Raw genomic sequence first — 144,179 nt, forward strand, 5'->3', positions numbered from 1 at the left:
ATTACCCTTTTTAGGAGAAATGTATAACGTAATTCTGTAGAGTTTAGCAAGAGGGTACTATTTGCCCGGGATATTATTACCCTCTTTCGTGAGAAGTCATTTTTTCCTGGTCAATTATTACCCTCTCTAGGAGAAATTTACTGTGTAGTTCAAGCGAGTTTAGCTGTAGTGTACAATTTGCCGGGGAAATTATTACCCTCTTTCGTGAGAAGACATTTTTTCCTGGTCAATTATTACCCTTCTTAAAAAAAATGTATAGTGTATTTCTATAAAGTTTAGCAAGAGGGTACTATTTGCCCGGGAAATTATTACCCTCTTTCGTGAGAAGTCCTTTTTTACTGGTCAATTATTACCCTTTTTAGGAGAAATGTATACTGTAATTCTGTAGATTTTACCAAGAGGGTATTATTTGCCCGGGATATTATTACCCTCTTTCGTGAGAAGTCATTTTTTCCTGGTCAATTATTACCCCCTTTAGGAGAAATTTACTTTGTAGTTCAAGCGAGTTTTGCTATAGGGTACAATTTGCCCGGGAAATTATTACCCTCTTTCGTGAGAAGTCATTTTTTCCTGGTCAATTATTACCCTCTTTAGGAGAAATTTTTGTGTAGTTCAAGCGAGTTTAGCTATAGGGTGCAATTTGCCCGGGAAATTATTACCCTCTTTCGTGAGAAGTCATTTTTTCCTGGTCAATTATTACCCTTCTTAGGAGATATGTATACTGTAATTCTATAGAGTTTAGCAAGAGGGTACTATTTGCCCGGGATATTATTACCCTCTTTCGTGAGAAGTCATTTTTTCCTGGTCAACTATTACCCTCTTTAGGAGAAATTTACTGTGTAGTTCAAGAGAGTTTAGCTATAGGATACTATTTGCCCGGGAAATTATTACCCTCTTTCGTGAGAAGTCATTTTTTCCTGGTCAATTATTACCCTTTTTAGGAGAAATGTATACTGTAATTCTGTAGAGTTTAGGAAGAGGGTACTATTTGCCCGGGATATTATTACCCTCTTTCGTGAGAAGTATTTTTTTCCTGGTCAATTATTACCCTCTTTAGGAGAAATTTACTGTGTAGTTCAAGCGAGTTTAGCTATAGGGTACAATTTGCCCGGGAAATTATTACCCTCTTTCGTGAGAAGTCATTTTTTCCTGGTCAATTATTACCCTTCTTAAGAGAAATGTATAGTGTAATTCTATAAAGTTTTGCAATAGGGTACTATTTGCCCGGGAAATTATTACCCTCTTTCGTGAGAAGTCATTTTTTCCTGGTCAATTATTACCCTCTTTAGGAGAAATGTATACTGTAATTGTGTAGAGTTTAGCAAGAGGGTACTATTTGCCCGGGATATTATTACCCTCTTTCGTGAGAAGTCATTTTTTCCTGGTCAATTATTACCCTTTTTAGGAGAAATGTATACTGTAATTCTGTAGAGTTTAGCAAGAGGGTACTATTTGCCCGGGATATTATTACCCTCTTTCGTGAAAAGTCATTTTTTCCTGGTTAATTATTACCCTCTTTAGGAGAAATTTACTGTGTATTTCAAGCGAGTTTAGCTATAGGGTACAATTTGCCCGGGAAATTATTACCCTCTTTCGTGAGAAGTCATTTTTCTTTGTCAATTATTACCCTTCTTAGGAGAAATGTATACTGTAATTCGGCAGAGTTTAGCAAGAGGGTACTATTTGCCCGGGATATTATTACCCTCTTTCGTGAGAAGTCATTTTTTCCTGGTCAATTATTACCCTCTTTAGGAAATAATTTACTGTGTAGTTCAAGCGAGTTTAGCTATAGGGTACAATTTGCCCGGGACATTATTACCCTCTTTCGTGAGAAGTCATTTTTTCCTATTCAATTATTACCCTCTCTAGGAGAAATTTACTGTGTAGTTAAAGCGAGTTTAGCTACAGTGTACAATTTGCCCGGGAAATTATTACCCTCTTTCGTGAGAAGTCATTTTTTCCTGGTTAATTATTACCCTTCTCAAGAAAAATGTATAGTGTCTTTCTATAAAGTTTAGCAAGAGGGTACTATTTGCCCGGGAAATTATTACCCTCTTTCGTGAGAAGTCATTTTTTCCTGGTCAATTATTACCCTCTTTAGGAGAAATGTATACTGTAATTCTGTAGAGTTTAGCAGGAGGGTATTATTTGCCCGGGATATTATTACCCTCTTTCGTGAGAAGTCATTTTTTCCTGGTCAATTATTACCCCCTTTAGGAGAAATTTACTGTGTAGTTCAAGCGAGTTTTGCTATAGGGTACAATTTGCCCGGGAAATTATTACCCTCTTTCGTGAGAAGTCATTTTTTCCTGGTCAATTATTACCCTTTTTAGGAGAAATTTACTGTGTATTTCAAGCGAGTTTAGCTATAGGGTACAATTAGCCCGGGATATTATTACCCTCTTTCGTGAGAAGTCATTTTTTCCTGGTCAATTATTACCCTTTTTAGGAGAAAAGTATACTATAATTCTGTAGAGTTTAGCAAGAGGGTACTATTTGCCCGGGAAATTGTTACCCTCTTTCGTGAGAAGTCTTTTTTTCCTGGTCAATTATTACCCTCTTTAGGAGAAATTTACTGTGTAGTTCAAGCGAGTTTAGCTATAGGGTACAATTTGCCCGGGAAATTATTACCCTCTTTCGTGAGAAGTCATTTTTTCCTGGTCAATTATTACCCTTTTCAGGAGAAATGTATACTGTAATTCTGCTGAGTTTAGCAAGAGGGTACTATTTGCCCGGGATATTATTACCCTCTTTCGTGAGAAGTCATTTTTTCCTGGTCAATTATTACCCTTTTTAGGAGAAATGTATACTGTAATTCTGTAGAGTTTAGCAAGAGGGTACTATTTGCCCGGGATATTATTACCCTCTTTCGTGAGAAGTCATTTTTTCCTGGTCAATTATTACCCTCTTTAGGAGAAATTTACTGTGTAGTTCAAGCGAGTTTAGCTATAGGGTACAATTTGCCCGGGAAATTATTACCCTCTTTCGTGAGAAGTCATTTTTTCCTGGTCAATTATTACCCTTCTTAAGAGAAATGTATACTGTAATTCTGTAGAGTTTAGCAAGAGGGTACTATTTGCCCGGGATATTATTACCCTCTTTCGTGAGAAGTCATTTTTTCCTGGTCAATTATTACCCTTTTTAGGAGAAATGTATACTGTAATTGTGTAGAGTTTAGCAAGAGGGTACTATTTGCCCGGGATATTATTACCCTCTTTCGTGAGAAGTCATTTTTTCCTGGTCAATTATTACCCTTTTTAGGAGAAATGTATACTGTAATTCTGTAGAGTTTAGCAAGAGGGTACTATTTGCCCGGGATATTATTACCCTCTTTCGTGAGAAGTCATTTTTTCCTGGTCAATTATTACCCTTTTTAGGAGAAATGTATAGTGTAATTCTGTAGAGTTTAGCAAGAGGGTACTATTTGCCCGGGATATTATTACCCTCTTTCGTGAGAAGTCATTTTTTCCTGGTCAATTATTACCCTCTTTAGGAAAAAATTTACTGTGTAGTTCAAGCGAGTTTAGCTATAGGGTACAATTTGCCCGGGAAATTATTACCCTCTTTCGTGAGAAGTCATTTTTTCCTGGTCAATTATTACCCTTCTTAAGAGAAATGTATAGTGTAATTCTATAAAGTTTAGCAAGAGGGTACTATTTGCCCGGGAAATTATTATCCTCTTTCGTGAGAAGTCATTTTTTCCTGGTCAATTATTACCCTTTTTAGGAGAAATGTATAACGTAATTCTGTAGAGTTTAGCAAGAGGGTACTATTTGCCCGGGATATTATTACCCTCTTTCGTGAGAAGTCATTTTTTCCTGGTCAATTATTACCCTCTCTAGGAGAAATTTACTGTGTAGTTCAAGCGAGTTTAGCTGTAGTGTACAATTTGCCGGGGAAATTATTACCCTCTTTCGTGAGAAGACATTTTTTCCTGGTCAATTATTACCCTTCTTAAAAAAAATGTATAGTGTATTTCTATAAAGTTTAGCAAGAGGGTACTATTTGCCCGGGAAATTATTACCCTCTTTCGTGAGAAGTCCTTTTTTACTGGTCAATTATTACCCTTTTTAGGAGAAATGTATACTGTAATTCTGTAGATTTTACCAAGAGGGTATTATTTGCCCGGGATATTATTACCCTCTTTCGTGAGAAGTCATTTTTTCCTGGTCAATTATTACCCCCTTTAGGAGAAATTTACTTTGTAGTTCAAGCGAGTTTTGCTATAGGGTACAATTTGCCCGGGAAATTATTACCCTCTTTCGTGAGAAGTCATTTTTTCCTGGTCAATTATTACCCTCTTTAGGAGAAATTTTTGTGTAGTTCAAGCGAGTTTAGCTATAGGGTGCAATTTGCCCGGGAAATTATTACCCTCTTTCGTGAGAAGTCATTTTTTCCTGGTCAATTATTACCCTTCTTAGGAGATATGTATACTGTAATTCTATAGAGTTTAGCAAGAGGGTACTATTTGCCCGGGATATTATTACCCTCTTTCGTGAGAAGTCATTTTTTCCTGGTCAACTATTACCCTCTTTAGGAGAAATTTACTGTGTAGTTCAAGAGAGTTTAGCTATAGGATACAATTTGCCCGGGATATTATTACCCTCTTTCGTGAGAAGTCATTTTTTTCTGGTCAATTATTACCCTTCTTAAGAGAAATGTATAGTGTAATTGTATAAAGTTTAGCAAGAGGGTACTATTTGCCCGGGAAATTATTACCCTCTTTCGTGAGAAGTCATTTTTTCCTGGTCAATTATTACCCTTCTTAAGAAAAATGTATAGTGTATTTCTACAAAGTTTAGCAAGAGTGTACTATTTGCCCGGGAAATTATTACCCTCTTTCGTGAGAAGTCATTTTTTCCTGGTCAATTATTACCCTTTTTAGGAGAAATGTATACTGTAATTCTGTAGAATTTAGCAAGAGTGTACTATTTGCCCGGGATATTATTATCCTCTTTCGTGAGAAGTCATTTTTTCCTGGTCAACTATTACCCTCTTTAGGAGAAATTTACTGTGTATTTCAAGCGAGTTTAGCTATAGGGTACAATTTGCCCGGGAAATTATTACCCTCTTTCGTGAGAAGTCATATTTTCCTGGTCAATTATTACCCTTCTTAGGAGAAATGTATACTGTAATTGTGTAGAGTTTAGCAAGAGGGTACTATTTGCCCGGGATATTATTACCCTGTTTCGTGAGAAGTCATTTTTTCCTGGTCAATTATTACCCTTTTTAGGAGAAATGTATACTGTAATTCTGTAGATTTTAGCAAGAGGGTACTATTTGCCCGGGATATTATTACTCTCTTTCGTGAAAAGTCATTTTTTCCTGGTCAATTATTACCCTCTTTAGGGCAAATTTACTGTGTATTTCAAGCGAGTTTAGCTATAGGGTACAATTTGCCCGGGAAATTATTACCCTCTTTCGTGAGAAATCATTTTTCTTTGTCAATTATTACCCTTCTTAGGAGAAATGTATACTGTAATTCTATAGAGTTTAGCAAGAGGGTACTATTTGCCCGGGATATTATTACCCTCTTTCGTGAGAAGTCATTTTTGCCTGGTCAGTTATTACCCTCTTTAGGAGAAATTTACTGTGTAGTTCAAGCGAGTTTAGCTATAGGGTACAATTTGCCCGGGAAATTATTACCCTCTTTCGTGAGAAGTCATTTTTTACTGGTCAATTATTACCCTTTTTAGGAGAAATGTATACTGTAATTCTGCAGAGTTTAGCAAGAGGGTACTATTTGCCCGGGATATTATTACCCTCTTTCGTGAGAAGTCATTTTTTCCTGGTCAATTATTACCCTCTTTAGGAAAAAATTTACTGTGTAGTTCAAGCGAGTTTAGCTATAGGGTACAATTTGCCCGGGAAATTATTACCCTCTTTCGTGAGAAGTCATTTTTTTCTGGTCAATTATTACCCTTCTTAAGAGAAATGTATAGTGTAATTCAATAAAGTTTAGCAAGAGGGTACTATTTGCCCGGGAAATTATTACCCTCTTTCGTGAGAAGTCATTTTTTCCTGGTCAATTATTACCCTTGTTAGGAGAAATGTATACTGTAATTCTGTAGAGTTTAGCAAGAGGGTACTATTTGCCCGGGATATTATTACCCTCTTTCGTGAGAAGTCATTTTTTCCTGGTCAATTATTACCCTCTCTAGGAGAAATTTACGGTGTAGTTCAAGCGAGTTAAGCTACAGTGTACAATTTGCCCGGGAAATTATTACCCTCTTTCGTGAGAAGTCATTTTTTCCTGGTTAATTATTACCCTTCTTAAGAAAAATGTATAGTGTATTTCTATAAAGTTTAGCAAGAGGGTACTATTTGCCCGGGAAATTATTACCCTCTTTCGTGAGAAGTCATTTTTTCCTGCTCAATTATTACCCTTTTTAGGAGAAATGTATACTGTAATTCTGTAGAGTTTAGCAAGAGGGTATTATTTGCCCGGGATATTATTACCCTCTTTCGTGAGAAGTCATTTTTTCCTGGTACATTATTACCCCCTTTAGGAGAAATTTACTGTGTAGTTCAAGCGAGTTTTGCTATAGGGTATAATTTGCCCGGGAAATTATTACCCTCTTTCGTGAGAAGTCATTTTTTCCTGGTCAATTATTACCCTTTTTAGGAGAAATTTACTGTGTATTTCAAGCGAGTTTAGCTATAGTGTACAATTTGCCCGGGATATTATTACCCTCTTTCGTGAGAAGTCATTTTTTCCTGGTCAATTATTACCCTTTTTAGGAGAAATGTATACTGTATTTCTGTAGAGTTTAGCAAGAGGGTACTATTTGCCCGGGATATTATTACCCTCTTTCGTGAGAAGTCATTTTTTTTTTGTCATTTATTACCCTCTTTAGGAGAAATTTACTGTGTAGTTCAAGCGAGTATAGCTATAGGGTACTATTTGCCCGGGAAATTATTACCCTCTTTCGTGAGAAGTCCTTTTTTACTGGTCAATTATTACCCTTTTTAGGAGAAATGTATACTGTAATTCTGTAGATTTTACCAAGAGGGTATTATTTGCCCGGGATATTATTACCCTCTTTCGTGAGAAGTCATTTTTTCCTGGTCAATTATTACCCCCTTTAGGAGAAATTTACTGTGTAGTTCAAGCGAGTTTTGCTATAGGGTACAATTTGCCCGGGAAATTATTACCCTCTTTCGTGAGAAGTCATTTTTTCCTGGTCAATTATTACCCTCTTTAGGAGAAATTTTTGTGTAGTTCAAGCGAGTTTAGCTATAGGGTGCAATTTGCCCGGGAAATTATTACCCTCTTTCGTGAGAAGTCATTTTTTCCTGGTCAATTTTTACCCTCTTTAGGAGAAATTTACTGTGTAGTTTAAGCGAGTTTAGCTATAGGGTACAATTTGCCCGGGATATTATTACCCTCTTACGTGAGAAGTCATTTTTTCCCGGTCAATTTTTACCCTTCTTTCAACAATATATTTGATTGACATGTAGGGTAATATTTTCACGATAATATTTGTACCCCTATTGTTGACGTCAAATTTTCCCGGGCAAATTTTACCCTCTAGGGTAATAATTTGCTAGGGTAAAAATTGCCCGTTACACCGGCATGCTTCAAAGACTCACTGCCTTTACGAAGTATTGCGAAACTCAAATGCTACACAGTGCTTCATATAGGCATTATATAGGCATTATACAACTACCCATGAGAATTTGTAGTTGACTTTCTCAACTTCAGGTAACAAAACCTAAATGCAACATTCTATTCAATATTATTATTATTAATAATAATAATAATAATAATAATAATAATAATAATAATAATAATAATAATAATAATGTGTAACTCTGTTACTGCTCGAATACTGACATTTGCGCAGGCCACTTGATATGCATATACTTTCAGTTGAGTTGATTTTGAGTTTCACATCCCTTTCAGCAGCGAGGCTATATGAGACGGGACATACTGATTAAGGTGGAATCCAAAAAAAACGTGAGCTCCCGCCGGGAATCGAACCCGGGTGTCCCACTCCAAAGGCGCGCACGATAACCGCTTAGCCACGAAGCTCATAGACATCTGCTTTAGGTGCAGTTTTCATTTCTCTATTGCAGAAAAAAAAAACAATTCGGTATATTATTGTCGCACTGTACTTGTATATACATAAATGCACTACCTCAGTCTCTTGAATCATTACAGGATCAAGTTAATGTCAATTTAGCAGACAAAATTATATTTTTCAATATAATCCTCCCGGTCCGACATTACATACTTCAATATCAGCACCACAACTAGAGAAAGAAGATCAGAAGTCTAACTTGAACGTCGTAGAATCTCCACACAAGCTGAAAACTACTGTTTAAAACGATTTTTCTTCCCTGGCTAATTAAACGGCAGAGCCCTATTTAATAGTTGCACAAACCAGTTTGCATAACCAAAATAGAAAGGGGAATTAAGGGAATAAGCGATTAAACAAAAAAACTATTAGAACGGGGTGAAGTATAGAGGAAAGCGGGACACCACAAAACCTCCAACAAAATCCACAACAGAAGATTAAATACTGGACTTCGCAAAATGCAGAAAGCGTAGGTATTGTGCTTCTGCCTATTTTAAACGTCCAAAAAGCGAGTCGGGCCGTCCCTTGTTCAGGAGTCAAAGATCAAGCATTTCTAATAACAGAACAAAGCCCATAAATAATCACTAAATTTCACAGACGAACACTGCTAGTGGACATCGGATCTACCATTTCCATCTGGCCTTTCGAATATTTACTTCCTGATGTTCAATTAATACTACATAAAACGGAGGTTAAAGAGATATGAAATAAAATTAACTTGAAATATGTAGCAATGGTATCATTCAGCGTTGGGAAACGACATTCTCTCATTCCTTTTGTATGAGAAGGAAATCATGTATTCCAATTATTTTTGGTTTAGACTCGCTTAAAAGCTTATATGTTACAATCGATTTAACAAAGAATCTTATCTCTCTATTTAAAAATCATAAGAAGTCAACATTACCAGAAAACAGGAAAACATTTTATCACAACACACGACTCATACTTAGACAAAGATAAAAAGCTTTGTTTTTTATATCGACAAACACATTAAGTTAGTTCCACTTTTTCAAACATTTACTGCGGTAATAGCAAAAGACAGATTGATGATTTTGCATCTTTCTTCGTATCGTTTCTGCATGGCTTACTTGACAAATACAAACTATTGAGCAAAGGTTAGACGTAAACAACTGACTAGTAATTTCAAATCTAAATAGTTATCCTGTAACTTTAAAGAAAAATATACCATTGATGGATCTTGTAGCATGCCAGGATTAATCTTTTGCAACAATGGAAGCGAGCTCTATAGAAGAAAATAAAAATTGTACAGGAAAAGAGGTTCAAAATTCTTTGAAGTATAGATAAAAACTTTTCAAAATTGATGTTTTTGATATTAATCCTAATTTAGACCAGTCGCAGAAACAGGCCATTCACGAGTTATTATAAAAATATAAAATGCTTTTATACACTCCGGACGGCATTGGACATTATAGGGGCTACAATCACAAAACAAGAATCCCTAAGTCGGCAGTGTTCCAGAACAGATCTCCCTGTTCGAATGAATTTTCGAGATCAGGCAGATCAACAAATTCAAGAACTCAATAATGCTAGAATTATACGACACACAGACGATAATAGCTTCGCTTCGCCACAGATTATTGCCAAGAAATCAAATAGGAATGCATTTAGAATTGTTTTGAATTTACAGCAGTGCAAAACATACATTAAGTACCTGTGGGTGCCATTCCAGTCAACTGAGTATGTGTTAAACACTTTGAAAGACAAAAAATACATAATGACTTTAGATATCTCCTCGAGCTAGCACCAAATCTTGCTCCATCCGAGAAGCCGCTGATACATGACCTTCGAGGTCAATCACACAAGAAAATCTTACAAAATTCTCATATGTGTGATGGATCATAAAACTACCATGCAAGCTCTCTTAATTGGTACTAGGATGATTTTACATTGATAAACGAATAAGATCTTTTGCCAATGATATCTTGCTGGGAGTCATACTTTTCAACAATAGCTATAGAAATTTTATTTTTAAATTTAAGAAATTTTTGTGCTTCACCTAAGACAAATTAATTTAACTCAGAGCTTAATGTTCTCGCATATTTAATATCAGACAATTCTATTAAAATCTCAGCAATAATAGCCAAAAAATACAGAATTCAAGATTCCACCAAAAGAAAATTTTGCAAAGTTTTACGGGCTTATGTTCCTTCTTACTGGCACATATCAAGGATTTTGCCATGGAAATAGAACCGTCTTAACAGATGTTTCTAGAGCAATATGTGTATTTTTCAAATAATCTTCTGGATTCTGTTTCTGCTGTGAGGGCTGTAAGGTTCCGTACGTCAGGTGTAAGCAAGTACTAGAAAGCGTGCTTCATTAACGAACACATGTTTTCTGTTCACAACATAATCACCAACAGACGGTGGAAGGAGGATACCAGAAAGACGCGAAGTTGGTTCCGAGGGAAATCGAATGCGGCCAACTCTCTCCTCACGAACTTCCCCTTCAGAGGACAGCCATAAAAGAAGACCTCAAGTGGACAGAAGAATAAGTTCCAGTGCTGATCGCTAACCTTCCTAAACTATTTCTGAGATCCTTTTGTGTTACGGAGATTTCTTTAAATCCAACTTCTGTTGCCGTAATAAGCAAAAGAGTATTTCTATAACTACCTACTCCGGAGGCTGCAATAAGCGAAGAGATACAACTATACTATCTCCTGAAACTACGATGAGTAAGAAAGATATCCTTTAAATTACCACCCTAGGCCGCTGTGGGATAGTAGATTTTACCTTTTAATCTTAAGCTACTTATAACCATCGACTTCGGTAGAGGCAAAAACATTGCAGCTAAGCCGCATAGTGTTGCTACTGTCGTTGCAACCATACCACCGATCTGAGAATAAGCTAGCAACTATTTATTTCAAACTAATTTACGGCTTTAAACTTTTTCAGAGGAATATTGAAACATGTGTAGGATGGATGTTGCTCTGAATAGATTCGATTGCACCGGAATATATTCACTGAACCCTCAGATATTTACAAGCTCCACTATCACTCTGTAAACTTGATTCGTGTTGTAAGATTATACATTAGGACTAATTGTGATGACCCACAATGTTCAACTTCGGTAGGGGTTGAGGAAAAGGATGATATTTCTTGTTTGTCGTCTGCAGCGAATCCATGTTCTCCACACATGACCGAGATACCAGAATCTTCTCGTCCATCAACTAGTAAAGAACTCTCCAGTAGTGAACAGTTATCATCATTGCCGGAAAATCGCAAGACCTTTAGCATTACGCACCAAAAGAACTGTGTAGACTGCGATACCATATAAGAGGTAAATTGAAAGAAAAAGTGACTTCAGCAAACGAAGTAGCAAAGTCCGGACCTGACTCCGCTCGACTTTTTCTTTTTGGGATATGTCAAAGACCTGTTTTACCAAGACTGTCCTACTACATGGGAGGATATAATGGAGAGGATCCGTAAAGGCTGTCACGAACTAAGTGCAAACTAAGTGTTAAAAGAAGTCAACAATGTCCCGGTACATATTCGCATATGCATCGCACGTGCTGGACGATGCTTTGAACCTTTATTGTAAGTAATTTTGGTCCAAGTACGATATATTGGTAAGAATGTTCGGAATTTGCTGTTCACCTTATTTATTTATCCTCAGTTTGTTTATTTGTACTATTCCTGAAAAATGATTCGTGCAGTGAATTCCGAAAAGTGATTTCAATTAAAATGTAGTCTATACAAAAGTTAATTAGAACTTTAAGAAGATCGACAAAGTGGCAGAAGTTTCATAAGTCTTAAACTTTAGATTTCTTTTGATCTTTTATTGCTTTCACTTTACATCCAAATTTCTTTCATAAGTAGTTTTCTTATAATCAGAGTGTTTCTCTGTTTTAAATGGTTTCAACACCGGAATTTAAACTACATACAGTCTTGTAATTTTGTTTTCGTTGATACGTGCACGAAATTTGTCGCAACGTTTGATACTAAATGCTGTAAAGAGTTTCCGCAGCAGAATATTTGATAGAAAATGACTTATTTGGTGTTGTATTGGAGTCATTGCCAAGTAAAACTGTTGTTCTGTAATTACAATTCAACAACAAATAATACAGATGCCAACAGAAATAAGACAGATTTCTTTGTCAACTATACTTCCAAAGAAATCGAAAAAGAAAACTTCACATTTGAAATTTTGGAGATGACGGACCGTATAGGTAATCCACTACGTCATTGAATATGAAATCACCATTTCATTCTTCCCATACAATTTACTCATTCAATTTTTCGTTTAAAGTATCTATGTGCATCAAGAGCCGAGGGAAATGCCTCGGACGTATGATCAGATAGTAACAATTCCACAAAAAAAGAACAGACAATGCTAAACTGTATAATTTATCGAAAAGCGTTAACTGTAAAAGTTGTTTCTTTTTCAATAGCATTTCCAAAGAAATCGAAATTGATACTTTACATTTGAAACTTTCTAGTTGATTCCCGTAGAGGTATTCCCCCTACGCCACTAGACAGATGCTACACCATTTGATTCTTCACATACGATTTGGTCATTCAGTTTTTTTGAAGTGTCTACGTTCACTACGAACAGAGAAAAATGCCTTTGCCGGGTGGACTGATAGTAGCAATTCAACTTCAAATAACAGACGTAGATCCCAAACCGCAGAATTTAACGATAAGTGTTTTCCGTTAAAGTTGTTTCTATTTGAATAATACTTCCAAAGAAATCGAAATTGATACCATTTTCCTTTTGAAATTTTGGAGTTGACCACCGTGGATGTATCCCCGCTACGCCAATTGATATAGAAGCATCACCATTGATTCTTCACGTACGATTTGGTCATTCAGTTTTTTGTTGTTTGAAGTGTCTGCGTGTACTACGAACAGAGGAAAATGACTGAGATGGCAATTGGTCTGAAGTGGCAATTCAACAAATAACATAAGTAGATACCAAACCGTAGAATATGACGAAAAGTGTTTCCCGTAAAAGTTGTTTCTTTATCAGTAATACTTTCAAAGAAGTCGAAATTGATACCAGTTTCCATTAAAAATTTTGGAGTTAATCCCTTTGATACATTCCCGCTGCGCCACTGGATATGGGAGTATCACCATTTTATTCTTCAGATACGATTTAGTCATTCATTTTCTGTTTGAAGTGTCTCCGTGCACTATGAACAGAAAAATGAGTTTACCGGGTTGTCTGATAGTAGCAATACAACAAATAATAGACGTAGATCCGAAACCGTAGAATTTAACGAAAAGTGTTTCCCGTAAAAGTTAATTCTTTTTCAATATTACTTCTAAAAAATCGAAATTGATACCATTTTCCATTAAAAATTTTGGTGTTGACCCCCTTGGTGTATTCCCGCTACGCCACTGGATATGGAAGTATCACCATTTGATTCTTCATGTACCATTTGGTCATTCATTTTTTGTTTCCAGCGTCTACGTGCACTAGAAGCTGAGAAAAATGTCTAAGACTGGTGGTCTGATAAACCCTCTTCCCCTCCCTACATTGCACCGTCAAACTAAAATGATAAAAGTCATCCCAGGTCCGAACTTCATCCATGTTGAAAATTTGAATGAGATCGGTTTGGTGATTCCAAAGTTATGAGGTTTTACTAGTATATACCCGCTTCGCTGGGTGAAATGAAAATTTATATGCACAATTCCGTGTCTCATGTGTTCTGTACCCGTGAAATATGCTGTTTTCGTTTTTAATGGCATCGAATTAAACGGCATCGGAAAGATTATTGATCACCTCGGCAATCCCGAATACCACGTATTCGACGCTAATATTAATCATTTTCGATCATTTCATTATCTCCCAAGCTACGGGGCTGAGTTTGGTTTCAAACGGGATCGGAAGTGTCATTCTTCATCTCAGCGACCCTAAAAACTACGGATCAGACACTAGTGTCGGATAATTTTGAACATATATATATATATATATATATATATATATATATATATATATATATATATATCCCCCTCCTCTTCTTTCATGTTGTGCGGCACAGCATTGGATGTGTTACCGGTCATCTCAGTGACCCAGGAAACTATGGATTTGACACTAATATGGGTTATTTTTTATTTCCCTCTCCCCCTCTCAGGAGACGCGCGGCTGAATTTGGAATTAACACCATACGAAGTATCATTGTTCATCTCGGCGATCCCAGAAACTATAGATTCAACACTAATTTCGAATCATTATATCCCCCTCCCCCTTGTTGCGGCCTATGTCATCGCAAGTATCACTGTCCATCTGAGCGACCCCAAAAATGTGGATTGAGCACTAATATCTGTCATTTTCGACCATTTTTAAACGTTTTACTCCCCCTCAACCAAGTTGAAGGTTTGAATCTGAATTTAAACGGGATCGAAAGTATCACTGTTCATCTAAGCGACCCAGAAAACTATAAATTCTACTGATAGTGGACATATTCGACCATTTTTAATATATCTCTTTCTTTCCCTTCTTCAACTTGTGGAGCTGATTTTGGATTTAAACCTTATCGGAAATGTCTCTGTTCATCATAATGATCCCGAAAACTATGGATTAGACACTAATATTGGTCATTTTCAATCATTATTATATACAACTCCTCCTCCCCTCAACCGTGCTGCGGCACACGGCGTCAAAATTATCACTGTTAATCTCAGCAAATCCTAAAACTATGGATTCGACACTAATATTAGCCATTTCCGATCATTTTTAATGTTTATTCCCCTCCCCTACGTTGCAACTTCCCCCTCCTCAACTATTAGGGCTGAACTTGGATTGTTACAGCATCAGAAGTGTAACTGTTTCTCTCATCGATCCCGAAAACTATGGATTCAACACTAATATTGGTCATTTTGATCATTTTTAAATTTCTCCTCCTTCCCCCTCCCCTACGTTGCATCGTCAAAGTGACTAGCCTTAATCCCTGCCCGAAAACTCATGTATGTTGAAAATTTGATTGAGATCGGTCGGATGGTTCAAGAGTGATAAAGTCACAAAGGCAGTCATTTTTATTTTTTACATATATCTTCCCCTCCCTCTCCCCTATGGTGGCTCGTCATAGTGAAACGATAAAAAACACCCAAGGTCTGACCCTGATACATGTTAAAAATTTGATCGAGATTGGTTGGGTGGTTCAAAAGTTATTAGTTTTATTAGTTTTTATTCATACGTTCCCCTCCTTTCCCTCTTCCCTAGGATCTACCGTTAAAGTGAAATTACAAAAATGTTTCCAGATCCGAACCTTATGCATGTTGAAAATTTGTTTTAGATTGGTCGGGTGGTTCAAGAGTGATGAAGTCACAAAGACAGTCATTTTTTAATTTTTTTTACATATATCTCCCCCTTCCCCTCCTCTATACTTGCTCGTCATAGTGAAACGATAAAAAGTACCCAAGACCCTACCCTCATACATGTTGAAAATTTGATCGAGATTGGTTGTGTGGTTCAAAAGTTATTAGTGTTATTGATTTTTATTCATGTTTCAACAAATACTTGATTGGCAACAATGGTGAACGCAGCCGTTGGGAGTTTGAATTGCTCTAGTTCCTGCTTGAAATACGCACGTAGATGGCACTGCGTCGGAATACACACCGATCGAGTAACGAAATTTTTCAGTCTGAGCACACACTTTACACACACAAACCGGCTGTATCCGTATAAACGATGTAACGGTTAGAGATCTAAATCTCTATTCCGTAGTTTAAAAAAAAAAAAAAAAAGGAATGGTCTCTCGAGAGTCCGGATAATTTGGTTTAGTTTCCTACCCTGTAGTGCTTTCAGCTACTGTCGAGAGGAAGCTTAGTATGGTTCTCCGTATGCTTGGTTGTCAGCGCCAACGGTCATTTTTTGGAACTACTCGTTCTCCGGGTTGGGCTAAATATAATAGTTCGGGATTGCTAAGGTGCATCATCACCTAATAAGTAAAAATCGGCGGAGAAAGTGTCTTTACAATGTTTGAGAATTCAAAGTATAATTAATCGTGAAGTTATTACCAGAATTGTTATATAGAGCTAATCCTAATATGAAGTTAATATATATCTTCTTAACGTGAAGTGTGTTTGAGTAAGAAAAAGGATTTCGAAGTAAGTTTCATTACTAGTGACCATTTTGATTGTGATCAACATGTGATAATTGGTCATTTAAGGTGGTGTATTTCGTTATTGAATTTTGGAAGATCTCCTATTATTCAATTTATACAGTAAATTGGTAAGTTCTTGAAATATATATATAGTTAAGGTTAATATTTTTGTATCTCTTTTGAAGATTGTTGTAATTCAATTCCTATCAGTTGTCAAGTCACTTGCTTAGATTTTTGTATTCAACTCTTTTTGACCATATATAAATCATACAGTAAGAATTACATTCTTTAATTATATAATTAATCACTATATAAACCTTAGTTAGCACATTTGTATTTGACATTTTGAACTTTAGATGAGTAATTATTTACTTTTTCTATGTGATATAAATTCACGTCATTTTAAAAATAATAATACTAAAAATAATTCTCTCCGATTTAGCTGAGCTAGATTCCTATTCTGAACAATTATCCCGAATTAAAGGACCTGAAGCTAATATTCTATTCTGTGCAACTGCTTTTTGTTTAAAAATTTTTATTTTCTAAATGTGCGTTACACAGTTAAATCCCGAACTATTATCTTTCCTTACAAGCACCAAAGTTTTGGATAGACCTTGTATAAGTGCTATAAGAATAGTTTTCTTAAATGTATTTAAGAGAATGATCGTAAGGATAAATGATATTAGCAATCAGTGTCCTTGTTAAGATAGAGCAGTCAGAAGGTCAGTTAGGAGGTGTTTATATTTGTATATTTACATACAAGAGACATATTTTTAAATCACGTAAACTTCAAGTTAATTTAGTGTCTAAGCAAGTGAAAAATACAAAACGTTGCATTCGACATCTTAGTTTTGTTGTTGTTAAGTACGCATCGAATCCAAAAAGCTGTGCCTTAATAATTGTAATCCTTCTGATAGCAGGAGTATATTAAAAAAAAAAAAAAAAAACTCAATAAAATGTACAGGAGTTCTTCCAGTAATAGTCGTCATGAAGGCTTGTGGTTAAACGGGTTTTCCAATGGTGACCATGGCCTCTTTATTAGGAGTCATAGACCACGAACAGAAAGTAACAGTTCGAGTGAATTGTCAACTCCCGATCCCTTCTTGCATACCTATAGCGATTCTTGGTTAGTTACGTCTGGTAGCTATTCTTCATCGCGTGGTGACAGGCAAGCAGGAACTAACGTGATGCAAAATGTAAACAAGGACGATACGACTCGATCAGCCGTATCTTGTGTAAGTCCACATAATCCTTTCGTCATGGAACGAAATTCATTGATGAGACAAGAACCAGTTTCTGTTCCGATTGAACCAGGTTTTCATAAGTTTGTAGAAAAAGAAGGAAATAAAAACACAAATCCTTTTATTTCTCATAACGCTAATCAGCCAACAGGATTGGAAAATAGTAGACTTATAAATATTGGAGTACCTTTTTCTACTAATATTGACAAGTTAACAGTAGATATAACTAGTAACAACTTCACAGATATATGTAGATCCATACCAATATGTGACGGGAGTAACGACCTATTAATTTTTGAATTTTTGTTATCGGTATATCGGATTGTCAAGCAAGGCATATATCCGATAGAGGCAATACTCATGGCATCTATTGGGAAAACTCGTGGTGGTTTTCATACTGAATTGTTAAGAGAAATAGGGTTATCACATGATTGGATATACATAGCAAATGTTATTTTTAAAAATGTGGTCACACCCATAGGCCAGAGACATATTTATGATAAATATATTTACTGTTTACAACAGACTACAGAAAGTGTGTTGGAATACGTAAACAAAGTGATAGACAGTTTTACGATTTGTTATGGTGGTATGCAGGACGATAAATTGAGAGACATATTGTTGCGGGGTTTGAACCCAGTAGTCAGACATGAGGTTTTTCGATATAATATACCCTCATCTTTACCAGTATTTGCGCAGGAATTAAAGAAATATAGCGTTCACCAGCGTAATGTTGACATGTATAATTCGTTGGTAGGTGCCAGGCGTGAAAGGTCGAACTTTACAATTCGAGGGAAGAAAACAACACCGAGGTGTTTTGAATGTTTAGGTCCGCATCTGGTAGCTCAGTGTGATCTACGACGTAGATTCGTTAGTGTTAATAGAGCTACGACTAATAGTAGTGATAGACAGAAATCTGCGAGTGGGCAAGGTTCTAGCTTCAAAACTGACAGGACTTCAGTTCGATCTCAATCCTTGAGAATAGAGCCAGAAGTTAGTACAGAGAACAATATAAGCCAAAAACATAATGCAAATTGTGTCCTGGCATCCCACTCAAGAAAACTAGTGGCGGCTTTTATAACAGGTTACATTTTAGGTGCGCAGAATTGTGGCGCCATCGATAGTTGTGCTTCCGCTTCGCTAGTAAATAAAGAGAGCTTTTTAAAATGGAATAGATCTTTGAAAAGACCGGTTAAGATATTCACAGAAAAATTTATTGGTGTTGGTGTAGGAAATACGAAAATCAAGTTAGATAGTGTGGTATGGTTACCAGTGAGATTATATCAGAAAGTATATAGACTCAAATTTTATTTAGTACCTGAACTTAAACCTATATTTTTGATAGGCATAAACGAATTGAAAATGTTAAGGGCGCGAGTAGATATTGAATACAATCAGTTATATCTTGGAATGGAAAAAGTGAATATACCTTTACGGTATGAGTGTAAGGAAAACTCGTCTTCAGTCAATTCACATGACATTGATAGTGTTTCTCAAAGTGCGGAACAAGTAACATTCAGTGACAGTGTTAACATTTCAAATATATTTTTGAATTCTGAGTTAATGAATATTCACGATAAATATGTGTGTTTAGGGAAGGAAGATGATGTAAGGGGCACCGTTAAGGTAGGTTCCTCTGAGTGCACCCCTACGAGGGAGATGGAGCCGAATGGACAGCAGATACATCTTGCATCCAGAGATCTTCAATCCTCAAATCCCTTTAATAAAGATATTCCTCATCCCTCTAATCTTTATTATGGTCGCGTTGATAGGTCTATGGAGCACAGGGTTGCCATATCAGATAGAGAATCACGAGTGTCTCATATAAAGAAGAAGATCTTGCGTACTCATGATGGGATCAGTGGTCCATCACATCTCCACATCAATAGTGATCTAACTTCCTCAGTGGCCCATCCAGCATCCAACCATCAACAGATGAGAGGACAGCATCCTTCATTAGATGAACCGAGAACATCTTCAAGTAGTTGGGTGTTACCTTCTCCAAGTGGACATAGTGATCATCAATCAATGGGATGCACAGGTTTATGGGAGAGAAGAGATGCTACATCTGGAGTTACGGTCCAGAGTGACAGCAGTGTTGCCAGTTCTATAGTGAAAACAACATCAGTTGAGAATGGTACAAACAATTTTCGGACTTCTTTTATTCATCGAACTTCTTCGAAGGTTGGGGACTTAGACCATACCTTAGGTTCGGTACACGGTGTTGCCAGACTTAATCCTTTTCTTAGTGACAATGAAAATCCACGTTTACATTTGGAACCTAAACAATCCAGAGATGTGAATGAACATGAGTTAACATCCGAACATGATGTTCTCCCATCATGTTCAAAGAGTAACAGTGTTGCCATCTTCATGCAAGAAAACACCAGTGATAATGATTCAAGAGAAGAACATAAAACTTCTTTGTGTAATAAAAATCTGATAGACTTTAATCAACCTTCTGCTACTCGGAAGTGTAGTGTTGCCAACTCTAAATATTTGAAGAATTCTTTATTAGATAATGATGGTGATTTGGAACTTCAACCTCTTATCAAACATGCATCTTTTTCGAACTCAGTATCGTGTATTGACAATAATAATGATCCATTTACTTTAAATCTTCATCATCCGAGATTCCAATTTAGGTCCAATGATAATAGATGTCTCGATCCAACTAATCATAACAGAACTAATGGTGGAAATGGAGGAGCGGTTTTCCATGATGGTGCCAGTCCAGTCCAAGGTTCCAGTCAGCTATTTGGAAGTCAGGATATATGGATGGAGTCTAAGCCAAGCAGTGTTCCCGGTAGTCCAGCCAAGCTGAACTTAGGTACTTCTGCCAGTACAGATGATTCTGAGTGTTCATCTCAAATGTTCCAGATCCTGAAGGACGATGATCGACCACCAGCTATGACAGTGGATCCAATTCTCCTAGAACAAGATCCTAGTTTGGATGAATATATAAAAAAGTTAAGTATAAAGTATCCTAGTGTATTTTGTAATAGAGTAGGAGAAATTCCTAATTTTCAATATAATATTCAACTTAAAGATTATAAACCAATTAGACATAAGGCATATCCGATGTCCAGGGTTGCACAAAGAGAATTAGACAAAATATTAGATTCACTATTGGAACAAAATATTATTCAACCTAGTTCAAGTGAGTATGCTTTCCCATGCTTTTTAGTGGGAAATAGGGATGGTTCTAAGAGGCTAGTTGTCAACTATACTGATCTGAATAAAGAACTAATAGTTAATACTCAATATACACCACGTATTGAAGATGTCTTAGCAGAATTATCAGAAGGTGTTGTGCTATCTAGATTAGATATAAAGAAAGCTTATCACACTATAAGATTAGCTCCAGACTCATATAAATATACTGCATTCCTCACGCATAGAGGATTATTTGAGTTTAAGTATGTTCCATTTGGCATTGCCTCTGGATCTTTTCTACTTAGTAAATTGATAACAGATATTTTGTATCCTCTGAAAGATCTAGGAGTAAGTTGGTATGCAGATGATGTAGTAATTGCCAGTTCCGATATTCCTTCACATATGAAAACATTAGATTTAGTCCTGAGTAAACTTGCTCAGAGTGGATTAACGTTGTCAGTAGATAAATGTTGTTTCTTTCAACGGCGAATTTCTTATTTAGGTCAAATAATAGAAAATGGTAAAATGTATTTAGATCCAGCTCGATTAGAAGTAATAAGGAAACTACCAAGACCTAAAAATAGGCGCGCTGTAATTGCCTTGTGTAGTTTTGCTCAATATTATAGTAGGTATATACCAGATTTTCAAGAAATTTTAGAGCCAATTAGTCGTCTACGTTCTCCTAAGGTTCCCTTTGAGTGGAAAGATGAACAAGATAAGAGATTGAAAGAATGTTTTGAAAGTCATGTAATATTGAAATTACCGGATCTAAATAAGCCTTTCGTTATCTCAAGTGATGCCTCAAGTCATTCAATTGGAGGCGCTATCTCACAATTAGATGCTGAAAATAGACTAGTTCCTGTAAGTTTTTATTCTAGGAAGCTTAAAAAGTATGATGTAAACAAGCCAATCTTTGTTCTTGAACTCATTGCAGCTTTAGAAACCATGGAACATTTTCGTACATTTTTACATCAACCCTTTGAGTTGAGAATCGATAATTTGGGTCTAGCTTATGCTCTTAGAAACTTGAAAAGAGTTAAGAGATATGGTAGTTTATTATATAGGCTTTTTGAATTTAACTTTACAGTTAAGAGTGTACCTTCGTCCTTAAATGTACCTGCAGATTTCTTATCACGTTTACACAATATAGAAGATTTCGAAGATTTTAATGAAGACCCCTCATTAGATGAAGAGGTCATTAACTTATTTATGGTTAATATATGGAATATGCCTTATGCACAACTTTCTATTAAGGATCATCAAGAAAAGGATCCCGAATTGAGCCATATAATTGCTAGGTTGAAAAATAAAGAGGAGGTTCAGGGATATAAACTTGTAAAGGATATCTTATGCAAGCGTACTAAAGCTTTGAAGAACCCTTACAAGATTTGTTTGCCCAGGAGTTTATCAAGAAACATCATTGAATTCTACCACTCTTATATTCTTCCAGGGGCGCACTTGGGTTTTTCCAAATGTGCTTCTAAGATCTGTGCGAGATATACGTGGCCAGAAATGATAGCAGAAATTCGAGATTATGTGACTTCTTGTATTGAGTGCCAGAAGTCCAAAAGTAAGAATACTAAACCTATGGGACAGTTGATATCAACCTATGAGACGTTTCCAAACGGAAGATGGTCCTGTGACGTCATTGGACCACTCGTACAGTCCAGTTCGGGCCGATTTTGTTTAATTGTTGTAGATTCTTTTACAAAAAGAATTTTCTTAGAACCTTTTAGAACTTTATCTAGCCAAGTAATCATAAATAAGCTATATAAGTTGATGTGTCGTCATGGATTTATCCACGCCTTATGCCATGACAATCACTCTGTTTTCGTATCAGCAAGATTCCAGGATTTCTTGTATGCAAACGGTATCAGGGATATTAGAATCGCACCGTACCACAGTGGAAGTAACGCAAGTGAACGTTACATTCGAGTGATCAAGGACTCTTTGAAAGCATACTTTGCAACGAAGCAACATCATTGGGACAAAGGCATTCATGAAATTGAATTTTCCCTGAATACATCTGTCCACTCAGAACATAAACACAGTCCGATGGAATTAGTATATACATATCCAGTGTTTGATCCACTAGATGTGAAATGGAATGTTGATTCACTTGATGTTCGACACAGGGATCCAGATACCTGGTTGAATGCCTTGCGGAATATGGAACGAGCATGGCTGCGTAGAAAGAAGCTATACGACAAAAACAGAGTAGTGTCATCATATCGAGTGGGAGATAAATTATTAATTAAGTCCCAATTCCAATCTTCCCTTGCGGATAAGGTTACCAAAAGCTTATGTCATCGATGGCTAGGGCCATACACTGTTATTAAGCTGTTAACGAAAAATACAGTCCAGGTACAAAATGATTCGGACGAGCGTGATATTAGAAAATGTCACGTCTCTTTAACAAAGAAATTTAGGGTACCACGATCATAAAAATATGTGTTTACAATCTATAAATTGTTATAGTGAGATAAATTATTATAAAAGTGATGGTATTGGTTGATATTTCTATATGAATACATCATAATTTCATAGTTCATTTTTACATATGTATTTAGTCAAATCATTGATATTATTCTTGTATAAATGTTATTTATTTGTATTGTTCCGGAACTCGGTCATTAGGTATTGTAGTATGATTGTTATCATTTGTATGTTTCTAAGTTGTAAAAATTTAAATTAATGTGTGCACATATACTAAAGTACTTTTATTTTCAGGAATAACAAAGGTCTTAATGTAAATTGGAAGATGTAAAGTCGCTGGTTCGACTATTCCATATTTATGTATTTGGCCTCATTATATGGATGTTATGGAATGAATGAGCTCATCACGATCATAAATTATCATCTAGTCATTGAGAAATTGGAAATATCTGAAGAAATCTACCATCAAGATAACTATTAATACTCACACATATATAGATTTGAAATAATGAAAGAATTAAATTTGTCAACTGTTAATAAGATAAATATATATACTTATATTTGAAGTTATATATGATGATAAAATTCTATATATTTATATTACATATTATTCAGCTTATTATTTATTGTAAAATAGGAGATCAATATATAAATATATATATGTATGTATGTATAGAGCAGATTTTGTATAATTTTGGATATGTAGTTTAGTTATGTATTTATAATTTATGAATGTATATTGTTGTCATACAGTAGATTTTTATTACTTTACGTAGTTATTTGGGAATTTTCTTTAGTTCTATTCTGTTTAAGTTTTGCATTTAATTTTATTTAATTTCCTTTGGTTTTCTTATTTTGGGTTAGTTTATAGTAGTCAATAGTAATTAACAATTATTCGACAACAATATAACTTCATAATAGCATTTAGCTTACAGGTTGTTATACATTAGTGACATTAGACTTAAGAAACTAGATTATTATTATAAAAAAAATATTGCATTTTTTTTAAATGGACGAAGGGATGTGTGTAACGGTTAGAGATCTAAATCTCTATTCCGTAGTTTAAAAAAAAAAAGGAATGGTCTCTCGAGAGTCCGGATAATTTGGTTTAGTTTCCTACCCTGTAGTGCTTTCAGCTACTGTCGAGAGGAAGCTTAGTATGGTTCTCCGTATGCTTGGTTGTCAGCGCCAACGGTCATTTTTTGGAACTACTCGTTCTCCGGGTTGGGCTAAATATAATAGTTCGGGATTGCTAAGGTGCAACATCACCTAATAAGTAAAAATCGGCGGAGAAAGTGTCTTTACAATGTTTGAGAATTCAAAGTATAATTAATCGTGAAGTTATTACCAGAATTGTTATATAGAGCTAATCCTAATATGAAGTTAATATATATCTTCTTAACGTGAAGTGTGTTTGAGTAAGAAAAAGGATTTCGAAGTAAGTTTCATTACTAGTGACCATTTTGATTGTGATCAACATGTGATAATTGGTCATTTAAGGTGGTGTATTTCGTTATTGAATTTTGGAAGATCTCCTATTATTCAATTTATACAGTAAATTGGTAAGTTCTTGAAATATATATATAGTTAAGGTTAATATTTTTGTATCTCTTTTGAAGATTGTTGTAATTCAATTCCTATCAGTTGTCAAGTCACTTGCTTAGATTTTTGTATTCAACTCTTTTTGACCATATATAAATCATACAGTAAGAATTACATTCTTTAATTATATAATTAATCACTATATAAACCTTAGTTAGCACATTTGTATTTGACATTTTGAACTTTAGATGAGTAATTATTTACTTTTTCTATGTGATATAAATTCACGTCATTTTTAAAAATAATAATACTAAAAATAATTCTCCCCGATTTAGCTGAGCTAGATTCCTATTCTGAACAATTATCCCGAATTAAAGGACCTGAAGCTAATATTCTATTCTGTGCAACTGCTTTTTGTTTAAAAATTTTTATTTTCTAAATGTGCGTTACAACGAGCGGAGTCAAAAGAACTCGCAGGGGGACCCCTATAATGGTCCTGCACGCGTTAAAAGTAAAAAACTTTTTGAGCAACCACTAAAAAATGCTCGCTTTGCAAAAATTGCTCAGAGTGCTGCTCTGTAGCCGATCGACCTACAAAGATTGGCGGGTTCACCAACGCACAAACACACACACACACACACACACACATATATATATATATATATATATATATATATATATATTAGATGTCCCCCTCAAAATCCTCTTGGGCCCTTCATTGGCCCCCCTGAAAAAAACTCTAGCTACGCTACTGGACACCATGCACCAGAGATGAATTCTCTACCACTGAGCCACCGCGGCCCTGCTTGGGCTTGGTCGTCCATATCCAATATCTCTTTTGACGTTACTTAAACAACTTCTAGTTTTGTTCTAAATCCAGACTCCATATTGGCGCAGATATTAATATTACAGTCGATTGGTAAAATCAATCTTCCACATTTAAAAATTAAAGTACATACAAGTAGAAATATAAGCATTTATCATAAAAACACTAGCTGCAAGTGTTCAAAATAGATTTATGGTTTCTATAAAATCAATTGAAAATTGCTATTTTTAATTAGGCAGCTAATGAAAAACAGCAGCTTTCGACTCCAGCCGAGTTTAAACTCAACCTAAACTCAGTTGACCAAAGTGAACTGACCCGACCACCCGACCCGATAACCCGACCCGAGCTGACCCGATTGACCCGACCCGAATAACCCGACCCGACAACCCGACCCAAGCCGACCCGATTGATCCGACCCGACAACCCGACCCGAGCTGACCCGACCCGATAACCCGACCCGAGTTAACATGACCCGACCCGACCCGTAACCCGACCCGAGCTGACCCGACGGGTCGGGTCGGGTAGGGTCAACCCGACCCGTTTGAGAGCACTAGCCACTGCAGTCCGTGAGTCAAACGACCCCGCATCAAAGGTCACGGGTCAAATGGTCTCCGCAACATAAGGGCGCAAGTCAATTTCTGGATCAAAACGTCCCTCATCAAAAGGACCCTGGTCAAAAGGGACCGAATCAAAATGCCCCTCATAAAAAGATCCCGGATTAAAGGGTTCCTCGATAAAATGGGTGACATCCAGAAGTCCTAAACGGCAGAAGTCCTAAATGGCTGAAGTCCTAAAAATATAGGCACTAGACCTAAATTTTAGGACTTCTGCAGTTTAGGACTTCTGCACTTTAGGACTTGTGCAGTTTAGAAATTTCTGCCGTTTAGAACTTGTGCCGTTTAGGACTTGTGCAGTTTAGGACTTCTGCCTTTTAGGACTTCTGCCGTTTAGGACATGTGCCGCGATATAATTTTTAGGACTTCTGCCTTTTAGGACTTGTGTCGTTTAGGTCTTGTGCCTTTTTCATTCACTTGCTTTAGTTCTGAAATTCGCCACCACCACACGAAATTGGGAAGATGCAGCAACTAGTTGGCAATAATGTTACGAACGTAGCTAATTCCAACAGTAACAGCTATATTTGTACTACTAAGATTATTATTATCACTATCTGTTCTGCACTTATACACGAATTACATGATACAACCTATTTCATTCTAAGAATTAATTACATAATTAGTTAAGAAATTCGTTTCTTTCGAATGGAGATACGAGAATCCCAAGACAAATTCCTAAAACAAAAATAAATAAATAAATAAAATTAAAAAAATGTTTTAAAAGCATATTTTACCACACTTCTGAAACCAAGCAAACATTCAGAATTGCAATTTATACTGTGCGGAGTATAAATTGCAATTCTTATATATTTTATTAAGAGTAGGACAAAAATCCACCAAAGTTTACTTAATTAGGCCAAAAGCTCACTAGACATTTCATGAAGCTCACTAGACAGTGAACATTAAATACCAGCTGTATGCATAAAGAACGCAGTAAATTTAAAATTGATCAAAGAACATTTATTATGCAATACAGTGGGTGACATTCATAAGTCTTAAACGGCACAAGTCCTAATAATATAGGCACAAGATCCAAATTTTAGGTCCTATGTCATTTAGTCATTTAGGGGTGTAGCCTCAAATTTTTCTAGGGGAGCAGGCTTTTTATATATTAAAAGCAAATCAAAAGTTTATTTCCAGATTACGAAAGCTTCAATAAGACAATAAATTTATTCATATTGCACATGTCCATAAATACATAATATTATTATATTTCCAGTTAGTTCCTTTTTGAAACCTGGACCTTGACAGAGCGTAAATTTAAAACCACAGCTTGTCGGAAACTTACGAATAAGTTAGTTATAAGAAATCGGAAACTGTTCATGGAAGTCCATTTGTTTGACTGTATTTATCTTCTGTACTCTTATATAAAAGAGTAAAGATTAGTGATTTTTTGGGCATAGTAGTAAGGGGGTTACTCTATCGCGTTTTGGACTTTGACCCCGACATTTGTGACGTCATATGGTCAAAGGTCAATGACCTTGGCCCGGGGTCAATGACCTAGGGGTACATAGAACCACCCCTCTACATTTTGGCAGGGGTACTTTGGCCCACCCCCTAAATTTTGGCAGGGGTACCTACGACCACCCCCCTTAAAGTTTAGAAATTGCCAAATTTAAAAATTTGGTGTGGTAGCCTAGAACCATAGTATGTATCTCGATCAGTATTGGGGGTCTATGTCGTTCCCTTTTATGGGTAAAATATTGCCAAAAAGTCAAATTTCGGAGGTTTTTGACCTAATTTATCCCCTTTGATGAGGTTTTATTACCTTATATAGTTATATGGGCGTATACAGGGGTTCATTCCCTTTCATAAGATGTGGGTATATTAATGTTTTCCTTGAAAAATTTGGGAGGGGTACCTTGGCCCACCCCTTAAATTTTGGAAATTGACCAATTTAAACATTTGGTATTATAGTATAGGACCCTAATATGTATTATAATAAATTTGGATGGTCCACCTCGTTCCGTTTTAGGGGTACAAAATTGCCAAAATATAAACGTAAGCAATACGTTGTACCACGTGTTTGTTCTTTTGGCCCATTTTATTTCCTTGGATGATGTCCTATTACCTTATATGGTTATATGGTTATGTATAGGGGTCTATTTCCTATCATAAGACATAGGTATATTTATGCACCCCTTTAAAAATTTAGGAGGGGTACCTTGGCCCACCCCTTAAATTTTAGAAATTGCCCACTTTACACATTTGGTATAATAGTATAGGACCCTAATATATATTACTATAAATTCGCGTGGTCCACCTCGTTCCCTTTCATGGGTACGAACTTGCCAAATTTTTAGTACAACCACGTGTTTCGTTTTTGACCTAATTTATTCCCTTGGATGAGGTCCTATTACCTTATATGATTATATGGTCATGTATATTGATCCATTACCTATCATAAGATATAGGTAGATTTGTGCACCCATTTAAATTATTGGGAGGGGTATTTTGGCCCACCCCTTTTATTTTGGAAATTACCCATTTTATATATTTGGTATTATAGAATAGGACCGTAATAGAGATTACTATAAAATTGGTTGGTTCACCTCGTTCCCTTTCATGGGTACGAAATTGCCAAATTTTAATACATTCACGTATTTGGATTTTTGCTCAATTTATCCCCTTGGATGAGGTCCTATTACGTTATATGATTATATGGTCATGTATACTGGTCCATTTCCTATCATAAGACATATGTACATTTGTGCACCCCTTTAAATTTTTTGGGAGGATTACCTTGGCCCACCCCTTTAATTTTGGAAATTGCGCAATTTAAAAATTTTTATAATAGTATAGGACCCTAATATTGGGTGGTCCACCTCGTTCCCTTTCATGGGTACGAAATTGACAAATTTTAGTACAACCACGTGTTTCGTGTTTGACCTAATTTATTCCCTTGGATGAGGTCCTAATACCTTATATGATTATATGGTTATGTAGAGGGGTCCATTTCCTATCATAAGACATAGGTACATTGATGCTTCCCGGGAGGGGTACCATAGCCAAACCCTTAAATTTTGGAAATTTTGGAAATATAAACATAAGTAATATGTAAGCAATGTGTTTGGTTTTTGGTCCAATTTCCCTCCTTTGATGAGGATTTATTACCTTATATGGTTATATGGTCATGTATATAGGTTCATTTCCTATCATAAGACATGGGTACATTGATGAACCCTTTAAAATTTGGGAGGGGTATCTTAGCTCATCCACTCAGTTTTAGAAATTGTTTAATATAAGCATTTGGTATCTTCGTACAGATCTTCAATATGTACCACTATAAATTTGGATAGTCTACCTCGTTCCCTTTCATGGGTAAAGAACTACCAAAAATCAAATTTCGGAGGTTATTGACCCCTTTGATAAGTATTTAGCACGTTATATGGGTATGTACAGAGGTTTATTACCTTTATATGTTTATATTACCTTTTAAGTTTTTGAATTATCAAGTAACAAAATTCGGTAAACTTTTTTCTAGGACCCATTGTAAACGTTGGTGTTCCTCTTATGGCCAAATATTCAAATTTTGAAGTTTATTGACCTATTTTTTTTTTGATACGACTATATAATTGAATGAGTACAGGATTTATTAATTTTTCATAAGACACAGGTGTATTTATGTACCAATCTTAAATTTTGGGAGGGGTACATTTCTTATTGTCATATCAATAACACTAGTTAACAAATTTAAACTTTTTGTTTGTTACATGAGAAAAATCACCTGATTTTAAAGGAACTTTTTGCGCTGAATTCGAATATGCACTCGGTTTCTCTCCATCACGTACAGTTTTCCCGTAACAGAGGGATTTTCGGGAAATTCCCTCAAAAATTTCCCTTTTTCAGATATTTTATTCCCGTAGCTCCTGTTCCCTTACATATAGTAACATCGAAATTATACCTAAGTATACCTTGATTTATATTTAATAAACCCTAAAAGTTTCGTAAAAATCGCTTTGTTCTTTCTAGAGAAATAAATATATTTGTATGTATACTGTGTGCACTGTTTATTGCACCTGATAGTAATGCTTTCAGATCTCCTAAGTTGGGGTAAAAACTATTTGCTTTATTACTACAAACACAGACATAAAAATGAATATTTACAATAGTCAACAACACACTTGTATTGCTCTCTGTAAATTAGAAACGTGCATAAAAATAGAATGTACTTCCAACGTATATTTCTTTTAAACGTACAGTATATGTTTATCTTAATACATATATATACAATTCTCCAAGTTTTTTCGTTTTGTTCATGAAATGGTTATCAATATTTGTTATCAAATGTAACCGAATGCAAAAGAAAGAAAGAATGGAATACAGATTCATTGTTGACAGCCATGAACTAATGCAGTCTGAATTTTCCACTACGGTATCGTTTCCCCCCTCCCCCCCCTCGCATTTCTTTCTTTCTTGTGTTCTTGACACCTGGTGAGGGAGTTTTGTACATTTTTATATTGACGTGTGGTTTAACACTACTTCACTTTCAAAGTTGTCTTTGCTGCTAAGAGTGCTTTCATGTTTGATCTTAACGGCATTATACCCAAGTTTAGTTTGTGATCAGTACAATGGCGTGAAGAGGACGGCGTTCGTGTGTTAACTCACCAAATAGTTTTTGTTATGTGTGTGGCCAGTTTGTAGTCAAAGGACAGTGTAGATCCATTACGCCATCGGTGAAACTAGCATATTATATATATTTCTAATGTCGTGTGGGAGATCAGGACAAAACTTGAGCACCCAACATAATTTGTGCATCGTGCTACGTCACTTTACTTGCATGGGCCAAAGGGAAACGGAGGTTCATGAAATTTGCTGTATCAATGGTGTGGAGAGAACCCACCAACCATCTGGATGATTGTTATTTTTGTCTCACAGTAGTTAAGGGACATTCTAAAAAAAGCAAATACACAATAAGTTATCCCAACGTTAAATCCGCAATTAGACCTATTCCGCACGGGGATGAACTTCCACTTCCCGAGCCCCCTACCAACTGGGAAGAGATATGGCCAAAAGACTCTGATGATGATCATGACCTTGATGAACCATCGACATCAACATCTACATTCAAGGATCCAACGTTCATCCCTGACTGTGTTCGCGAGCCACATTTCATCCGGCAATGTGAACTTAATGACCTAGTCCGTGATTTGCACCTGACAAAACAAGAGGCGGAACTTCTGGGATCAAGGCTCCAGCAGTGGAACTTATTGGATGCAGAAACGAACATATCAGTGTACAGGAAAAGGCATGTTCAATTTTCAAGCTATTTCTCAATGCAAGATAATGTGTGCGTATGTACGGATATAAATGGGTTGATGGCGGAGCTAGGAATTCCTTACGTTCCAGAAGAATGGAGGTTATTTATCGACGCGTCAAAGGTCAGCCTTAAAGCTGTCCTTTTACATAATGGAAATAAAAAACCTTCTATACCACTTGCGCACTCAGTGAAGATTAAGTAATCCTATGACACCATGTCAACTTTGCTAAATCTTATAAATTAGAAAAACCATTGTTGGCAAATATGTTGTGATCTCAAGGTAGTTGGTATTTTATTAGGACTGTAGTGCGGTTACACGAAGTACCAATGTTTTTTATGTTTATGGAATAGCCGAGCTGATGACAAACATTATGAATTGAAGGAATGGGAACTTAGAGTGAATTACGTACCTGGAGAATGCAACGTCAAATACGCTCCTTTGGTAGATCCTAATAAGATATTACTACCGCCACTTCATATCAAGTTAGGACTTATGAAAAACTTTGTCAAAGCCATGGACACATCTGGTGAAGGTTTCAAGTATTTGCGAGATAAGTTCCCTAACCTGAGTGATGCTAAGATTTCAGCGGGAGTGTTTATTGGTCCCCAAATTAGGAACTTAATGCTTGATGATAGCTTTGACAGCAAGTTAAAAAGTGCTGACAAGTAACACTTCACATCGTTGCTGCCGGTCTGACGCTAAACTATACATTTTCGGAAAGCACTAGTCCTAAATAGGATAACTACACAGTGCGACGGTCAGACGTTGCCGCGTTCAGGACTTATGGAGCGTCAAACATTAACATGGGGTTTATGAGAGTAACCATAGCAGTCGTATTATTTCATGCTAATTCGTCTTGCATTTGAACTCTGTGCTAACATTTGTGTTGTAGCAGTCGTATTATTTCATGCTAATTCGTCTTGCATTTGTACTCTGTGCTAACATTTGTGTTGTTTTTGTGTTTTTTAGGTATGCGTTGTAAGATGGATCCGAAAGTGGTCGTTTGGGCTCTGGTGGCCGAGATCGGGACAAATGAGCGCAATCCAAATTTGGAAGAGCAAAGGATGGTGGCACACATCAAGTCTCTTTTGACCAGCGGGATGGAAGTCGTTGAAGAGATTCGTACGCTCGGCTTCGGTGACAGTGATGGTGACCAGGGGGACGGAGACATGGATTTTGGAGACGAGGAAGACCAAGAGCAGGAGGATGCAGAGATGCCTTCGTCATCGCAGCAGTCTCATACGTCTTCCGCATCTGGCTCATCAGCGTCAGAATACCTGCCCTCTCCTGTGAAGAAGCCGAAGTTCCAGGATCAGCCTCCAGAAGACTCCAAAATGACACCAGAGCAGTGGCGCGAGTACAAGGCAAAAGCCTATGCCTACTGGACGGTAAATCCAAAAACAGGTAGGCCTTGGAACACAAAGACCGGTCGTGCTACCCACTCGACTCTGCAGAATCAGTTCAGGTATATTCGGAACATTGGCGTGCTACGTCACTTTGGGGCAACACAAGGCAAAGATGACAAGAAGACGCTGATGGCAGAGATCAATGAGGCAGTTCGGGGCATGTTCGCGGAGAAACAGCACACTGCTATCATTCACGATCGAACGTTGCGAATTTGGGCTAGGCAAACAGCTAATGAACTGGACCCTAACAAGAGTCTCAAGTTCAAGGCATCACCGTCGTGGGTGTACAGATTCAAGAAGCGCAACAACATCGTGGACCGTGCAATCACCCACAGGGTCGGCAGGACCTGGCAACTGAAAGAGTTGGACTTGCAGCAGCAGGCTGATGCTTTCGTATTAGCGACTCGCGAGCTCATTGCAAGCGAAAGCATCCCACCAACGCAGGTTGCCAATGCAGATCAGAGTAGCTTCAAGAAGTTGTTGCAGAGTACTCGCACTCTCCGTACCAAAGGAACAACAGTCGTGCGAGCGGTTGTGGGATCCATGAGCGCAACAACCCACAGCTACATGATCATGCCCGTGATCACCATGGCCGGAGAGATTCTGCGGCCGATGTATGTACTGGTGTCGGAACCAAGTGGAAAGTTTCCGGGAAACAAGCCTGCAGATCCACCGAACATCAAATCATTTGCTGGCAAAACGTCCAACATGAACAGGGACGACCTTAAGGACTTCTACGAGCAAGTGTTCTGGCCAAGCATGCCTGATGATCGGAAGAAGATCGTTTTGCTATTGGACTCGTGGACTCTGAACAAGGACGACAATCTATCGAACGCACTGAAGCCTGCCGACGTTGCGTTGCACAAGAGACTGATTCCTGGTGGTTGCACTGGAAAGATTCAGCCTTTAGATGTGCATTTCTTCCGTCAGTACAAGTCCTTTGTACGCTTTGTGACCGACACACTGGCCATGGACAGTGTCATGGATATCTGGCATCGCGATCGATTCCTGGCACTACAGTCGTTTTCACTCTACCAGTTCAGCGCACCCCGATTCAAGAACCTGATCCGGTACGCTTTCCACAAGGCTGGCTATCTGGACGAGGAGCCGGGAATGTGGATCTCTCCGCACGAGTACTGCTTTGACTCCCTCGACGAAGGTGACGTGTGCTTCACGTGCGGCGAACTACCGTTCGTCAAGTGTGCACACTGTGAGCGCACTCTTTGCATCTCTCATGCTCTGTTCGACGATTTGCACATTGATTGTACCCTTTAACTTACGCAAACAAGTGCTCAATCAGACAACGTCGATTCAAACGTCACAAACCTTGTGTTCTTCTTCGTTTCCTGTAACTCTCATAAACCCCATGTTAATGTTTGACGCTCCATAAGTCCTGAACGCGGCAACGTCTGACCGTCGCACTGTGTAGTTATCCTATTTAGGACTAGTGCTTTCCGAAAATGTATAGTTTAGCGTCAGACCGGCAGCAACGATGTGAAGTGTTACTTGTGAGCTAGCTGCCTGGACAGCATTTAAGTGTGTTGTGCGCAACTTTCTGGGCAATAACAAAGCTGAGAGTTACACAGAAAAAGAAACCGTACAGGACATGATACAGAAATACAAAGAGTTGGGTTGTAGGATGTCTTTAAAAATCCACTTTTTGCACTCCCACCTCAGCTTCTTTCCTGCTAACCTAGGTGCTCTCAGCGACGAACAGGGGGAAAGATTCCACCAAGATATAATGGCAATGGAGAAAAGGTACCAGGGACGATGGGATCCTTCAATGATGGGGGACTATTGTTGGGGTCTTGTTAGAGAATGCAACATTTCTTACAAAAGAAGGAAGTAGTGTACGTTTTTTTAACCGAATGGAAGTTTCATATATTGTGATAGTTTTGATTGTCTTTCCATGACCTTTTGGTACATTTGTATTATTGTTTATTGTAAATTGTCACACTTGTAAATTATATTATATTATATTTTATATATGTATTTGTGGTAATAAAACAAAACGTTTTACCTCAACTTAAGAGATCTGAAAGCATTATTATAAGGTGAAATCAACAGTACACACAGTATACATACAAACATATTTATTTCTCTAGAAAGAATAAAGCGATTATTACGAAACTTAGAGGGTTTGTTAAATATGAATCAAAGTATACTTAGGTATAATTTCTATGTTAGTATATGCAAGGGGACAAGATCTTGGGGTGTAAAATAAACGAAAAGGGAAATTTTTGAGGGATTTTCCCGAAAATCCCTCTGTTATGGGAAAATTGTACCGGATGGAGAAAAACCGAGTGCATATTCGAATTCAGCGCAAAAAGTTCCTTTAAGAGCAGGTATTTCCTTTTATGTAACAAAATTTTTGTTAACTAGTGTAATTGGTAATTGTTCTTAGAATTGGGTGGTATCTCTTTCTTTGGGTAAATCATTGTCAAATATTAGTATGATCACGTGATCAGTTATTGATCTATGATGGGATTAGGAGTCCAGGACATTGGTACATTTAAACTTTCTAGGATAATTTGAGAATTGTCAAATGAAATTGCGTCATTTGTTTTGATTATTACAGCCTATGGACCAAATATAAACGTAAGCAATACGATGTACCACATGATTCATCTTGATGGGGTAGTGTACAGGGATACATAGCTAACCTTATTGAATCTTATGACTCATAGTCTTAAGGGAATACATGATACAGCACTGACAAAGTTATTGTTGATGCAATTTGATTGGTGGATCACTATCTTTTGTGCAATCTAATTGGCTGATCACTATCTTTCATGCAATCTGATTGTTTGCTGATTTTCAAACCTTTGCTGCATTCAGTTTTAAGTTTTGTTTAACATTTAAAATGTTTTTGAAAATTTTGTTTGAAATTTTTTTATTTTGAAACTTTGGTTTGACATTTTTGTTTGATATTTTTAGTTTGAAAATTTTTGTTTCGAAATTTTTGTTTGAATTTTTTTTAATTTTTTTCAAAATTTTTGTTTGAAATTTTTTCGTTTGAAATTTTTAGTTTGAAAATTTTTGTTTCGAAATTTTTGTTTGAAAAGTTTTGTTTAAAATTTTTGTATATAATTTTTTTGTTTGAAACTTTTTGTTTGCAAATATTTTTGTTTGAAATTTTTGAAATTTATTCGTTTGAAACTTAATATTTTTCGTTTCAAAACTAAAAAAAATTGTTTTAAATTTTAGTTTAAAAATGTTCGATTTTTTTTCTGTTTAAAAATTTTTGTTTGATTTTTTTTGTTTGGAAAATTTTGGTTTCAAATTTTGAAGTTTGTGCACTCATTAGTAAAGAACCGGAACTGTTTAGAAGAAAATTTGGTTTAATTTTTTTTTGTTTTTAAATTTTTTTCGAAATTTTGTTTGAAATTTTTGTTTCAGTTTGATTTTACATTTTTTAAGTTTGTGCACTCATTAGTAAAGAACCGGAACTGTTTAGAACTAGAACCTCTGGCAACATTGTGGTGCAATAGTACACGTCAGAACATGTTGTTGTACTTGAACTGAAAAAACACAAATCATTGAAATGGATCAATTTATTAGACTCCACATACATCCATACCAGATATAGGATCTAAATATTGTCGATACAATGTATTTTGAACTTCTTGCACTAGTTTGTCTTTAGCATATAATTTTAATTCCAATTGAAGTCATTTAAGGTCTATTGCAATATCAATTTTTGGAAACTCAATGTCCATTTGATCACAAATAAACTGTTTATCAATACATGTATGCACCCACGAACGATGTTGACAACCATCACAACATCTAGATACATGCTGTACAATATGCATGACACATTTTTCAAAATAGTACTTTTTCAGGAATACACTTGTTTTGTTGCACACTTCCACTGCATGTTTAACACACTGGAATACGCTGATGAATTTGTTCCATTCCGTTTGCGTTAGATACACCATGTAGCGAGGGACATGGAATGTACTCTTTTTACGTAACACCACCATCTTCTCTTCGAGGACTGTACGCAGCACCACTTTATGATTTGAGCCTAATGATTTGACTATGGTCACATTTAGCTCATCATGAAAATAATCATTCATTGGTCGATTCGTGAACATAATATTTGCCATTCTTCACAGGTCAGTAGTACACCAAATTGTTCTGCTTTGCCCAATCAAAACACTGGTTCAAATGTTCTAGCACTGATACCAATCATCACATGTTTTGTTTGAAATATATTTATTGGATAATAGCTTGCGAAGATGAATTCTTTATCGTTAGAAGTACACATCTTTCCTCCTGAAAAGCACTTGCTCAAATGATTTCATGGGCTGACACTGCATTTGCTGATTTATAGAACTACGGCTGACGTCATTGGAAAGAAATGTGCTGACGTTTGAATTCATGATTTCATCACAGTTGCTGACGTCATCCTGACCAACCAAATTCATAGGTCGCATTCTGTATACAGCTACGTCTGATGTCAAAGGAATGTGCTAAACTACTAAACCGGCTGTGTGCTAAATTCAAATTGATGACTTTGACCCAAGAATCCTTTGTAACATAAAGATACAGATCCAGTATTTAAGAAATGCAGCAGTTCTTCTTGTTTTGATGCTTCCATGGGTAAATATCTTGATGGTAAAATTATATTCTTATCATTTTCAAGCTTCACTACGATTCTTAATCCAAACTTTGGAGGGATTTTTTGACTAGCTAAGATTCTATAAGGTACATTCTGTTGTAAATCAGTAATCTTGGTAAATGATTTAATCACATCACGTGTGTTTAGAAATTGCAGACAAGTAGTCATGATGACGTTATCATGAATAGTAACTCGAACGATACTTATATATGATGCAAAACTGATGACGTTGCATTATCACGTTCTGACGTGTACTATTGCACCACAATGTTGCCAGAGGTTTTAGTTCTAAACAGTTCTGGTTCTTTACTAATGAGTGCACAAACTTAAAAAATGTCAAATCAAACTTTGAAACAAAAATTTCGAACAAAATTTCGAAACAAAAATTTTCAAACAAAAAAATTTCAAACCAAATTTTCTTCTAAACAGTTCCGGTTCTTTACTAATGAGTGCACAAACTTAGAAATTTGAAACCAAAATTTTCCAAACAAAATTGTTCAAACAAAAATATTTAAACAAAAAAATTCGAACATTTTTTAAACTAAAATTTCAAACAAATTTTTTTACCTTTGAAACGAAAAAAATTAAAAGTTTCAAACGAAAAAATTCAAAATTTTGAAAAAATTGCAAACAAAAAATTTCAAACAAAAATTTTCAAACAAAAAAATTTAAACAAAAAATTTAAAAACATTTTCAAACAAAAATTTCGAAACAAAAATTTTCAAACTAAAAATTCAAACAAAAACTGAAAAAATTAAAAAAAATTCAAACAAAAATTTCGAAACAAAAATTTTCAAACTAAAATAATCAAAAGAAAAAATGTCAAACCAAAGTTTCAAAAAAATTTTTTCAAACAAAAATTTCAAAAACTTTTTAAATGTTAAACAAAACTTAAAACTGAATGCAGCAAAGGTTTGAAAATTAGCAACCAATAAGATTGCATGGAAGATAGTGATCAGCCAATTAGATTGCACAAAAGATAGTGATCCACCAATCAAATTGCATCAACAATAACTTTGCCAGTGTTGTATCATGTATTCCCTTAAGACTATGAGTCATAAGATTCAATAAGGTTAGCTATGTATCCCTGTACACTACCTCATCAAGGTGAATCATGTGGTACATCGTATTGCTTACGTTTATATTTGGTCCATAGGCTGTAATAATCAAAACCAATGACGCAATTTCATTTGACAATTCTCAAATTATCCTAGAAAGTTTAAATGTAAAAATGTCCTGGACTCTTAATCCCATCATAGATCAATAACTGATCACGTAATCATACTAATATTTGACAATGATTTACCCAAAGAAAGAGATACCACCCAATTCTAAGAACAATTACCAATTATTGATATGACAATCAGAAATGTACCCCTCCCAAAATTTAAGATTGGTACATAAATACACCTGTGTCTTATGAAAAAAGTAATAAATCCTGTACTCATTCAATTATATAGCCGTATCCAAAAAAAAGTAGGTCAATAAACTTCAAAATTTGAATATTTGGCCATAAGAGGAACACCAACATTTACATGGGTCCTAGAAAAAAGTTTACCAAATTTTATTTGATAATTCACAAACTTAAAAGGTAACATAAACATATAAAGGTAATAAACCTCTGTACATACCCATATAACGTGCTAAATACTTATCAAAGGGTCAATAACCTCCGAAATTTGATTTTTGGTAGTTCTTTACCCATGAAAGGGAACGAGGTGGACCATCCAAATTTATAGTGGTACATATTGAAGATCTGTACGAAGATAACAAATGCTTATATTAAAGAATTTTTAAAACTGAGTGGATGAGCTAAGATACCCCTCCTAAATTTTAAAGGGTGCATCAATGTACCCATGTCTTATGATAGGAAATGAACCTATATACATGACCATATAACCATATAAGGTAATAAAACCTCATCAAAGGGGAAAAATTGGGCCAAAAACCAAACACATTGCTTACATATTGCTTATGTTTATAATTTGGCAATTTTTTTATCCAGGAAAGGGAATAAGGTGGACCACCCTAATTTATCATGATACATATTGAGGTCATGTACTATGATAGCGAATGCTTAAATTGGAAAATTTCCAAAATTTAAGGGTTTGGCTATGGTACCCCTCCCGGGGTGCACAAATGTACATATGTCTTATGATAGGAAATGCACCAGTATACATGACCATATCAAAATATAAGGTAATAAGACCACATCAAAGGGGATAAATTGAGCCAAAAACCAAATACGTGAATGTATTAAAATTTGGCAATTTCCTACCCATGAAAGGAAACGAGGTGAACCAACCAATATTGTATTAATCTCTATTAGGGTCCTATACTATAATACCAAATAAATAAAATGGGTAATATCCAAAATTAAAGGGTGGGTCAAGGTACCCAACCCAAAAATTGAATGGGTGCACAAATGTACCTATGTTTTATGATAGGTAATGGAGCCCTATACATGACCATACGATCATATAAGGTAATAGGACCTCATCCAAGGGAATAAATTAGGTCAAAAACGAAACACGTAGTTGTACTAAAAATTTGCCAATGAACCCCTCCCAAATTTTTAAAGGGGTGAACAAATATACCTATGTCTCATGATAGGAAATAGACCCCTGTACATAACCATATAACCATATAAGTAATAGGACATCATCCAAGGAAATAAAATGGGCCGAAAGAACAAACACGTGGTACAACGTATTGCTTACGTTTATATTTTGGCAATTTTGTACCCCTAAAACGGAACGAGGTGGACCACCCAAATTTATCATAATACATGTTTAGGTCCAGTACGATAACACCAAATGTTTAAATTGGGGCATTTCTAAAATTTAAGGGGTGGGCCAAGGTATCCCTCCAAAATTTTTAAAGGGGTGCACAAATGTACCCATATCTTATGAAAGGGAATGGACCCTTATACATGACCATATAACTATATAGGATAATAACACCTCATCAAAGGGGATAAAATCGACCGAAAACCAAACACGTGGTATAAGGTATTTCTTACGTTTATATTTTGGCAATTTGGTACCCCTAAAAGGGAACGAGGTGGACCATCCAAATTTATCATGATACATATTAGGGTCCTATACTATAATACCAAATGTTTAAATTGGTCAATTTCCAAAATTTAAGGGGTGGGCCAAGGTACCCCTCCCAAATTTTTCAAGGGGAACATTAATATACCCACATCCTATGAAAGGGAATGAACCCCAGTATACGCCCATATAACTATATAAGGTAATAACACCTCATCAAAGGAGATAAATTAGGTCAAAAACCTCCGAAATTTGACTTTTTGGCAATTTTTTACCCATAAAAGGGAACGACATAGACCCCCAATACTGATAGAGGTACATACTATGGTCCTAGGCTACCACACCAAATTTTTAAATTTGGCAATTTCCAAAATTTAAGGGGTGGTGGTCGTAGGTACCCCTGCCAAAATTTAGAGGGGGTGGTCCTATGTACCCCTAGGTCATTGACCCCGGGCCAAGGTCATTGACCTTTGACCTATGACTCACAAAGTTCGGGGTCAATCTCCAAAACGCGATAGAGTAACCCCCTTACTTTTGGCATACTACTACAAGAAGAGTCAGTAAATTTTAAGTATAAAATATCATTTTCTTAAGAAAGCAGGACATAAGAAAGAATTTTCGGAAATAAGTATCGTAAAAAGGGTGGGGCAAGATTTTTTAAAGGGTAGTGTATCTCGCAATTTCTGAAGCTAGTAAAATGAAACTTGGCATATAAACTTTCCTGTTTAAAAAAACTGAAAATTGAACACATAAAAGGGAAAGAGCAAAGGGAGCACTTTTTTATGTTCGAATTCCCCATTACTTATTCAGAAAATATGTAAATAAATTAAGGAAGGATTTGTTTACGCTAGATGCTTGAAACTCGGTATTTGAACTTTTAACTAAAAGTAATAAAATACTATATCTTTCAGTGTCTTGAAAGTTACACTTCTAAGGGAAAGGAGGGTCAATTTCTATAATATTAAAACATCCCACTGCTTATGAGATTTGGGCAGAAATCTCTTTTCCTTTAGGCCTCGGTTCATCCAGTTAAGCAAACGAGGGTACATTGTGAATAATTAATTAGGTTCTTTTAATTATTTTAACATGTTGCCGTAGTTTAATTATTTTAAAACTGTATTCTTTCACATTCTATTATAAACATCCTTCATTTGCTGTAATTATTAAACACGTTTAATAAACATAAAACAGACTAACCCCCGGTCCCGGAAAAAATGTGTTTTTGGTGTTAAGCCATCATTTGCCGTCTGTAACATAACCTTTGATTTTAAGTTCACGTACTATCAAGACTCAAGTCTTAGAAATGTAGCATATATGAAATATACAACTACTACTACTTCTACTACTACTACTGCTACTACTACTACTACTACTACTACTAAAAATAATAATAATAATAATAATAATAATATGTACTTCTGACATACGTATGTATCTATGTTTATTAATTCTTTCATAATCTTGAAATAAACTTTTGATTTGTTTTTAGTTTGTAAAAATCAAGGCCCTCTAGAACAACTTGCTGGCTACTTCCTCAATGACTATGTATTGGTTTCTGTACACGTATTGTGTTATCCCTTACTAGTCTAGTGTTATTTGTAGAACAAGACAATGGTTCTTGTCTTGGAATATTGCTAATTTGGTGTGGTAGTATAGTGATAGGGTGTGACCTATAATTTAATTTCCCTGTAGGGTATGCTATCTGCAATGCAATAAACTGTATATTCTTCTTCTTCCTAACAAAGCTGGGCGATAAGCCCCTGCAATTCCATTACAAATAAGGACGAAATTATTTTATAACCTACTTGGTGAACTTTTGTTAATATTACGCTATTAGTTCTTACAACCTTTTGTTAATCTTGTTTAACAATTGCAAAATGGAATAAGAGAAAAAATATATAATGATTATGATTATTCATTTACATAAGGTATACATACAACAAAAGGGAATCTGTTGGTCACTACTGCGTATCTGGTAAACCAGGGTCAAACTCTGTGTGTCACAAAAGTTAGTTTAACAGAGTTTAAAATAATATATATTTTGTTTGACTTACAAATATAATCATATTAGCAAAATGATTTGAAATAACACGCCAGGCATAAGATAAGTCTTGGGCTATATTGCTTAGAACTGTTTTAAGAGTGAATCTATCATTTATGCATTAAATTTCATTACTGGCTACTTACACGTTTCGGCCTCGTATTGGAAGTCACCTTCTCGTGTTCTTTTCATATCCCACGATAACTGTTTTAACTGCACACTAATTATAAGCACTACAATTCACTAGATGCATCACGTCTTCCTCTTCCAAGCCTAGAGTAGCGATCAGGTTTGAGCCCACTACAAACCTCTTTGTGTGGCTACGTAGTCGGGATCGAACTTTTGACCTCTAAAGAAAGCATCAGTGGTAGCCCACAGCAAACTTCTTTGCGTGTCTATATAGAACGGTATGGATCTCAGGACCTCTGAGGTAGGCAACAGTCTCAGCCCACATCAAACTTCTTTGCGTGGCTTATGGAGCTGAAAAAAACTGAATTGAACTCTGGGCCTCTCTCTTCCGAAATCGAGGCAGCCTGTTAATCAAGAACTCCTCGGCAAACGTGCAGCACCTTGGTCTACCCTCCCAGAAGGACCTCCATGACCTCAAAGCCCGAAGTTTAAATACTCCTTACTGTTCTTGGTTTCTCAGATCACGAACTACTTTCTGTAACTAAATTTTAGTTGGGAAGTTAATTTTTAGCTTGTGTTCCGTGTCTTAATGCAGCCACGGAAACTTTTAAAACGGTTTCTTGTTAACTTGTAGGAAAAAACAGCTTTATTTTGTTTAATATTAGAATTTTGTTTCATTCTCCGAGTGTATACTGTCCTGGTCGTAGGTGATCGTTACATTTGTTTATTTTTTCCCCTTATACATGGGGCTTCGGCGGCTCAGTGATAGAGAGTTCACCTCTGGTGCATACGGCCCGGGTTCGATCTCGACTCCTGCCATGTGAACTTTGTGATGGACAAACACCGTGTGCGTGGGTTTCCCCGGGGTTTTTCTGTTTCCCCCCACTTACTTCATTTCCTTCATTTCTAATCATCACCGTCTCCTTTAGACTATCCGGCATAACCTTAGGACGTAAAACACAAAAATTGCATTTAATTTTTACTCTTTTACATATCGACTAGTAATTATACAGAATAACTTAATTGTCCTTTCAATTTTAAATTTCTTGAGCTTTTAATGTATACATCGTTTTCGTACATAGAGTGTGTATTTAATGTTTAATCATGTGTGTATTTTATGTTTAAATCCCGGATAATGTAATTTAACAACTATTTATTCGTCTGACGGTAATCTTATTTGCTGTAACGTGTTTGCAGCATCTATACATACAACGTATTTCGCTAGCAGGAAAAATAGTTAAAGCAACATCTTTTAATTTTACTTTTTAGTTTTCTGATAAAAATACCTCTTTATTATTTGGATATTTTTCGAAGAACTCAAAAAAAGAGAGGGTTTTCTTTACATAATTATACACACATACACCACATAAATTTGAGCAGCGACAAATATATTAAAGAATTTAACATGTGAAACTTCCGTTCGTTATTCTTAAAGACTAGCAGAATACCCGTTCTTCACACGGGCAGAATAGTTTCATTTTCGGTATAAGGAGCATCAAAACTGTCACCAGTGAACTTAGGGACCCCAAAACTATGAGTTTGACACTAGTATCAGTCATTTTCATTTACTATTGCATGTCATCCTCTCCCTTTAGGAGTAATAATGGGGGCTAAATTTGGATTTAAACGGCATCGGAAGTATCACTGTTCATCTCAGCCACCCAGAAAAGTATGGATTCGACACTGATATCGACCATTTTCGACCACTTTATATACCCACATCTTCTCCCCCCACAAGTTGCGGTGCTGAATTTGGATTTAAATGTCATCGGAAGTGTCACTCTTCATATCAGGACCCCAAAAACCATGAATTCAACACTAGTATCGGTTATTTTGGATCATATATATATATATATATATATATATATATATATATATATATATATATATATATATATATATATATATATCCGCCTTCAAGTTGCGGGAATGCATTTGGATTTAAACTGCATCGGAAGTGTTACTGTTCATTTCAGCGATTCTAAAAATTATGGATTCGACACTAATATCGGTCATTTTCGATCATTTTTATCTATCTCTCCGCCTCCAAGTTGCGGAGATGAATTTGAATTTAAACTGCATCAGAAATGTCATTGCTCATCTCAGCGACCCCGAAAACTATTAATTTGACACTAATATCGGCCATTTCCAGCCATTTTTATATCTCTCTTCCTACCCAAGTTGCGGGCTTGAATTTGGATGTAAACGGCATCGGAAGTGTTACTGTTCATCAAAGAAATCCCAAAAACGATGTATTCGACTGTAATATCGGTCATATATATATATATATATCAGTGGCCCTGAAAACTATGGATTCACACAAATATCGATTATTTTCTATCATTTTTATATACTTCTCTCAATTTGCGGGAGTAAATTTGAATTTAAACGGCATCGAAAGTGTAACTGCTCACCTCAGCGACCGCAAAAACTTTGGATTCGACACTTATACCGGTCATTTTCGATCATTTTACACATCTTCCTCTCCTTCCCCCAAGTTGCAGTGCTGAGTTAGAATTTAAGCTTCATCGGAAATGCTAGTGTTCATCTCAGCAACCCCGAAAACTATGGATTCGACACTAACATCGATAATTTTTAATATATATCCGCACTTCCTTCCTGCAAGTTGCACCTTCAAAGGGAAATGATAAAACCGAACCTTATCTATGTTGAAAGTTTTTGTCGAGATTAGTCTGGTGGTTCAAGTGTTGTTAAGTTACAAATATAGTTTACTTTCATTTATATATATATATATATATATATATATATATATATATATATATATATATATATATATATATATATAGTTATATTCTTTCATTTCTAGTCTAGTTAGTTACATTCTAGTATACTTTCATTTATATATATATTTATAAAAAACTCAGCAATTGCTTCTGCACTATTTCAATGGTTCGTACTTTAATACATCCCTTCCTCAACCATGGTTGCGGAATTGATTAAACGTAATGTTCTTGTATTAAATAAATTTATTTTAAATATATCTTTCTCATTAATTTTAATTAAGTTGCTTTTCAAAGATCCTCTAAAATTTCATTGACGCACTATGGGCTATAAGCCTTTAACTTCTATGGCCACCCTGCTACAAACTACAGACTAAAATATTCGATAAAGCATTTCAGTAGTAAGTAGTTGCCACAATACTAATATGAACGTATTTAATTCCAACGGTAACAACTATGTTAGTAACACTAAAATTATTATTAATAATGATAACGAGTAAGAGTAGTTAATTACGAGTATGACAAATATTTGCTACAGAAAGACTTCTGTACAAGAAATATATGTGTAAAAATAATTTACTTCAAACCAACACAAGGAAAGCAAAATTTATGACGTAAATAACTAAAACACAATATTATGTTACTAATATGAGGTCAATGGTGTGAAATAGAGAAAAACAGACATTATGAAAGATCTTGGAATCACATTTGGTAGGAAGTTAAAATTTTGTGAACATAGAAATATATCATGGAAAGAGCAAGAAAGTACAATAGGCTTCATTTATTTGTTTATTTATTATTTTAGAACGATAGAACATGTATTTATACAAATAACTTGTAAGAACTAAGGTTCTGTCCCCATCAGGATGCCGCGGTCGGCAAGAGGGATTGCCGCCGTCGACGGTGGCAGGCCGCCGGCACCCGTCCGCGGCGGCACGACGATCTACTTGTTCAAAATTGCCGACCTTTTGCCGAGGCGGCAAGCGGTCGAAAATCCTAAAAAATAATGCTCTTTGCCAACTTTGCCGACCGCCAGAGTCGGCAAAACAGTTGGAAAAACCTCTCTCCGACCCTCTGCCGACTCCTTATGCCGGCCTCATTTCGACGGCGGCGCCGGCGCATTTACTGCACCTTTACGGCTGTTTGCCGACTGCTTGGCAAGGCAAATTTTCGACGGCGGCGCCGGCGCGTTTATTGCTCATTACCGGCTATTTGCCGACTGCTCGGCAAGGCAACCTTCCGACGGCGGCGCCGGCGCATTTAATGCTCATTTCCGGCTTTTTGCCGACTGCTCAGCAAGGAAACTATTCGACGGCGGCGCCGGCGCATTTTATGCACTTTTCCGGCTGTTTGCCGACTGCTGGAAAGGACCTCTTTCCGACGTCGGCTTCCCGATTCTCCCATAGGCGGCATCCGACTTCTTGCCGCCATCGAAAAGTGGTCCTTTGTCGACTGGAAAAAAACGCTTCAGGAAGGCAAAATTTTCATCAGCTTTTACATTCGTCTTGCCTAAGTCTTCCTCCATGCTATGATTTCTCGACAAGGAGCACCCTTGCAAGTTCTTGAAGTATAAAATACTTGCATTTTTTTTGTGTGTGTGTGTGTCCCAGTATAAAATTGGTTCCTTTTTGCTTTTCTGCAGCACTCTCAGCCAAAAAAGAAGAAATTGAATGGGACATGGAAGTATTATATACTTTCAGAACTAGCAATTTTGCCCTTCATGAGAAATCATAGCACGGAGGCAAACTTAGGCAAAGCTACTGTAAAAGGTGGTGAAAATTTTACCTTCCTGAAGGGTTGATATCCAGTCGGCAAAGGGCTACTTTTCGACTGCGGCAAGAGGCCGGATTCCGACTGTGGGAGAATTGAGAAGCTGTCATCGAAAAGAAGTCCTTTCGAGCAGTCGGCAAACAACCGGAAGGGCGCATAAAATGCGCCGGCACCGCCGGTGGAAATTTTGCCTTTCCGACCAGTCGACAGACAGCAGAAAAGATGCGTAGCACTGCAATGAAAATCATGGCGGATTCCCACCAGTAATATTGCACTCGGTACATACGCAGTACATTTCTACAATTCCCAGTACGATTTAAGTGCTATATAGAGGGAAAGTATCTGTGAATGACTTGCAAATGCTTAAAAACGACCTAAAAGTAACAACTGAGCAGCTAATAATGAACGTTAAGAATAATTCAATTAACATGTCTGTGGGCCTAATGTGAGAAACTTATAACAGTCAGTACATTTTCCCCCTGAAAGCACATTTTTCATTATCACGACTACTAGGAACAACACTGTTCTATGTAATCGAAATTTGCTAGTTGGAAACGCTTTCTTCGAAAAAAAAAAAAAAAAAGCCGCAGGAATCCGTCGGAATACGGTCTTTTTAGGTTGTCGTTTTCCCATCAACTATTGGAAAAGGATTTTAAACGTCAATGATTTTCTAAATTTTTTAAAGTACATGGGACACACTCCCAATGGAAAATGAAATTTAAATAAAAATTAATGAAGTAAAAATTATAAATAAAAATACTTTAATAAAAGGTATATGATGGCGGAGAGATTTAAACTGAGCCTATACGCAAAAAAAAAAAAAAAAAAAAGTTACTAGTAAACAAGAAAAAGGTGGACAGCAACCAAGTTAGTTTGTCAATATATGGAAAACAGAGACGTGTGTCCAAGCAGCCAAGCCAAAAAGGTTAACGAGAGAAGGTGATAGCAACCTTGCGTTACAGGTTAATATTGCTAGGTTACAGTGTAATAACTCACAGGGGTACGATAACCAATCACGTAGTTACCACTATCAATCATAGCCTGTAACCGTTAACCTAGTTAGTATGTGGAATAACCGACTGCTCGGTTAATGAAAGAGGGTGCATCAACTGCAGTAACCGAGTATTTTGGTTAATATAACATATTCAATTACTGAAAGTAACCCATTTACTGGGTTAAAGTAATACGGTAGGACAAAAGTAAACCAAGTAGGACAAAAGTAAACCAAGTTAAGATAACATATTTACTCGATTCATGTAATAAGGTATGTTTAACCGCAAATGTTTAACCGAGTAGATCGGTTAATTTAACCTGTTCAGTTAATTGAAATAACCCGTTTACTAGGTAAATGTAATAGGGTAAGTTAATTCTAGTAACCGAGTATCTCGTCTAATATAACCTCCTTTAATAGTTGAAATAACCATGACTCAATTTGTTATAACCTCTCTTGCTTTTTTGTCCATATATTGACAAAGTTTCCAGGGTTAAAATTGTGTTTAACCTTCTGAAGGTTAAAATTTTATGCCCAATTCAGAATTGTTCTCGCTTTATAATTTTTGAACCACTTAACGCAGCGATGTGAAATAAACGTTTATGTACAAAACTAAATTTTTCTCTAGTTTATAAAACCACATAAAATGACGTACTTATTTTCAATATGAATCTGAGGACGGTGTCTTATACAGAAATGTAAAAGCATTGTTTAGAATGATTCAGAATGAATAATTGGAAATATTAATTAATAATAGTATAGAAAAGGATTATCAATGCATTGCGAAATGGTAATTCCTTAATTTCCTGTAGTAATTTGCTAATTGAAATTTGGAAAATTATTTCGGCTGCAACATAACAGATTTCTAAAACTACAGTAGAGGGTCTATCTAATAATCCATAAAATTATGTTACTACCTTTCTGTATCATTTGAAGAAAGACGAAAAATATATAGTTTTATAAAAGAGAAAGAATTTAGCTTTGTGGAATGGATTTGTTTCACGTCAAACTTAAGTGGTTCAACGGTTTATACTGGGATACATTTCTGGGTTCGACATAAAATCTTAACCTTAAAATCAATACAAAATTTTAACCCTGAAAAATATAAAGCACTTCATAGTCCTGTAAAATATAAAGCTTTTATAGTCCTGTAAAACACAATAGAACATGAGCTCCGTGAGTTTTTACACATTGTGAACAATATGAAACAATTGAAAAAAAAAGCAGAACAATGTTATAAAGAGTCATGACAGTATCCCACTGCCCTTAATGTGAATTCTACTTTCCATTTCCATACTGCACAGTTTTTGATATTCTGTTCAATTTACTGCAAATAGATGGTGAATATAAAATTAACTCGAAAAATTATTCACAGAATCAAATAAACTAATTAAAATATAATAATACTGCAAAATATAAGTTATCCGTATAGCCCATCCGTTAGGGATTATGTGTATGAATCAAGCTTCAAATACTGGCCACAATCTTAAACATTTTTCACTAGCAATTCCACGCCTGCGTCTCTGAATGCATTCATTTTCTTATACTACACTGAAAACAAAAATGTCTCTGCATTTGTTGTAACTTTGGTATTAAAAAAAAAAAAAAAAAAAAAAAAGTGGCCGGAGCGATCACTTGTCTGCTTGTCCGGCTATGGTCGAAAGTGTGGGGCAATAATTTAAAATCCCCGATACTAATGCATCATGCATATATTGTTGAAACCAGGGTCAGGGGCACCGATCCTGGAGGACCTAGCCCCCCCCCCAAAGCTCATGTGGGCTTCCTCGCATTGTATTTATGAATATACCATATTTGGTATAATTTCAATGCAATTTGTCTTTAAATCCCTATGTATGCCTTTTGCATGTGGATGCCCCCTCCCCCAAATTTACAGAGAAATCGGCACCCTTGGCCAGGGTACAGCTTTACTTGCACCCAGGGGTAAAAGTGGATTTGAAAAGGTAGGGAGACGCATGAATTTACCCGTACCTATCTTTGCACATTGTAATGAAGTTAGAAAGTGGGGGGACGCCACGGATATATCCTGGAAGCGAGGGGACAGCGTCCACCCGCATTCTCCACACTTTTACCCCTACTTACACCCATGACTATATTCGTCGAAACCAAACACTGAAATGCACCAAACACAAGTTCTAACGACTAAGCTATCAGTTTTTTTTTTTTTTAATGTTGTGGAGGCTATAACAATTATGGTTGGTCTAAGTTTTTTCTCTTTATTCATTATTTTAAAGACATTAGAAATAGATATATATATATATATACATTATAAATAAACTTGAACTGGTGATGTACATAAATAAAATAATAATAACAGAAAAATGTGCATGGAGGCGATTAGTAACACAAAGTTTTTTTATTTTTTTTTGCTAGCCGCAGGTAGCACCCATCCAAAGGGTTACGCCCTTTATTTGGGATGCGGTGTTGACAGGAACAGGTGTTGGGCTATTGTCGTCAGGCAAAGGAGATTTTATTAACTTTATTATATCTGAACTTCATTACCATTAGGGGACATTATGGCTTTTAACCATAATCATCAGGTCTGGAAAAAGGAAATGTACACTGGCGAGCAATTTAACATGAGAGTGAAGAGAGCAAAGCATCGGTGAAAATGAAAATGAAACTATGAGGTGCACTTGATATCACAACACAATACAGAGAAGACGGTTAGTGAGACGAATGAGTGTTATCTTCTGTCCAGGGGCTCCTCTGGACGCAATGGAGACGAGGGGGAACCCTGTTAGTGCGTGGAAGTTACTGTGCAACATGAGATGGAGTGATGAAGGGTGGGGGAGTGCAATGAGGAAGTCTTCAAGAAGTTGAAAGTCGGGACTATTTGGTGGGAGAACGTAGTGGAACAGAGTAAACAGCAGAGAGAGTGGAGAATGCCGGAGAATTGTGCTATCAGTTCTCACTCTATGCCTTAAATAAAATCATATTAAGATAAAATAACAATTAAGTAGGTAAATAATTGTTCATTTAATTCGTTCCTATATGATTTATACATTAATTGTATACAGTGAAACAGAAAAATGTGAGAAAATAATTTATATCGTAAGTGAAAGAGCCACATGTACAGTATACTCGTAGTGCATACCCATTATATAGAGAAAAAAAGGTTAATGAAGTCATTTACATCAAAAATGAAACGCTTTAACATAATACTTTGCAAAGATCCTTTGTTTTAAAGGAATTCTTTAAGAGAATAAATGAAGGGAAGATCACAATTTTTCTGGTTTATATTAGCACTAAAAACACACCAAATTGTATTAACAAAATACAATGCACATCGTATTAACTTATATACATTAGTCTATGTAATGAACCTTATCATTCAATAGTAGTTATATGTAATATACTTTCGGATGTACTACTATTTTTTTTTTTAAAAAAAAGAAAAATTTGTAGCATTTCATAACATTGAGTTTTAACACAGATAGCCTTCATACAGTATGTAAAATCAGAAAAGTATTATAACAGAACTTGCCCCCCCCCTCCAAACACACATCCTGGCTACGCTACTGCTCTATGTGGGTCTTCTTCTATTAAAACACTTCTGTCTTTCTTGAGCAACATTTCCCATTGCTTCCAGAAATAAATGAAGTATCTAAAATAGAACAAATATAATGCTTTGTAAAATATACTCTTCAATGTGTACGGCGATGGCACATCACGTATATTTATTACAATCGAATATATACTTCATCGCACCAAAACCAAACCAAACTACACAGTGTAATAGACCTTGTTGCAATGAACCGCCTTCAACGCTATATGTTAAAGATTGCAGGAACTACGTCTACCTGAGTGACGAATATGTAGTCAACCCATTGTGTTACCTGCCTCCAAGAGGTGTACCGGGGAAATTCTAGACCAAATGGCCTATACGTCTTTTATTTAAATGATCCCAGTGTATATCACGACGCTGGGTAGATTGCGAAAATTTGGGGTACTCCATCAGGGGATTGAATCCGGGACTATACATACATGAGTCCAACGCTCTAAGCCCTAGACCAGAGATCGTCAACTGAGTGAGACATTTTTACATTCTTCGGAGCTAGTGGGCAGCGAGGTGCATAACTGTGCATTTACCTTGAGTGAAATCAGAGTAGCTAACTGGATGTAAAACGTGTTTGAGCTAGTAGTCACATTAGAAGCAGAAAAAAGTTTTGGCCCTTTAACGTACTGATTATTATTTCAATTTTATCGTTTGTAAGTTAAAGCACCGGTTCTCAACTTGGACGGTTCTCAACTAAAGCACCGATCCCAGAACAAGTGAGCTTTGTGGTGAGCAAGCACCGTGCGCATAGGGTTTTCTCGAATTTCTTCTGTTTCCTCCCCCTTTCTTCATTCCACCATTTCATTCATTTCTCATCATCACTGTCTACATTAACCTCAGTGCGTGATCGTGAGATGTTAAACTAGATATTTCATTCTTAAAATGGAAGCAGTCATTTGCTTCTAAATTCTCTAATAAACATATTAGCTATTTATAGTATCTAATTTTAATGGATGTTACAAAATGTTTACAAAGCAGCTTTACTATGACAGTGATACGCGAAGAACACGGAGAACCGAATAGACTGATAAGTTACTTTGATACAAATCAACATTTAAAAATGTACAAGAAAACCTGTAAGAGTAATGGAAACTATAGTCACTGATGAAGAATCCAATTACGTCGCAACAGTTAACTTTTACTTAATCTTTATTACAACAGTACGATCGCCACCCCAAGCGAGAATCAGAAAAGAAAAGAAATCCAGTGTCAGGAGAAAGGGTTAACACTCGGAAAATGAAAATGAAATTTTTGAATTTTACGTCCCACGATTATGCCGGTTAGGATAAAGGAGACGGTGATGATGAGAGATGAATGAAAATGGTGGATGAAGAAAGTGGGAGGAAACGGGAAAATCCCGAGAAAACCCACGCACACAGTGTTTGTCCACCACAAATTTCACTTGACAGGAGCAGGGTTTGAACCAGGAATCCCATGCACCAGAGATGAACACTACCACTGAGCCACCGCGGCCCGCAAAAAATCGAAATAACACAGTCTGGTGCAGGTGTAGTTTTGGTGCACTACATTTTGGAAGATTTACAAATAAAATTCAATACTTTCCATGAAAAGACATGTTTATAAGGAACGAATTTCTACAGGTAACTTTATTACATACAATGTAATGCAACTGTATCTTAGATTTACTAATGTTAAATCATTACAAGTGCTTTACGACGAATAAAACAAATGAGTGCATATGAAAAATGGCTCTATTAGATGTTATTTTCCACGGGCGGCTTATTTCTGCACCGTGTACACCGGCATTATATTTCTGCACAGTGTGCAGAACCTGTATTTTGTTTACAAGTGGAAAGTTACTAGCATGAAACAACAACAAGTGTTGTTGAAACTTGTATTATTCTCAAAACGCACTTCCTTCCACTACCTTCACTTCTGCGCATACACACTATCGCTGACGTGCCTGCTCCTTTCGGACGTATCCTCGCGCGGGCCCACCAGCTTCGCCCTATCTGACTCGGTTCGATAGCATTTGTGCTATTTAGTGGCCACTCAGCACAGATTGTTTTGTGCTTTTTTGCGCTGTTTTTATGCTAGACATCTGGAAGCCTTATTTATACGCAAATCGTAAAAGAATTATATTTTTTCAACAATTACTTCTAGAGGTCCCCTTGAATTTTATTTATGCCAAGTAAAATATATTCCGCCCATTGGAAACCGTCTAGGGGACAATAAAAAAGAAACTGGTGAAAGGATTATAATTTTTCAATTTTTTTTCTAGTATTGTGCCACAAGTAAACCTGTACACAAGAGCGTTTAACCACTACCTCATTTCTCCTGTATTTTTTTTTAATTGGAAGTTTTCGTTCACATGTGAAACAAGTCCTGCAGTATATAATCTAGTGGATCTTATTAGGTTACTAAAGAGACATTAAATACTAGAGAATACTAAAGCAACACAAACCTTGTCATGGCACAAGCATTATGGGAAATTGTCCTCGTTTCTCTAAGATAATTATCTTCCTTTTTGTTATTCAGGCTTAAAACGTATGTACAAATCCGAACTTCTGTTCGTTCAGGTTTATTTTCGATGCATCACCCGGAATAATTCATGAAAAATTTTAATTATTTCACCTATTTCCTTCTTATTGCTTCTAAAATATTTCCACTGGGCGACATGAAAATATCACACCTGGCATAGATAAAATTATTAACTGCTTCTAGCAGCCAAGTTATCCTTTAACCTCCAGTTGGTTACCGATTATTTTTCTCAGTGTACCACTCAACGGGCTGACGTTTTCCCCTGGAGTAGGATTTCTGCTTGGAAATAGCGATCCTTTGATTGTATTATAAGAGTGCCGCCTGTATATCACCTCGCTTTATTAAGTATTTTTGCCATAAGAAAAGGTTGCGGGTCACTTTCTCACTCTATTATGCAACAACTATTCACAAAAGAGAAAATCAAGATATCACCTGTAGCAGTACGTCAGAGCACTTAATAAAGAATTATCCAATCTAACCTAACCTAAATTTAGGGATTTACTATTGTATCGCAAAACCAATTTGAAAATCGAAAAAAAAAAATGTACCAAAATGTACTCCGATAGGTTATATTTGGTTGGATTAGATTAAGTTACGTTCGATTACTTTACATTAGGTTAGGGGCATAAAAACTACAGTGCAAAAAACACAAACCAACCTGTGCTAGTCAGGGGCGGATCCAGGACGGATTTCTGGGGGGTGGGAGGGAGGTTGTAACACTACTATTTAGAGCTACTTTTGAGTACTCCAAACTCTGGAATGGGTTTTATTTATATATAAAATAAGAAAGTTTCCTCATTTGGGAGGGGGACAATCGCCCCGATATCCGCCCCTGGTGCTTGTTGGCGACTAAAAAGCACGAATTCTATATAACTGAGTCAAGCAGGGCAACGCTGGTGGACCCGCGCGGGGATGTGTTTGAAGGGAACAAGTGCGTCAGTGACGGTGGGTATACGCATAAGCGAGGGTAGTGAAAACATGTGGGCTTTGGTATACATATTTCGATATCACTTGTTATGGTTTCATACTAATAACGCTTCAGTTCTAAACATAAAATACAGCTCTCGTACACTGTGTAGAAATACATTGCCGTTGAGTTAGAAGCCACTTACCTTAAAAACTAAGGCATGAAAACTTTTGCAATTTCAAGAAGAAAATCGTGTACTACAGTTTCTTAACTGTCCTTCGTTTTTTTAAATAAAAAGATAAGTGAAATCCTTAAGTTTTTCGTTCCACGGTTATGCCGGTTAGGTTGAAGAAGACGGTGATGATGAGTAATGAATGAAATGGTGGAATGAAGAAAGTGTAAATAAACGGGAGAACCCCGACGAAACCCACGCAGACGCTGTTTGCCCACCACAAAGTTCACATGGCGATGGCTGGGATCGAATCCGGGACCCCAAGCACCAGAGATGAACGTTCTACCACTGAACCAGCGCGGACCCTACAATTGTAATCGAGTTCTTGATATACGTTAGGGGGTCCTTGAAGGTAAGCAGAAAGGTAACAAATAGAATCGAAGTTAATACACAGGTTGGGCTAGGTAGTACCATTTAAATCACTTCCTTTGATACCTTCCATCCAAGTTTTACATGCCACAGACGCCAGTGCGCCTGAACATACTATAACCGAATGTACCAATTAACATTTGTAACATAACATATAAAATTTATGACAATTTGAAATGTATATGCATAATAGTAAATTAACTCACCAAATGTATATTGCTCTCTCACGTCATACTCAATGAATAATCCATAAAACTATGAGCGTCCTGCTCCTTCGGGAACTGATCGAATATATTTATATTTGTAAACATATTTTCCCCACTTGTAAACTCAACCTCAACGAACTTTCTTTGAACAGTTCACCCACACTGCATCACCATGTGACAAATGAAGAACGCGAACCGAACATACAGGCAGCGCAACCAGACTACGATTTCTGCAATCAGGCTCTTCAGCGGCACTGGCGACTCGGCGCATGTCCGAGCATCTCTTCAAGGTCGGTCCATCCGCTGTTTGCCGACTTCTTTCGGCTCCTTCACTTGTTGGCACGCCGTCAACGTTTTGGCGTCTTTCCGACAACATTTGCCGAGGTCGCCGTCCGCTGTTTGCCGTCTCCTTCCAAAATGTTTGCCAAGGTTCCTCTCGTACTTGTATTTTATTTTAAGTATTTACTTCTCATATACCCTTTACGTGCAGTCCCTTTATTACATTTCTTTTAATGCGTTTACCTTTTTTTATGGTCGGCACGCCGTCAACGTTTCGACGTTTTTACAACTATCATTTGTCGTTGTCGTTCCGTCCGCTGTATGCCGACTTTCTGCCGACTCCGTTTTCACAAGACATGTTTTATGGAATAAGTGCCCACCGAAAAGAAAAACCTTCAAACAGTTTCAATTTTTACTTCATCATTAAAGAAGATACAGGCTCTATAGATTTTCCAAAATTTGACTCTTTGCCGCTGGTACGCGTTATTGCAACTTTCGCCGACATCGTGCCGATGTCGCTTTTCAAGAAATTGCCGGCAGTCTCTTTTTGCAATCGTCGTCCGACTGTCTGCCGACTGTTTCGAGAAAGCTTTATACGAGGGAAATATAAGCCCTAATTCGTATTTTAAAGCAACAAATTACCTTCTAACACTCTTTGTTTTCTTTTGGTGAACGAATCTCTTTTTGCTCGTTGCGGTCGAAAATCGAGCGGAAAGACGTCGGTGTCCGGCGCCGGCAATACGACCGCGGCATCTGGTCGGCATGGACAAATTGTCCGACTGTAGAAGGCAGAATCCTGATGGGGGTAATATGGAACAGTATATCTAAAACTTTGACTAACAGATTGACAGTATTCTTCGTACGGACGCCATGGTAGCGCCACAAAAGATTTTTTGAACTTCTGCAGTTTAGGACTTCTGCCGTTTAGGACTTGTGCCGCGAAATGATTTTTAGGACTTCTGCCGTTTAGGACTTGTGCCGCGATATGATTTTTATGACTTGTGCCTTTTAGGATTTGTGTCTTTTAGGACTTGTGCCATTTAGGACTTATGCCGCGAAATAATTTTTAGGACTTGTGCATTTTAGGTCTAATGCCGTTTAGGTCTTGTGCCTTTTAGGACTTCTGCCGCGTCCCCGAAAAAAGGACCCAAGTCAAGAGGCCCTGCGTCAAACGGGCCCGGGTGAAAAAGGGGCCCACTGCAAAAGGATCCGAATCAATCGACCCCGCGTCAAGAGCGCTCGGGTCAAAATGACTCCGCAACAAAAGGGTCCGAGTCAAAAGGCCCGAATCAAAACGCCCCTCATCAAAACGGGCCGGGTCGAAAGGTCTCCGCAATAAAAGGGCCAGAGAATCGATTGTTAACGCTAAAATTTGGGATTTAGGTACCGATAATAAACATAACAATTATAATGACTGTCTTCATTTTTGCGTTACGTTACTATACTCAGAATTTTAAAGAAGACTGTTAAGGAATGACAACCAACGTCAGTAAGAGAATCGACTTTTGATGGAAGTTACAATTGTAAAAAATAACATGTTACGAATGTAATCCACGAGAACTGCGTCAATGTATGGTGAAATTTCATTTACAGCCGAAAACATTAATGGTCTCAAAACAAAAGTTCAAAGAAAAAACATCAACCACATTTTGTTCATTGTTATGCAAATTTTATTATTATTATTATTATTATTATTATTATTATTATTATTATTATTATTATTATTATTATTATTATTATTATTTATTATTATTATTATTATTATTATTATTATTATTACATTTTCTATTATTATCATGAATAATAATAGCAATATACAACGTCAGTAGCCCATGCCTTCAAACCAGTATACGCCACTGCTCGAACTATTAACTCTATACTAACATCAATCGTGTTTCGATCATTTTATTTTACTCACTCCCACTCTCCTAGTGTTGTAAATAGAAAAAAAACCGTTCGTATTTTTTCAGAAATGTACGTTTTTTTTAGAAAAAAAACTGCCTCTCGCTTTTTTTTCTAAATTTCGTTTTTTTTCAAATAGTCATTTGTAATGCATCTTAAGTCTATTTAATTATGAAATATTTTTATGTAGGGGTAATCACCGTAAAATGCAACATAAATTAAACGCTAGATACTGATACGCTACAAATATTTTACAATTTACATGAATACCATACCTATTAACAATTCGGGTTTCAGCAGTTTTCATCAATATCAACTAAGAAATAAAAGTAGAAATGAAATTATGTTTTTTTCGTAAAAGCAGGTCTTTAATAAGTACGAAAATAATGTCACGAACAGTATAAAATTTCAATAACTTGTCTAAAGGTAAAAACTAATACTAATTTGCCTAATAGTATTTTTCTAAATGTCATATATAAATAATTTGTCGATTAGATATATATTATATGCAGAGCTGGCTCTACCATATATGCAGTGGCGTATTTACGATTTTGTTTTGAGGGGCTTTGCTAACTTTCGGGGGGGGACTTTGCCTGAAAATGTGAAAATTCTGCAAGATATTTCATATACTTTACTATAGTAAGTAAGATTTCGGGGGGGCTTAAGTCCGGAAGCCCCCCTAAATACGCCACTGTATATATGCAACACGTGTATTTGCCTGGAACGGCAAGCTTGGATGGTCCGGCAAAATCTGTCATAAGTTTATTATTTAAATTAAATATATCTTGTTGGAAACAGACTTCATGATGATGGTAGTTACATTTACTAACCTGACCTTCTATTTGAATACTACATTCATAAATTATGTTTAGGTTGCATTAGTTTAAGGCCACATGGACAATGCTAAAGCAAATGGTCGAATAAATCCGAGCACAAATTGCTTGATTGTTGTCAAATGCAAGAATTCAATTCTCGAATAGTAGTGAATATCTGTTCCATTTAGTAAGTTATCACAGTTTTGATATGAAAGTAGTCTTGTTTTTCTCAGAAGCAAGTTCCTTATCATTGAAGATAGAAACAATTTTTTAAAAAAAAAATGTTAGATCTAGAAGAAAAATCAAGAAATAAAGATAAAAAGCTAGTTGCACTGGAATTGCAAACTGATACATTGAGATTGAAGCTCGATGGTGAATTCTATAAAAAGGATTACCATCTTTCCTCTGCAGGTGTGTTTGCTTTATCTTTCACTATCATAATAGATTAACATTTAAAGAATCAACAGACACAATGGAATTGCATTTTTAGTAAGTATTTAAGCCGTTCTGAGTGAGACTGCACTTACCCTCACCTTTGTTGTTCATGCTGGAGTAGCATACTTAAAATCACGACTTCTAAGATTTGTTCTTTCTGGAGAAAGGGGGAGGCGGCAAATTATGCCATTGCACGAGGCGACAAATTGACTAGGACCTGAATACAGGATGACTCAATTTGAAGTAATGCAGGGTGTTTCAAAATTAATATTAGGTTTTTTAAACTTTGTAGTACCTATTACAAATAACTCACAATTATAAATATTATATCAAATGAAAGAGCAACTCAAACAGTTTTGTACGCACGCATGTACATGCATTGTTTATTCTGTCTGCCGTTAGAAAGAGCAAGTAGCAAAGATGGAGACTAGAGAGCAGAAAGCTTTTTGTGTTTCAATAAAGACTGAACCTGTACAGTGCAACCGTCTGTGTGAAGAATATTAAGGAGACGCTTGCAACTACGTCTTTATTGTTTGCAGTTGCTACAGGTCTAAAGCCTACAGACTACGGTTTACGTGCCAATTTCGCAAGTGAAATACTGCTGCATAACAATGAAGATTTTCTGGATCGTGTCGTCTTCAGTGATAAATCGACTTTTCACCTAAGAACTAATGTGAACACTCATGTTTGCATCTGGCCATCAGCAAATCGTCAGGAATGGTACAATTGAAACGAAACTCCCCTAAATTGAATGTGTTTTGTGCCATATGGCGGAAAGTTTATGGGCCTTTCTTGCCTATCGACTAGATGTGTGCCGTGTGACGAATGAATCTCACATTGAACACTTGTAGCAAAGACTGTTTGAGGTGCTCTTTTACTTGATGCATTGTTTATAATTGTACGTAAAATGTAATAAGTACTACGAAGACTTAAAACCCCAAAATTTATTTTGAAACACCCTACATTTCTCGCCAACAGTGTTGGAACTAAGATGTAAAAAGGAGAGAAAATTTTCCTTATAAAGTTATTGTTTACAACGAAATTGTTATTACTCGAGACTATAACTACAACAACAACACGAGTTAGTAGTCAAAAAAATGTAATCAAATGTATACTCGGTGGCCCAGGTGGCCAAAGTGGCACACACAGGTGTGTCACTTGTTTAATCCGCTCCAGTGTGGACACTAATTAAGATATCGGGATATTATTCTTGCAAAATGTGGTTGGACTGTAGTTTATCATATTAATTTCTCTTTCTTCTGGTGTCGAATTTCCTTCTCAAATTTCACCCCAGTCAAAAATTCGAGAATTTTCTAATTTCGAATTTCCTTTACTTTTTTTCCCTGTAGCTTCCTTCATTGTAGAAAGACATCCTTAAGACTTGCCAGGTAGATACCTCGGATGGATACCTAACTGTTGACATCAATTGGACGGGCCTGCGCGCAGTGTTGCCAATTAGGAAAATTAAAATTCTCCTATATTTGGTCAAAACATTAGAAATTTTTGTTTATAAATCCGTACCTATACGTCCGAGTGCAAGTCAACTTACGCCAATCGAACATTTGCCCTTACTTAACAAACGAAATTACAGATCGTTTCAATGGGGTAATTAGGGGGCGCACGTAAAATTCGTATTTAGGTTTTAGCCGTTGATTTTTCTAGTTTTTCCTTACTTTTCTGTTTACCGTAATATATTTTTGGTAATTAGAAGCTTTGTTCCTTAAATATCGCCATAATACTTGTAGGATATATTAGTGGTGTACCAATGTTTAACTTAAGATAGTTTGCGTCTGTCTGGTAGCAGTGTTACCAGCTACAGAATATTTTAATTCCAGATTTTAGGGGGAAATTTTGGAAAAATTATATCGGAACAAACGTACCAGTATCTGGAAGTCTCGTCTTTGCTCTACACAACGCACTATAGAAAGTTTGAATAGGATAATTAGGGGAAGTACCATTGAGGTTTACAGTGGACCTTGTTCTCTAATTTGAAAGATAACTGTGATTTTTTTAAAGGTAGAATGAGATTATTTATTCACATGCTTACTTTATTAGATATCGTCACAATACTTGTAGGATATATTAGAGGGATACAAAAGCTTATTTTAAGATAGTTTGTGTGTGTCTGATAGTAGTGCTGCTAGCTACAAAAAATTTTAATTCCAGATTTTAGGGGCAAATTTTGGGAAAAATTCCCTTTTTTATTTCTATTATTTCCTTCTTGTTGGCTACATTCGAACAAATGTACCAGTGTCTAACAGCCTCATCCTTAGCCTACACAGCGCACCATAAAAAGCTTCACTAGAATAATTAGGGGAAGTACAGTTGAGGTTTATAATAAACCATGTTCTTTAAATGGTAAGAAAATGGTGAATTTCTGGGGTAGAATGAGATTTTTTTTTAATTTCATGCTTACTTTGTTATATATCGCCATGATACTTGTAGGATATATTTTTGGAGTACTACTGTTTATTTTCAGATAATTTTCATCTGTCTGATGGCAGCGTTTCTAGCCAAAACAATTAATTCCCGCTATTAGGTGAAAAATACGAAAAATTTCTCTTTCCCCTCTATTATATTACCCTCTTGCTGGCTACATTGAAACAAACGTACCACTACGTGAAAGCTTCCTCTTTGCACTACAGAACGCACCATAAAAAGTTTTAATAGAATAATTAGAGAAGCTGTACCCCGGCACATTTGACTTTTGCTTCTGAGGCGTAAAGTGTCAAAATTTCATGTGTATGACAGAATTTTTTCTTCCCCTCTTTGAATGGAAGCCAGCGACTTCAGGATTTCACTGTACCTTGTCAACACACCAAAGATTTGTTTAGGTGACTTGAACCCATATAGCAGCAGTAGTGCTAGGTACAAAAAATTTTTGAAATTCGGTTAGGGAATTTTTTGTAAATTTTCACCCTACATTTCCCTCAATAATTTCCCACCCGTTGGCAACACTGCAATGCAACTTACACCAAAAAATAGCCACGTGCATTTTCTTAAAAACAAGGCCTTAACCATATCAATCGAATGAATAGTTTTTGAGCAATAAGTCACTAACTGGAAATGTAGGAAAACGCCAAAAATGACCTGGGGCCGAAAGGAATAATCACACAATTTTGCTCGTATAGGTTCAAAGAAACAAACGATTTGTAAGTTACGAGGGCTTCGACTCAAGTTCTGTTGATTATTTCAATAATCTGCAACATAAATCAATAAATAATAGTTGCCAGAAAAAAAACAGACTTTTGAAAAAAAACATGAAAAAGAACGATGTTTTTTATTGAAAAAAAACTTCACAGAAAAAAAAAACGTTTTTTTACAACACTACACTCTCCCAAGGTGTGCAAGGATGTCTCCTTACTTCTTACCCCACAGCAAGAAAAGCAAACAATATTTTCGCAAACATAGCCAGGCTCAGAGAGAGAGAGTGTGACTCAGAACGCACACACCTTGCTATATAGCTTCAAGAGACCCACGGGTATTTAGTTGCCCTGTGTTACAAGGCGTTTAGTCAGACGTACCTACCAAGATCAGTTCCTGTAGTTGAACATTGAGTTGACTGTTAGAATATAACAGCAGGATACAACTGATCCCTTCTGTTTATTTTTCACGAATATTTTTCACCTTCATGCGTACAGTTCAGGTATTACGTGGATTTAAATTACATGCTGTGTCCAGTATATATTCCCAAAAATATATGAGTACTCAAAAGGCAAAACATGCAGCTACTTTGGTTTTCCCCTTTTCTATTAGCCAGTGGAAGTGTGTATAGTTGATTCAACATCCTTCATGTAGTTTGCAGAGGATTCACTTCCTCTTTTTGGTTGAGCTTTTAGCTATGACAAGTCGTGGTTCTTATGATAGTGGCGTATTTTCGCCCCGAGAAATTACGGAAATAATAAATAATGTAGACTACGATGCTTTTGAAACGGACGATGAATGTAGTTTGTTGAAACATTCTAGCATCAATTTATGTGACACACATACCTTTTTTCATACAGCCTCGCTGCTGAACGGGACATTAAACCAGTGGCGGGGTAGACACACACATTATATATACAGGGTGGCCCATTTAAATCTTTCCACGGAAATATCTCGAAAACTTTTGAGCATAAATAAACTGAACAAAAACTGAAATTGGAAATATCATGTGGCAAATCGGCGGCTCTTTAAGGGGGCCCGAGCCAACATAAACATTTTAAATTCAAACATGGGGCGAGTGGCACTTCATTCGATAGATCTTTAAAAAGTAAAAAGCGAATTGTCTGTAATGGAAAAAAGTAGGTAAATTCTTGTTAAACGGTATCTTTCATTTTGATTGCAGGCAATAATTTGTGAAAAATGAATCAACTGAAATGCCAAACCAATTTGTCGAACAATGCAATTTTAGAAAAATGTGTAGAAACGTTGCTTTTCTCAAAAGTCGTCTGCAGAATATTGGTTCATTACAGTACCAGTCCCTTGTACACCCAAGTGTGTCAGGAGCTCCTCCGTTGCGCACGCGCCTTTGGCGTGCAAGTTGTTTGCGTGCGACGTGTGGTTCGGATTGCACGTTAATCAGTAGGTCCACGTCTCATATAGCCTTGCTGCTGGAGGAGACGATAAACCCAAAATCAACTCAACTCAACTCAACGAAGTGATTCAGACAAACAATACCTATTGCAAGTAAATGTGTTGGCTCTCATATGAAATTTTACCATTCATTCCCGCTTCACCCACTTGCGGAAGAAGATCGGAAAGATAATTTTCTAAGAATGATATGTCCTCTTTAGCATTATAACTTATACTTTAATAATCTTTTTCTCCATCTGATTATCCACGAGGCGTGGAATGAATAATGTCCTCTGTGATTTCTTATAGGATTTTTTTTGTTCATCCGCCATTATCTCCAACCGTTTTCATATTAATGATAGTGGACGTTTTATATGATACAGGCTAGATGTCTTGGCGGCCATTTTGAAAACGGTGACCCATATGAACAATCTTTTGCCACAACGCTGTTTATTGTATGAAATTCTATCGAACGATGTATCAAGTGACCTATATTTTCATATAAAATTTCTATGTTGGGCCTGGGCCAAGGTGAAGGGCGGCACCGCGACAACATTATTCGATTAGCCCCATGGCTCTTCTATTTGAGTTTTGGTTTGGTTCATTTATGTTCAACTATTTCATATTAGTGCTACTGGATGTTTATCTGATATAGGTAACGTATTTTGGCGGCCATTTTGAATATGATGACCAATATGAAAACCGTTTGCCACATTGCTTTTTAGTTTTCAAAGGTCTATCGAATGAAGTGTAACTCACCCCATGTTTCCATTTAAAACCTTTAAGTTGGCCTCGGGCCCCCTTGAAGAGCCTCTCTGTGGGCACCGCAACATCGCCGTTCGATTTGCCCCATGGTATTTCCTATTTGAGTTCTTATGTAGTTCATTTATGTTCAACCGTTCTTGAGATATTCCGTGTAAAGATTATAATGGGCCACAATGTATGTTTATATATATATATATATATATATATATATATATATATATATATATATATATATATATATATATATATACATCAGCTAATGCTTATGACAACAAACACTATTCGAAGCTTTCTTGCACCCACTGGAAAACGTGAAATATATTAATATTTATTTGCATATATTGTTATTGTAAACTGTTCCCATAATGCCCACGACTTCGATTTCACAAAATTTGAGAAATAAATTTCACTTTTTATTTAGTGGTCAACTTGAAGGCATTTTGTTATACTACCATTCAGAAACCCATATACATCATATTACGAATCAATCATTACGGAACAATCTCATGTGTGACACGCAGCAGTGGTACCAATCTTTGAAAGTTTCATTTACAACATTTTTCCTTTTTCTTTTTTAACTAATTTTGTGAGTAATGGTGCATTCAGTATAAAGGTACAACAAGATATTCTCTCTCTCTCTCTCTCCCTCTCTCTCTCTCTCTCTCTCTCTCTCTCTCTCTCTCTCTCTCTCTCTGTGTGTGTGTGTGTGTGTGTTTCTTTCTAGTTTCCGGCGTAAGCGTGTGGACATACTTTAGTGTGTACATATGCTAGTGTGTCTGTGTGGCGCGGGTATATGAAGTATTAATTGGGATCGCGTAGTGGAACTTATCGACATTAGTGCGTACATAAAAAGGGCTGTTACTTCATACGGTAACATTGGACGAATGCGAATTTTTAAATTCTGCTTTTTGCAATAAATAAGTACAGTGATTCCTCTCGAGGGAGTTCCCCTAAATGGTAGCCCCTACCACGTCCAATTGAATCACAAATTGCCGCAATCGTTTGTACATTGTTTGTTCAGAAATGTGCAGACCAAATTTTCGTTTGTACACTATTAGGGGCGCCGCCAGAACGAAAATAAATTGGAGCTGTCTAACTGGTAGCCCCCAACCAACATGTCCTATTCAATCACAAATTATCGCAATCGTTTGTACTTCGTTTGTACAGAAATGTGTAGGCGAAATGTTCGTTTGTACACAATTAAGGGCGCCAGCCAGAACGAAAACAAATTGGAGCTGTCTAACTGGTAGCCCCCACCAACATGTCCTATTCAATCACACATTGTCGCAATCGTTTGTACTTCGTTTATACAAAAATGTGCAGGCAAAATGTTCGTTTGAACAAAATTAGGGGCGCCGCCAGAACGAAAACAAAGTGGAGGCTGTTTGATTGGTAGCCCCCCCCATGTCCAATTGAATCACAGATTGTCGCAATCGTTTCTACTTCGTTTGTATAGAAATATGCAGGCGAAATTTTCGTTTGTATACAATTAGGGGCGCCGCCAGAACAGAAAAAATTGGGGGCTGTCTAAGTGGTAGCCCCCCACCATGTCCAATTCAAGCACAAATTTTTGCAATCGTTTGTACTTCGTTGGTACAGACATGTGCAAGCGAAATGTTTATTTGTACACAATTAGGGGCGCCACCAAAACGAAAACAAAGTGGTGGCTCTCTAAGTGGTAGCTCCCGACTATGTCCAATTCAATCACAAATTGTCGTAATCGTTTGTACTTCATTTGTACGGAAATGTGCAGGAGAAATGTTTGTTTGTACACAATTAAAGGCGCCGCCAGAACGAAAACAAAATGGGGGCTGTCTAAGTGGTAGCCTATACCATGTCCAATTCAATCACAAATAGTCGCATTCGTCTTTACGTCGTTTGTACAGAAATGTGCAGGCGAAATGTTTGTTTGTACACAATTAGGGACGCCGCCAGAACGAAAACAAAGTAGGGTGCTTTCTAAGTAATACTCCCCCACCATGTCCAATTCAATCACAAATTGGCGCAATCGTTTGTACTTCGTTTGTACAGAAATGAGCAGGCGAAATGTTTGTTTGTACACAATTAGGGGCGCCGTCAGAACGAAAAAATTGTGGGGCTGTCTAAGTGGTAGCCCCCGACCATGTCCAAATCAATCATAAATTTTCGCAATCGTTTGTACGTCGTTTGTACAGAAATATGCAGGCGAAATTTTCATTTGTACACAATTAGGGGCGCCGCCAGAACGAAAACAGTGTGGGGGCTGTCTAAGTGGTAGCCCCCGACCATGTCCAGTTGAATCACAAATTGTCGTAATCGTTTGTACAGAAATATGCAGGCGTAATTTTCGTTTGTACACAATTAATGGCGCCGCCAGAACGAAAACAAAGTGGGGCTGTCTAAATGATAGCCCCCACCATATGCAATTCAATCACAAATTATATCGATCGCTTGTACATCATTTGCACAGAAATGTGCAGGCGAAATTTTCGTTTGTACACTATTAGGGGCGCCGCCAGAACGAAAACAATGTGGGGGGCTGTATAAATGGTAGAAACATTAAAAAATCTGTCACATACTATGGAGTATTTTTCTAACAGGACTTTGTTCCCACTATTGTGTAGTTTGGTATGTTCACTCTATCGTGTGATACACTATATTGATCTTATTCTAACGATGATGGAAAAAATGTTTTTCTTCTTTTGTTTTTTATATTTATATTTATACTTACAATCATTATTGCTGAGTTAGTTTATTAAACTCGGCTCTTATTATTAAACTTATTCATTATTTCTTACGTGAGCTGAATCCTTATGAGAAAAATTTATTTTTTCTTTCTATTTTGCGCAGAAACCGTTATTCTCATCTCGTACAGGAAATTGATAAGTGGAAGATATAACAAATTCACAAAGTAGACTGTTAAAGGGAAAATTATAACACAGTATTTTGTTTTATTTGATCATCTTCATTAAACTCATTTTGCAGTAAGTATAGAATGCATGGTCAAGTATTTTGGTGCATTCAGCATTCTGATTTGCGACTAGGGTTGCTAACTGGTCGGCATTTGCTGTGATTTTGATTAAGGCCGGTGACCGGTACAAACTTCTTATTAGATCCCTTCTGACCGATATTTTGGAATCTGCAATCCAGAATATAACATTGAACATCGAAATTTTTCAACAGTGCTTTTACAAACATAAATTTCCGTTATATTATACATTATCGATATTTTTTTTAATGTATGGCAGTTTTTTTCATTTATTTAACATAACAAATTTGATAACACTTAGATTTCATTGTAAAAGAATTTTATACATTTATTGAGAGTAGGAAATGACTTTTTAAAGCAATTTCCTTTGTTTGAACTGTAAGTTTATAGAGTAAATTTCATTTTATGAATCAACTATTGTTACATAAAGATTAATATCCAGTATTATTCATCTGTTTCGATAATTTTAAACAAGTGGCAATTGCTGGTAAATACAATAACGATCAATACAGTCTTCAGTTTCTCATTTGTACAGAGAATTTTGAGGGTGTGCCGGTAATTTTGTTTTCCTGACTTGGCAACCTATTTACGAGGTTTTGTTTCGACTCTGCTACGTAGTGGCTCCGTACTGATACTCCGCATGCAAATAAGTATGTAAGCCTACCATACGCCCCGGTTTCTTAAAATTTGTTCCGGTGTGCAGAAATTTTCCTTCTTGTCCTGTTTTTTTCTTTATTATTAATTACATATCAAAATTTCTAAAAGATAATAAAATCGACTTATTTCTTTTGCTTTAAATTTCGATAATACTATAGGAACAATTTCATTCTAATCTTTATTATTATTCCAATCGCTGCTTCCCCAGATATAACATGCAATGTTTAAATCCTCCTAAGTAGCATTCTTATCACTAAAAGTAAGATTGTATACCCCGAGGTGGCAACAAATTCTTGTGACGTTGCAGACCAGCCCCGAAAACGCATTTTTTTTTCTGCTTCAGAAAAACAATTATGCAAATTGCTTTATTTTAGTTCGCATTTTAGGTTAACAAAAATAAATTAGTCTATTGAAATTTGGAAACAACTTCATAAATCTGGATTTTTTTCTTTATAGACATGTAGAGCATGTAAAGGTGGTATGTGTAATAATATTGAAAATATAATTTTTGCCTAAATATTGTATGTTCACTGATTGCGTTTATATTGTATAACAGCTTCTAGCTTCTATAATAATTTTTAGCACTGTTGATTAAGTATGGACTATATTAACACATTATTTTAAGTTGTATAACTAGTGCGATACTGTAGTAAAATTCGAAAGATAAAATTAATACAAAATGCAATATTTACTACTAATTTGTAAGATGTCCTGTTTTTTTTCTGTTTTCAAAAAGTATGGTAGAATTAAAGTATGCTAAACCATAGAAAATAAATTGTACTGTAAATTGTACCCCTCTGATAGTGCTCTCAAACGGATCGGGTTACGGGTCGGGTCGGGTCAGTCGGGTTAGCTCGTGTCGGGTCACTTGGGTCGGGTCGTCACATTCTTCCCTTATTTTCTATGCGGAATACTATAAGGAGCTTTGTTGTAGAATTCAATTCGAAGTTGGTGAATGAATGATAATTGTGACTAATTGAAGGTGAAATAGTAATAAAATTTTAATTTAACCCTATATTAACTAATTGGCATTGTAATTGTAATTAATATTACTACTGACTTTTTTCCTTTCTGCGTTTCTATGTCAAGTTAAATGTCACATTAAGTGAAATTGAAAGGAAATATCTAGTTAACGTCCAACGTTATGCAGCAACGCTAAGAGAGACAGCGATGATGAGAAATAATTGAATGAAGAAAGTGGGAGGAAATGGGAGAACACCGAGAAAACCCATGCACACGGTGTTTGTCCACCAGCAAACTTACTTGGTACGAGCTGGAATCAATACCCATGGACCTTCGGGTCAAACATCTGCCTTTGGGCAGGACACATTATTATTATTATTATTATTATTATTATTATTATTATTATTATTATTATTATTATTATTATTATTATTATTATTATTATTATTATTATTATTATAACTTTAAGAGTGCGCAAGAAAATTCCACCGTCTTTTCACCAACACCTTCGAACATTGGTATGTAACCTAAGACGTACCTGGAATATCAAAAATCGTGTCCATCAGTCTCGACGACCTTCTGCGACGTTCTGGAAGGCTATGGATTGCATCGCAGTCGAACTTGGTGGAACGTGAAGTGAAAAAGGTATCAAGTGCATATTGAACCTCTACTAGCGATTTGAATTGGCGTTCTCTAAGGTGATTGTCCAAGGAATGGAAAAGGTGATATTCGGACGGTACAATGTCCGTGGAGTATGGCGGATAAAATAGTGTTTTCCATCCAAGGTGTAGATTGATGTACTGTGTCATTTTAGCCACGTGGGGCTTAGCGTTGCCTTGTAACAGGAGGACCCCTTTGCGATTTAAAACTGCTGGATCCAGACAGTACACAGTGACAGTACACAGTTGCATTAATGATCTGACCAGTTGGTAGCAGTTCCCGATGGACGATGTCTCGAGCAGTCCACAAAATGCACAGGAGAACCTTATTCTGGTGTAGTGTTGGCTTGGGCTGTTTTTGAACCGGTTCATGGGATGCTAACCAACAATGACGGCGCCGTTGAGCTTCGTACAGGACCCACTTCCCATCACATGTCCACACCCTGTCCAGAAATTGCTCCTTCCTCAGACGAGACACTAAAGAAACACAGGTGTCTGCTCGCGTTGCTTTCTGGCTCCAAGTCAAATCATGTAGGACCCATCAACCCAACTTGCAGTGCTTCACAAGTTGATGGTGGTGGTGCCGAATGGTTTCTCCACTCACACTGAAATGTAGTACCAGTTCCTCACATGTCTGTCTTCGCCTCAATTGCTGCCTGAAGATCATTATTTTGAACATCTGTTTGTCTTCCGGCACGTTGTGTGTCTTTGAGTGTTTCGCCACCGTCCTTAAACCGTCCTACCACTGCACTTTCCGCGTAGTCACGACACTCTCACCAAAGGCCTGTCATATCTTCCGCCCCGCGGAGCAGCAATTTGAACTCGTACAGCAAACAAGCCCTTATGACGCTCTGTGAGGGCCCCATGTTCACTCAGTCCTTACGCACGTTCACGGTGTATCTGAACAGCCACAACCAAGTAGTATGTTTTATATACTTACTAGTGTTGCTCACGAGACCAGGTTTGGGTCATTCTCGTCTCGAAAATGTGTCGTGAAGATAGTCTCGTCTCGAAAAGTGCATATGTTTCTATTGAAAGAGCTCTGTCTCATCTCCTACCCCTTCATGAAAATTCTGTCTCGTCTCGTCTCGTCGAACAACTGACCTTCACCTTATCTCCATTCGCATTCAACTCACGGTGTGAGAGCCAATTGAACACAGTTCTCCACAAAGAGACAGAACTTTCTTGGTCACCTTCAGATTATTATTATTATTATTATTATTATTATTATTATTATTATTATTATTATTATTATTATTATTATTATTATTATTATTATTATTGCTGCATTAGTGATTTGACTTTCTCCGCAATAAAATACTCGCTAGTTTTATATAACGTTGCAAATATCTTCTAGATAAATTAATCAAGAAAACATTAAAAGGTAATTCCCTACAGAATGATATTTCAGTGGAATTAGTTCCTTATGATTCTATCAGACAGCAACGCTGTTTTTCAATAGAAAAATCAAAATGTTAACGTGATCAATTTTTTGTTTATTACACAGCAAAAAATATTATAAGAAGTTCTATATACATTCCTTACTAGAAAATAATGTTGTCTTCAGAACTTTTATTCTTTTAGTCTTCAGAACTTGTCTTCAGAACTCAGTCAAATTTTATTTTGACTTTCGAAGTTGATTGCCTAAATTTTAACCTTGGAAATTTGGATGTGGAGTAAAATAAAGAAGGTTAGCAGGGTAGAGAGGAAAACGAATTAGGAAATGCTGAAAAAATGCAAGAGACAAGAGCAATATTAGACGATATAAGGAAGGCAAAAAATGGACGGATCACAAGTTTCGATCTTGCTAAGGGATTGCATTCTGAGAGATGTAGTAAAGGGAGTATAATCAGGAGAGCGAGAGTTTGTAAGAAGGTTGCAATTGATAGATTGTAATAAGGAGGGTGGTACTTTATGTTGGGTTGCGAGGCAGATATTAGCGGGAAATCGCAAAAATGGAAGCTTCTTACCTAATTCACGGAAACTGGCCTGTCATTAAAGGCAGAACACTGAGGAGGGGGAGGAGGATAATTATATTACAAATAAAAAAAGCTGAAACAATGGTTTATGTATAAGAATTGGTCAGCATTTTTTTCTGGTTGCAGTTTTGTAAGGTTTTAGCTCTCTCAAACTTGTTAGATTGTAAGGTCAGGTCACTCGGGTCGGTTGTCGGGTTAGGTCACCTCGCGTTGGTTCACTCGGGTCACTTTGGGTCGGGCCAATCGGGTCAGCTCGGGTCGAGTTGTCGGGTCGCGGGTGGGGCCGGGTCGGTCTTCAACACATAATTTCCACGAAAATAACAATATACCAACGTTTATACCTCATTGGACTTCCAATAAAACATTTTCAATGATGTGTACACCATGTCACCATTTTTGTATGAGGGAATTCTAGAGGGATTTTGTGGGAATTTGATAGAGTGTAGATTCCTGTGTGTGTGTGTGTGTGTGTGTGTGTGTGTGTGATACCTTACACGATACAAGATGTCGAGGAAGTGTGTAAATAAACCTGACAACTTCTGTTATGTATGTGAGGAGCTGATATTTAAATCACAACGTCGATGTTTCACTCCACTTGTCAGGAAGTGTTATCAGTTATATTTTGGTTGCTGTTTAGGAGACCAGGATAAGAACTGGGTTCCTCACTACATTTGTTGTACTTGCGTGAAACGTCTGACTGGGTGGGCAAATGGTGGACGAAACATGAACTTCGCAGTACCGATGATCTGGAGGGAACCAAAAGATCATTCTTCAGACTGCTACTTTTGTATGACACAGATAAAAGAAATAAGCAGTAAATCTAACCACACAGTACAGTAACCTGATTTGCCATCAGCAATTAGGCCAGTTCCACACAGTGCAGAATTACCTGTACCAGTACCTCCTCCTCATTTTACGGTAACCCGCCAAGTGAACTTTGTGGTGGACAAGCACCGTGTGCGTGGGTTTTCTCGGGGTTCTTCCGTTTCCTCCCACTTTCTTCATTCCACCATTTCATTCATTACTCATCATCACTGTCTCCTTTATCCTAACCGGCATAATCGTGGGACGTAAAACTTAAAGATTTCATTTCATTTCATCTTACGGTAAATGAGGATTACGTACTTGAGGCAACTATTGAAGTTCCAAATGAAGATGATGATCCTACTTATGTAGGAAGCACATCTACATTGGATCCCCATCTGATAACTCCGGGTGAACTAAATGACCTCGTACGGGATTTAAAACTCTCCAAGACACAGGCAGAATTTCTTGATTCTAAACTTAAGGCTGGAATCTGCTCCATCGTGACACTAAAGTGTGTATTTTTCGAAACCTTCATGTAGAGTTTCAAAACTATTATTCTCAAGAAAATGATTTAGTGTATTGTAATAATGTCTGTGCTGTGATGGATACACTTGGACATGCACATATAAGTACATAGTGGAGATTGCTTATTGACTCTTCGAAAACTAGTTTTAAGGCTGTCCTTTTCCACAATGGCAACAAATTTCCTTCAGTGCCTTTGGCTTATGCAACTAATATGAAGGAAACCTATGAAAACATCGAAATAGTGTTAGAAAAAAATCAGTATGAGAAATACAAGTGGACCATTTGCTGTGATTTACAAGTCATTTCTTTGTTAATGGGTTTGCAGCTTGGTTATACGAAATATTGTTGTTTCCTCTGCGAATGGGACAGCAGGAACAAAGCGGAACATTACATCCAGAAGGAATGGCCAACGCATGTATTAACTCCTGGACAGAAGAATGCTGTTTATTCCTCACTGGTGAGCCTTGATTAAATAATTCTACCTTCTCTTCACATAAAGTTGGGGCTCTTCAAAAACTTTGTTAGGGCAATGGACAAAAGTAATGCGGGATCTTGTTACCTCAAGGAAAAAATTCCTCGGGTTAGTGACGCTAGGGATTTTTGTAGACCCCCAATAAGATGTTTGATTCGTGACCAAAAATTTGAGGATCTCTTAACTCTGATTGAGAAAGCAGCTTGGTGTCCATTTAAATGTTTAACAGAGATTTTTTTTTTAGGAAACAAGAAAGCCCCAAATTACCGTGAAATTGTGAGTGATTTCCGGCAATCATTCAATGAAATGGGTTGCAACATGTCCCTTAAAGTTTACTTTCTAGACTCCCACCTGCATTTCTTTCCTGAAAACCTTGGTGCTGTTAGTGATGAGTATGGGGAACATTTTCATCAGGACATTTCCTCCATGGAGAAGAGATACCAGCGACAGTGAAGTTCAAAAATGCTACCTGATTACTGTTGGACACTTAAAAGATGTTCCAGAAACCAAACACAGAAGAAAGTCGACCACTAAAACATATTAGTTGAGGTAAGTAAGTGATCATTTATTAAGAAGATACCACTCACTTCTTTTGTATTATTTATTAAGTAGATATAAAATGGTGACACGGTGTATACATAATTGAAAATATGTTTTATTTCAAATCCAATAAGATATAAACCGTGCTTATATTGTAATTTTCGTGGAAGTTATATGTGATTTTATCTGCACTAATGAATATTGTAAAATGAACAGTACACATAGCATATTTTTTTATATAAATATGTTTATTTCTCTAGATAGAATAATGCTATTCTTATGAAACTTAGAGGGCTTACTAAGTATAAATCAAGCTAACATAAAATATAATTTGTGCGTTTATATACCTAAGGTACCCAAGCTACAAGTATGAAAATGGTTTAAAAAAAAAAGAAAAAAGAAAAAAAAGTTGAGGGGAAATTTTCCAAAAACACCTCTGTCACGGGAAAACTAAGGGTGATGGAGAAATACTGATTGCAGATTCGAATTCTACGTGAAAAGTTCTATTAGAATCAGGTATTTTCTTCCGTGTGCCAGAGAAAAAGAATATTTTTTTTCGAATACTGTAATAGGTACAATTTTTAAACTCAGCAACCGTTATTCAAACCGGTTAATGTTGATCGCAAATGTTAAAAATACTCACATCCGTATATTATTTAATACAAACGAAAATTTTACCTGCACATTTCTGCACAAACGATGTATAAACGATCGCGACAATTTGTGGTTCAATCGAATATGGTGGGGCTAGCACTTAGAAAACTCCCCTTTTTTCGTTCTGTCCACGCATCTGATAGTTTTTTCGTTCTGTCCACGCATCTGATAGCGTAGAAAAAAAAACTTTCGCCTGCGCATTACTGCTCAAACGATGTACAAACAATTGAGATAATTTTTTTTTGAATCGGACGTAGGGAGGTGCTACCAATTAGGCAGCCTATACTTTGTTACCGTTTTGGCGCGCCCGCAATTGTGTACAAACGAAAATTTCGCCTGCAAATTTCTGTACAAATCCGTAACAAAAAGTGCGATAGTTTGTGGTTGAATTCGACACGGTGGGAGGGCTATCAATTAGGGAGCCCATAGTTTGTTATCGTTTTGGCGGGGCCACATTTATGTGCAAACGAAAATTTCAGCTGTACATTTATGTACAAAGGCATGCAAACAAGTGCGACAGATTGTGATGGAATTGAACATGGTAGGGGGGGGCTACCATTTAGATAGCCCCCCACTTTGTTTTCGTTCTGGCGATGCCCCTAATTGTGTACAAACGAAAATTTCGCCTGCATATTTCTGTACAAACGACGTACAAAACGATCGCGACAATTTGTGATTCAATTGCACATGGTGGGGGGGGGCTACCATTAAGACAGTCCCCCACTTTGTTTTCGTTCAGACGTCGCCCCTAATTGTGTACAAACGAAAATTTCGCATGCAAATTTCTGTACAAACGATGTAGAAACGATTGCGACAATTTGTGATTGAATTGGACATGGGGGGGCTATCACTTAAACAGTCCCCCACTTTGTTTTCGTTTTGGCGGCGCCCTTAATTATGTAAAACAAAAATTTAGCCTCCAAATTTCTGTAAAACGATATAGAAACGATTGAGACAATTTGTGATTGAATTGGAAATGGAGGGGCTACCATTTAGACGGCCCTCACAATGTTTTCGTTCTGGCGGCGCCCCTAATTGTGTACAAAAGAAAATTTCGCCTGCACATTTCTGTACAAATGATGTACAAACGATTGCGACGATTTGTGCTTGAATTGGACATGGTGGGGGTCTATCACTTAGACAGAACCCACATTGTTTTCGTTCTGGCGGCGCCATTAATTGTGTACAAACGAAAATCTTGCCTGTACAGTTCTGTACAAAGGATGTAGGAACGATTGCGACAATTTGTGATTGAATTGGACATGGTGGAGGGGCTACCATTTAGACAGCCCCCCACTTTGTTTTCGTTCTGGCGACGCCCCTAATTGTCTAAAAACGAAAATTTTGTTTGCAGATTTCTGTACAAACGATGTACAAACGATTGCGACAATTTCTGATTCAATTGTACATAGTGGGGGACTACCACTTAGACAGCCTCCATTTTTCTCGTTCTTGCGGCGCCCCGAATTGTGTACAAACGAAAATTTGTCTTGCACATTTCTGTTCAACGATGTAGAAACGATTGCGACAATTTGTGATTGAATTGGGCATGGTGGGGGGCTACCATTTAGACAGACCCCACTTTGTTTTCGTTTTGGCGGCGGCCGTAATTGTGTACAAAGGAACATTTCGAATTCACATTTCTGTAGAAACGATGTGGAAACGATTCCGACAATTTGTGATTGAATTGGACATGGTGGGGGGCTACCACGTATACAGCCCCCAATTTGTTTTCGTTCTGGCGGCGCCCCTAATTGTGTACAAACGAAAATTTCGCCTGCACATTTTTGTATAAGCGATGTACAAATGATTGCGACAATTTGTGCTTGAATAGGACATGTTGGTGGGGGGCTACCATTTAGACAGACCCCACTTTGTTTTCGTTCTGACGGTGCCCCTAATTGTGTACAAACGAAAATTTCCCCTACACATTTGTGTACAAACGATAGGGACCATTTCAGACTGAGTCTGATAAGGGGGCGGGGCTGTCTAAATGGTCGTCTTCTTTTCACCTCTACTGTAATTAAATTCTTCCTCGAGAATATCTGTAATCAACAGTGTCAGTAGCTACGTCCTCGACTAATATACCTTTACAAGTACAGCTTTATTTTCGTATATTTTTCAACAGTTATCCAATTTAAAACTATCGCAAACAAGAATATGTAGTCAACTTCTTAAATACTTCGCTCGCAAGGAACCCGTTCAGCGCGTGCAACAAGCAGAAACAACATGTTTGGCGTTTCACAAATGAAAAAGAGGAAAAATAAAAGCAAAAGCAGCACGGCAGTGCCTTATCGCAGTCAGAGCTGTCAACATAGTTTCGGTCGTCACATACACCAATAGTCCTACAAGCGGTGCACAAGAGTTATACAGTTACAATATACGCCGTGCTACAGTAGCGCTACAGGCGGAATGTGCACGAACTACAAATGAATATGTTCCCTTACAAGCATCAGTCACTGTTGCACCCTCTTTACATTCTACACATACTTTTTTCTCCCACTTTTTGAACTTGAAAAGCAGAAGTACCAGGCTTTCCGAGTTCACAACCATAAACTGTTTGTGTACAGAGTACGTTTTCAGTTCTTTGAATGACTGTGCGCGCGAAGAACAAGGGTGATGATCCGGCTACCGTATACGAAAGCCAGAAACACCCGGTTGCAATAATAAATGTAAAATACAAATATAGAGCCTTGACAATGCCGTGAGGATGTATATATATATAATAAAACCTGTCAACTTGGCCACCTCTCTAAGTTGGCCAGCTGTCTATCTTGGCAGTTGTCCACATTGAAACAATGCTTACCCTATGATGATAATGATAAATTTACTTGCGTATCTTGGCCACGCAAAGTACCGTTTTGTTATTTTTCTTAACTCTTTCGTATTCCCATATGCGAGGCAAATGTTCTGTGTTTGTAAGTGGAGAGAAAGAAGCATAGATTCCCACGATTTGTTCTTGGAGGTCAAAGGCCAGAACACTACGCTGATAAAGGGGTGTTGAAGGAAGGCATGAATAAGAAAGAGCACGTACAGGAATTCCGGAAATGATTGCACGTATTTGTTTACCCTATCTGTTTTGGTAAAATCATTAGCTATAGCCTATCAGCTCCTTTCATAAGTGGGGAGCTTTAGTAATTCCGGAAAATTTTCAAGGCTAAAGCTAACCATTTCAATTCTTAACCTTTGGCACATGACTTCTTGTCAAAAGGTAGTGGAGGTTTTGAAATATGAATTATCTTAACATTTCTGAAAACATCTTTTGCTCCGAGGGAAACACTTGTAGCTCATTAACAAAAAATAGTTAAATAATTAATTTATATACATTATTTTAAAGTAGCTGTGCTGCCATTGCTTATTAACAACCAAGTAATGCTAGAAATCCTATTCTAAAAATACTCGAATCACATGTATTTTCTGTAAGTTGGCCACTTTTCAATGGAACTAATATTGACCAGCATAGACAGGTTTCACTGTATATATATATATATATATATATATATATATATATATATATATAGTATTTGTAAGACACATGTTTACTCTCCTCCTTTAAGTATAAAATTTTATAATTAGTGAAATTTGGTGAAAAGTATTTTTTTTCCCGAAGCATAGATTTCTGAATGGTACCTCATTTGCAAGAAATGCGGGCATTACTTTCCCATACCCTATTTAGGAGTAGTCATTTCTAAATACCTTAGAAATGAGCTGTAAAGTAATTAAATAAAGTAGAAGTAAAAAAAAAGACACTATACAACACCTAACTTAATACCTAATACCAAATAGCTTACGTAATTAATACCTTAGAGTCTTGTAAATGAGCTCCATACCTTGTTCTTTATTTCGGCGAAAATATTAATAGCTCTTTCTTAGAATTCAGATATCCTACAAAGCTTCCATACCAAGTTCTTTATTGTAAGTGTCCGTAATTCAGAAAGTTTGTCATGCTGTTCGTTAAGTAAGTTACACTCTTTTCAGGGCATTCATTGAATGTTTACAAAAAAGCTTGAGTTGATGGAATGCTCAATACGATATTAGCAGATTCGTTGTTTCCTGATATATGCTTTGAGGTTCATTCCTGAGATATTTCAAATATTCTGGAAGAGAAATGTGTTTGTAATTATCGGATCATATGTTGATATGTACAATCTTAAGCTGATCTGAGCAAAAAGTATTAGGAAAGGTGGATACCAAGTCATTCAATTTGCCGTATGGAATTATTTGTTCATATATACTACAAATTCTATAATTTATTAGTTCTACAATGACCAGTTTTTTGTATGTTTCAAATCTTTCATTTGCACAATTATTGAGCGAAGAATCTAATATAAATAAAGTAGAGTTTGTTTGTGTGTTTATCTATCTATGTTTGTTTCTGTGTGCGGCAGCGGACCAGACGATTGGACCGAGTTACCAAAATTTGGTCACAGGTACCTTGATCCAGGCCCCAGACCAGACCAGGACAAAAGGGTTCCTCTTTATTCAAATTAGAACGAGAGGGGCGTTTACCGGGACATGTAAAAATTCTTGTCACTCTCGCGAAAAACATATGTGATAGAATTGCCAATACATCTAAACTTTTCGTTAGGGAGTCTTCTTCTTTTTATTCTGATGTTGCATTCTTCAACAACCCTTTATCAGGGTAGTGTTTTGGCCTTTGACCTCCAAGAACAAATCGTGGGAATCTATGCTTCTTTCTCTCCACTTACAAACACAGAACATCTGCCACGCATATGGGAATACGAAAGAGTTAAGAAAAAAAACAAAATGGTACTTTGCGTGGAAAAGATACGCAGGTAAATTTATCATTATCATCATAGGGTAAGCGTTGTTTCAATGTGGCCAACTTAGAGAGGTGGCCAAGTTGACAGGTTTTACTATATATATATATATATATATATATATATATATATATATATATATATATATATAGTATAACCTCGTTAACACGTACTCGCTTAAGCCGAACACTCGGTTAGGACAAACAAAATTTGGGTCCCGGCATCGCTGTACGTTATCTTATAGAAAGTTTTATCGGTTAACACGAATTTTGGTTATCACGAATTACGAACTAATTTTTAGTCCCTTGAGTCAGTAAAGGTTTTGATTTAACACGAACTTTCAATCCGTTGTTTTTTTTAGATCATTTTTCTTATTTCAGATTTCACTACAGATCAGTTTTTGTCATGCAGTATTTATACAGACGAAAATTGCCTTGTAAATAAGAGAAAAACCAGAAACAGGTATCTTTCCTCTCTTATGAGGTGTTGATTCTGTCCTCCGTCAAGCGCTGAACATGCAGGTGCTTAGCAGAAGAGCTGGCGACAGCTCGAAACAAAACATCTTCTCTCCCCTGTAACTCCAAACTGGTGACAGCAATCATAAATATTTTTCCGTTTCCAGCGGTACTCACCCTGCTAGCGGAGTTATCAATTTTATAACTTGACCTGGATTTTCTGCGTGGAAACTTCTTTTGTAAATCTTCGAAGATATTTACATCGGTAGGATATGGCCTATTTCGGCCTATTTCGGCCATCGGCCTATTTCTTTACGAAGATATCGGTAGGATAATAAACTTACTGCAGTGTTTTCACTTTTTAGAGGATGGCACCGAGACCGAAACTAGTCTCGATCTCGATCTTAACTCGAATTTGAGATCGAGGTGTGCTTTTCGAAATCGAGACGAGATCGAAACTCTCAGTCTCGTCTCGAATTTGGAACCGAGACTACTCAGTCTCATCTCGATACCATCTCTAGTGTTTTCTATGATATACATAATATACTGTAGTGGTATGTATAGTCTGTATACTGTAGTGCGTATGTATGGAGAAAATGTATTCGAATAATAAAATGTGGGTCCCCGGTTAACACGAATTCTTTTAACACGACCTCCTGAGTTTTCAGTCCCTTGGAATTCGTGTTAACGGGGTTTACTGTATATATATATATATATATATATATATATATATATATATATATATATATATATATATATATATATATATTAAAGTTTTTCAAGGATACGTTACAACAATTTAACATTTTATAGAGGGGGCTCGAAAGCTGGTTTAAAATAGAAACAAATAAGAAGAAATAACGGTCTGTTTCTGTCACTTACAAATCCATCTTAAAATAAAGATATGCAGCCTGTAAACGTAGACAGGACAGCAAACGCCTTTTCAGTAGGGGATACATGTATGTTTTAGGACACTTTCCCCCTCCACCCCCTTACTACCCAAAAAAATTATGAAGCCACCCCTGACTATTGTACTTTAAAACAAAGGATACCCCAAAGTGAGATTGAATATGCTTTTATGACACTTAAAATCATAAAAAACTTACATCTAAAATATTACAATGGAATCCTACACAAAAATATATTTATTGCATCTTAATCTCCATTTTATAAGCTTTCATTTGACACTTGAATCATGAAAATCCGTTAATAATTAGCTTTAAAAACTCAATGAGAAGGAATACATACAAATATTACATCTACTCCGGAACAGATGATCTGTCACTGATTCATTTTGAACGATTCCAGTACTAACATTGGAACACCACACCACGAACAGCAATTCAATTACATACTAACACACAACCTCCTCAGCGACATATATAAAAATTGCCTGGAGCATTCATGCATACTACCATCCCACACAGCCAGTAGACACCAGATGGAGCTATTAATGATGTAATTCCAGGAGATGGGACTACGCAATAACTATGACATAATCCCACCGCATGGGACTACGTAATAACTATGATGTTCGTTGATACACGTCATTATATTCTTCCACCTTCAGCAAGAAAGAGGGAGAATGACTTACATATAGCCCAACATGATTTTCTCTCAACATCATTTCCTCAAATAAAAGAAAGAAATTCACAACTCACATGCTGTTCTCACTAGATCTTTTTACCATGCAGTGTCTCCAACTCAATATATTTTTTCGGAACGTTCCATAATTTTAATTTTTCAAGATATCGCTTTAAAACATATCAGGATGAATTCACCCCACTACTAATAAATATGATAATTGTTAAAAGTGAGTTGGCAACACTTGCAGTCCCACCCTCAAATAACGTTATTATTTAATACCTCGGTCCCTAATTAACCGATTTCAAAAATTCAAACGGCAAATGAATACTAATAACATAACCAATTTTCTGAAATGCATAAATGGTTGCATAACCCACAGGATATGTTTTCCTTTTTCAATATCTCCACAAAATTTCAACAAATCGAAAAAATAAAAATACTACCATAAGTCAAATAAAATTTTAGGACTTTTTTAAAGAATAACGTTTTCCCGAAAACTCAAAAATAAACCCGTAAAAAATTTCCGAAATTTTGAACTTGCTGTAACCGTCAAATATTAACCGATTTTCAAAATTCAAACGACAATCCATAGACAAATAAATTTCCTATCTATTGAATGTCTTATAAATTGCATAACTCTAAGGATATGCTTACAAAAGCTCAAATAAATCCATTATTTATACATGTATCTTTAAAATTTAAATGACATTATGTTCTGTATATCCAAAGGTCTTAGTTTTTTATAGTATCAGACTATAAAAAACACTTATACACTTAAAATTACAAGTTCGGATATTGATAATGAAATCATAAAATCACTTATACTCATTAAAACATACTTAAAATTACAAGTTTTATTTTTTGGATTCATTTCTAAAGTAAAACTGATGTATTTTATAACCATTATCTAAATCTTTCAAACCTTCATACTTAACAAACAGCTTATACTTTTTCAAATCTTTCAATACTTGCTCAGTTTCATCATTATATCTTTGTGGTAATAACGTCTTATATTTCTCATCTAAATGTACTAAAACTCTTTGACCATAACGCTGTGTTTGAATCAATTTCCATAATGTTATATCGTACGCTTTACCTTTTTCTAACTCATCTATGCGAAGGAATCTCAATGCTTTAACGTCATTTTTTTATTCAAATAAGTAGCCATAGTTTATTTATTATAAGTAAAATGTTCGTTTTATGAGAAATTCATAAAACCAATCCTCATTTACATACAGAAAATTTACATAAAATTTACATACAGAACTCAACAGTTGGATAATTATCTTTTAAACCAGTGTATTTGATTTTTATTCCATCTTTAACGATCTCATCAATCATTTTATCTGTTAAGTGTTTTGTAAATCTAGGTGGAAGAAAAACCTTGAACTCCTCACACTCAGCTAAAATGCTCTTCCCAAACTTAGTTTTAATCTTTTCCATTTTCACAATCTTATATTCTGTATTTAATTCTAATTCTCTTAATCCAATAACTTGTTTTTGTTCAAGACTTACAAGTTTATTTAAAAGCTCAATATGACTTGACATCGTATTTATTATATAGAAAATCAATGAACACTCTTCAATTTTTATCTTCACCAAAAAATATTTAATCATTTTTTATCAATTTTGTTTATGAAAAAACTTTAATAAAACATACATTTAACTATCTAAAACTCTTCTACTACTTTCTCATTCTTAGGGTCATATGTAAAGTTCTTTTGTCCAATTAAAATCGCATAACATATAGTATTAGCAGCCACAGCTTCTGCAAAGTCTACTACAATCTTTATGTTTGTTCTCTCATTTACCGATACATTCTTCCTCTTACTACAATTAATCACATACATTGGTCTGTTATCTATAAACTCTTTAGGGTCATAGTACATTTCGGTGTTACCACATGTTATTCTCTTAAATGCAGTATAGTCTTCCTACATCTTAAAATAATCCTTGTTAGCAATATCTAAGTTTCTTGATTCTTTTGGAAATACCTCATTCCTCCCAATCTTAAGATAGATATTCTTTACCTTACAATGATCAAACTTACTTGCATCTGCTGTTTGTTTGCCGCTTCTATCAGTTTGGAACATTACAACTACGAAATCAGGCATATCGAATTGTCTAGAATTAAATTGAGTAGTAACATCAAATTCCAAGAAAGAACCTACAACAGTCTTCTGAACACATTGATAAGTATGGAATGAGAACATGATTTTAGGTTCTTTAAGAATATTCAACTTTAACTTGTTTTCATAATTAGATTCGTATTCAACAATAGGCATTCTTATCTCCATACTTTCTATTGTTATTTTTCCATCATGAGGAGCTGCTGCACTTGCTCCTGATCCTGTCCATTTGTACAAGACATCGTTATTGTTGTTAGCTTTTGTAAATGTTATTCTCAATCCACCTTTCCACATAACCTCTTTATAATCACTTAAAAAGCCTGGAATTAATCTTAATGGGTACAATTAACTAAAGTCCTTTCTTAGACCAAGTTTATCATCTGTTTCAAATCCTGCTTGTTTTAAATATTCAACTTCTGGTTTGGAAATCTTTAATGTTCCAATAGCTGTAGATGTTATTCCTGGTAGTTAAATCTTATCTATAACAACTCCATGCTTTCTAACCTCAATTTGAGAAAAGAAGAATGGGAAGAAGTTATCTACAAGTTTTATAGTATCATTTGCACCAAATGTTCCTCCAACTGATGCACCAACAATTTCAAAAGTCATATGACAATCTGCTTTGTGTGGATGTACGAACCCATCCCCCACATCGAAATCGAACTCAATATCTTTGTTAGCTTCATTCAAATTATTAAATATTCTTGTGTTAGCCTTAAAGCTCTGTAACTCGTAACACTCAACACTATCCATTTATTATAAAGAAAATCTTGAAACAACGCTTTTATGGGATATACCCATAAAAGAATCATACATAATAACAATTAAAAAACTTATAATCCCCATCCCAACTTAACCTTAGCATTCATAGCAGTACCAACCCCAAAAGCAGCTAATCGTTCATTAATTGACGCATCACTACTAAATGCTCTTTTCCATGCTTTAGTTTCTAGTTCCTTATCTGCAATATGTCTTGACTCTGTATCTTTATTGTCTCTGTAGTATATATCGTGTTCTTTACAAGCCTCATCTAATGGGTTAATACCTTTATCACCTCTTTCTAATCTTTCTTGTAGCTTAGTTCCCGGACCACAATACGAAAATCCTGGAATATGTAATTCAAATGGGAGTTTATTAATCAAATCATTTACTAATCCTTTTCCAAGCTTCTCATCATTCCAGAATCTTGGTGGTAATGTATTTAAGATCTTAATCAAATAACCTATACCTTTTGGATCATTAGGAATAAATTGTGAAAACTTGTTATTAATCATACTCACTATACCTACTTTCTCATTATAAAAGTTATTATTACCAGCATTTTCTTCTCCATCTATAACTATTAACCGATCAATTAACTTTCTCACATCATCCATCCATATATATTCTTTAGGTATCTCTGTATATTGTTTAATTCCTTCACCAGTCCTTTTAGGAGTTGGAGGTAAAGATGGTTTAATATAATTATCCCAAATAGGCTTGATAATATTAATGTACTTAGAACCTCTACTAGATGCTACTTTTTTATCTCGATTATATTTTTGGAAGGCAGCATCTGACTCTATTATTATTTCCTTGTACTGTTCAAAATCATCATCATCATAATCTTCAATGGTTTTATTAGTATTTATCGTTAACAATTCCCATAGACCTTCTGTTCCTTTATAAGTTTTACAATTAATTATCAAATCATCACCATTCACTTTAACTTCAGAATTTCCTATCTTATTTATTATTTTTCCATCTTCTTCTACAGTTCTTATTCCAAACACACTATCATTTCTTTTACTATAATATTTCGTTGCAATCTTACCAAATGATTGTGCTGTTGTTAAAGGTTCTACTCCTTCCACTTTGTCTTTAATTTGTTTTCTCATCTGCTTATTTCTCCGGTTATAGGCGTATCGCTACTACTTGGGGAACTATCATAAGTTATCTTTTTAGGTGTTTCTAGTAGACTGGGATCTATTGAAGCCGTCTTATGTACAACTGGAACAAGTTCAGTTATTAGATTTTTATTTTGTTCTGCTACTTCTTTGATCTTACTTCCCAAGTTTTGAATAGCATCAATTACAGGTTGTTCTTGTGTTTTAAATTTATCATATATACCTGCTCTTTTTTTCTTCCAAGATTTGAAGCCCTTTATCAAGAACTCCTTTAACTTGATATTTTTATTAATATTTTTCTCATCCATTTATTATATAGCAAACGAACAAACGTTAATAAACGTCAATAAACGTGAAAAACGTCAATAAACGTCAAACGTTAAAACGAACAAACGTGAAAAAACATCAAACGTTTATAAAGTGTTTTATCTTGTTCCTATACTTACCATTGTTTACCTTCCTTGTCATATCAATTACTATAAAACCATAATCATCTTGCCAACATTTTGAACATATCTCTTTAAATTTATCATAAGACATATCTCCTCCAACAAATCCATTATACACATGTTTAAGATTAGTATCATCTTGTCTGAATATGCATAGGAAGTTAACGTTATCTCTTATAAGCTGTTTAGGTACTTTTGAATATGTTTGTGCAAGATAGAAACAGTCTAAATGTCTATGCCTACCTCTTGTAAAGTAATTTCTAACAGTATCTTGATTCTCCAAAATGTAATCATCAAACACAACAACAGAGTATTTTTCACATTCATCAATAGGTACAATAGAATCATTACTGCTTAAGAACGTTGCTGTTTGCTTCTTAAACTTTAGTTCTGCTTTTTCAAATCGATCTTTTAACTGTTCATACTTTGGCTGATTCATGCTTTTAGAATATATGTAGAAGTAATTATTGTTTAACCAACCTGGCTGTAATAAGAAGTTAAATAACAAAAACGTCTTACCAGACCCAGACGGACCAACTATAAGGCATCGAACATCATCAGGTATAAGCTCTCCATTTCTTTTCTTAACTGTTGTTTCTTTTATCATCTCTTGTACATCCCAATTAATAGTTTTCTTACTCATTTATTATAGAGAAAATCGACTCTTTTATGATCTTATATCTTTAAGTTGTTCTCTGATCTTAAGCAACGTATCTTTTATATATTCGCTATCCATTTCACCATTTAGTGTTATTATCATATCTAACTGTTCTTTAAATGAGTTAATACAAGTGACAATGGTTTTATATTCATCTTTTCTTTTGCTTATGTTTAACTTAGAAGACAAACCTGTTATTATAACACTTCCAGTTGCAAGAGACGTTGTTAATATCGAGTAAATTGTTACAGGTATAAAAATATTAATAAACCTAGTTGTTGCAGAAAGTATAACTGATAACGTGATCAAAGTGTAGTATGCATATTTAACAATTCGTAGTTTCCTCTTTTTCTTCTTTAAACTGTATTCTAACTTTTGAATGACATCTTCTATTAACTTGATTACTTTCTCTCTTGGAATATCTCTAGGTAAATCAAACTCATTCATTTTTTATATAATAAATGGCTAAGGTATTTAAGCTAACGAGTGATACTTCTGTTTTAAAGAAGAAACTCCATTACGAATTAGACAACAGGAGCAACTATTTAAGTATTGGACTAGTTGGGTTTTACAGTACGTATCTAACTCCAAACATAACAACAGAAAAAAACAGTTTCTCATATGGTGATAGACAAGTTTTTATACCAGAAGGTCAATATAATTTAAACAGTCTTAATGAATATTTAAAATCTCAATCCATCAACATAACATTATCAGAAGATCATTTAAGAAATAGAGTTAAAATTGAAACTGATAGTAATGATGTTACAATTGGGAGTATAGGTATTGTCCTCGGGTTTAATGTTTTTGAAGTTTTAGAAAAGAACAAAATACATATTGGAAGTAAGTTGCCAAAGTTTCATCCGTTTGATACTATAAATGTTCACTGTAATATAGCAGATGGTATGTTTGTTAAAGATACAGAATACACACATAGAGAAACAGGGATCATAGCATCATTTAAAACAGATGCCGATTTTAAACGTAGCATCATTTACGAACCTACTTATCCATTATTTTCCCCTATATCCAAAGACAAGGTTGACAATTTTGAGATAAGGATAACAGATGAGAATGATTCCTTAATTGATTTTGGTGGAGCAACAACAACTGTATTTTTACAAACTAAGATTTTCTCTTAAATAAATAGGAAGATGTGTTCTATTAAAGGTTGTATGTTTAGTGTTCCTTATAACGAACTAAAGGATTTAAATATTGATCATGTATTAACAAAGAAACAACTTAGTGATAAATCTAAGAAAATTAAAGAAGGTAAAGGAATGAATTTAACTTTAACTACTACACAAATGAAAAAGATTAAGAAAGAGCATATGGGTGGGTTTATCTTTACAATTCCAGCCATTTTAGCAGCTTTAGGAGCAGTTTGCTCATTAGCAGGTGGTGCAGCAGCGATTACTAAAACTGTACTTGATGCTAAGGAGAATAAGCAAGAACTTGAAGAACAAAAAAGACACAATATGGCTATGGAAGAAAAGCAGGGGCAGGTAAACCAAAGAAGTCAAAAAACTAAAACCATTGACCAACTTCAATATAGAGAGGTTGGTTAAAGAATTAAAGATAAAACGATTTAGAGGTGTATTTATGAGTGATGAACTTCCACAAAAACCCCATGTACATGAGTGTGGTGTAGTTAACTTCGATAAATCAGAAAACATTGGTACTCATTGGATATGCTATTGGAAAGATAACAACATAAAGTACGTGTTCGATTCTTATGGTGGTGTTCCTCCTAAGCAGCTAGTACAATATCTTGGTATCAAAAAGTTATTTTACAATGACGAACGAATACAAGACTTTAATTCAGTTATATGTGGTCATCTTTGTGTTAAGGTTTTAAATCTTCTAAATCAAGGGTATTCTTTTAGTGATGTTATGTATATGATTAAAAATGATTAAATATTATTAAGTTTAAGTACTTTTATGGCTTATATCCATAAAAGTTTTGTTTTATGATAAATATGGAAGCTATACACAATAGATTTTTAGATTATTTTGAGAAGCATGAGGATGAACTAGATGAACTAGATAGATATAATTTTTATCAGTATTTTGAGTATGTTAGTGAGATAGACTTAAAAGATAGAAACAATGTATATGATGTTATTGATTTATGGAAAATGTTAATACCTAAATTTTTGTACACGGAAGAAGAGTTGGAAAAGTTACGTCCAATAATTACCTTAAAGGATATGCTATCAAATTATAGCTCTAGAGCATCAAAATGCAGTAATTGTGGTTGTAAGTCATTAACAAAAGGTAGGAGTACATATATTTGTGATAATTGTTTTGTAGCGAATGGTTTTGTTTACAGTACTAATGAAGGAATGAGAGCTTGCGTAAGAAAACCATGGTATGATACTATAAAAAGATTTAAGTTACAGTTATCTCGTTTGCAAGCTTTACAGGATAGAATTATTCCTGAAGATGTGTTCAAGGTGTTAAATAATGAATTTAGAGATATATCAAAACATTTAATATCAACAAAAGATGTTCTAGAAGTACTAAAGAAAAACAAATACACAAAATATTATGATGATGTCTATTTAATACACTATCACCTTACCGATCAAAAACCATTAAACTTACGACATATGGAAGAAACATTTATAGACGACTTCGAAAACTTATACAAAACCTTTAAAGAACTGTATCCGAAAAGAGTATTGTTTATTAACTTGAAATGTGTATTGTACCATCTGTTGAAAAAGCACGATGTTCATGTTGATATCGATTTTAAACACTCATCTAAACAAATAGAGATGTTAAAGAAATGTTTTGAAAAATTAGGATGGACATTTTCTGTATAATAAATGAGTATGGATATATTTGGTAATGTTAAAGATAGAAAAGATAATGTTGATATTAGTGAAGAAAAATTAAAATTGTTGGAGAATTTAAATGATGTTGTTAGCGTAAGTCAACTTAGATCAGTAGAAGCTCAATTAGAGAACGATAGAAAACGATTTGAAAATACATTAGAAACGTTACAAGACACATACATCAAGAAAGAAGATTTTCAAAAGATTAGGATGGATACTACTAAATTGATTATGCAGAAAGAAACCATACCTCTATTATGTCGATTGAGAGCTAAAAACCTTAAGGAGCCAATCTTTAGAATATTTAATCTCTCTAATGGTTACAAATTTCTCTATAATGGAAAAATAATGCACATGGAATTAAGTTTGGATAAATACTTTCTAGAGATATATTTGGGTGATACTTTGATTGAAAATTTACCTTTTAACTTTAACAAGAGTGATATAATTACAATTAAACCAAATAAAACTTCAGCTATGGAAGAAGGTCAATTATTGTTTGTTGTAATGTACATAGAAAGAGAGCTTTCCTAAAGACGTTTGCTATACAATAAATATGGATATCTTTGGTAATGTTAAAATGATATCAGAGTTAGATAATACAGTTGTGAGAAAAGATATTGTCATGTTAAAAGAAGAGCTTAACTTCATCAAACGGAGTTATGTTATAGAGCTTCCAGGTCGATTGATATCAGAAAATGTTGAAACTCCGTTCTTTTTAATACATAATCAATCTACCGCATACAAATTTCTTTATAAAGTAGGATAATGCATATAGAATCATCTTATAATACGTATTATATAGATATATATTTAAATGGTTCTCTAGTTGAAACTTTTCCATTACACTTTAATATAAATGATCTATTAGCAGTTAGGCCATCTAAAGATTCTGATCTGAAACATGGTAAATTACTATTGCTTCTTATGCATGTAGAAAGACAAGATGAAGATAGTGATGATGATGATAGTGAGAATGTTGATAGCATAATATTAAACAGCCATAGTTATTGATTTTCTATATAATAAACAGGATGTATTGTGTTAAGTGTAAGAAATTGACAGATACGAAGAAAGATACTATTAGAATTGAACAAACGAAGAATGGAAGATATCTAAAGAAAGGTATATGTTCTGTATGTGGTGTTACTAAAACTCAATTCGTTAAAAAGCCCGATTGACTATATGATGGTAAAGGTGTTAGAGAAGACATTATAGAAGAAATTCACAAACCATCTAGAAAAAACTTTGACAGATTAAGTGTAGTTATAAAAGGTATCGATGATCTTTGGCAAGCTGATCTTGTTGAAATGGATAGTGGAGTATTTAAAGGTGTTTCCAAATTAAATAAAGGTTATAAGTATTTGCTAACGATTATAGATGTGTTCTCGAAATATGCGTTTGCTGTTCCTGTTAAAGATAAGAGTGGTAAAAATGTTACAGAAGCATTTGAATCCATATTAAGAACGAGAAAACCTAGTAACTTACAAACAGATCAAGGTAAAGAGTTTTACAATAAAGAGTTTAAGAAGTTGATGGAGGAAAATAAGATTAATCATTACTCAACCTATAGTGGTAAGAAAGCTTCTGTTGCTGAAAGATTTAATCGAACACTTAAACAGAACTTGTGGAAAAGGTTCACAACACAAGGAAATTATAAATGGATAGGTACATTACCAACACTAGTTAAATAATATAACCACCAAATTCATAGAACAATTGGTTTAAAGCCTATAGAAGTTAATAAGAAGAATGAGCAAACAATATTGGAGAAAGTGTATCAAAAAGAATATAAGCGTGTTAAACCCAAATACAAATTAGGTGATCATGTTCGTATAAGTAAATCGAAAGGGTTATTTGAGAAAGGATACACACCTAATTGGTCAACAGAAGTATTTGTTATTAGCGAAGTTATTCCATCTAATCCACCTACATATAGAATTAAAGATTTAAAAGAAGAGGGTGTCCAAGGTAGATTTTACGAACCAGAACTATTAAAGAAGAAACATAAAGATGAATACTTGGTGGAAAAGGTGTTAAGAAAGAAAGGTGATAAAGTATATGTTAAATGGCTAGGTTTTGATGATTCGCATAATAGTTGGTTAGATAAGAGTAATGTTGTAGTGTAAATATAAATGTTTGTCTTTTATGGTTATTCCATAAAAGGCTAGCGAATCGTTACTCCCTGTGTTAGATATTATGTAAGGGTGTAGCGATTTCGAAAGATATGATAAGATGGTGAATGAAAATTAATTTGTGTGGGTAAAAACTCTGAAAATGATTAAATCAACATTTTCTATATAATAAATATAAGTACTATGGATAATTCATATAGCTTAAATGATATTTGCTATGAACAGATTAAAGATGATTACTGGTACGGTCTGTTTGGTGATTTTAAGTTGATTATAGATAAAAAAAACTGGCTACTTCAATGCTACTAAACTATGTACTGTTGGTGGAAAAAGGTTTGATAACTGGTTGAGAAATAAAGAATCAAAAGAACTAATAGAATATTATGATAGAAAAAGCACTTCCTCTAAACATACGAGGTGCTCTACGTATTTAATAACAGGAAGAGACAAAGAAGCAGTCTCAGTTATATCTGGAACATATGTGTACAGAAAAATATTTCTTGCTATTGCTTTTTGGATTTCACAAGATTTTTATGATAAGTGTTATGATATTATTGAAGACTATTTCTCTAAAGACTTTAAACAATATAAGGATAACAACGATCAACTTCAAACAAGACTACAAGAAATAGAACAACAAATGAATGATTTACGTATAAACAATGAGAAACAAGAAAAGGAAATAAATCATCTTAAAACAATCGCAGCACCATATACAAACGATAATTCAAAAGATAATTGTCTAATCATATACAAGAAGAACAAACCTAATGATCCATTCCCTTATTATGCTATCAGATGTCAAAAGAGAAGTCTATATAAGCCTCTTAATGAAGCAGAAGAAAAATATCCGAATCATGTAATAATATACGAAAAGTTTAGAGATCCTAACAGTATTAAGCTATTCAACCTAATGCAGCAAGAACTAGATATTCGTAAAGGTAAGGGTAATGAGTTTTGGACGCCACTATCAGAAGAAGAATTGATTAAAGAAATTGATTGTTTATATGATAGGTTATTATCTGATAATTAAGGTTAATATTAGATAATTAAAGTTACAACTTTTATGATATAATAATCATAAAAGATAATTAAGGTTAATATTAGATAATTAAGGTTACGACTTTTATGATATAATAGTCATAAAAGGTAATTAGTTAAACATTAAACAAACCATCTGTTGTAACATCGAATGCTAAATTCAATATACTACCTAAATCGGGATTATTATGATATTTTCTTATTATAACTCTCCAATCTACGTAATGTCTAAATAAGTATATAAACTCTACAGAGAGGTGTTGAAAAATTGAAATGTTATGCCAATGAACTCTGTCTTTGAACTCTGCAATAAATCCTTCTGTTAAATTTTGAAACAATGAAATTATTTCCCAATCTACTTTGTCAGCGTAATCTCTTATAAGGTTTTCTGATAATTGTTGAGTTCCAGATAAGCGTCCCCAAGAAACTTTATCTGCATGTTCTCGTATAAAGGCTTCAGAGAGTTTGTTTTTATAAGATATAGCATCAAAATCAACTTTATCTATAAACTCACTAATAAATTCTTCGGATAGGTTTTGATTATACGATACTTCTCCCCAATCAACTCTATCTGCAAATTATCTTATAAAGTCTTCTGATAAGTCTTGGCTTCCTGAAATAATCTCCCAATCAACTTTATCTGCAAATTCTCTTATAAACTCTTCTGATAACTTTTTCCATAAACATATTTCAATCAAATTAAGTTTCTGCAGATATTTGCGTATGAAGTCTTCTGTAATGTGATCATAGTTATAATCCTCCTCATAATCATCATAACCTATAGATAACCATTGCTCATTAGTTAGTGAATCTAATATTTCATCAGACAAGCCCATAACGTTTGCATAGAGAATATTTTGTATAAGAAATGAGTTGTTTTCTTTAGTGGCTTTCTTGAACAAATGATCTAACATACCTATGGAGATGCTAAAATTTATTTTGTCTTCATCATTATAACCACCAATATCTAAATGTTTACATACACAATCAAATATAGGTTTGTAAGATAATATTTCCTTAGCACTAGTCATGTTCGTTTTTTATTCTTAGTTTTTTTAAATTTATATCATTTTTTGTTGGTTTTGTATATAATAAATATGGAGAAAGAATTTGATTTATTACATGATGAACTTAAACTAATTCATGAAGATCTTAAACTCTTAGCAGCACTACTAGAGAAGCAAATACTGTTAAAGGAAAAAGAATTATTAATAACACAGCAAAAAACATCTGATTTGAGTAGTGATGATGAATATAAATATGGTAGTGATGATTATGATGATGATGATGATGATGATGATGAGTAAGTTTACAAAAATGATTTAATTTTAATATGTGTATATATGTAACTTTGATGGGTTATTCGCATGAGAGTCGTGTTCTAATACAACGCGTAATATGTAGACAATGGCAGGAGTGTACAATGTTAAGCGTTGTATTAGGATATATGGAATTAAAAATAGTACAAAAAATGAACAGAAATAATCCGGCGAAGATAAAAATTGAGTAGTAGAATTTTCTATATAATAAATAAGATGAGTGATTATAGTAAATTTACTGTAATAGAGTTAAGGCGACAATGTAAAGAAAAGGGAATCAAAAAATATTCCCGATTAAGAAAAGCAGAACTAATAAACCTTCTTAAACAATATGATGATGAACAAAGCAGAAGACAGACTAGAGACATATTCCACTTTAAACAAGAAGTAATTGAAGAACAAAACCAGCACGTATACCTATAAAAGTAGAATTAGAAGAAACAGCATTCAAGAAGCGCTTACAAACCGCTAAAGTTGAAAACACAGGAGGATATAAAGACCCAATAAAATTTTTAGATACAAGTGGAAGAGTTGCTATTAACAAAATCAAAGAGGAATTAAAATTTCACCCAGTTAAAGTAAACCTTGTTCTCATTTGTGACTATATAAAAGATAAAGAAATACAAGAACGCAATTTCAAAACATCAAACGAGAGAATATTAGAATCAACTGACTTAAGTGAATATATATCTTATGCCAAACTAAAACTTCGTAGAGAAATGGAAGAATTTCAAGGCCGAGGATCAGGATGGACGTTACATCAAATTAAACACATGGAAATCAGATTAAATAAGTATGTACCATTAAGAGCTTCTTCCTATATTGAACTTCCAAAGCAGATTAAAGATAAGAAAGCAGTGATTAATTTTTAAAATAAAGACAATAAATGTTTCTTATATTCTATTGCAAGTTACTTAAAACCTGTTGAAATACATCCTGAAAGACCTTCACACTATAAACAGCCTGTTAATGAGTTGCAAAAGAAGTATTGTGATAACATTGAATTTCCTGTACAATTAAAAGATATTCCAAAATTTGAAAGAAGAAGTAATATTTCTATCAATGTTTACAGCTATGACAAAAACTATAATGTATATCCACTTCAAATCACAAAAAATAAGCAGGAAACTCATATCAATTTATTATATGTAAAAGATGAAAAAAACAATCATTTTTGTTGGATAAAAGACTTATCACGATTAATAAGAAGTCAAGTGACAAAACATACTGAGAAGTTATACTTTTGTGATAGATGTTTAACAAGACACTTTCGAAATGAGAAACAGTTGCAAAACCATGAGCTATATTGTAAAGAGCATGAGGCTGTTAGAATAGAACTTCCTAAGCCATATGACAATCAAATAAAGTTTCAAAACTATAATCGATCATTAAGAGTTCCATTTACGATAATTGCTGACTTTGAATGCATCTTATGTAAGTTAAAAATAGAGAATAATTGTAGTAAAACAGTAAAATATCAAAAGCATAAGCCAATGAGTTTTTGTTACTATGTCAAATATTCAAATGGGGACTATAAAGCTCCTGTTAGTTATATAGGTCCAGATGCTGCGAAGGTATTTATTGAAATGTTACAAAAAGAGGCACTAGAAATTATGGAAATATATAAGAGGGTAGTTAATATGACTCCGCTTAGTGAGAAGGAAATAGAAGTTTATAACAGTTCGGATACTTGTCATATATGTGAAAAAAACTTGAATGACTTACCACCAGCTGTTGAGAAAAAAATAAATATACTGAAGAAGAAAATACAGTTCTACAAGGATAAAGATGATATGAGTGAAAAAATAGAAGAATGGAAGCATGACTTAAAAAAGTGTTTGTATAAGATAAATAAAAATAAAGCAAAAGTAAGAGATCATGATCATTTAACTGGGAAGTTTAGAGGTGCAGCTCACAGTTATTGCAATTTAAACTATAAAAATCCCAACTTTGTTCCTGTATTTCTTCACAATTTAACTGGCTATGATACGCATTTGTTTATTAAGGAGTTAGCTTATGATACGCAGAAAATTAAACTGATCGCTAATAATGAGGAAAGGTACATAACATATGAAAAATATGTAAAAGCAGGATCAGAAAAAGATGGAATAAATTTAAGATTTGTTGATTCATTTAGATTTATGCCAAAGAGTTTAGCAGAGTTAACAAAGAATTTAAAGCCAGAACAATTTCGAGAAACATTAAAGTTTTTCCCGATTGATAAACTTGATCTAGTTAATACTAAAGGTGATTATCCATTTGATTATGTTGATTCATTTGAAAAATTGAAAGAACCTGTTCCATTATCTCCAGACAAATTTACAAACAGATTAACAGGAGAAAAAATGAGTCCTGAACGTCATAAGCTTCATGTACGAGTTTGTAAAGAATTCAATCTAGAGTTATTGGAGGACTTAACTGAACATTATAACAAAACAGATGTCCTTCAATTAACAGATATATTTGAAAACTTTAGAGATGTGTGTTTAAAGGCATATGGATTAGATCCTGCATGGTATTATACAGCACCAGGTCTATCGTGGGATGCAATGTTAAAGATGACTAAAATTAACTTAGAAATGTTGACTGATTATGATAAAATACTAATGTTAGAAAAGGGTATACGAGGGGGAATCTCACAATGCAGTAAAAGATATGTAAAAGCTAACAACAAATATATGCAAGATTATAATAAAGATGAGTGTTCAACATACCTAGCATATCTAGACGCAAACAACTTATATAGGTGGGCTATGAGTCAATACATGCCTTATAAAGATTTTAAGTGGGTTAAACCTTACATAGATATAATGAACATTCCGGATGACTCAGAAACTGGTTACATATTAGAAGTAGATTTAGAATATCCAAAGCATTTATATAACAAGCATTCTGATTTACCATTAGCTCCAGAGAACATGAGTCTACCCGGCTCAAAACAATCGAAATTATTAACAACGCTTTACAATAAGGAAAGATATGTAATTCACTATAGAAACTTAAAACTTTATATGTCACTTGGAATGAGATTGAAGAAAGTGCATAGGGTATTAGAGTTTAAACAATCAAACTGGCTAAAGAAATATATTGATTTAAATACAGAGATGAAGACGCAAGCTAAAAACAAGTTTGAAGATTTTTATAAGCTCATGAATAACTCGGTATTTGGAAAGACTATGGAAAATATTCGAAAAAGACAGCCCATACAATTAGACTGTGATCCTAAGAGGGTAGAAGCATTAATTGCTAAACCTAACTTTGATTACAGAACAATATTTAGTGAGAACTTGTGTGCTATACATATGAAAAAAGAGCGATTAACATTTAATTAGCCAATATATGTTGGTATGAGTGTGTTAGAACTATCGAAGCTATTAATGTATGATTTTCACTATAACACGATGAAGCCGAAATATGGAAACAATATAGATTTATGTTATATGGATACCGATAGCTTTATATATGAGATTGAGACTGAAGACTTTTACAAAGATATAGCAGAAATAGTTGACCAGTTTGACACGAGTGAATACAAGGAAAATAACATATATGGACTACCACTAATAAACAAAAAAGTAATAGGTAAGATGAAAGATGAGAATAAAGGTAAGATAATGACAGAGTTTATTGGATTGAGATCAAAGATGTATGCTTATAGAGTAGAAAATAAAGAAGAGAAAAAAGCTAAAGGAGTAACTAAATGCGTAGTTGCCAAGGAGTTGCAGTTTGATGATTATAAAGAAAGCTTATTTAAAAATGTTAAAACGTATAAAGACATAAACCTCATTAGAAGTTATAAGCACGTAGTATATATATAGCATAACCGTTCATAAGCTAGCATTAGATTCCTCAGACGATAAAAGATATATACTACGAGATGGTGTAAATACGCTAGCTTGGGGACATTATAAGATAGAAGAGGAGTAGATGTAATTATATGTAGTGTAGTTTTAGTTATAAGTTTTAGATGTAAGTTTTTTATGATTTTAAGTGTCATAAAAGCATATTCAATCTCACTTTGGGGTATCCTTTGTGTTAAAGTACAATAGTCAGGGGTGGCTTCATAATTTTTTTGGGTAGTTAGGGGGTGGAGGGGGAAAGTGTCCTAAAACATACATGTATCCCCTACCCTTTTCGCAGGTACTGCTATAAAGCGCGAGTGTTTGGACTTCTTACGTGGCTGTTCCTCTTACGCTTCTATAGGGCGTCATTAACTTGTTCCGCCACCAATGAATTTCAAGGTGGTTTCTTTTGCATCGTTTTGTGCGCGTCTTTTGTAATTTTTTGCGCTTATTCCCACGATTTGTGCGCCACGGGAAGTGGGTCAAAAAGGGCCTTCAAATATGCCAGAAAAAGTTCATGTTGTTCCGCCACCAACGAAATTTGAGGCCGTTCCCATCACATCGTTTTGTACATGTTCTGTTCAGTATTCAGCGCCTATTTCCGCGTTTTGTGCACTATCGGAATGGGTTCAAAATGAGCCTCCATATATTGAGGACATCATTAACTTGTTCCGCCAGAAACGAATTTCGAAATAGTTTCTCTTGCATCGTTTCGTGCGTTTTCTGTGCCGTTTTGTGCGTCTATTCCCAAGTTTTGTGCTCCATCGGAAATGGGTCGAACTGATCCTCCAAAGTGAGACGAAACTGACCCACTTTTCCACCACCAACGAAATTTGAGGTCGTTTCCATCATATCGTTTTGTGCCGTTCTGTGTGCCTATTTCCATGCTTTGTGCGCCATCGGAAGTGAGTCAAAATGGGCCTACAAGTATGGAGGAACAAGTTATTGCTGTTCCGCCACCAACGAATATATACGTCGTTTCCATCACATTGTTTTGTGTGTGTTTTGTGGCGTTTTGTGCGCCATTGGAAGTGGGTCAAAATGGAGCTCCAAGGTGGGAAAAAATGACCCACCGTTCCACCACCAATGAATTTCTAGATGGCTTGATTTGCATTGTTTTGCGCGTGTCTTCGGCTGTTTTGTGCGCTTATTCCCACGTTTTTCCGCCCATCGGAAATGGGTCGAAATGATCCTCCAAAGTGAGACGAAACTGACCCACTTTTCCACCACCAACGAAATTTGAAGTCGTTTCCATCACATCGTTTTGTACCGTTTTGTGTGCCTATTTCCATCTCTTGTGAGCCATCGGAAGTGGGTCATAATGGGCCTCCAATGTGGAACGAAAGTGGCAAACGAATTTCGAGATGGCTTCTTTTCCATCGTTTTATGCGTCCTTTTTCTGCTTTGTTCGCCTATTCCCACGTTCTGTGCGTCAACGGAAGTGGGTCGAACCCGGCCTACAAATATGGCGGAACAAGTTAATGCTGTTCCGCAACCAACGTAATTTGAGGTCGTTTCCATCTCATCATTTTGTGTGTGTTTTGTGCGGTACTGTACGCTTATTTCCACGTTTTGTGCGCTATCAGGAGAGGCTCAAAATGAGCCTCCATATATGGAGGACAGCATTAATTTGTTCCGCTACCAACGAATTTCGAAATTGTTTCTCTTGCATCGTTTCGTGCGTGTTTTATGCCATTTGTGCGCCTAATCCCACATTTCGTGCGCCATCGGAAGTGGGTCAAACTGGGCGTCCATATGGAAGACAGCATTAAATTGCTTCGGCAACAATGAATTTCAAGGTGGATTCTTCTGCATCGTTTTGTGCTGTTTTGTGCGCCTATTCCCACGTTTTATGCGCCACCGAACGTGGGTCAAAATGGGCGTCATTAACTTGTACCGCCACCAACGAATTTTGAAATGGCTTCTCTGCTATCGTTTTGTGCGTATTTTGTGCGCCTATTCCCACGTTTTTTGTGTCAACGGAAGTGGGTCAAAATTGGCCTAAAAGTATGGCGGAACAAGTTAATGCTTTTCCGCCACCAACGAATTTTGAGGTCATTTCCATCACATCGTTTTGTGCGTGTTTTGTGCCGTTTTGTGCGCCTATTTCTATCGTTTTGTGCGCCATCGAAAATGGGTCAAAATTTGCCTCCAAGGTGAGACAAAAGTGACGCACTTTTCCGCTAAAACGAATTTCGGTATGGCTTGTTTTCCATCGTTTTGTGCGTCTTTTGTGCCTTTTTGTGTTCCTATTTCCACGTTTTTTGAGCCATCGAAAGTGGGTCAAAATGGGCCTCGAAGGTGGGGCAAATGTTACGCACTCTTCCGCCACTAACGAATTTCCAGATTGCTTGTTTTTCATCGTTTTGTGCGTGTTTTGTGCCATTTTATGCGCATTGGAAGTGGGTCAAACTGGGCCTCCATATGGAAGACAGCATTAAATTGCTTCGGCAACAATGAATTTCAAGGTGGATTCTTCTGCACCGTTTTTTGCCGGTTTGTGCGCCTATTCCCACGTTTTGTGTGCCACCGAAAGTGGGTCAAAATGGGCAACATTAACTTGTACCGCCACCAAAGAATTTTAAAATGGCTTCTCTTCCATCGTTTTGTGCGTGTTTTGTGCGCCTATTCCCACGTTTTCGTCACCACAGAAAGTGGGTCAAAATGGTCCTAAAAATATTGCGGAGCAAGTGAATGCTTTTCCGCCACCAACGAATTTTGAGGTCGTTTTCATCACATCTTTTTGTGCTGTTTTGTGCACTTATTCACACGTTTTGTGCGCCATGAGAACTGGGTCAAAATGGACCTACAATAATGGCGGAACAAGTTAATGCTGTTCAGCCAAAAACGAATTTTGAGATTGTTTACATCACATCGTTTTTTGCGTGTTTTCTGCCGTTTTGTGTTCTTATTTCCACGTTATGTCCGCCATCGGAAGTGGATCAAAATGGGCTTAAAAGTGGGACAAAAGTGACCCACTGTTCCGCCACCAATGAATTTCGAGATGGTTTGATTTTCATAGTTTTGTGCGTGTTTTCTGCGCTTATTGCCACGTTTTGTGCGCCATAAGTGGCGCAAGTGGATCGAAATGGGCATTCAATGTAGGACGAAAGTAACCCACTCTTCCGCCACCAACGAAATTTCACGTCGCTTCCATCAAATCGCTTTGTCCGCCTATTTCTGTTCAGTATTCACCGCCTATTTCCGTGTTTTGTGCCCTATCGGAAGTGGCTGAAATTGAGCCTCCATATATGGAGGACACCTTTAACTTGTTCCGCCACTAACGAATTTCGAAATGCTTTCTCTTGCATCGTTTCGTGCGTGTTGTGTGCGCCTATTCCCACGTTTTGTGCACCATTGGAAGTGGGTCAAACTGGGCCTCCATATGAAAGACAGCATTAAATTGTTTCGTCATCAATGAATTTCAAGGTGGCTTCTTCTGCATCGTTTTGTGCCGTTTTTGCGCCTATTTCCACTTTTTGTGCGCCATCGGAAGTGGGTCAAAATGGGCTTCCAAGATGAGACGAAACTCACCCACTATTCCGCCACCAACGAAATTTGAAATCGTTTCCATCAAATCGTTTTGTGCCGTTTTGTGTGCTATTTCCATGCTTTGTGCGCAATCGGAAGTGGGTCAAAATGGGCCTACAAGTATGGCGGAACAAGTTATTGCTGTTCCGCCACCAACTAATTTTGACGTCGTTTCCATCACATCGTTTTGTGTGTTTTTTTGGCGTTATGTGCGCCACGGGAAGTGGGTCAAAATGGACCTCCAAAGTGGGACGAAATTGGCCCACTGTTCCGCCGCAAACGAATTTCGAGATGGCTTCTTTTCCATCGTTTTATGCGTCTTTTTTCTGTTTTGTGCCCCTATTCCACGTCCTGTGCGTCAAGGGAAGTGGATCCAACCGGGCCTACAAATATAGCGGAACAAGTTAATGCTGTTCCGCAACCAACGGAATTTGAGGTCGTTTCCCTTACATCATTTTGTGTTTGTTTTGTGCGGTACTGTACGCCTATTTCCGCGTTTTGTGCCCTATCAGAAGTGGCTCAAAATGAGCCTCCATATATGCAGGACAGCATTAACTTGTTCCGCCACCAACGAATTTCGAAATGTTTTCCCTTGCATCGTTTCATGCGTGTTTTGTGGCATTTTGTGCGCCTATTCCCACGTTTTGTGCGCCATCGGAAGTTGGTCAAACTGAGACTCCATATTGAATGCAGCATTAAATTGCTTCGCCAACAACGAATTTCAAAATGGCTTCTTCTGCATCGTTTTGTGCCGTTTTGTGCGCCTATTTCCACGTTTTGTGCGCCACCGAAAGTGGATCAAAATGGGTGTAATTAACTTGTACCGCCACCAACGAATTTTGAAATGGCTTTTCTCCCATCGTTTTGTGCGTTTTTTGTGCGCCTTTTCCCAAGGATTTTTGTCAAAAGAAGTGTGACAAAACGGTCCTCCAAGGTGGGGCAAAATTATCCACTGTTCTGCCACAATTGAATTTTCAGATGGCTTGATTTTCATCGTTTAGTGCGTGTTTTCTGCGCTTATTGCCACGTTTTGTGCGCCGTAGCAAGTGGATCGAAATGGGCGTTCAATGAAGGACGAAAGTAACACACTCTTCCACCACCTACGAAATTTCATGTCGCTTCCATCAAATCGCTTTGTGCTCCTATTTCCACGTTTTTGTGCCATGGTGTGTCAAAATGAGCCTCTAAGGTGGGACAAAATTGACCCACTGCTCCGTGACCAACGAATTTCGAGATGGCTTGTCTTCCATCGTTTTGTGTGTGTTTTGTGCCGTTTCGTGCGCCTATTTCCACGTTTTTTCCGTCAACTGAAGTAGATCCAACTGGGCCTGCAAATATGGCGGAACAAGTTAATGCTTTTCCGCAACAAACACAATTTGAGGTCGTTTCTGTCACAACATTTTGTGAGTGCATTGTGCGGTATTGTGCGCCTATTTCTGTGTCTGTGCGCTATCGGAAAAGGCTGAAAATGAGCCTCCATATATGGAGGACAGCATTAATTTGTTCCGCCACTAACGAATTTCGAAATGCTTTCTCTTGCATCGTTTCGTGCGTGTTTTGTGCCTTTTTGTGTGCCTATTCCCTCCTTTTTTGCGCCATCGGAAGTGGGTCAAACTGGGCCTCCATATGGAAGACAGCATTAAATTATTTCGGCAACAATGAATTTCAAGGTGGATTCTTTTGCATCGTTTTGTGCCGTTTTGTGCTTCTATTCCCACGTCTTGTGCGCCATCGGAAGTGGGTGAAAATGGGCCTCCAACGTGGGACAAAAGTGACCCACTGTTTCGCCACAAACGAATTTCGAGATGACTTCTTTTCCATGTTTTATAAGTTTTGTGTCTGTTTTGTGTGCTTATTCCCAAGTTCTGTGCGTCAACGAAAGTGGTTCAAACCGGGTCTACAAATATGGCGGAACAAATTAATGCTGTTCCGCCATCAACGAAATTTGAGGCCGTTTTCATCACATCATTTTGTGCGTGTTCTGTTCGGTATTCAGCGCCGATTTCCGCGTTTTGTGCACTATCGGAAGTGGCTCAAAATGAGCCTCCATATATGGAGGACAGCACTAACTTGTTCCGCCAGAAACGAATATCGAAATGGTTTCTCTTGCATCGTTTCGTGCGTTTTCTGTTCCGTTTTGTGCATCTATTCCCAAGTTTTGTGCGCCATCGGAAACGGGTAAAACTGGGCCTCCATACGGAAAACAGCATTAAATTGTTTCGGTAACAATGAATTTCAAGGTGGCTTCTTCTGCACCATTTTTGCCGTTTTAGCGCCTATTTCCACTTTTTGTGAGCCATCGGAAGTGGGTCAAAATGGCCCTCCAAGATGAAAGTCACCCACTGTCTCGCCACCAACGAAATTTGAAATCGTTTCCATCACATCGTTTTGTGCCGTTCTGTATGCCTATTTCCATGCTTTGTGCGCCATTGGAAGTGGGTCTAAATGGGCCTACAAATATCGCGGAACAAGTTATTGCTGTTCAGCCACCAACGAATTTTGACGTCGTTTCCAACACATTGATTTGTGTGTGTTTTGTGGCGTTTGGTGCGCTATCGGAAGTGGGTCGAAATGGACCTCCAAGGTGGAACAAAAATGATCCACTGTTCCGGCACCAATTAATTTCGAGATGTCTTGATTTCCATTGTTTTGTGAATGTTCCGTGCTGTTTTGTGCGATTATTCCCACGTTTTGTTCGTCAACGCAAGTAGGTGAAATCGTTCCTACAAATATGGAGGAACAAGTTAATGCTGTTCCACCACCAACGAAATTTGAGGTCGTTTCACTTACATCGTTTTTTGCCGTTCTGTGTATCTATTTCCATCTCTTGTGCGCCATCGGAAGTGGGTCAAACTGGGCCCCATATGGAAGACAGCATTAAATTGCTTCGACAACAGTGAATTTCAAGGTGGATTCTTCTGCATCGTTTTCTGCCGGTTTGTGCGCCTATTCCCACGTTTTTTTGTCAACGGAATTGATTCAAAAAGGGCCTAAAAATATAGCGGAACAAGTTCATGCTTTTCCGCCACCAACGAATTTTGAGGTCGTTTATATCAATCGTTTTTTGCGTGTTTTGTGCCGTTTTGTGCGCGTATTCCCACGTTTTGTGCGCCACCGAAAGTGGGTCAAAATTGACGTCATTAACTTGTACCGCCAACAACGAATTTTGAAATGGCTTCTCTTCCATCGTTTTGTGGGCATATTCCCACGTTTTGTGTTTCAACGGAAGTGGGTCAAAATGTGCCTAAAATATGGCGGAACAAGATAATTCTTTTCCGCCACCAACGAATTTTGAGGTCATTTCCATCACATCGTTTTATGCCGTTTTGTGCGCCTGCTTTTACGTTTTGTGCGCCATTGAAAGTGCGTCAAAGTATAACTCCAATGTGGGGCAAATGTGACCCACTCTTACGCCACTAACGAATTTCGAGGTGGCTTGCTTTCCATCGTTTAATGCGTGTTTTTTTGCTGTTTCGTGCGCGTATTCCCAAGTTTTATGCGCCATGGGATGTGGATCAAAATAGGCCTACTAATATAACAGAACCAGTTAATGCTTTTCCGCCACCAACGAATTTTGAGGTCATTTCCACCACATCGTTTTGTGCAGTTGTGTGCGCTATCGACAGTGGGTCAAAATTTTCCTCCAATGTGGGGCAAAAGTGACGCACTGTTCCGCCACTAACGAATTTCGAGATGGCTTGTTTTCCATCGTTTTGTTCGTGTTTTTTGCCGTTTTATGTGCCTAGTACCACGTTTTGTGCGCCACCGGAAGTGGGTCAAAATGGGCCTACAAAAATGGCGGATCAAGTTAATGTTGTTCCGCCGCCAACAAATTTTGAGACCGCTTCTATGACATCGTTTTGTGCGTGATTCTGCCGTTTTGTGCGCCTCTTCTCACGTTTTGTGCGCCATCCAAAGTGGGTCAAAATGGGCCTCGAGAGTGGGGCAAAAGTGACCCACTGTTCCGCCACCAACGAATTTCCAGATGAATTGTTTTCCATCGTTTTGTGCTTGTTTTTTTCCCTTTCGTGCGCCAGTTCCCACGTTTTGTGCGCTACCGGAAGTGGGTCAAAATAGGCCTACAAATGTGACGAAACGAGTTAATCCTGTTCCTCCACAAACGAATTTTGAGGTCGTTTCCATCACATCGTTTTATGCCGTTTTTTGCGCCTATTTCCACGTTTTGTGCGCCACCGAAAGTGGGTCAAGATGGACGTCATTAACTTGTACCGCCACCAACGAATTTTGAAATGGCTTCTCCTCCATCGTTTTTTGCGCATAATCCCACGTTTTCTCCGTCAACGGAAGTGGGTCAAACCGGGCCTACAAATATGGTGGAACAAGTTATTGTTACGCCACCAACAAAATTTGAGCTCGTTTCCATCACATCATTTTGTGCGTGTATTGTGCGCCTATTTCTGTGTTTTGTGCGGTATCGGAAATGGCTGAAAATGAGCCTCCATATATGGAGGACAGTATTAACTTTTTCCGCCATTAACGAATTTGGAAATGGTTTCCCTTGCATCAGTACGGGATAAATGTGTGTTCTGGGGCACTTTCATCCACACCCCTCAATAACATAGCGCATCCCTGCTTCCAAATATCTTCTAATCTACCTCCTAATAATTTTTAACACTTCCTATCTCCCAAATAACTTCTATGACATCTCAAATAACTTCTATCTTACTCATAATAACTTCTAATTCATTCTATCACTAAATCTAGTTACAAAAAATCACTAAATCTGTTACAAAAAAGGCAATAAATCTGCTTATAACCGGTTTTGACTTCAAAAATCATTAAATCTGGTTATAACTTGTTTTGACTTCAAAAATCATTAAATCTGGTTATAACCGGTTTTGCCTTCAAAATTCATTAAATCTGGATACAAAAAAATCATTAAATCTGGTTACAAAAAAATCATTAAATCTAGTTACAAAAACAAAAATCACTAAATCTGGTTATAACCGGTTTTGACTTCAAAAATCATTAAGTCTGGTTACAAAAATCACTAAATCTAGTTACAAAAACAAAAAATCACTAAATCTGGTTACAAAAAGTCACTAAATCTAGTTAAAAATAAAAAAATCACTAAATCTAGTTATAAAAAATCACTAAATGTAGTAAAATAAAATTACAAAAACGCTTTTATGATTTTACCATAAAAGTTAACTAAATTCTACATAATTACATAGTAGTTACAAATTAGTATATTGATAGTGAAATCTTCTGCTAACTTCATTCTCTATTGAAAATAATGATTTGTTAAACTCAGTCCATTGATCATAGTTCAAACTGAATAAACATCCATTGATTTCAAATACTACTTGCGTTTGATCTTGTACATCTTTCATAATCACATTGTATGAATTAGTAAGAATAAATTTCTTCTGAGGCTCCATACTAATAGCTCACTTTTTTATAAGATTGTTTTTATTTGCATCAATTTTGTTACATACAGAACTCAACAGTTGGATAATTATCTTTTAAACCACTATATTTGATTTTTAATCCATCTTTAACAATTTCATCAATCATCTTATCTGTTAAGTGTTTTATAAATCTAGGTGGAAGAAAGAACTTAAACTCTTCACATTCAACTAAAATGCTTTTTCCAAACTTAGTTTTAATCTTTTCCATTTTTACAATCTTATATTCTATATTTAATTCTAATTCTCTTAATCCAATAACTTGTTTTTGTTCAAGACTTCCAAGCTTATTTAAAAGTTCAATATGACTCGCCATCGTATTTATTATATTGAACTTTTTAAAAAATCAGTTTCTAATAGTCTCGAATTTCGTTAAGTAATCATTGATTCTGTTAATAATATCTCTTACATTTTCCTCTGTTAATTCACCATTCATGAGCTTAATTACATTAAGCTCATCTTTAAACAGCCCAATTCGATTTATCATATTTTTATAATACTCTTTTTTGTGGCTATATTAAACCGTGTAGATAAACCAGTTATAACAGCAGGAGCCGAAGCAAATGCAGTTGTAATAATTGAATACACTGTAACAGGAATAAATACATTGATAAACCCTGTAGAAGCTGATAATAGAATTGATAACGTAATAAGAGTTGTATAAACACATTTTATTCTCTTAAACTTCTTTTTGTTTTACATTAATAACTTCTCAAGATTTAATACGGTATCTTCAATTAACACAATTAAATTCTCTCGTCGAATGTTATCTGGAACGCACATTTTATTAAATAAGTTTTATGATATTACCATAAAAACACTTACAAACATATAATTGATTTACATTTTCTCAATCATCTTTTTTTTTCTGAACATCGTATTCAAAGTTCTTCTTATTAATCATAGCAACATAACAAATCGTTTTATCTTGTACATCGCTTTCAAAATTAACAGTTAATTTCAAATTAGTTCTATCATTTACAATTACTGATTTGCGTTTGCTTGTATTAATTACGAACATTGGCCTATTTTCTAAAAACTCTTTCGGGTAATAATACATCTCAGTGTTTCCAATCCTAACCCGCTTATATATCGTGTACATTTCGTAAGCTTTCAAATACTTATGTTTTTTAAAATCCAAGTTCAAAGACTCTAATGGGAATGATTCATTTCTAGAAATACGAAAATGGATATTCTGAATTTTACAATGATAAAATAGCTTGAATCTCTTTCTTGATTATCATTTCTATTTGTTTGGAAAAAGGCAATCACGAAATCAGGCACATCAAATTTATTAGAGTTAAATTGTGTAGTTAAATCAAAATCTAAGTACTTTCCACTAACTATCTTCTGCAAACATTGGTATGTGTTCAATGAAATAGGAATCTTACCATCTTTTAACATGTTAGATTTTAATAAGGTAGCATAGTCAGGTTCATAATTAACTAAGGCATTCTCAACTCCATATTTGTAATCTTAACTTTACCTGGATGTTGCTGATTGTCCTCATTTGTTCCATCTTGTTTCTTTGTTTTCCAAATAGCAAATGCATTATCATCAGAATCACTTCTTTTAAATGTATATTTCAATCCTCCTTTCCACATAATATCTTTAAAATCAGAACAAAATCCTGGCAAAAGTCTTAACAAAAATATTATTTCTTCATCTGTTCTTTTCCATGTAATTCCTTCCCATCCACATTCATCATAGTGATTTGCTTCAGGTTTTGAAATCGTACATGTGTTCACAGCTGTTGAAGTTAAGCCAGGATAATCTATAATATCTAATATCTGTCCATGCTTACTAACTTGTATTTGAGAAAACAAATGTGGAAAGAAATTATTAATAACTCTGATATCTTGACCAGTAGTATATTCTCCATCAGCGTCTCTACCTCTAATTTCAAAAGTTACATAAATATCAGCATAATAAGGATGTATAAAACCATCACCTGCATTAATATCAAATTCAATAGATCTGTTTGGTTTATTTAAATTTTCAATTGTCTTTTGATTAGGTTTAAAGGATTGTAATTCATATGACTCTGTCTTATCCATTATTTATTATAAAGAAAAAAATCATATACGTTTTATAAATTAAACTCATAAAACAGCTTAAATATACTTCCTCCATATATCCTTATTCCTATTCATCCGACTAATAATTTCTGGAAAGCTATACCCATCTGTAAACATTTTTAACACTGTAATACATAAACGTCCACAGATTACACCGTTAAAATGTTGTATACGATTACTACTGTATTCTATATTGTTATGATCAAGATATCTTATAAGTGTTTTTGGTGGATTACCTCCAAATGAATCAAAGACATACTTTCTATTCCCTCCTTTCCAATAACAAATCCAATGAGTTCCTATATTTTTAGACGTATCAAAATTAACAATACCACACTCATTCTTCTTTGACTTTTTAGGTAATTCATCACTCATAAATACACCTTTAAAGTTTTTTATCTTAAGCTGTTTAACAAGATGTATTAGATCCAAATTATTTAAAGGTTTATTGTTTCTTTTTCTTTACTGTTTTGGATTTTAAGATTTTTGGAAGCTTGCCACCTTGTTTTTCTTCCATTATTAAGTTATGCCTCTTTTGTTCTTCTAATTCCTCCTTATTCTTTTCCACATCATCTACTATTTTGACTATAGTAGCAACACCTCCAGCAACAGAACCAAGAGCACCTATTAAAGCTAAAATGGTTAGAATTGTAAATATAAAACCTCCATAACGAATCTTATTATCATTTGTCTTCATTTCTTTGTTTATCTCCCTAATTTGTGGTATAGAAAGAGAGAGACATACAACGTCCTTTACTTAGTTTTTCTTCGTTTTGTTTGAGTTGTTTCTTGCTTAAAATGTGATCTATATTTAATTGTTTAAGTTCCTCATTAGGAATTGTAAATGTAAAGCTTTTTAATTGCATATTTATTATATAATTAAATTTTTTTATGAAAAAATTTTCATAAAATGTACATATATACTTAAATCTAAAACACTTATAAACCTAAACCAAATCTTACTTTTGTATTCATCAGTAAAGCAGTTCCAAGAGCAGGTAATTTTTCTTTATTAAATTAGCATCTTTAGCAAAAACTCTTTCCCAGGCTTTATTTTCTAATTCTGTGTCTACAATATGTCTAGAAGCTGTATCTTTATTATCTCTATAGTAAATATCATGTCCTTTACAAGCTTCGTCTAATGCATTTATACCTTTATCACCTCTTTCTAATCTTTCTTGTAACTTAGTAAAGATCCGCAAAATTCATAACCTGGTATATGTAACTCTGGAATTCCTTTCATGTTTAAAATCCTATTCATTAATCCTTTTCCATACTTCTCACTATTCCAAAATTTTGGCGGTAACGTATTCAATATCTTTATCAAATAACCTATACCCTTTGGATCATTAGGAATAAATTGTATGAGTTTAGAATTAATCATATCCATAATACCTACTTTCTCATTATAAATATTCTTATTTCCAGCTTTTTCTTCTCCATGGATTACAATTAAATGATCAATTAACTTCCTCACATCATCCATCCATATATATTCTTTTGATAATTCATTGTAAACCTTTATTCCCTCTCCAGATTTTGGTGTTTTCTTTTTTGTTGGTGTTGGAGCTAAGGTTGGTTTTATATATCTATTCCAAATAAGTTTAATAATTTCTTTATATTTTTCACTCTACTAGATCGTTGTTTTGTTGTACTTGAATCATTGTTGTGAAATACTACATTAGAATCAATAACTATTTGTTTATATATTTCTAGATCATCATCATTATAGTTTTTTGGATTATGTTTTGTTAGTAATTCCCATAAACCTTCTGTTCCTGTATAGTGTCGATTATTAATAACTAAATCATCACCATGAATTTTAACTTCTGCATCCCCTATCATTTGTATGATTTTCCCATCTTCATCATATGGTTGTATTCCAAAACTTTTATCATCTCTAGTTGCATAATATCTTGACGCAATCTTACCAAAATGAGTTGTTGTTAAAGATTCTATTCCTTCTACTTTATCTTTAATTTGCTTTTTCGTATGTTTTATTTCTTCTGTTTTAGGCGTATCACTTTCATTTATAAGACTGTCATACATAGGTGGTGTTAGCAATAGGCTTGAATCAACTCTTGCACTTTTATGTACAACTGGAACTAACTCTCGAATTAGATTTTTATTTTCTTCTGCTACTTTTGATATATCTTGCCCTAAATCTCTAATTGCATTATAACAGGTTGATCTTGTTCTTTAAATTTCTCATACTTCCTTTGATTATACTGTTTAATTTCCTTAAATCTTTTAACAAGTTCTTCTTTTAACTTAATATACTTCTTAGCTTTATTAGCATCCATTTATTATAAAAGAAAATAAAAAATACAACACAACGTACACAACACAACAGAATACAACGTTCATCTATGTTCATTTACGTTTCATCTGTATTTAACTTACACTTTTAGAAAATCTTTAATCTTATTTCTATATTTACCATTATTCGTTTTCCTAGTCATATCTATTGTTAAGAAACCCTGTACTTCACTCCAACACTTATTACATAATGATTGTAATTTTTCAAACGACATATCAGTTCCAACAAATTCATCATGTATATGTTTTAAATTTATATTATCCTGTCTAAAGATACAAAGAAAGTTTAGGTTATCTCTAATTAATTGTTTTGGTACTTTAGAATAGGTTTGTCAAGATAGAAACAGTTTAAACCTTTGTGACGACCTCGAGTAAAATATTCTTGTACATTGTTTTGTTCTTCTAAAATGAAGTCATCAAATACTACCACAGAATCATTCTGGCATTCATCTAACGGAATAATCTCTTCATTGTTTCCTTTTACTATTGCTACTGTATCTTTAATATCCTTTTCCATATTTTGAAAAAGTTGTATTAGTTGTTGATATTTAGGTTGATTTAGACTTTTAGAATAGATATAAACATTTGCATATTTTAACCAATCAGGAGCTAACAAGAAATTATCAATCATTAGCGTTGTCTTACCACACCCACTAGGTCCAACTATTAAACATCTTATATCATCAGGTAACAATATAGCATTCTTCTTCTTTTTTACAGTTTGGTCTAATAACCTGTCTTGAATATCCCATTTATTCATTTCAACTTTTATTATATAATAAATGAAAGTATTTAATTTAAACGGTTATTTATCTGAGCTAAGCATGTACTTGCATTATCCATTTGAAAACGATTTAGAAGTAGCTGTTTCAGGATTTTATACAACATACTTAACATCAAACATTACAGAGAAAAATAATAAATTAACATTTTCCAGTAACCTTCGTCCTAATCTTACAAAACAACTCATAGTTCAACCTGGACAATATAGTTTAAAAGAGAACATATTAAATCAATTCTTCCATACTCCGCCGATGCTTTTAAAAACCTTAAATTTACTGAGGACAGAGAGAAAAATAGAGTTAAAATATTTAACGGGAATTGTAACATGATCTTAGATACCATTAATACTGTATTAGGTTTTAGCAAAAAAATCTTGACCAAAAGCATAGAACATGTTGGAGATAAGCCGCCAAAGTTTCATCCATTCGATACTATAAATATTCACTGTGATTTAGCTCATGGTATGATTTTAAAAGATAACGATACAACACACAACGAAACAGACTTAATAGCAACGTTTAGAACAAATGCAGAGTTTAGAGAACCAATTATATATGAGCCTAAAGAGTAGATATTTTTCCCAATACACCACAACAAATTTAATAATATCAAAGTTTCAATTCGAGATGAAAACGGTGATTTCATTGATTTTGGTGGAGCTCGTATAACTGTTTTACTTGCTGTTAAATAGATATAAATTTTTGTATATAATAAATGTGGATATTTTTGGTAATGTTAAAAGTAGGAAAAACGATATTAGTGAGGATAAATTAAATAACGTTGTTAATGTAAGTGAGCTTAGATCATTAGAAGCTAGTATTAACAGTCAATTAGAGAATGATAGAAAACGATTTGAAGATGTAGTAGAAACGTTGCAAGACACATACATCATGAAAGATTTTCAAAAGATTATGCAAAAAGAAACTATATCCCTAATATGTCGATTGAGAGCTAAAAATGTTAAGGAACCAATCTTTAGAATATTCAATCTTTCTAATGGTTATAAATTTCTCTATAATAAAAAAACGCACATGGAATTAAGTTTGGATAAATACTTTTTAGAGATATATTTAGGTGATACTTTGATTGAGCCTTTGATTGAGCCTTTGACTGATACTTTCATACCTTTTGGTTTTAAGAAGAATGATATAATAACGATTAAACCAAATAAAAATTCAGCTATGGAAGAAGGACAATTATTGTTTGTTGTAATGTATATAGAAAAAGAGCTTTCATAAAACCATTTGCTATATTCAATCTATATAACGACATTTTAATTCAATCTATATAACAACATTCTAGATTGAATTATACAGATGAATTATAAATTGTTATATAGATTGAATTATTGTTTGAATTATAGACTAAGTTATAGAATGTTATATTGATTAAATTATATAGATGAACAGTGTTTGAATTGTAGAAGTTATTATATAGATTGGTTATAGATTGAATTATAGATTGAAGTTCGTGATCAATTATAGTATTAATCAACAAATACCAACAACAGCATTAATTATAGTATTAATCAACAACAGCATTAATTATAGTATTAATCAACAAATACCAACAACAGCATTAATTATAGTATTAATCAACAACAGCTTTAATTATAGTATTAATCAACAAATGCCAACAGCATTAATTATAGTATTAATCATCAAATACCGACACCCGTTAATTATAGTACTAATGATCAAATATCGGCACCCGTTAATTATAGTATTCATCATCAAATATCGACACCCGTTAATTATAGTATTAATCATCAAATATCGACAACAGCATCAAACATATGCTTGAATTATAGTTTGAATTAGGCCGATCTTTAGAATGATGTTGTCAGTAGATATAGTGTTTGAATTATAGATTGAGGTTAATAATTTCCCATATAATAAATAGTATGATGTATTGTGTTAAGTGTAAGAAATCAACAGATACAAAAATAGATAACATTAGAATAGAACAAACAAAGAATGGAAGATATATTAAAAAAGGTATATATGTTGTATGTGGTGTTAATAAATCTCAATTCATTAAAAAGCCCGATTGACTAGAAGAAGGTAAAGGTATTAGAGAAGACATTATAGAATAAATTCATAAACCTGTAAGGAAAAACTATCCCAGGTTAAGTGTTATCGTTCGAGGTATTGATGATCTTTGGCAAGCTGATCTTGTAGAAATGGATAGTGGTGTGTTAAAAGGTATTTCCAGAATCAATAAAGGGTATAAGTATTTGCTAACGATTATAGATGTGTTTTCAAAATATGCATTTGCTGTTCCTGTTAAAGATAAGAGTGGGAAGAATGTTACAGAAGCATTTGAATCAGTGTTAAAAGTAAGAAAACCCAACAATTTACAAACAGATCAAGGGAAAGAGTTTTACAATAAAGAATTTGAAGATTTGATGAGAAAAAACAATATTAATGACTACTCAACATATAGTGGTAAAAAATCTTCTGTTGTTGAAAGATTTAACAAAACACTTAAACAAAATATGTGGAAAAAATTTACTGTTCAAGGTAAATATAAGTGGTTAAAAATATTGCAAGGTTTGGTTGATGAATATAATAAGAAAGTACATAGAACAATGGGTGTGAAACCTGTACAAGTGAATAAGAAAAATGAGCATGTGATATTGAAAAAAGTGTATAAGAAAGAATATAAGTCTGTTAAGTTAAAGTATAAGATTGGTGATTATGTTCGTATAAGTAAAATTAAAGGTTTGTTTGAAAAAGGTTATACACCAAATTGGTCAGCAGAAGTGTTTGTTATTAATGAGGTTATACCATCTAATCCACCAACATATAAAATTAAAGATTTAAACAATGAAGAAGTTAGAGGAAGATTTTATGAACTAGAATTATTGAAAACTAAATATAAGGATGAGTATTTGGTTGAAAAAATATTGAGAAAGAAAGGTAATAAAGTGTTTGTTAAATGGTAAGGGTTTGATGATTCACATAATAGTTGGATAGATAAGAGTAATTTAATATTATAAATGTTATATTTTATGGTTTAATAATTCACATAATAATTAAATAAATAAATAAAAGTAATGTAATATTATAAATGTGATATTTATGGTTATTCCATAAAAGATAATTAGGATAAGAAGGTGAGTGATGAATATGAATATAATAGTGATGATTATGATGATGAATGAGATTATGAAAATGATTTGGTTTCTATCATATTAATAGTGACTTTGATGGGGTGATCCCATAAAAGTCGTGTACTAAGACAACACACTAATATATGTAGACAATGACAGGGGTGTACAAATATTAACAGTTGTCTTAGGAAAATTGAGTATGCTAATGTTGGTATATATAACATGAAAAAATATTATGGAAATGATCTAAAATTTTGGTGAATATAAAAAACGATACAGTATTTTTTCATATAAGATGAGTATAAATAATGTTAATTTTACTGGTGAGGAGATGTAGGAGATGTCGATTACAACACTAAAACTAATATGTAAAGTCAAGAAAATCCGTAACTATAGTTTTTAAAATAAGAGTGAATTAATCAAAAAAATCGAACAATATCAAAATGAACCAGATGAATTGAAAGTTATATACACAATGAAAGTTGATGAACTAAAAAACCATTGTAAAAGGAAAGGAATAAAGGGTTATTCAAGATTAAGAAGGCCAGAACTTATTGATCTTATTAAACAACATGAAGATGAACAAAACAGATCACAAATTAGAAACATATTTCCATTTAAACAAGATGTTTTTGAAAAATCGAAACCACAACGAATATCAATTAAAGTAGAAACAAAGGAAACAGCAATACAGGAACAATTAAAACTATCACAATTGAAAACATAGAAGGGTATAAAGATCCGGTGAAGTTTTTAAATATAAATGGAAAGGTTGTTATTAACAAAATCAAGGAAGAATTAAAGCACCACCCATAAAGTCAACCTTGTATTCATTTGTGATTATATTAAAGATAAAGAAGTACAAGAACATAATTTTAAAACTATGAATGAAAGAATATTACAATCAACTGACCTAGATGAATATATAACTCACGCAAATCAAAAACTTTGTAGAGAGATGGAGGAATTTCAAGGTAGAGGATCAGGATGGACATTGCACCAAATTAAATATTTAGAAATCAGATTAAATAAATATGTACCATTGAGAGCTTCTTCCTATATTGACCTTCCTAAACCAATTAAAGATAATAAAGCAGTAATTAATGTTCAAAATAAAGATAATAAGTGTTTTTTATATTCTATTGCAAGTTATTTAAAACCAGCAGAAAAAGATCCTCAACGACCTTCACATTATACGGAAATTGTGGAAGAATTACAAAAGAAATATTGTAATAGTATTGAATTTGCCGTACAGTTAAAAGATATAGGAAAGTTTGAAAAGAGAAGTAACATATCCATTAACGTGTATAGCTATGATGATGAATATAATATATACCCACTTCAAATCACAAAAGATAAGCAGGACAAACACGTTAATTTATTATTTGTAAAGGATGAAAATAACGATCATTTTTGTTGGATAAAGGATTTATCGAGATTAATAAGAAGTCAAGTAACAAAACATACTGAAAAATTATACTTCTGTGATAGGTGTTTAACAAGACGTTTTAGAAATGAGATGCAATTACAAGAACATGAGCTATATTGTAAGGAGCATGAATCTGTTAGAATAGAACTTTCAAAACCGTATGACAATCAAATACAGTTCCAAAATTATAATAGATCATTGAGAGTACCATTTGCGATATATGCCGATTTTGAATGTTTGTTATGTAAAATGGAAGTAGAGCATAATTGTTCTAAAACTGTGAAGTATCAAAAGCATTTACCAATGAGTTTCTGTTATTACATCAAATACTCAAATGGTGTGTATAAAAGTCCTGTTAGTTATATTGGTTTAAATGCTGCAAAGGTGTTTGTGAAGAAGCAATAGAAATAAAAAAAATTATAACAAAAAAGTTGAAATGAATGACCTAACTAAAGATGATAACGAGATATATAATAATTAAAATAGTTGTCATATATGTGAGAGAAACTTGAATGATTTACCACCAGGAATTGAAAAACAAATAAATATATTAAATAAGAAAATACAATTCGCTAAAGATAATGATAGCATGATTGAAAAGTTAGAAGAATGAAAACATGAATTAGGAAAATGTTTAAATGATATAAATAAAAATAAAGCAAAAGTAAGAGATCATGATCATTTAACTGGAAAGTTTAGAGGTGCAGCTCACAGTTATTGTAACTTAAGCTATCGAAATCCTAATTTCATTCCAGTATTTATTTACAACTTAAGTGGTTATGATACTCACCTGTTTGTTAAAGAACTTGCTTATGATAAGAATGAAATAAAACTAATTGCAAACAATGAAGAAAAATATGTAACATACTCGAAATATGTGAAAGTTGATAAAAAGAATGGGATTAATTTACGATTTCTAGATTCATTTAGGTTTATGTCAAAGAGTTTAGCAGAACTAGCAAAAAACCATACAAAAGAACAATATAGAGAAACCTCAAAGTATTTCCCTAATGATTTATTAGATTTAGTAATTAAAAAAGGTGTGTACCCATATGATTATATTGACTCAATTGAAAGATTAGAAGAAACAAAACTACCTTCAAAAGAAATGTTCTTTAATAAACTTACTAAAACCCACATCAGTGATAAAGATTATGAGCATGCGGAAAATGTTTGGAAGTTATTCAATATTAAAAATCTAGGTGAATATACAGAACTTTATAACAAGATCTATTAATATTAGCTGATGTATTTGAAAGTTTTAGAGATGTGTGTTTAAAAGCATATGGTTTAGATCCTGCTTGGTATTTCACTGCTCCTGGTTTATCGTGGGATTCAATGTTAAAGATAACTAAGATCAAACTAGAAATGTTAACTGACTATGACAAAATATTAATGATAGAGAAAGGTATAAGAGGTGGAATTTCACAATGTAGTAAGAGATATGTAAAAGCAAATAATAAGTATATGAAAAGTTATAACAAAGAAGAACCTTCAAAGTATTTAGCTTATCTAGATGCAAATAATTTATATGGTTGGGCTATGAGTCAGTACATGCCTTACAAAGACTTTAAATGGGTTCAACCTTACATAAATATAATGAATATTCCAGATGATTCAGAAACTGGCTACATATTAGATGTTGATTTAGAATATCCAGAACACTTACATGATAAACATAAAGATCTACCATTAGCTACAGAAAATATGTGTCCACCAGGATCAAAGCATTCAAAATTATTAACAACGCTTTATAATAAAGAAAGATATGTTATTCACTACAGAAACTTAAAACTATATATGTCACTTGGGATGATATTAAAGAAAATTCACAGAGTATTAGAGTTCAAGCAATCAAACTGGTTAAAGGAATATATTGATCTAAATACAAATATGAGAACAAGAGCTAAGAATAAATTTGAGGAAGATTTTTACAAGTTAATGAATAATAGCGTATTTGGTAAAACAATGGAAAACATTAGAAAGTGACCATCTATTACCTTAGAATGTGATTCAATGAGGGTGGAAAAGTTAATAGTGAAACCGAACTTTGATTACAGAACAATATTTACTGAAGATTTGTGTGCGATACATATGAAAGAAGAAAAATTGACCTTCAACAAACCAATATATGTTGGTATGTGTGTGCTAGATTTGTCAAAACTATTAATGTATGACTTCCATTACAACATTATGAAACCTAAATATGATATTAATATAGGCTTATGTTATATCGATACTGATAGTTTTATATATGAAATTGAGGTAGATGACTTCTACAAAGACTTAAAAGAAATGGTTGATTTATTTGATACAAGTAAATATGGAAAGGATAATCAATATGGAATACCACTAGTAAACGAATAAGTATTAGGAAAGATGAAGGATGAAAACAATGGTAAAATAATGACAGAATTTATTGGGTTAAGATCAAAGATGTATGCCTTTAAAGTTGAAAATAAAGAGGAGAAAAAAGCAAAAGGAATAACAAAATGTGTAGTAGCAAAAGAGTTACAATTTAATGATTATAAGCGAACCCTATTCAATGATGTGAAAACATACAAAAATATAAATCTAATTCGAAGTTGTAAGCATGATGTGTATACCATAGCTGTAAATAAGTTAGCATTAGATTCAAATGATGATAAAAGATACATACTAGAGGGCGGTGTAAGTACATTAGCTTGGGGGCATTATAAGATATAGTTAAAATGTATTTATTTGTAGTTTAGTTTTAGGTCGTATTTAATTAACTTTTATGTGTACTGTAGTTGATAGGTGTTAGTGAGTAATTATGTATAGTTTAGTTTTAAGTAAAATTTAATTAACTTTTATGTGTGGTGTAGTTGATAGGTGTTAGTGAGTAATTATGTGTAGTTTAATTTTAGGTAAAATTAAAATTTTAAGTCATAAAAGTTGTTTTTGTAATTTTATCCTTAGACATAGGCAACCAGTAATACATGAAAATAATTGTTTTGTACTCTAGTATTTATATCCTGTTTACATTTCCTTAATACATTCTTAAATAGTGAAGATGTTTTGATTTTTATAATTTTATCCTTAGACATAGACAACCAGTAACGCTTAGAAAAAAATATAAGAAAATAGAAACCATCTACCGTTTGTATTTTTAAAATCGATGAATATTTGGTGGTTATAAGAAAATCAAAGTTTCGGGAATTTTTTACGGGTTTATTTTTGAATTTTCGGGATATGTTATTCTTTAGAAAAGTTTCAAAATTTTGTATTGATTATGATATATTTTCTATTTTTCAAAACTGAGATAAATTAGCAGAGTTATTTAAATTCAAAATCGTATCCTTAAAGGTATACAGCCAGTTATGCACCAGAAAAATCACGTCTTTAATTCTATTGTGAGGCCCGTTTGTATTTTTAAAATATATCTATAAATAAGGATAGTATTAAGCATTTTCCATTTTGCCCCTGAAATTTTAAATGTTATGCAATTCCGCATCACTTGCCCCTGAAATTATGCAACCCGCAATACGTATATGGGCTATCCAAAAATGTAATCAGATTGTCAAAATATTCAATAGGAACCAAGATATCGATAATCTTACTACTACTATATTTTGAATTTGCCGCTTCTTTAATCTTTTTTTGCTTACGTTGTTGCGTCATCAATACAGCGTCATCCGGTGGAGAGTGAGAAGAGTGCTTGTATATGTATGTTTAAGAGACATTTGCATAGCTAAAGTTGTCCGTTCAAAAATTTGCATAAGAAATAATCTTGAAACAAGAAATCAAAGACAGACACCACGGCAAAGCTTTTGTCTGAGTTAATGCTGGCGGAGTTGCTTCTGAAAAGAAAGAAAATATGTTGTTGCTGCTCCGGTTGACTGAAGAGAATGTGAGTGTGAATGAGTGTATGATGATGTAAGCAAGTCACGTGCTATGAAGGAGAGAGGCTATATAGGCTATAGGCCCATGCTAAGAAAGAAAGAAAAAGAGAGAGGCTATATAAATCTAAATACATACATGTATGCTGTTGCTTCTCTCGAGCAAACTGAATTATAAATGTGTGTGTGTGCACAAACCTTCTGTGTTGGGTTGTATAAATACAGGCGGCAAAATGCTAAATTCGTTATTTTTTGTCCGATTTTGATAATTCAAACGGCATTAAAAGAGTATGTATCAGAGTTTAAAATGCAATTGTTCATTCTTGTTAAATGTTGTCAGATTTAGTGATTTTTTGTTTTTGTAACTAGATTTAGTGATTTTTTGTAACCAGATTTAATAATTTTTGAAGTCAAAACCGGTTATAACCAGATTTTTGTAACCAGATTTAGTGATTTTTTGTTTTTGTAACTAGATTTAGTGATTTTTGTTTTTGTAACTAGATTTAGTTATTTTTTGTAACCAGATTTAATGATTTTTGAAGTCAAAACCGGTTATAACCAGATTTTTGTAACCAGATTTAGTGATTTTTTGTTTTTGTAACTAGATTTAGTGATTTTTTGTAACCAGATTTAATGATTTTTTTGTATCCAGATTTAATGAGATTTGAAGTCAAAACCGGTTATAACCAGATTTAGTGACTTTTTGTAACAGATTTAGTGATTTTTTTTGTAACTAGATTTAGTGATAGAATGCATTAGAAGTTATTATGAGTAAGATAGAAGTTATTTGAGATGTGATAGAAGTTATTTGGGGGATAGGAAGTGTTAAAAATTATTAGGGGTACATTAGAAGATATTTGGAAGCAGGGGTGCGCTATGTTATTGAGGGGTGGGGGTGAAAGTGCGCCAGAACATACATTTATCCCCTACTTGCATCGTTTCGTGCGTGTTTTGTGCCGTTTTTTGCGCCTATTCCCAAGTTTTGTGCGCCATCGGAAGTGGGTCAAACTGGGCCTCCATATGGAAGACAGCATTAAGTTGTTTCGGCAACAATGAATTTCAAGGTGGATTCTTTTGCATCGTTTTGTGCCGTTTTTTGCGTCTATTCCCATGTTTTGTGCACCACCGAAAGTTGGTCAAAATTGGCGTCATTAACTTGTAACGCCACCAATGAATTTTCAAATGGCTTCTCTTCCATCGTTTTGTGCGTGTTTTGTGCAGTTTTGTGCGGATATTCCCACGTTTTGTGTGTCAACGGAAGTGGGTCAAAAGGGTCCTAAAAATATGGCGGAACAAATTAATTTTGTTCCTCAACCAACAAAATTTGACAACGTTTCCATCGCATCATATTGTGCGTGTATTGTGCGGTATGGGGCACCTATTTCCGTGTTTTGTGCGCTAACGGAAGTGGCTGAAAATGAGCCTCCATTAATGGAGGACATCATTAACTTATTCCGCCACTAACGAATTCGAAATGGTTTCTCTTGCATCGTTTCGTGCGTGTCTTGTGCCGTTATGTGCTACTATTCCCACGTTTTGTTCACCACCGAAAGTGGGTCAAAATGGGCGTAATTAACTTGTACGGCCAACAATGAATTTTGAAATTGTTTCTCTTCCATCGTTTTGTGCGTGTTTTGTGCCGTTATGTGCTCCTATTCCCACGTTTTGTTCACCACTGAAAGTGGGTCAAAATGGGCGTCATTAACTTGTACGGCCACCAATGAATTTTGAAATGGTTTCTCTTTCATCGTTTTGTGCGTGTTTTGTGCAGTTTTTGCGCATATTCCCACGTTTTTTGTGTCAACGGAAGTGGGTCAAATGGTCCTAAAAATATGGGGGAACAAGTTAATGCTGTTCTCCGACCAACGAAGTTTGAGGTCGTTTCCATCACATCATTTTGTACGTATTTTCTGTTGTTTTTTGCGCCTATTTCCATGTTTTCTACTCCATCTGAAGTGGGTTATAATGGGTCTCCAAGGTGGGACGAAGTGACCCACTGCTCTGCCAAAAACGAATTTCGAGATGACTTCTTTTCCATCGTTTTATGAGTCTTTTGTCTGTTTTGTGCGCGTATTCCCACGTTCTGTGCGTCAACGGAAGTGGGACAAACCGGGCCTACAAATATGGCGGAACAAATTAATGCTGTTCCACCACCAACGAAATTTGTGGCCGTTTCCATCACATCATTTTGTGCGTGTTCTGTTCGGTATTCAGTGCCTATTCCCGCGTTTTGTGCACTATCGGAAGTGGCTCAAAATGAGCCTCCATATATTGAGGACAGCTTTAACTTGTTCCGCCACTAACGAATTTCGAAATGCTTTCTCTTGCATCGTTTCGTGCGTTTTCTGTGCCGTTTTGTGCGCCTATTCCCAAGTTTAGTGGTCCATCGGAAATGGGTAAAACTGGGCCTCCATATGGAAGACAGCATTAAATTGTTTCGGCAACAATGAATTTCAAGGTGACTTCTTCTGCATCGTTTTGTGTCTTTTTTTGCGCCTGTTTCCACTTTTTGTGCGCCATCGGAAATAGGTTAAAATGGACCTCCAAGATGAAAGTCACCCACTGTCTCGCCACCAACGAAATTTGAAATCTTTCCATCACATCGTTTTGTGCCGTTCTGTATGCCTATTTCCATGCTTTGTGCGCCATTGGAAGTGGGTCTAAATGGGCCTACAAGTATCGCGGAACAAGTTATTGCTCTTCCGCCACCAACGAATTATGACGTAGTTTCGATCACATCGTTTTGTGTGTGTATTGTGGCGTTTCGTGCCCCATCGGAAGTGGGTTATAATAAACCTCCAAGGTGGGACAAAAATGACCCACTGTTCCGCCACCAACTAATTTCGAGATGTCTTGATTTTCATTGTTTTGTGCGTGTTTTGTGCTGTTTTGTGCGATTATTCCCACGTTTTGTGCGCCATCGGAAATGGGTCAAAATGATCCTCTAAAGTGAGACGGAACTGACCCACTGTTCCACCACCAACGAAATTTGACGTCGTTTCCATCACATCGTTTTTTGCCGTTCTGTGTACCTATTTCCATCTCTTGTGTGCCATCAGAAGTGGGTCATAATGGGCCTCCAAGGTGGGACGAAAGTGGCCCACTTTTCCGATACAAACGATTTCGAGATGGCGTCCTTTCCATCGTTTTATGCGTCTTTTTTCTGCTTTGTGCGCCTGTTCCCACGTTCTGTTCGTCAACGGAAGTGGGTCAAACCGGGCCTACAAATATGGCGGAACAAGTTAATGCTGTTCCGCAACCAACGAAATTTGAGGTCGTTTCCATCACATCATTTGTGTGTGCTTTGTGCGGTACTGTACCCTGATTTCCGCGTTTTATGCGCTATCAGAAGTGGCTCAAAATCAGTCTCCATATATGGAGGACAGCATTAACTTGTTCCGCCACCAACGAATTTCGAAACTGTTACTCTTGCATCGTTTCGTGCGTGTTTTGTGGCATTTTGTGCGCCTATTCCCACATTTTGTGCGCCATCGGAAGTGGGTCAAACTTCCCCCATATGGAAGACAGCATTAAATTGCTTCGGCAACAATGAATTTCAAGGTGGATTCTTCACCATCGTTTTGTGCCGTTTTGAGCGCCTATTCTCACGTTTTTTGTCAACGGAAGTGATTCAAAATGGGCCTGAAAATAAAGCGGAAAAAGTTAATGCTTTTCCGCCACCAACGAATTTTGAGGTCGTTTACATCACATCGTTTTGTGTGTGTTTTGAGCCGTTTTGTGCGTTTATTTCTACGTTTTGTGCCCCATCGAAAATGGGTCAAAATAGGCGTCCAAGGTGGGCAAAAGTGACTCACTGTTCCGCCTCTAACAAATTGCGAGATGGCTTGTTCTCCATTGTTTTGTGAGTGTATTTTTCCGTTTTGTGCGCCTATTCCAACGTTTTGTGCGCCACCGGAAGTTGGTCAAAATGGGCATACAAATATGACGGAACAAGTAAATGCTGTTCCGCCTCCAACGAGTTTTGAGGTCGTTTCCATCTCATCGTTTTGTGTCGTTTCTTGCGCATATTTCCACGTTTTGTGTCCATTCTAAATGGGTCAAAATGGGTCTCCTAGGTGAGGCAAAGGTGACCCACTGTACCGCCACCAACGAATTTCCAGATGAATTGTTTTCCATCGTTTTGTGCGTGTTTTCTGTCCTTATGTGCGGCTATTCATACGTTTTGTGCCCCATGGGCAGTGGGTCAAAATGGTCCCACAAATATGGCAGAACAATTTAATGCTGTTCCACCACCAACGAATTTTGAGGTCGTTTCCATTATATCGATTTGTGCGTGTTTTGTGCCGTTCCTTGCGTTTATTTCCACGTTTTATGCGCCATCGAAAGTAGGTCAAATTGAGCTAGAAATGTGGGGCTAAAGTCACCCACTATTCTGCCACAAACGAATTTCGACATGACTTGTTTTCCATCGTTTTGTGCGTGTTCTTGCTGTTTTGTGCGCTTTTCCCTACGTTTTGTGCGCCATGGGAAGTGGGTCAAAATGGGCATAAATGGTGGGACAAAAGTGACCCACTGTTCCGCCACTAACGAATTTCGTGATGGCTTGATTTCCATCGTTTTGTGCGTGTTCTCTGCGATTGCCACGTTTTGTGCGCCAAATCAAGTGGATCCAACTGAGCATCCAATGTGGGACGAAAGTGACCCACTCTTCCGCCACCAACGAAATTCGAGCTGGCTTTTTTTCCATCATTTTGTGCGTGTTTTGTGCTGTTTTGTGCGCTTATTCCCACGTTTTGTGCGCCATGGGAAGTTTGTCAAAATCGGCCTAGAAATATGGATGAACAAGTGAGTGCTGTTCCGCCACAAACGAATTTTGAGATCGTTTATATCTCATCATTTTGTGCGTGTATTGTGCGGTATTGTGCGCCTATTTCCGTGTTTTGTGCGCTATCGGAAGTGGCTGAAAATGAGCCTCCATATATGGAGGACAGCGTTAACTTATTCCGCAACTAACGAATTTCGAAATGGTTTCTCTTGCATCGTTTCGTGCGTGTTTGTGCCGTTTTTGGGACTATTCTCACGTTTTGTGTGCCACTGTAACTGGGTCAAACTGGGCCTCCATATGGAAGACAGTGTTAAAACTTTTCGGCAACAATGAATTTCAAAGTGGATTCTTTTGCATCTTTTGTGCCGTTTTGTGCGCCTATTCCCACGTTTTGTAGGCCACCGAAAGTGGGTCAAAATGGGCCTCATTAACTAGTACTGCTACCAATGAATTTTGAAATGGCTTCTCTTCCATCGTTTTGTGCGTGTTTTGTGCAGTTTTCTGTGCATATTCCCACGTTTTGTGTGTCAACCGAAGTGGGTCAAAATGGTCCTAAAAATATTGTGAAACAAGTTAATGCTGTTCTCACACCAACGAATTTTGAGGTCGTTTCCATCACATTATTCTGTGTGTGTTTTTGCGGTATCAGAAGTGGCTCAAAATCAGCCTCCATGTATGGAGGACAGCATTAATTTGTTCCCCCACCAACGAATTTCGTAATTGTTTCTCTTGCATCGTTTCGTGCGTTTTGAGCCCTTTGTGCCCCTATTCAAACGTTTTGTGCGCCATCGGAAATGGGTCAAAATGGGCCTCCATATGGAAAACAGCATTAAATTGCTTCGGGAACAATAAATTTCAAAGTGGCTTCTTCTGCATCGCTTTGTTTCGTTTTCTGCGCCTATTCCAACGTTTTGTGCGCCACCGAAAGTGGGTCAGAATGGTCCTACAAATATGGCGGAACAAGTTAATTGTGTTCCGCCACCAACGAATTTTGAGGTCTTTTCCATCACATCGTTTTGTGCCGTTTTGTGCGCTTATTTCCACGTTTTGTGCTCCACCGAAAGTGAGTCAAAATGGACGTCATTAACTTTTACCGCCACCAACGAATTTTGAAATGGCTTCTCTTTTATCGTTTTGTGCGCATATTCCCACGATTAGTGTGTCAACGGTAGTGGGTCAAAATGAGCCTACAAATATGGCGGAACTCGTTAATGCTGTTCTGCCACCAACAAATTTTGAGTCCGTTTCTATCACATCGTTTTGTGCGTGTTTTGTGCAGTTTTGTACTCCTATTCCCACGTTTTGTGCGCCTCGAAAGTGGGTCAAAATGGGCCTCCAAGGTGGGGCAAAAATGACCCATTGTTCCGCCAACAACGAATTTCGAGCTGGCTTTTTTTTCATCATTTTGTGCGTGTTTTGTGCTGTTTTGTGCGCTTATTCCCAAGTTTTGTGCGCCATGGGAAGTTTGTCAAAATGTGCCTAGAAATATGGCTGAACAAGTGAATGCTGTTCTGCCACCAATGAATTTCGAGATGTCTTGATTTCCACCGTTTTGTGCTTGTTTTGTGCACTTATTCCCACGTTTTGTTCACCATAGCAAGTGGATCGAAATCGGCGTCCAACGTGGGACGAAAGTGACCCACTCTTTCGCCACCAACGAAATTTGATGTCGCTTTCATCGCATCGTTTTGTGCGTGTTTTGTGTCCTTTTGTGCGCCTATTTCCACGTTTTGTGTGCCATCATGTGTCAAAATTGGCCTCCAAGGTGGGACAAAATTGACCCACTGTTCCGTGGCCAACGAATTTCGAGATGGCTTGTATTCCATCGTTTCGTGCGTGTTTTGTGCCGTTTTGTGCGTTTATTTCCACGTTTTGTCTTTCAACGCAAGTAGGAGAAATCTTTCCTACAAATATGGCGGAACAAATTAATGTTTTTCCGCCACCAACAAGATTTGAGTTTGTTTCCATCACATCATTTTGTGTGTGTATTGTGCGCTATCGGATGTGGCTGAAAATCAGCCTCCATATATGCAGGACAGCATTAACTTGTTCCGCCACTATCGAATTTTGAAATGGTTTGTCTTCCATCGTTTCGTGCGTATTTTGTGCCGTTTTGTGTGCCTATTCCCGCATTTTTTGCGCCATCGGAAGTGGATCAAACTTGGCCACAACTTGGAACGCAGCATTGACTTGTTTCGGCAACAATGAATTTCAAGGTGGATTCTTTCGCATCGTTTTGTGCCGTTTTGTGCGCTTATTCCCACGTTTTGTGCGCCACCGAAAGTGGGTCAAAATGGGCGTTATTAACTTGTACCGCCACTAACGAATTTTGAAATGTCTTCTCTTCCATCGTTTTGTACGTGTTTTGTGCGCATATTCCCACGGTTTATGTTTCAACGGAAGTGGGACAAAATGGGCCTACAAATATGGCGGAACAAGTTAATGCTGTTCCACCACAAACAAATTTCGAGATGGTTTCTCTTGCATCGTTCTGTGCGTGTTTTGTGCCGTTTTCTGCGCCTATTCCCACGTTTTGAGCGCCATCGGAATTGGGTCAAACTGGGCCTCCATATGGAAGACAACATTAAATTTTTTCGGTAACAATGATTTCAAGGTGCTCTCTTTGCGTATTTTTGTGCGCCTATTCCCACGTTTTCGTGCCACCGAAAGTGGGTCAAAATTGTCGTCATTAACTTGTACCGCCTTCAACAATTTTCGAAATGGCTTCTCTTCCAAAGTTTTGTGTGTGTTTTGTGCTGTTTTGTGCGCCTATTACTACGTTTTGTGCGCCAACGAAAGTGGTTCAAAGTGAGCCTACAAATATGGTGGAACAAGTTAATGCTCTTCCTCTACCAACAAATTTGAAGTTCGTTTCCATCACATCGTTTTGTTTGTGTTGTGTGCCTTTTTGTGGGCTTATTCCCACGTTTTGTGCTCCATAGGAAGCGGGTCGAAATGGGCATCCAATGTGAGACGAAAGTAACCCACTCTTCCGCCACCAATGAAATTTGACATCGCTTCCATCACATCGTTTTTTGCGTGCTTTGTGCCGTTTTGTGCACCTATTTCCACTTTTTTGTGCGCCATTGAAAGTGGGTCAAAATGGGCCTCCAAAGTGGGACAAAAGTGACCCACTCTTCCGTGACCAACGAATTTCAAGATGGCTTGTTTTCCATCGTTTTGTGCGCTTATACTCACGTTTTGTTCGTCATCGGTAGTGGGTCGAAATGGGCCTACCAGTATGGCGGAACAGGTTATTGCTGTTCCGCCACCAACGAATTTTTACATTGTTTCCATCATATCGTTTTGTGTGTGTTTTGTGGCGTTTTTGCGCCATCGGAAGTGAGTCAAAATGGACCTCCAGAGTGAAACAAAAATGACCCACTGTTCCGCCACTAATGAATTTCGAGATGGCTTGATTTGCATTGTTTTGTGCGTTTTATGTCCCGTTTTGTGCGCCTATTTGCACGTTTTGTGGGCCATCGAAAGTGGGTGAAATTGTGCCTCCAATGTGGGGCAAAAGTGACTCAGTATTCCGCCACCAACGAATTTCTAGAAGGCTTCTTTTGCATCGTTTTGTGCGTGTTTTCTGCTGTTTTGTGGTCCTATTCCCACGTTTTGTGCGTCAACGGAAGTGGGTCAAAATGGGCCTACCAGTATGGCGGAACAGGTTATTGCTGTTCCGCCACCAACGAATTTTTACATTGTTTCCATCATATCGTTTTGTGTGTGTTTTGTGGCGTTTTTGCGCCATCGGAAGTGAGTCAAAATGGACCTCCAGAGTGAAACAAAAATGACCCACTGTTCCGCCACTAATGAATTTCGAGATGGCTTGATTTGCATTGTTTTGTGCGTGTTATGTCCCGTTTTGTGCGCCTATTTGCACGTTTTGTGGGCCATCGAAAGTGGGTGAAATTGTGCCTCCAATGTGGGGCAAAAGTGACCCACTGTTCCGTCACCAACGAATTTCGAGATGGCTTGTTTTCCATCGTTTTGTGTGTGTTTTGTGCGCTTTTTCACACATTTTGTTCGCCATCGGTAGTGGGTCGAAATGGGCCTTCAAAGTCTGACGAAAGTGACTCAGTGTTCCTCCACCAACGAATTTCTAGATGGCTTCTTTTGCGTGGTTTTGGCTGTATTGTGCGCCTATTCCCACGTTTTGTGCGTCAACGGAAGTGGGTCAAAAGGGGCCTACAATTATGGCGGAAAATGTTAATTCTGAAGTCGTTCCTATCTCAGCATCTTTGCGTGTTTCGTGCTGTTTTGTGGTCCTATTTTCACGTTTTGTGCGCCATCGGAAGTGTTTCAAAATGGGCCTCAAAAGTGTTAAGAAATTGACCCACTATTCCGCCACTAACGAATTAAGAGGTGGTCTCTTTAGTATCGTTCTGTGTGTGTTTTGTGACGCTTTCTGCACCTATTTCTGCATTTTGTGCGCCATCGGAAGTGGGTCAAAATGGGCATAGAAATATCTCGTAATAAGTTCTGCCAACAACGAATTTTGAAGTCGTTTGCACCACATCGGTTTGTTTGTGTTTTCAGTCGTTTCGTGCGCCTATTTTTGCGTTTTGTGCGCGATCGGAAGTGGGTCAAGATTGGCCTCCAATGTGGGAGGAAAGTGACCAACTGTTCTGCCAGCAACGAATTACGTGTGGTGGTTTCTTTTGCATCGTTCTGTGCGTGTTTTGCGCCACTTTGTGCACCTATTCCCCGCTTTGTGCGTCGTCAGACTTGGTCAAAATGGGCCTTAAATGTGGAACGAAAATGACACTCTTCTACAATATCAAATTCCCAGTTTGTTTCGTATTGTTTAGTGCTTGTTTTGTGTCTGTATGTGAGCATATTTTCATGTTGGGCCGTGGTGACTCAGAGGCAGAGAGTTCACCGCTGGTGCATGGTGTCGTGGGTTCAAACTCTGCTCCCGCCAAGTGAACTTTTTTGTGGACAAAGGCCGTGTGCATGGATTTCCTCGGGGTTCTCCCGTTTTCTCCCACTATCTTCATTCCACCATTTCATTTATTTCTCATAATAACTGTCTTCTTTAGCCTAACCGGCTAAAGCGTGGGACGTAAAACTAGGACTAATTTCATTTCATTTTCTATTTCCATGTTTTGTGCGTCACCGGAAGTGGGTTGAAATGGGGATAAAAAACTTCGTCAAAAATCACCCACTGTTCTCCCAATATCAGACTTCGAGGTTGTTTGCTTCGCATCGTTTAGTGTCTGTTTCGCGCCTATTCCTTCGTTTCGTGCGTCACCTCAAGTGGGTCAAAATGGGCCTCCAAGGGGGACGAAAATGACCCACTGTTCTACCAATATCAATTTTCGAGCTTCTTCCTTTCGCATCGTTTTGTGCCTGTTTTATGCCGTCTTATGCGCCTATTTTCACGTTATCATCGTCATCGGAAGTGGTTCAAAATGGGCGTACAAATATGGGGGAACAAGTTAATGCTGCTCAGCCATCAACGTATTTTGAGGTCGTTTCTATCACGTTGTTTTGTGTGTTTTGTGAGGTTTTGTGCACCTATTTCCACGTTTTATGCATACTCGGAAGTGGGACAAAATCTGCCTCCAAATTGCGACAAAAGTGACCCACTCTTCCACCACCAGCGAAATTCGAAGTGGTGTCATTTGCATCGTTTTGTGCGCCTATTCCCACGTTATGTGGATGCCCGCAGAGATAATTAATCGATTGTAGGAAAAGGCATCCGGCCATGTATTACTATTGTTGTTCTACAGTGATCAGTGGTTAAACCATTCTATAAGAATTCCGATATTTACACATAGTAAAACGATGTGATGGAAACGACCTCAAAATTCGTTGGTGCCGGAACAGAATTAACTTGTTGTGCTATATTTGTAGGCCCATTTCGACACACTTCGGGTGACGCACAAAACATGGGAATAGCCGCACAAAACGGCACAAAACACACACAAAACGACGTGATAGAAACGACCTCAAAATACGTTGACGGCGGAGCAGCATTAACTTGTTCCCCCATATTTGTACGCCCATTTTGAACCACTCCCGATGACGCAGATAACGTGAAAATAGGCGCATAAGAGGGCACAAAACAAGCACAAAATGATGCGAAAGGAAGAAGCTCAAAATTTGATATTGGCAGAACAGTGGGTCATTTTCGTCCCCGCTTGGAGGTCCATTTTGACCCACTAAACGCCACAAAACACACACAAAACGATGTGACGGAAACGATTTCAAAATTAGTTGGTGGCGGAGCAGCAATAACTTGTTCCGCCATACTTGTAGGCCCATTTTGCCCACTTCCGTTGACGCACAAAACGTGGGAAAAGGCTCAGAAAACAGCACAAAACACACACAAAACGATGCAAAAGAAGCCATCTAGAAATTCGTTGGTGGCGGAAAACTGGGTCACTTTCGTCCCGCTTTGAAGGCCCATTTCGACCCACTACCGATGGCGAACAAAACGTGGGAATAAGCGCAAAAAACACGCACAAAACGATGGAAAACAAGCCATCTCGAAATTCATTGGTCACGAAACAGTGGGTCACTTCTGTCCCACTTTGGAGGCCCATTTTGACCCACTTTCGATGGCGTACAAAACGTGGGAATAGACGCACAAAACAGCACAAAACACGCACAAAACGATGTGATGGAACCAACGTTAAATTTCGTTGGTGGCGGAATAGTGGGTCACTTTCGTCCCACATTGGATGCCTATTTCCACCCGCTTGCTATGGTGCACAAAACGTGGGAATAAGCGCACAAAACACGCACAAAACGATGGAAATCAAGCCATCTCGAAATTCATTGGTGGCGGAACAGTGGGTCATTTTTGTCCCAACTTTTAGGATCATTTTGACCCACTTCCGATGGCGAACAAAACGTGGGAATATTCGCACAAAACGGCAGAAAACGTTTTTAAAAATTTATTTTCCATCAAAAACGTTTACGAAATTGCAGGAGAAAATAGTGGAAGCCGCCAAGAAAGCGGGCATTTTCAGCATAATGGCTGATTCTATTAAAGATGTTTCAGTGCTGAATCAGGTTACTATAGTAATTCCCTACGTTATAAGCGGTCAAGAATTTAGCCGGCTGTTAGCAGTTGTCGTAAAGAGTGATACTATAAGACAAGTAACTTAAAATGAAATCAAAAGAGTACTTTGTGCCAACAATGTTTTGACGTCTGATATTGTAAGTTGCTCTTTTGATGGAGCTTCTAAATTGAGTGGGTTCTATAAAGGAGTTAAAGGATTACTGGAGAAAGATAATCCTCAAATCATTTACACCCAATGCATGGCTCATGCTTTTAATTTGGCTATGACAAATTTGACAGAGTACATCCCTGAAGCTGCAAACTTATTTTGTGTGGTTGAAACCAGTGCCGTTTTCTGTCTGAATACTACAAAAGAAAGGATGTTTGGAAGAAAATGATTGATGGAAGCCACGAGGGACATGACAAACTACGAAAAGTTCAACAAGTTGGTGCAACACGATTGTGGAGCAAAAACAAGCCACTGAATGCGGTAGTCGACACTAAGGAGTTTCGCTACGAAACATGAAGCCAAGACGAGGACGGCTATCTATCATCACCAAAATGTCTTTCATTTTTATTGTTAATCAATGATAATGTACAGGACAGGAGTTTCAATGCGAAATCAACGTTTAAAGCTAAAGTTTGCTGAACAAGTTGACAGAATTTAACACTGTAATGGTGTGCTCTGTATTTCAGAACTTATTTACAGAAACGGAGCCTGTTTCAAAATACATTCAGTCTCACGGATTGGACTATCGTACAACCTGGAGACTTGTTGACAATTTGCAGCAGCAGAAGAGAATGTTGCCTCTGAATCCATAAAGTAAAATGATGATGATTATGCATATCAGCATGTTATGGGAGATGGAAAATTCTGGACGGGACTCAAGGGTAAGAGTGATAATGATGCTGCAAATATCTTGTGTAAAAATTGTTTGTCATGTGCAGGGAAATTTTTGTACCAATTTCTGTCAGTCTAGTTGTTTAAATAATTTCTACATTGCATACAAACATGCGTTGTCTCTACCATGCACACAACTGACATGTAAAAGATGCTTCTCAACATTAAAGTTAGAGAGTAAACAAATCTCAAAGCTAATTTGTGTAAAGACATTTTGGACACATTTTTACTAATGAAAATGGAAAGAGACGTTAAATTTAGTGTCTGTGAACAAAGTTTTCCAGGAACTCTGCCATTCATAATCTGAACTGAAAAGACTCTTAACATTTTAAAATTATTAGTTGTTTAGTTGTTCAGCAGTGTTTTTCATTTTCAGTAAAACGTCGTGTTCATTCCAGAGTCAAAAGTTATTATTAGTTGTTTGTTACAATTTTCAGTAAGCTGTCCTGATCTTTCCATAGTAAAAAGCTATTGGATACTATTTCTTTAGTGTTTCAGCTACTATACAAAGTGTCTCAAAAGTACCATGACATACGGTAACTGTCTTATTATCAGAGTGACAACAAAATGTAGGATGGGAAACCGTTTCCAAATATAATGTTTTCAATCTAAAGTGAAAGAATTTTTCAAATCGGACAAGCCGTTTGGGCTGTACGCTTTATATGCGCGTAATCTTACATGAAAATGCAAGTCACCATTTACCTGGACCCACAACATAAATGAATGAAGTTACTGTCTAATAAAAACTTTACTTGAAGACGGGTTATACTCTTACATTTTGTTGTAACTCTGATAGTAACAGTGTTGTCCTAAGTCAGGAGACTTTTTAAACACCCCGTGTGGGAATACAATAATAATTGCAAAATATTATCTTGAAAGTTTGTTTCTGGAAATCCTGTGCTTTCTGTGACATCAAATTTCCAATGACCAATGAAAAATCATAGCTTGCAAAAACTATGAAGCAACAACGAATTTGCAACTACATAACGCGATGGCTCATTGCACACGTTCATTGTACGCAGTGGTGCAACCAGGATTTTATTTCGGGAGGGGCCAAGAATATCCAATACAGTAGTCCGAAACGACGTGCTGCACCATTTGATATGGACAAAATTGAAAATTTCAATTATCCTAATTACAAGCAATTTAGTTATCCTTCTTATTAACATGCTAAAAAAACTTTAAAATGAAAATTACAATTCACAAATTCCTTATTAGTAACGGTTACAACTTTTAAAATTTGCACTGTAATTATTATTTTGAACATCTTTATTTTGGCATAAAATGACGCACTGTACTAACATTTATTACTCTAAGAAGTTAATGTAGGGTATATCTCTTTCGACAGTGCTTTGACTTAATTCAATATAAATTTATGCATTGATCTATTTTGAATCTTCACCAAAATTTGTCTGGAGCGCGGCTGTATAAGATAGACCAGGTTTGTTTCGGGGAGGGTATGAGCCCCCGAGGTCAACTGGTTCGGCCACTGATTGCACGATATTTTAGAAATTGATGTTATAGTCTGAGGGCTGGCTCTCCATGGAAACAGCGGCCTAGGCCCTAATACCCTCCCAGTTCGCTTGTGATGGGAGTGCCCACAAACTTTCATGGAGAACGACTTAAGCGAAAGCGATTGTTGCAAAACAATCAACAAGCAAAAAAAAATAATATTCCCATTTAAATTTCCTATTTGTCACTAATAACCACAGATACATTTCCTTCTTTTGCACAAACACTTCAATTTACTAAGAGGACACAATACCCTTGTGTATGCCTGATCTCCACTCTTGCTTTGATCTAAAGCTTTTTACCCGTGAGAACGTATTTACCGGACCGTTTTGACGCGGGAACTTTCTGACTTGTGCCATTTTAACACGAGGCCCTTTTGACTAAGGACCAGTTGACGCCTGGCCGTTTTAACACGTGCCCTTTTGTAGCGGTGCCCCTTTTGATCAGGTTCCGTTTGTCGTAGTTCCCTGTTGACTTATGCCATTTTGTAGCCATTTTGTATTATAATCTTCTAAAAAGTAGTACACAATAACCGAACACATAAAGAAGCTTTTCTTTGGTTGAATACACATATTTTCTCGTACATGCTGGACTGTTATGTATTTCTCTATCATTGTAGACCCAAAGAAGTATAGTCGAACTCATAACAAAACTTTCCGATTTCAGCTTAAGTGAGTCTCCTCAATGCACTGCTTTCGTTTGTATTGGACATGTATGACTTACTCCGTTCTGTCATGTAATCCTTATGTATTCTCGTCGCCAAAAGTGCCTTTACATCGCCGTGACGGGTATGTGACAGCACAGTACTCTTAGGAAGGGATGGTTGCATAAGAATTTGTGATTAATTTTGAAGAGTTTTTATTTTGACTAGGGAAATAACGTAGGTATAGGGAGTAAAGGCACAGATTTGAAGCATCAGTGCACTGTCATCTCTGAAAAGATTCGTATTATTGCCTTATATGTTGAGTTAAACACCACAACATCTGTCACTGATAGCGTAGATCATCTTACTTTTTAAAATTGCCTCTGTAGCCTATTTGTCCATACATTAATCTCCAGACATGATGTATAGAGAGGAGAAAGAAAGAGATACAACATCTGTAAGATTTATGTAATTCACTAAGGGACTATAGGAAAAGAATGAGGTAATTACTGCTACTAGCGCTTTTTACTCTTAAGTGATTTACTGCGACATGTTCGCAAGACACTATTCTAAGTGCTAAATCTGTGCGTGAATTATTTCATTTGCCTCACTGTAATTATTTGAGAATGGAAACTGATTACGCTGAACGTGAATATGTTTCTCGTAAAGCAAGAGCCGTAATAAATGTAAATAAAGTTCTCATTATTATATAAAACACACAAGTATTTATTCCGTGTATAGAACATTATAATACAGTAACTAAGCAACATCATAATCACTAGCGCCCGCAGGATTTTCTTCAACGAGGGGGGGGGGGTGAGTCCGATATAGAGTTTTTCGTTTTATTCCCTATATATATTAACAGTCATAACATTTATCATTGATAGCGTATATCGTCTTTCGCCACTGTAGCTTATTAGTCAGAACATTCATCTCCAGACATGATGTCGAGAGAATAGAAAGAAATAGATATGAACAGTGGTATAACTAGTTTTACTGCGCCTTGGATCGATCGATCATCGATTTACTCATACACCTCCAGGCCCCCTCCCCCAGGTATTTCAGCTGCTGTGTTATATACTGTATATGGTTCCATGTCAGAAGGGCCAGACAAAAGGACAAAGAAAGAAAGACCCGAGTCAAAAGGGCCCTGAGTCAAACTGGCCCGGGTCGAAAGTGGCCGCTACAAAAGAACGCGAGTGAAACCGGCCAACGCCAAAAGGGCCCGAGTCAAAAGGCCCTCGTCAAACGGGCTCGGGTCAAAAGGGCCCGAATCAAAACGCCCCATAAAAAGAACCCGGTTCGAAAGTTCTCCGGAACAAAAGGCCCCGAGTCAAAAGACTTCGAATCCAAACGACCCTCATAAAAAGTGCCCGAGTCGAAAGGGACTCCGCTACAAAAGAGCCAGAGTCAAACGACCCTGCGTCAAAAGGGACCGAGTCAAAACTGGCCGAATCAAAACGCCCCTCATAAAAAGAGCCATAGTCAAAAGGAGCCCACGAGAAAAGGATCCGAGTAAAAGAGCCCTGCGTCAAATGAGCCCGGGTCAAAACGGGCTCAGCTACGGAAGGGTCCGAGTGAAAACGGCCCCATATCAAAAGAGCACGGATCAAAAGGTCTGCACAACTTAAGGGCCCGAGTCAAAAGGGCCAGAATCAAAACGCTCTTCATAAAAAGGAGCAGAGTCAAAAGGGGCCCCGCTACAAAAGGGCCGGAGTCAAAAGGTCGCGAATTAAAAGGCCTCAGTCAAAAGGGGCCAAATCAAAACGCACCTCATAAAAAGAGCCCGTTTCAAAAGGGTACCACGAATAAGTTACCTCAGTCAAAAGGCCCTGCGTCAAACCGACACGGGTCAAATAAAGCCGGAGTCAAACAGCCCCGCGTCAAAAGCGCCCGGGTCGAAAGGGGCGCCGCTACAAAACGACGCGAGTGAAACCGGCCTACGTCAAAAGGGCCCGAGTTAAAAGGCCCTGCGTCAAACGGGCTCGGGTCAAAAGGGCCCGAATCAAAACGCCCCAAAAAAGGACCCGGTTCGAAAGGTCTCCGCAACAAAAGGCCCCGAGTCAAAAGACCCCGAATGAAAATGACCCTCATAAAAAGTGCCCGAGTCGAAAGGGACTCCGCTACAAAAGAGCTAGAATCAAACGACCCTGCGTCAAAAGGGACCGAGTCAAAAGTGGCCGAATGAAAACGCACCTCATAAAAAGAGCCATAGTCAAAAGGAGCCCACGAGAAAAGGATCCGAGTCAAAGGGCCCTGCGTCAAATGAGCCCGGGTCAAAAGGGGCTCTGCTACGAAAGGGTTCGAGTGAAAACGGCCCACATCAAAAGAGTCGAAAGGTCTCCACAACATAAGGGCCCGAGTCAAAAGGGCTTGAATCAAAACGCTCTTCATAAAAAGTAGCAGAGTCAAAAGAGGCCCCGCTACAAAATGGTCGGAGTCAAACGGCCGTACGTCAAAAGTTCGCGAACTAAAAAGGCTCTAGATAAAAGGGGCCAAATCAAAACGCACCTCATAAAAAGAGCCCGGGTAAAAAGGGTTCCACGACAAAGTTACCTGAGTCAAAAGGCCCTGCGTCAAAGCGACACGGGTCAAATAAAGCCGGAGTCAAACAGCCCCGCGTCAAAAGCGCCCGGGTCGAAAGAGGCCCCGCTACAAAAAGACGCGAGTGAAACCGGCCTACGTCAAAAGGACCCGAGTCAAAAGGCCCTGCGTCAAATGGGCTCGTGTTAAAGGGCCCGAATGAAAACGCCCCTCATATAAAGGACCCGGGTCGAAAGGTCTCCGCAACAAAAGGGCCCGAGTCAAAAGGCCCTCCGTCAAACTGCCTCGGGTTAAAGGGCCCGAATCAAAACGCCCCTCATAAAAAGGACCCGGGTCGAAAGGTCTCCCCAACAAAACGGCCCGAGTCAAAAGGCCCCGAATCAAAACGACCCTAATAAAAAGGGCCCGAGTCAAAAGGGACTCCGCAACAAAAGAGCCAGAGTCAAACGACCCTGCGTCAAAAGGGACCGAGTCACAAGTGGCCGAATCAAAACGCCCCTCATAAAAAGAGCCATAGTAAAAAGGAGCCCACGAGAAAAGGATCCGAGTCAAAGGGCCCTGCGTCAAATGAGCCCGGGTCAAAAGGGGCTCTGCTACGAAAGGATTCGAGTGAAAACGCCCCACATCAAAAGAGCCCGGGTCGAAAGATCTCCACAACATGAAGGCCCGAGTCAAAAGGGCTTGAATCAAAACGCTCTTCATAAAAAGGAGCAGAGTCAAAAGAGGCCCTGCTACAAAATGGTCGGAGTCAAACGGCCGTACGTCAAAAGTTCGCGAACTAAAAAGGCCTTAGATAAAAGGGGCCAAATCAAAACGCACCTCATAAAAAGAGCCCGGGTCAAAAGGGTTCCACGACAAAGTTACCTGAGTCAAAAGGCCCTGCGTCAAAGCGACACGGGTCAAATAAAGCCGGAGTCAAACAGCCCCGCGTCAAAAGCGCCCGGGTCGAAAGAGGCCCCGCTACAAAAAGACGCGAGTGAAACCGGCCTACGTCAAAAGGACCCGAGTCAAAAGGCCCTGCGTCAAATGGGCTCGTGTTAAAGGGCCCGAATGAAAACGACCCTCATATAAAGGACCCGGGTCGAAAGGTCTCCGCAACAAAAGGGCCCGAGTCAAAAGGCCCTCCGTCAAACTGCCTCGGGTTAAAGGGCCCGAATCAAAACGCCCCTCATAAAAAGGACCCGGATCGAAAGGTCTCCACAACATAAGGGCCCGAGTCAAAAGGGCTTGAATCAAAACGCTCTTCATAAAAAGTAGCAGAGTCAAAAGAGGCCCCGCTACAAAATGGTCGGAGTCAAACGGCCGTACGTCAAAAGTTCGCGAACTAAAAAGGCCCTAGATAAAAGGGGCCAAATCAAAACGCACCTCATAAAAAGAGCCCGGGTCAAAAGGGTTCCACGACAAAGTTACCTGAGTCAAAAGGCCCTGCGTCAAAGCGACACGGGTCAAATAAAGCCGGAGTCAAACAGCCCCGCGTCAAAAGCGCCCGGGTCGAAAGAGGCCCCGCTACAAAAAGACGCGAGTGAAACCGGCCTACGTCAAAAGGACCCGAGTCAAAAGGCCCTGCGTCAAATGGGCTCGTGTTAAAGGGCCCGAATGAAAACGCCCCTCATATAAAGGACCCGGGTCGAAAGGTCTCCGCAACAAAAGGGCCCGAGTCAAAAGGCCCTCCGTCAAACTGCCTCGGGTTAAAGGGCCCGAATCAAAACGCCCCTCATAAAAAGGACCCGGGTCGAAAGGTCTCCCCAACAAAACGGCCCGAGTCAAAAGGCCCCGAATCAAAACGACCCTAATAAAAAGGGCCCGAGTCAAAAGGGACTCCGCAACAAAAGAGCCAGAGTCAAACGACCCTGCGTCAAAAGGGACCGAGTCACAAGTGGCCGAATCAAAACGCCCCTCATAAAAAGAGCCATAGTAAAAAGGAGCCCACGAGAAAAGGATCCGAGTCAAAGGGCCCTGCGTCAAATGAGCCCGGGTCAAAAGGGGCTCTGCTACGAAAGGATTCGAGTGAAAACGCCCCACATCAAAAGAGCCCGGGTCGAAAGATCTCCACAACATAAAGGCCCGAGTCAAAAGGGCTTGAATCAAAACGCTCTTCATAAAAAGGAGCAGAGTCAAAAGAGGCCCTGCTACAAAATGGTCGGAGTCAAACGGCCGTACGTCTAAAGGTCGCGAATTAAAAAGGCCCTAGTCAAAAGGGGCCAAAACAAAACGCACCTCATAAAAAGAGCCCGGGTCAAAAGGGTTCCACGACAAAGTTACCTGAGTCAAAAGGCCCTGCGTCAAACCGACACGGGTCAAATAAAGCCGGGGTCAAACAGCCCCGCGTCAAAAGCGCAAGGGTCGAAAGGGTCCTCGCTACAAAAGGACGCGAGTGAAACCGATCTACGTCAAAAGGGCCCGAATCAAAAGGCCCTGCGTCAAACGGGCTCGGGTCAAAAGGGCCCGAATCAAATCGCCCCATATAAAGGACCCGGTTCGAAAGGTCTCCGCAACAAAAGGCCCCGAGTCAAAAGACCCCGAAACAAAACGACCCTCATAAAAAGTGCCCGAGTCGAAAGGGACTCCGCTACAAAAGAGCCAGAGTCAAACGACCCTGCGTCAAAAGGGACCGAGTCAAAACTGGCCGAATCAAAACGCCCCTCATAAAAAGAGCCATAGTCAAAAGGAGCCCACGAGAAAAGGATCCGAGTAAAAGAGCCCTGCGTCAAATGAGCCCGGGTCAAAAGGGGCTCCGCTACGAAAGGGTCCGAGTGAAAACGGCCCCACATCAAAAGAGCCCGGGTCAAAAGGTCCCCACAAGATAAGGTCCCGAGTCAAAAGGGCTTGAATCAAAACGCTCTTCATAAAAAGGAGAAGAGTCAAAAGGGGCCCCGCTACAAAAGGACCGGAGTCAAACGGCCGTACGTCAAAAGGTCGCGAATTAAAAAGGCCCTAGTCAAAAGGGGCCAAATCAAGACGCACTTACAAGTAAGGTTTCCCAGGTGATACATGCCGATTTTAATCAAACTTCACAGGTTTGTAGAACAGCAAAAAATAAGCGACACGTATTTTTTTATAGCGGCCCATATGCATATTTAGGTGGTATAATAGGGCTGTCAAATTGGGACAACAAAGCATACTTTAGGTAATAGCGCGTAAACGAGAAGAGATAGCCAAACGTTGTAAAGGAGCAAGTTGTCATGACACGATAAGCATTTCAATAACACATAGCGCTTCCACGGGAATAACACACAACATCCGCAAATGGACCAATCAGGGATGAAAAGCAGTCACAGAGCTTTATCTATTACGCGAAATCCAAATAACGTAGGTAAGAATAAAGAATGATAAAGAATAAGTGATACGTGTTTTTCCGTTTTTGCAAGATGAGACAAGAAACGTAAATAGATGTGTTGTTATCTCAATGTCGAAAGATTGGAGAACTGGGAATGTGAAGATGTGAACGCCTTATGAGATGCAACCTGTCAATCAGTGTTGTAGAACTGGTTGCAGACACGCCAGAAGAGAAACATTGGCTCAAGGACATTGTAGTGTAAAGAAGCAGAACCAGAAATGCGGCGAAAACTGGGTATTACCTGGGAGTGTATATCTACATCAAACACGAAAGCAGTACTGTGTGGAAGTGAGGACACAGTTCTGTTTTGAAACTAATAGACGACTGGTTGGTGGCGAACGTTTGTGCATCCTATATGTGGATATACGTGTGTTTGTGTGTATATGCCATGTAAAGGTACCGGTAGAAGTCCTGAACCTATGAACTCGTGTGTTGTGAAATAGTCAGCATAGGGTGTGTGTAAGTGGTATGCTATTGTTTGCAGTGTTGTGCAAATGACGTATGTAAATCCACACTATGTGCTGGATATGTTAATGGACGCATACAAAGAAACAAAACGTGTGAACACTGTAAAAACCGAATATGGAATGGAAATAAAGGATATACTTGTTGATGTCCTGGAAAGTTTCAGGAAAGGTTGTAATACCGAAGTGGACGTTACAGATGATCTGGTATTTAATGATAATGACGTACATAACGTCGCTTCTTCACTCGCGAGTGAAGATGACACAGAAAGCAAGAATACGAATGATTATCACAATACAATGCCGGTATTGCGAAGAAAGGGAGCACCAGCGAAGCTGTAGACACAGAATATAAAGTGAAGGCAGTACAGTTTTGGAAAAGTGGAAAGAAGAGGCGTCTGTCGTTTGAAACTGTGAAACATAGGTTCAAGTTCGTCAAAAGTAGGAATGACCTCTATAAATGGGAAAGACAGTCGCATGACGGTGGAAAAAATTATCAAAAAGGGACGCATATTGATGCAATCGTATATGAGAAATTTAATACTGCTAAATGCAAATATCTTATAATTCATGACAGACTTACGACGTTGGGCTATAGAAGCTAGTCAAACTGTTGGATTCGACGGGTTTAAAGCGTCAACGAAATGTCTATGACAGTTTAAAAGGCGTCATCACATCGTGTCACGGAAAATTACAAAATATGTCACGTACAATAGCGCAGAACAAAGGACCTATTTATCCTTACAACGGGGCTTATTGAAAAACAATATCAATGTTTGTATTACTATCCTATACGGCCGATTCTTACAGGAAGGGCGTGATTTCGTTTACTGCTGGGTGGCTTTTAAATTACTGATCATGAGCATTGAACTGTTCGCAATCACTAACTACTAATAGATATAACATATAAACCATTGAACAACAAGACCACGTTTGGTATTTGTCTCTCGAGGATTCCACCTGTCACCTGCAACCAGTTCTACAAAATTGATTGACAGGTTGCATCTCATAAGGCGTTCACATCTTCACATTCCCAGTTCTCCAATCTTTCGACATTGAGATAACAACACATCTATTTACGTTTTTTGTCTCATCTTGCAAAAACGGAAAAACACGTATCACTTATTCTTTATCATTCTTTATTCTTAAATACGTTATTTGGATTTCGCGTAATAGATAAAGCTCTGTGACTGCTTTTCATCCCTGATTGGTCCATTTGCGGATGTTGTGTGTTATTCCCGTGGAAACGCTATGTGTTATTGAAATGCTTATCGTGTCATGACAACTTGCTCCTTTACAACGTTTGGCTATCTCTTCTCGTTTACGCGCTATTACCTAAAGTATGCTTTGTTGTCCCAATTTGACAGCCCTATTATACCACGTAAATATGCATATGGGCCGCTATAAAAAAATACGTGTCACTTATTTTTTGCTGTTCTACAAACCTGTGAAGTTTGATTAAAATCGGCGTGTATCACCTGGGAAACCTTACTTGTTAGTAAAAAGAGCCCGGGTCAAAAGGGTTCCACGGCAAATTTACCAGAGTCAAAAAGCCCTGCGTCAAACCGACACGCGTCAAATAAAGCCGGAGTCAAACAGCCCCGCGTCAAAAGCGCCCGGGTCGAAAGAGGCCCCGCTACAAAAGGACGCGAGTGAAACCGGCCTACGTCAAAAGGGCCTGAGTGAAACGGGCTCGGGTCAAAAGGGCCCGAATCAAAACGCCCCATAAAAAGGACCCGGTTCGAAAGGTCTCCGCAACAAAAGGCCCCGAGTCAAAAGACCCCGAATCAAAACGACCCTCATAAAAAGTGCCCGAGTCGAAAGGGACTCCGCTACAAAAGAGCCAGAGTCAAACGACCCTGCGTCAAAAGGGACCGAGTCAAAACTGGCCGAATCAAAACTCCCCTCATAAAAAGAGCCATAGACAAAAGGAGCCCACGAGAAAAGGATCCGAGTAAAAGAGCCCTGCGTCAAATGAGCCCGGGTCAAAAGGGGCTCCGCTACGAAAGGGTCCGAGTGAAAACGGCCCCACATCAAAAGAGCCCGGGTCAAAAGGTCTCCACAACATAAGGTCCCGAGTCAAAAGGGCCCGAATCATAACGCTCTTCATAAAAAGGAGCAGAGTCAAAAGGGGCCCCGCTACAAAAGGGCCGGAGTCAAACGGCCGTACGTCAAAAGGTCGCGAATTAAAAAGGCCCTAGTCAAAAGGGGCCAAATCAAAACGCACTTAATAAAAAGAGCCCGGGTCAAAAGGGTTCCACGGCAAAGTTACCAGAGTCAAAAGGCCCTGCGTCAAACCGACACGCGTCAAATAAAGCCGGAGTCAAACAGCCCCGCGTCAAAAGCGCCCGGGTCGAAAGAAGCCCCGCTACAAAAGGACGCGAGTGAAACCGGCCTACGTCAAAAGGGCCCGAGTCAAAAGGCCCTGCGTCAAACGGGCTCGGGTTAAAGGGCCCGAATCAAAACGCCCCTCATAAAGAGGACCCGGTCGAAAGGTCTCCGCAACAAAAGTGTCCGAATCAAAACGCCCTTCATAAAAAGGACCCGGGTCGAAAGGTATCCGC

The sequence above is a fragment of the Thermobia domestica genome, chromosome 14 (genome assembly GCF_964235325.1).
Source record: "Thermobia domestica chromosome 14, izTheDome1.hap1.1, whole genome shotgun sequence".
Lineage (NCBI taxonomy): Eukaryota > Metazoa > Arthropoda > Insecta > Zygentoma > Lepismatidae > Thermobia > Thermobia domestica.